The sequence below is a fragment of the Onychomys torridus genome, chromosome 13 (genome assembly GCF_903995425.1).
Source record: "Onychomys torridus chromosome 13, mOncTor1.1, whole genome shotgun sequence".
NCBI lineage: Eukaryota > Metazoa > Chordata > Mammalia > Rodentia > Cricetidae > Onychomys > Onychomys torridus.
The window spans coordinates 73,009,083-73,153,261 of NC_050455.1; the positions used below are offsets into that span (position 1 = coordinate 73,009,083).

The following is a 144,179-nucleotide window of genomic DNA, read 5'->3' on the forward strand; positions in this document are numbered from 1 at the left end:
GGTACTTGTTAATAAAACAAACCCGAGGCTAGTTATTGGGGCGAATGCTGGAAGATCAGAGAAGCAGAACAAGCCACAGCTATCTCACCTTGCTAGTTCCTCAGGTGATCCTTTTTCCTTAGGCTGGAAGCTTCTGAGTCCTCCTCCACATGAATCTCAGCTGCTGTGTTGCTCCAAAGCCTGAACGCTTAACCAACCAAATGCTTAACTAACTGCATGCTTTTTTCTCCTTTAATTCCTGGTCCTCACGCCTTATACACTTTTCTCTTTCTGCCCCCATTCCCTGGGATTAAAGGTTGGGTTTCTGGGATTAAAGGCGTGGGTCACCATGCTTAGCTGTTTCTAAAGTGGCCTTGAACTCAGAGATCCAGCTAGCTCTGCCTCCCAAGTGCTGGGATTAAAGGCGTGTATACCCACCACTCAATTTATGGTTATGGCTTACTCTTCCCATTTTCTAGCCACCATTTTTGGCTTTCTTCTAGTGGCTGTCTGTTCTCTGACCCCAGATATGTTTATTTCGGGGAACACACAATATTTCAGGGAACACAATACCCACCACAGAACTCAGGTCCTTAGGCACACACAGCAATTAGCTTATCAGCTGAGCCCTCTCCCCAGTCCTCATGAGACTACCCTTACACAAGGATAATTAGTGTAGCATGTATTCTGCGCTGTTTCTTTTTACTTCTGCCTTCTGGGAAACCTCTGATCACCTGTTGTCAATAGAGATGCATGAAGTGGCTCCTCTTTGCTGGGAAACAGGTACTTTTTATTTCCACTGTTTAGTGAATGTTAACCTTCAGGGTACAGCCCTGCCTGCCCATTTTCCCAACAGAAGATGACAGCATGTTAGTCACCTTCCTGTCCTTGTGATAAGAGATCAGAAAGGAAGGAAAGGCTTGGGTTGGCTTGTCATCTTGAGGTTTGGTTTAGTTCATACTTGTTAGGCTGGTTGCTTGTGACAGGCCAGCACAGCATGGTGGGAGCACAGGGTAGAGAGAAGATGCTTGAGGGCCAGGAAGCCAGAGGGAAGGAGGGGAGGAAGAGAAGGTTTCCATATAGCTTTCAAGAGCATGCACTCAATGACCTTTTCCACTAACTGGTTCTACCTGCTGGCATTTCCACCTCCTCCCAGTACCACCATCAAGAGAACCAAGCTGGAGGATGCTGGCTTTTGTTTAACTGTCAGAATTTGGGGAAATGGAGTTTCCTTTTGGACCTGACACTACCAAGCCTGCCCACCAGCCTCTGGTCTCCCTGGAACTCACAGCTTCTCATTCTCCTTATAACCCTGCTATTTCCCTGTCCTCTTAGTCTTCTCTCTGCCTTCATCTCTCACCCCTACCCTACCTGCCTCTACTCTGCTTCTCTCCTGGCCAGGTCCAGTTGGCCATATTCAGTCTACTACTCTCTCTTTGCTCTGGACTCTTTCAGATACCTCTGGATATTCTCTCCCTCATATCTACGATAACAACCTCCCCTTTAACCATACCTTGGAACAGTCCTGTAGACTGTTTATACAGATAACAAGTGCTTTTACCAGCTAAGCCATCTTCCAAGCTCTTCTACAGCATTTCTAATGAAGCTCAGCTTCAGCAGTTTGTTAACGACACTCCCCCTGAAAATGTAAAAGGGGCTGGACCAAGATCAGTGTCAATGAAAATTATAAATTTATGTTAAAAAACTATGAGATTATTTCTGCATTTTTTTTGTAACTGGATTGCTTGGTTCTTGAATGGAATGTTTAGGTGACAATGTTGTGTCACAGTGTCAAAAGGTTGGCCCTGTTGTAGAGTTCTGTGGTCTAGGCCCCATAAGGATTCTATCACATCTAGAAGCCATCATGCATCTTCATAGCACTGCAGCTTCCTTTCAGGAGCTCCAGGGTTCCTCCAGGAAGCCTGGCCCCCGTCCTTGCTGTGTCTCTTCCCTTGCATTGCTGAGGATGCCCAGTGTTTCCATCTGACCCTCGAGCAGTGCTGACGGAATGCCTGTGCCTGGTCCAGCTTCTGTCTCTGCGGCAGGCATTGTCTGGGACCCTGTTCGGGTCAGCACAGCAGACCTGAAGATCTTACTAGAGCAGGGCACAGTGTCCCCTCTTTAAAGGCACGTTTTTCAGGGTCGAGCTCACCTTTGAGAGAACACACAGGAATGCGGAGTCTGTGCACTTGCAGCCTAGCTTCAGACTCCCAGACCTTCCTTCAGGCTGTGGTGCCGTTCTCTTCACTTTAATCACTCTCCCTTTCATCCTGTCCAGTGTCCTGGCATTTCTTTGAAGACTGAGAGATGAAACCAGAGTGAGCAGCGTCATAAGAGGTTGTATAATTTTGAGAAAACTGCACCATCCTTTAAATTGGCGCTTTTGATCAGTGTTCTAGCTTATTGTAAACATTCCTTCTGCTGAATTGTAAGTTTGGCTAAAACATCTCTCTTAAAACATTTGCTGGAATCATCTGTAGGCCAATTCTTCTCTAAATCTTAGTTATTCCAGACACAAAGAAACACTCCAAACCCTCACCCAGCAACCAGGTGACTGCATGGGTATGAAGAGGTTGACTTCTCAGGGTGGCTGTCTGTGGGAGAGAAGTGAACAGCCCAGGGAACTTCCTCAGTCATCCTGTGGTGGTTTAATGGCAATGCCCTCCAAGGGCTCACACATTTGCTTGCTTAGTCCCCAGCTGATGGACTCTGTTTGGGAGGATTAGGAGGTGTGGTCTTGTTACAGGAGGCATGTCACTGGGGGTGGGCTTTGAGGCTTTGAGGGCCCAGTGTCTCTCTTTCCCAGCCTGTTGCCTCTGGATCAGGATGTAAAGCCCTCGGCCACTGCTCCAGTGACTGTCCACTTCCTGAAGTGATGATCATGGACTGACTCTCTGAAACTGTTAGCACCAATCAAATGCTTTCTTTAAGAGTTGCCGTGGTCACGGTGTCTCTTCACGGCAGTAGAACACGGACTAAGACAGGCTCTGACCCCACATCCTCCAGGTTCCTCTGTCCTCCAGAGTCCTTTTTCTGCGGAGTGTCTTGTGTTGAGAGCTTCACCCTCAGCGTCAAGATCCAGGAAGGCCAACCAGGGAATGCTTAGAAGCAACCTATAATAGACTGCACTTTGTGAGCACTCATTTAGGGGAGCACGCAGGCGTGTTGCCTCTGAGGGTTTTGTACAAGAGATCGATTTTTAGAGCGATGGTTGAGATGAAAGAGACACAGCAAAAGTAAGTGTTTTAGCTTGCACTGGAAGAATGCAGCCAGGAAGCCCGTGTTTCCTTGTCCTGGTGGCAAAGTACACATGATCAGTGTTCTTGCTTATCGTAAACATACATGAAAAGTTTGCTGCTTTACCAGAGGATTATGACAGCAGGAGGCTTCCTGCAGACTGGTAAGGCTGTCATCTCCCAGAAGGAAAATGTGACTTTAGTGAGAACTTGATGCCATCATAACAAGTTGAGTCTATGATCTCGGGCAGTGGCAGCACTGAAACACTGGGTGTGGAGGCTCATGTCTTTAATCCTGGCACTTAGAATATTTGAGGACAGACTGTACTACATAGTGAATTACAGGCTAGTCTGGGTCATAGAGTGAGGCTGTCTGAACAAAGCAAAGCAAACCAAAGTGTAACAGGAGACTTTAAGCATCTAAACCACCAGTCTCCGTCATAAACAATAGAGATCAAACCAAAGACCTGTATTATCTATGTTCTCACACTCACACTCCTACATGTGTGTGTACTCATGCTAACACATATACACACACACAAACACACACTCCTCATTGACTATTTGAAACAATGTTAGGTCAGACTGTGTCCACAACAAATGGACCCTGGGCCTGAGCCTGCCTCTGACTTTCCTCTCCTCTTACCCAGCTCATGATGCTTCCCTCAGGGCAGAAGATCATAGGAGGAACCACCAGAAACATCCTTGAGGCTCAGGCTGCTTAGAGTACTTATCCAGAAGCCCTGTTGGTACAAATCTTAGCTCCTAGCAGCCAGGAATGCAGGCTTAGGTGTGTGCAAATATGTACATAGGGGAGACAGCAATCTGACAGAGCAATGCAGCCTGACCACCAGGGACATGCACTCAGAGGCCTGAGGGCACAGAGGGCAGGCATTCCCCAGGCCTCTTTCTGCATGGGTGCCTACATGTCACTACTCACAGACTGGGCATGATTAACGGGCTACTGTGGGGCTTGGCAAAGTCCTGCCTACACCCTACCCCCACTCTTTAAGAGCCAGTGTTCTACCAAGTTCTTGGCATCTCATGGCATCATAGGTCCTGGGAATGTTAGCACATGGTCTCACATTGCTTAAGCATCAAGCATGGGCTAAGTATGTGAGCATGTCATAGGCATGCTGCCCTTGTGAATTACAGTTTTGTCCCTGAGAGATTACTGACTTACATGGGTTCCCGGGTTCCCAAGGGCATTAGCAACTGTACCTCTTTGCCTGAAGTCATGAACTCTAAGTATCAGAGTTGTTCCTACCCACTCACTCTGCCTTGTAGCTTTCCAAGAGATGGTGTGGTTGTTTGAATAGGAATGGCCCCCATAGACTCATGTGTTTAAGTGCTTGGCCCATAGGGACTGGCACTATTAGAAGGTGTGGCCTTGGAGGAAGTGTGTCATTGTGGGGGTGGGCTTCGGGGTCTCAGATGCTCAAGCTAGGCTTAGTGGGGCATTCACTTCTGCTGCCTGCAGATCAAGATGTAGAACTCTCAGCTCCCTCTCCAGCACCTCTGCCTGCATGCTGCCTTGCTTCCTACCATGACAATAATGGAATAAACCTCTGAAACTATAAGCTAGACCCAATTACATGTTTTCCTTTGATAAGAGCTGCTGTGGTCATGGTGTCTCTTCACAGCAATAGAAACCTTGACTAAGACACATGGTTCAAAACAAAGTTAAAAGGCTCTTAAAGGTGCAACCCACCCCATCCCACCCCACACTGTAGACCATCACTATCAGGCTCCTTTCAAAGATTGTAAGGAGGAGATGAAGTCCTGAGTAAATGTGTATTGATAGGGGCACAGCCATGCCAGAGACTCCAATGCCTTCCTCTGGTCCAAGTGAAGAGTTGATCAGTGTGTGCAGAAACTAGCAACCACAGCTTCCTTCTCCTGGATGACTACAACCCAAGATGACTCCCCTACAGAGACCTCCTACCAGATTAGCTAAACCTGCCTCCTGTTCGGCTGTGTGTGGCAAATCCACCTCCCTGCCTGAGTTTCTGGGCTGCTGTTGTTGGTGATGTGTCTCCATCTGAGTGCGCAGCCCACCCGATGACAGGTTTTCTGTGGCAGTGTTGGACCTTCTTTGTTTCCCTTGTCACCGCAGTCGGGTGACTTCCCTAAGCCATCAGGTCACAGTGAAATGGCAACTCTGCCTAGTGCTCTCCTCAAATCTTTCCAGAGTTTGGAAAAATGCATGGGTTGGAAACAAGTATTTTGGTTCTGAGCCCTGACCCAGAGATGCTGAGTTTCTAGGTAGCTCCTTCACGCTCTTTGGAGGCTCTAACTACCCAGCTCCCCCACCACCTTTGTCTTCAGCAGCCTTTGGCTCTGCTACTACAGAGGACAGAAGAGGATACCATACAAACAGTCAGCTGTCCCAGCTAATAGGCACCATGGTTGGGGTACCAGATCAGTCAACCCATAGCTTGGGAACTCAGGATGTAGAACAAGTCCACCATCAACAGGACTTTAGACAGAATCTGCCTGGATACCAGACAGCTTGGAGCCAGGGATGTATTGGAAGAGACTGGTTTCTGCTGGTGGCAAGCAAAACTTCATTACTCAAGCAGGATGCCTGATGGAGACCCCACTCTGGACGCTACAACCCACTGCTCTCCATGGATGACCTGAGCAGCCACAAGCTGATGCTACACAGAAGTGAAGCCCTGCCTAACCCGGGGAGGGATCATCTGGGAAAGAAACACCAACCCTCCACCCTAATTCTGTACTGAGGAATGCCACAAATGTTAAGAAGGAGAGCATGTGGGAGAAGGGCAAAGGGGCAAAGCTATTGATACAAAGTTAAACTCTTGCCTGAGTTGTAAGAGCTACGCACTTCAGTTCACCGGGTGGCTCAGAACCCCAGGAGATGGAGCACATCACAAAAGCAACATCTTCCCTAAGTGGTTTGGAGCCTGGAAACAATCAGGATGTTCTTTTCACAATAATGTAATTTATGCAGGCTCTTGAAGGCAAATGGCCAAACTTAATTCCTGAATTGCGTAATGATGAGTGCAGAACTTGACTATTTGGGGGACATTTACAACCAAGATGGCTGAGAGAAAGTGTATCCCAGGCTGAGCCAGCTCACTGGCTTTTCTGGCTCTGAGGAGAGAATTTCTCACTCGCAGGGCTGGGCAGCCAGGGGCAGATAATAAATAACAAGCATAATGTATAGTGAATTATGTATTAGCAGTAGGGGATGCATGATAAGACATGCTGAGTACTCTGGGAAGGAGCAGAGTGGGACAAATGGGTGGCCATTGGCCAGGAAGCAATAGTGTGCTGGAGATGTTGGAGAGGAGGGTGTCCAGAGAGCTAGGCAAAGATCATGGAGCTGGCCCATCATGGCTTGAGAGGAATGGGGGAGGGGACTACATATAACCAGTGGGGAGCAGAGAGAGGACTTGGAGGAAGCTCAAAGGGTTCCTCTGGGGACTGGGCTTTTATGAAACGCCAGGGGATAGGGTTTGGAGCTCTGTGGAGAACAGAGCTGAAGGCACCAGGAAGACAACACGAGGCTTTAAAAGGCCTCCCAGGCATGCCCAGTGAATGGACAACTTCTGGAGAGTCTACTGGCTGGCTAGTGGTAGACAGACAGAGATGTTCTGAACCTCTCCAAGCCTTCCAGCCATCAGAACTAAAAGATGGGGCTACTGTTCCTGAAGATGTGGACTTTGGGTGGAGCAGCAGGTAGTTAAGTCTTCAAGAAGCTAAGTGCACATTGGAGCATGACTTCCAGGAAATGGATGCTCCTGGAGGGGGCTGCTGGGATTGAACTCTGAGGTGGCCGGCAGAGGGACTAAAGCAGAGACTTTCTGGCCTCTCTCAGTTCTCAGTTTCCCAGGGAAACTTATTTTGAATTATTCCATTTAATGAGATTATGGGCCAAGGCCTTGGGAAAAACATCCTAGTCTATAAAAATCGAGGTTATTTTTGCTCTGGTCATCAGTGTAGAGCTGTCCTGTGTGGGAAGCCAAGAACTCTGCCCTACATGCAAGTGAGCGCCTCGCCTGGAGTGATCCTTACCTGTGCTTTCTGTGAAAAGCGTTGTGAAAACCCTTCAGAAACAAAGCTTCTCTGGCACCTGATGCTCACCTGAGGGTGGGGGTGGGAAACCCATATTTGAACCAAGCACTCATTCTGTAGATAGTATAATATCTAAGGCCCTACTTACCCAACCTACCCAAATATGTCATTTAGCTCTATTTTAACTTGCCTTCTGCTATTGTTTTTAAATTATTTTAAGTAGTTTTCTTTTTAAAGAGGAGTAACTTGTTTATGTGTCCTATGTGCTCACCTGAGTGTATGTGTGTATATCCCACGTGTGCAGTGATCCCAGAGGCCAGAGGAGAGCATGGGGTTCCACAGAACTGGAGTTTCAGGCAGCTGTGGATACCATGTGTTCGCTGGGGAATGAACCTGGGCCTTCTGCAGGAGCAGCTGGTGCTCTTAATGGCTGAGCTAGCTCTCAAGCCCCTGTTACACAGTTTTGTCTTCTACTCTTTTTTCTTTGAGGCAAGGAAAACTGGGTAACAAAGATGAGTGAGGCTTCAGGCCAGTGATATGGTTCAGTGGATAGAAGCACTAGCCACCATGCCTAACAATCTGAGTTCAGTCCCCAGGACCCACATTGTGGAAGGATAAAACTGACTTTCACAAGGTGTCCTCTGGCCTCCACACACATACACACACTGTATCATACATGTTCCAATACATACAACATATCGCACATGAATCCATCCATTCTCACATACCATATTTATCCTCTGGAATAAATAAATGAGTGAATAAATGTAATTTTAAAACAGAGATTAATAGTGCTGTATCTTAAATAAAAGCTAAATATAAGTAGGAACACATGATATGGCTTTTAAATTCCCTTCCTCTCTCTTCAAAGATGGAGCAAGCTTGTGATTGGTGGTTGCTATTACAGAGAGATTGATCATGGACATGGAATTTCTGGAGTCTGTTCTCAGGCTTTTAAGAAACAGTCAGAAGACACGGGTATGTCAGGCAAAGAAAGTGAGAGGTGGACTTTCTGATGGTGGTCCACTGAGGTAGTTGCTGGTGTCTTTGCTGCTTGCTTTTGGTTTATTGGCCCGAGGACTCTTGAGACAGTGTGTTGGTTTCTGAACTCTGAAGACAGCTGTAACTACAATCTGACCTATATCCTTTCTGTTCTAAGGAGAGGTGTGAGCACACACATCCTTTAGCATCCAGCCTGAGCTGGTGTGAGGTCTGTTGGACGTGTGCTTGAGCACATCTGTGTCCTGGCTCTATCTTTTGTTCTTGGATCCATCTTCTGTTGTGTTCTCAAACCTTCCCAGGACTGTGAGCTCCCTACCAGGGGCCAATGGGAGGGGCCCAAGGAGGACAGGAAGTGCCAGATGGTGACTTGAAAACTTCCTGTGGGGATTGGGGGATGGAGAAGCTGCTACATCAGGTCAGGGATGTGCTGATTTTCAGGTCCTTGGCAAAGGTCTCAGAAGGCAGCTGCTCCCTCTGCTGTTCCTCAGGGTTCAAATGGGACCATAATAAATCCTAGTGTAGATTTTCCTTGGAACACATAGGTCTGAGATCCCTAATGAAGTTGTCAGGGAAGCCATCTCCTCACTGCTGGAAGAACAGCTGTGTGAGAGTGAAGGATGGAGACAGGAATTCTCGGGCTCCTGCTCTGAGAGAATGGCTCAAGTATGTCAGTTTTGGAGAGAGTAACTATTAACTCTTTATGCATTGATGGGTTGTGTACCGACCTATCTATTCTTCATCCATCACTATCTACCCACCTATTTGTTTGTATCTAGTGAGCTATCATCTACCTATTATCTATCCACCCCTCCATCTCTTCTTCCCATGGTAGTAGTTCCTTGAAAAAAAAAATCGTATGTTTCAGTTACTTTAGTTCGAAATATGAGGTAAGCTGTAACTGTTCTTTGAAAATTGATTACTAGTGTATAGGTGAGCACACGTTTCATGGTGTGTATGTGCGTGTGTGCAAGCATGTATATGAATGTGGGGTACTGTTTGAGAGTGTATGCGTGCAAGTGTGAATGTGTATTAAAGTGTTAAATTTCATGTGAGTGTGCTTGAGTGTGTGATCATGTGTGAATGCGTGAGAGAATATGAGAGTGTGTGAGTATTTTCTACCAGTCAGTGCCATCTTGCTGTTTTGATGGAAAGAAACATCTGGGATAGAGGACGAGGCCACAGGCAGTATGGGGAGCTCACATAACCCAGGTCACTCTGGCATACCAGGTGTGTATTCTGAAGGGGACTCTAGCTGCAGGAAGGGTGAGTGATGCTGTTAAGGTCTTGGCCTCTTTCTCGTGCCTCCTGGCCCTGCAGAGATAGCTCTGCATGCCACCCTGGAAAGACACCCTGTCCCATTTGCACTCCATCCCTGTGTTTGAGGAAAACCGACTCATCTCCATGTGCTGGTGGTGTGAGAGTACAGGCTGTCATCACAAGCCCCTGCCACCCTCTGTTGAAGGGGACCCTAACGCTAGGAAGGCCTTATAATGTGAGGTAAGAAAAGCACTGACAGAGGGACCTGGGAAGGCCTGGAAGAGTCGCTGGGTGTCACATCTGGAGAAGAATCCACCTAAGACTTCCTTGGTCAACTCAGGTTGGATCTTAATAAGTCAACTAGCAACTGTGAATTGCTCCTAAATCGCTGAGGTGGACAGTGGAGTTGTCAATTTGCAATCAACGAGAGGGAAATGAGATGTGGATCCACAGCTGGCAGAAAGAGGCGATGGAGTGCTTCTTGCCAAATGGGCTTCATTAGTTACTGGCAAAGTGATAATGACATCCACAGGTAATGGGATACAGTGGCAAGGGCAGCTTTCTGCTCTTTTCAGCATTTGTGGCCTCTACATAAAGACCTGGTAGAGGGAAGATGGCTAGTTTTATATCTCTGTGTTGTAGCTCGATTGGCTCCTGCTTCTTCATAGAGAAATCATGTGCCAAGTCATTGTTAATTGCTCAGTATCAAGTTGAGAGGGAGTATTGATCTGAAGAAAGCTTTTTTCTCAATTGCTACCAGCTTTGGAAGCTGAAATTGACATTCTGCCTTTGAATTCCTTGCAAGAAATAAATGGGAATCAATAAAAGAAGATTTATTGAGGATTAAACAAAGAAATTAGTTGGGAAAGAAAAGCTACAACTATAAAAATGGACACTGGCAAAGATAGAGTGGGCAAGTACACACCCATGGCAGCACTGGACCCTTTTGTAAGAGATGGCTTGTCTTTCCCAGTCACTCAAGTAGGGCTGGTCCATGTGAAGCATCGTGTCCCCGCCCCCTGAAGTCTGTTAGGTGTAGTGGATAGCCATCCCAGCATTGGCCTGGAAGTTCCAACCCCCATTGAGGCTTCAGTAATGATCACGCCCACAAGGCGGGGCAGAGGAGGGAGCGGAAGACCTGAGGATCAAGAGGAGGTCGCTCTCTTGGTTCCGGGACGCCTGACGCTGGAGGTGGACCGAGCAGAGTTCTCCAGAGAACACCGCCGGACTACCCTATACCTTTGCCAGACCCTGCAACCTACCCCTTCATTTGTAAGTTACCCCACAAAATAAACCTCCCTTTTAACTACGTGGAGTGGCCTTAATAATTTCACCAATAGTTAGGGATAAATGTAGTACCTCAGTTAGGTTTCTATTGCTGTGTTGAAACACTGACTAAATCAAACTTGGAGAGGAATGGGTTTATTTATAGTTAGTTTATCATCCATAATTAAAGGAAGCCGAGGCAAGAACTCAAGGTAGGATCCTGGAGGCAGGAACTGAGCAGAGGCCGTGGAGGCATGCTGTTTACTGGCTTGCTTCCCATGTCTCACTCTATGAGCCAAATAAAACCTCCTTCCTTAAGCTGCTTTTATCAGATACTTAGTCAAAGGAACAGAAAAGTAACTAATATGCATGCTCTGTATTAGCCTCCTGTCTTAGGGTTTCTATTGCTGTGAGGAGACACCATGTCCATGGCAACTCTTACAAAGGAAAACGTTTAATTGAGGTGGCAGCTTACATTTTCAGAGCTTTAGTCATTATCGTCATGGTGGGACATGGTGGAGTGCAGGCAGACATGGTGCTGGAGAAGGAGCTGAGAGTCCTACATCTTGCAGGCGACAGGAAGTGGTCTCTGACACTGGAAGTAGCTTCAGCACAGGAGAACTCAAAGCCTACCACTACAGTGACACACTTCCTCTACTCCAACCAAGCCCCACCTCCTAATAATGCCACTCCCTGTGAGCTTATGGAGGCTTGTTACATTTAAACTACCACACCTCCCATGACTGACGGAAGAAATGCCACACATCTAGGTGCGTTAAGCAATGTAAGTGACTCTTACCATTCTGCTGGTCACAAGTCCAAAGTCAGAATCACTGGATCAGGGTCACAGGTCACAGGGTCACAGGGTTGGCTCCTTTGTGAAGTAGCGGGCTCAACCTCTTTCCTTGCCTCCCCAGCTTCTGGATGTAGTGAGTGTTTCTAGGATGGTGGCCCTACTGCTCCTAGGTCTGTTTCCATTACTACATCACCTCCTTCACTTGTGATTGCTTTAGTCACACCCACTCCCTGTTGTCTGGATAGTCTGTCTGTCTCAAAATCCTTGCTCTAGTGTAAGGCACACTCTACAGCATGGAACTCATGCTTGGTACTGTAAGCCTTGCAGGAACTGGTGCCTGGATGCCACAGACCAGAGAGGTGAACTTACTGGTCTATCGCTGAACTGACACAGTATCAAAACTGCCTTTAAGTACTTATCTCTGCACCCATAGATTAGTGCAAATTTTAACTATTATCAGAGGAGTTTCTTTTTGCAATAGCCACTGATTAATACAGAGCCCCAGCTAGTCAGAGTTCAGAGAATGAGTGACTGTTGACTGCTCAGACCTAGGTGGAACACCTGTATCACACACCTTCTCACATGGCTCAGAGAACACTGAGCAAGAGGGAGGCAGACAGACCCAGAGCCAGAGGCTGGGCAGAATGTCTATGAAGCTGTCTTCTGGACACAACAGGGTCATAGCACTCATGAACTCATGGTGGCTCTGGTTGTCCAAACAGGACCTGCAGAAGATGAAGCCCATCAAAAATCTAGCATAGATGAGTGAGGGGCTCATGATCCCACATCCCTAGCTGAGAAGTGTTGGAAACTGAAGGCCCCTAGAGTAGGGAGAGCCAGTTTTCTTTAGAGAAGTGGCATCTATTGTTGCCCGTACAAATAGAGACGTCCCTGATTGGACTCAGTGGGCTGTGAGAAGAGAACTCGAAGTTGGGAAGGGGATCTGAGAGTGTGGGGGTTGATTTGACTAAAATTTGTCTACCTGTATAAAAATCTCAAAGAATGAATACTGTATAATGAAAAGCCAACCCCCATGGGCTTCTTGGCTTACTGGAATGAGAGGGCAAAGATGTCTTCCATGACCTAAATGCCTTCACATGCCTCTTCCTTCATTCCTTCTGCTTTCCGTCTCTGCAGTCTTTGGTCACACTGGCCACTTCCTTGTTGTTTCCTGAATATGCCAGACATGCCCCTTCTCAAGCCTACAGTGTCCCCGCTTGAGATTTCTACAATCCTTTTCCTTCTTCCTCACATCTTCACCAAACAATGTCTTCTTCAGTGTGTTGTGCTGTGGGATAATGCTCTTGTACACTGGTTTAATAAAACGCTGATTGGTCAGTAGCGAGGCAGGAAGTATAGGCGGGGTGAGCAAGAGGAGAATGCTGGGAAGAGGACGGGTGGAGCCAGGAGTTGACAACCAGACACAGAGGGAGCAAGATGACAAGGCAGAACTGAGGAAAGGTACCAAGTCATGTGGCTAAACATAGATAAGAATTATGGGTTAATTTAAGTGTAAGGGCTAGTCAGTAATAAGCCTGAGCTAATGGCTGAGCAGTTATAATTAATATATGCTTCTGAGTGATTATTTTATCAGTGGCTGTGGGACCATGGGGCTGGAAACTTTCAACTATAGTTTTGGGGTAAAGTGTGGCCATGCCGCTCTAGTTCAGTTCTCAAGTCTCCCCATCATTCCCTACACCTGTCCCTGCTTTACTCTTTTCTTAGTATTGCTGGTATTTTTACTGTCTCTTTTCCCACTTGGAAAGAGTCTCATTAGTGCAGGAATTCATGTTTGCTTTGTTCATGGCTGGATACCCAGCTGTAGACTAGGCCAGCATATTATAAACAATACATATTTATTGAACACATAAAAGAAGAATCTGCAGTCACATCTGCAAAGTGCCTTTTGCTGTATAAGTCTTCGCTCATGGGATTAGGACTCAGGCATCTATGCTGAGGTCATTCATCAGCAGGCAGCACACCTTAGTCTGAATGAATAACAAAAACCACACCATGGGCAAGTTCACCCCCCCCTCCCCCGACATAACCAGGATGAGCTGTGCACACTGCAGGGGAGTTTTGCAGGCTCAGTGAGAGCACTGTGAAGCTGAGGAGACCACTGAGCCCTCACGTGAAGGGTGAGGCAGCGTCATCCTCTGATATCAGTGGACTCCCGCAGTCTGAGAACCCAAAGCTCATGTGACTGTCACCTGAGAGAAAGGCGGAGTCTCCATCTGCCTGGCTCACAGCCTCTGTGTCTAATCCAGAGTCCCAGAGTGACAGAAGTTGAGACCTGTGTCAATTGCTGCTGTCACCCATGCCCCAAAGGTCATGTCTACACCCAAGCATCATGGACTCAAAAGGAAACAGTTTTACATGCTTATTTCCCCCCCTGTAACCCAAAGTCACATTGTTCTGAGAAATTTTATTCTCCTGTGAAGTAAGAGCTCCCTAAAGTGAACCTGGGGGCGTTTCTCGGCTTCCCAGCTGCAGATCTTGAAACCCAGGCTCACAGATTACAAATCACTACAAGCCTTGACAAGGGCTGGGTGGAAGGTGGAGAGGAAAGGTTTTTAAATGTGCATCAAGACTGTGAATAGAAAGGTACTTAAGACTAGATTGTTTTTACAAACAGGCATTCTTTTCTTTAAGGAAAGGGTGAATAACACATTTATCTTTCACACCAAATAAAGTAATTTAAGATGAAAACCCCTTTGAGCTGCCAATGCTTGCAATGGCTTGGAAATGCAGTTCTGGGTTCCCTCTTGAGTGTGGGAATGTGTTCTCTCCCTTGCAAGCTTTCCCAAAGGGAAAAGAATCTGTGTGACTAGGGTAGCCAAGAGGAGGCCCCAGGGAGGGCAAAGCCACACAGGTCCTTGCAGAAAGTCAGGGTCTCAGGGAACAGCTCAAGTTTCTGTTGGAAAGGAAAAAGCCTGATGGTGACATGTTCCTGTGGTCCCCTGGAAGACAGCTCCTGTCCTGGCTGCACCGCCCCTAGTCTGCTCTTTAACACGGAAGACTTGCTGCTGGCTTGGAGACCTGGGTGTCAGCATGCTGTGCTGCTGAAAAGATCCAGGGCACAGCTAGCCTTGAAGGCTGCAGGCTGGCAGGTCATACAGGCTGTTGTTGAAAAAAAAAAAATACAGATTGGAGCATCCCTTGTCTTCCCTGTCTGTGAGTCAGATGTTGCCGTCTGTCAGAAATGATCATCACAGAGCTACGCTGGCACTGCTCTGGGATCTCATTCTCATCACTCATCCTGGGACTCCTGTGTCTCTAGCATCCAGCACGGTGCCTGTCTCATAGCTGCGGCTCTCACGCAGGTTTATTGAATGTGGCAGTATTTCTAACTAGTGAGCTCAGTGAATAGAGAGAGGAGAGTGATTACACTCCATAAAAATTCAGTTAACATTCCCAAGCCCGATTTTCCTACTTAAAATGACCACTCTAATCTTGTCTCTGTGACTGGGTGGATAGTTCTCCCCTGTACAGAACACGAGGACATGAGGGTTGCCGTCTCAGCCCGGGGTCCTGCGGCAGTGAGAAAATCAGAGAGGAGCTGGGTGTGGGGTACACAGAGGCAACCCCAGCGCTGGGGAGGCAGGGACAGGAGGGGCTGGGTGTGGGGTACACAGAGGCAACCCCAGCACTGGGGAGGCAGGGACAGAGGGGCTGGGTGTGGGGTACACAGAGGCAACCCCAGCACTGGGGAGGCAGGGACAGAGGGGCTGGGTGTGGGGTACACAGAGGCAACCCCAGCACTGGGGAGGCAGGGACAGAGGGGCTGGGTGTGGGGTACACAGAGGCAACCCCAGAGCTGGGGAGACAGATATAGGAGGGGCTGGGTGTGGGGTACACAGCGCTGAGGAGGTAGATATAGGAGGGGCTGGCCAATCAGTCCAGCCAAATGCTACAGGTTCAGTGAGAGACCCCAACTGAAGAAAACACCCACATGTATGCACAGGCAAGCTCGAGCACACACACACACACACACACACACACACACACACACACACACACACACACACATTAAAATTGTTGAAGCTAAACCTGAGAGCCTTTAGCAGGTGGGTGGAAAGTGCCCGTTTTAAATGCTGCTTTGCCTCAAAATCTCTTTCCGTGGTACAAGGCCAACTATTTGGGGATTCTGGCTAGGAAGAATGTCAGCAAACTATAGATTGTTCTCCACTGTACAATTTGATTTCTTTCCAGCATACACATTATTGTGAGCTTTTCATAATAGTAGGGCCTTGCTGGATTTTTCCAGTTTGCCTTGATAATCTTTGCTTGCATTTACACACTGACTGAGGGCTAGGCACTCGATAGATCCCTGACAGACAGAGGGAAAGGGACCACAGATAGATAAGAATGGTGGCAAACTTCCAGCTTTTTCCTTGCCCTCCTGACCTGAGACAAAGGCCTGGTGGGCTTTTCTTCTGGCAACGGCTTCCCTTCTGGCTGATTGGTCCTAGCTGGTCAGCCATGTTGAAGCTGCTTCTAGACATGTTCTTTGTTTAAGCTGAACAATCCAGAATTAGGGTAGGTGGATCTATACCAGGTCAGTCACCAAAGCCACTTAAAACCCTCAGCTCTCTAGGGGAAACCAGGTATACTCTCTCTGCCCTTTGGGGGAATCTTCCTCTCTGTGTGTCTTGCTGTGTATGCATCTTCACTTTTAATAAGTCTGTTGCCTATTGCGTCTGAGAATTTTCCTGCTTTTTAATTCTTAAATTAGTAGGAAAAAATGAACCTGATCAAGATCAGTAGATAGTAACAGGACCTCACTGCCAAGCTCCACTGTCTGACGTGCAGGTGAGAATTCCTTTCTGACAGGAATGGATGACATCTGAGAGATCAGACACAGATTACTTCTCTGGCTGCTCATATCCCTTGCCATATTCTTATGTGACCCCCGTGGTCTATGCCTGTGTTTTGCCAGTGATTACAACCACTTGCCCTAGAAGAGCCACACCTCCTGTCTTCGGTGCCCAGCCCTAGGCTGCTTTCTAGAGAAGTAGCCTGGGCACTGCCTCAGAGTAGAGGTGGCTCAGAGCTCAATCACATCCACACAGAGACCAGAGTCCTAGAATATTTCAGCTGTGGACCATATGCCACCAACTCTTGGGTGATGCCCCTGCAAATGGCTCCAGGGCAGATCAAACCAGGGTGGTCGGCACTAGGGTGAGAAGTAGGGGGAGTGGCGAACATCCACTCCTGGGTCTCAGAGCTGTTAACAGGGAGCTTTTCATGGGGACTCCGAGGGCTTGAATCAAGGTCCTCATGCTTCCACAGTACCACTTCAGTGACTGAGTCCTCCTCTATGGGAGCCCACAGAGGTTTCCTAGTGAGAGCTGAGCTTGCCTTACACAGAGGGCTGCATTGGGGGATGGCTTGACCATGGCTGGTTACAGGTGTCTGGGATGGTCTGCACTTGACTGTGCTGGGGAGAGGTCTTTTGCTCCACCCCTTCACCTGCCTTTAAAAGCCCTTTAGAAGAGACAGAAGGGGCCAGTGGGTTTTGATCCAGGCCCTCTTGAGGTTAGTCTGTGTTTCTATCTGTCTCTCTCTATATTTCTATTTAAATATTTCTCACTTCTTCCTCCTCAAGAGTAGGAGGAAAATGTGGGAGCTGGTCTCCCTCAATCTCTACTATGCACATTCTGGCTTTCTTAAAGCAGATGTTGTTCAAACATTGCAGCCTAGATGTGACCTCCTCACCCTCTTCAGTGTCTAGAGCAGTGGTTCTCAACCTTCTTAATGCTGCAACCCTTTAATACAGTTCCTCACATTGTGGTGACCCCCAACCATAAATTTTTTCATTGCTACTTTATAACTGTAACTTTGCTACTGTTGTGCATTGTACTGTAAGTATCTGATATGCCGGATATGTGATGTGTTCCTGTGAGGGTCTTGACCCACAGGTTGAGAACTGGTCTAGAGCAATGGACACCACTGCACTAGATCAAGGCCACTGACTCTATGGGAACCTGTATTCCATGGGCCTCCCAAGCTCTGGGATGACGGGAAGGCTGAAAACCAGGTAGGTGTGTGTTGTGGACTATTTAACTATGTAAAGATGTGTAATATTTGTTTATACTGTGAATATTACTTTAACTGTGTAAAGATGTGTTACATTTGTTTATGCTGCATTTGTTTAATTAAGTAAAGATGTGTTGCTCTTTCACTTTGCCTGCCTAAGGCACCTGATTGGTCTAATAAAAAGCTGAACAGCCAGTAGCTAGGAAGGAGAGAGACAGGCAGGCAGCAGGTAGAGAGGGGAACCTAGGCAAAGAAGGAACAAAGAGAATGAGGTAGATGAGAGGGACATGCCTGGAGCCAGAAGCCAGCTGAGGGAGATAGCAGGAACACCAGGGGCCACAGGCCATTATTTCAATTTCTTTTGGGTTCCTGGGAAGGCCTTTTTGGTGTTTGCCTCCACGGGGTGCACTCCCAAGTCAGGGGCGCTAAAATGAGGGTCCTCTGGGATGGAGTCCCACTGCAGGAGGGGAGCAATGAGGGCAGGGTTGTTGGGTTAAGGCAAGGGTTAGAGAGCAATGGCAACGCAAAGCTGGGATAGAGGATGGGGTGTTGCTCAGTGAGGTCTAGTCTATTTGTTTTGTTTTTTGAGATACAGTTTCTGTGTGTAGTTTTGGTGCCTGCCTTGGATCTAGCACTGTAGACCAGGCTGGCCTCAAACTGACAGATCCACCTGGCTCTGCCTCCTGAGTGCTGGGATCAAAAAAGGTGTGTGCCACAGCTGCCCACCGGGCCAGGTCTAGTCTTAGGAGGTGCAGAGATAGCTGGGATGCTGGTCTGGGCTCCCTGTCATACTGACCCGAACAAATGAGCTATGTGTGGCTTAAAGCAGCTGCTCTGTATCTGACACCTACTGTCCCAAGCAGAGGGCAGTGCACATGGTGGCCATGTGGCAGGAAGACTGTCTGCTCCACAGGCCTCAGTAAAGAAGGAACTCAGGGGAATGTGTTACCTTTTATTAATAGGCAAAATCCGTGCACAATAATTACAAGAAAGAAAGAAGAATCTGGGCCACTCCACCAAGTGCTCCTCTGTTCCCAGTGGGGGTCCAGCTGACACTACCATGTTTTCCTTCCAATGGAAGATGGGGACCCTGAACCAAGCCGCAGCCGCTTGCTATGTGGCTGGTTGCCAGCTCCTCCACCTTCCAAGAGGCCCGTGCATCTCCCAGCCCTGCCCCACTTTATTTGAGTCAGGAACCTAATTAAAGACTCTGCCCTTTGGGCCAAGATGCCCGCCCCTTACAATTTGGGAGCTGACTGGTGTCAGAATTCCAGTAACAACTCAGGAAGGAGGACACTCCCCTCTGGCCCAGGGAAGGATGTGTCATCAAGGAAATGGGGTCCTACCATCAGCACCTGTGGAAGTGGGGAATGTGCATGCTCTCCTAGGATGGCCATGATGGCCACTCTAACTGCAGAACAAGACTGCTTTTGCCTCACAGCAGGCTGGGCTCAGAGCTACTGTTAACCTCTGGGCAGAACCAGAAATAGTTAACAAACCCTTATACAGTCTTATGGTGTAGTGAGGCCATTTTTAATTATTTAAAATCACATTTATTATTTACACACACACACACACACACACACACACACACACACACACACACACACGTACATCACGGTAGGTGAATGGAGGCCAGAGGACAATATGAAGGAGTTGGTTTTCTCTATTATGTAAGTTCTGGGGATAAAACTTAGGTCATCAGGGTTGGTGGCAATTACCTTTACCCAATGAGCCATCTTGACAGCCTAAGCATGCCCCTGGACAGGCTTTAACCATCAGGAATATAATCTCTGGGTTCTTGTACTGCCTTTTACAGTTAGCTAGTCCTAAGAAGAAACAACTCACACTACAAAAGATTGCTCATAAAAGCAATGAAATGTCTACCTAGCCATCCAGATATGGGCCCACACAGGTGTCTCACATGACAATGCCTGAACAACCAGGCTGGTGGCCCTGAAATACTCCCTGAGTGCCAACATAGAAGCTCCTTCAGTACACGCTCCCCTAGAATGTCTCTGTGTAGTTTTTTTTTTTTTTTTTCCTTTCAGGAGATACTGTAGTATGTCTAATTAACTCCCCATTTCTGCCTTTCTCTGATTTGGATGAATTCCTTCACTGCATGTGTTATCCCTTCCAGACTGGAACCATCAAGGTTAATCAGCTCAATGGCTGGAGAACCTGGCAGAGGGGTTCTGCCACTCTCCTCTGTGGCTTCTCTTTCTGTTTTCCTCCCCTTGCCTGCACTACCCATGGCGCAGACAAATGGGCCTCTCCCCTCTCCTCCCCAGAGAACTTCTTAATCAGGACACTGCCCACCCCCCTTCACAGAGCCATTATGAGATAGAAAAGGCACCTGGTATGGACAGCTGTAACTAGACACCCTCCATAATTAGTTGGCCACCCATGGAGAGCTACTTGAAGCTATTTGGGTCATCAGTTAGATCAAGTGAGGCATTGTAGTCCAATGAATGGGAGGCTTTGACTAGATGGGAAAATAGCCCTGCCAGAGTCCCTGAGTGGAGGGTGGGAAAATCTGCGTTGACCTGTTCAGCTAGGCAGGCAGCCTCTAGAAGTCTCCTTGCCAGGCCACCCATTCCACACCCTAACTCCCAGGACCAACTTTGTATGTTTTAATTGGTATTGAACATTCTTTTAAGGATGTTTTTATTTATTCTTTGACAATGTATGTGTATGCAGTGTGTCTTGATCATATCCACTCCCAATTTTCTCTTCCACAAAAATGTCTTATAACATTTCTTATTCTGTTTCCATTGAAATTCTCTGTATTGGTTTTCCAGATTATGGGGGGTGGGATATGCCTCTCCTATCCTCTCTTGCCCTCCCCTCTCTTCTGCCTCCTGAGTTCACATGTTCAGTGGACAGGACCCATAGAACAGCAGGAGCCTCAAAGTCTGGGAAGGACTTCAGGTAGCACATGACTTTGCAGAGGGACTAATTTCTCCCTGTACCAGATCCAGCTTTGAAATGCATAAATTGGTAAAGCAGTTATGGGAGACAGAAGGAGGACCACAGTTGCTGGGGCTGACCATGGGCTAGGCATAAGGAGCCAGCCTGTGCTCAGTGGGAACAGGGTCTAAGGTCTACAGGCTGAAAAGGGATGTGCAACTAGAGGGATATGATGGTGGCACCACTTTATGCTGAAATTAAAAATTGCACTTAAGATGGCAATCTTATGACATGCATATTTTATCACAATGAAAAGAAGAATAACAAAACTTAGCTGTTTTATTATTTACTTGGGATTAGAACTCAGGCCTTTTGCTTGCTCAGCAAGTCCACTCACACACTGAGCCATCTCCCCAGGCCCCATGTCTTTGTTTTCTTATTAACAAAAAGAGAAAAAAGCCCAGGATATTGGCCAATACGCAGAGTGCGAGAGCCCAGAAACAAACGGCAATGCATTTCCAGTCCCATTTCTGTGAACTCTGCAGCCACTGGAGACAGAAAGTGGACACATACTGGATTCTTGAACCTCACCACTGACCACACCATTAGGGATTTGAAAGGTCTTTTGCTAATCTGGACAGATCAAACACTGTGGACATTTTAGACAGTATGTTCCAGATCTGTGATCTGAGAAACTTCTATTCACTGAGGAACTCATCTCTATTCTGTTCCCTATTGGGCCAGCAGACAGCTTAGAACCTGAGCAGAAAACTGGGTTAGGGTCAAAAAGACTTACTACCAAGAAACCAGCAGTAATGCCATAAATGCTACATGCAGACAAGCCCTACATCAAGTATTCAGGACACAAAAACTTGGCTTAAAGCCATTTCTGAATGAGCCAAAAATAATTGCCCCAGAGGCTTGGGTTAAAGCCAAGGAAAGCATAGAACAGAGCCACAGAAACACGAAAACCTAGAAGTGCATTTGCCTTGAGGTCAGTCCCTCCTGTCCTGTACCCTGTCTAGAAGGAAAGGAGGTGACATGCTGTCTCCCCTGTGCAGGTCAAATGCAGAAGATGCTCTACTGTGTGGCCTTGGTGCAGCCATACTCTTTAGTTGGTGGAGAGCTGTGAGATTCCATTGACTCTGGAGGGGCAAAGGAGAGGGAGGCAATCAGAAAGAGGGTGGGGAATTGTGGGCTCAACGTTACTCATTATCGTTCATTCAACAAGGCCCAGGTGCCAGGGAGCCAGATGCTGGGCTGTGTGACAGGGGCACAAAGATGCCCCAGGCAGTCAGGGCACTCATGTGAGGTAGAAGGAAGGAGCGACAGCCACTCAAAGTATGTAAGTGAAGTTATACAGCTCTTCTTGGACTAATACCAGGACTGTCTTGATACAGCCATCACAGTGTGAGTATATCACGAGTCGGAAATGTACTCATTACACCTACCCTACAGAACACTATAGCTTATTAATGTAGTCTACCTCCAATTTGCTAAAACACAGTCGTCTGGCTACGGCTATAGCAAAATCATCCGGCATGAAGCCTCCCTTTACAAGAAAACACTGAGTATATTGCGAGGTTTGCTGGAGACGGTCCTGGAAGTGATAGAATGATTGTGTGGCATACTTTAAAACCACCTTAGTGTCAGAAAACCAGGGCTTGGGGACAGTCTGTAGTATAAACACTTGCCTGAAGCCTGTGGGGACACACTCAGTGTCTTGGTTTCTTTTCTTCTTGCTGTGCTAACACATCTCAAGAAAAGCAGCTTAGGGAGAAAGGGTCTATTTTGGCTCACAGTTCACAATCCATCCTGCTGGGGAAGTGCAGACAGAAGCAGCTGGAAACAGCTGGTCATATCACATCCACAGTCAGGAAACAGGGAGTAATGTGTGCTTGTGTGCAGCTCCCCTTCTCCCTCCAGGATCCCATCCCAAGGAACTGTCCCATCCACAGTGTGGGTCTTCCCACTTCATGCATCTGAAAAGGGTAATCCCTTACAGGCACAGCCAGAGGCTACCATGGCCTAGACAGTCCACTGCAGGTGTGCCTGGAGGTGTGCGTCTTAGGTAAGTCTACTACCTGCTAAGCTGTCTATTAACACTAACCCTGGTACTAATACTAACATCACACTTGGTGGCCTTGTCTTCTTTGGCAGACTGCTGGGCTATCATGTGCAAAATGGCAAAACTTGGGGTTTTGAGAGAGATGAGTAAGTTTAAGAGATTTGGAGGATCAGGGAGAGGAAAAATGGAGATTGATCAGCTGCTACCAGGAAAAGCATCTTGCAGGAAGAAAAACTGTTTTGAGGGGAATTTCAGAAATCCATGTGGTATGATATAATATAATATAATATAATATAATATAATATAATATAATATAATATAATACAATACAATACATAAAAGTATAGTATAATATAATAAAGTATAGTATAATATAATATATAGTATAATATCTATCTCCACTTTTTCATGACTATTCAATAAAACCAACATTTTGTACCCAGGCTTCTAGTCTGTGTATGAGTTTTAGGACACAGCAATAACTTTGTATCCAATTAATATGCCATTTGGGCTACATAAACATAAAAATCCATAGTAATAATAATAGTGATAGTAATAATAATAGTGATAATAATAAAAGCAGTAACAGTACTAATAAAATAGTCATCAGTAATAATAATGTGACAGTAATAGTGATATTAACAGCAGCAGTAAGAGTAATGTCCTGGCTGATTTCTTTATCAATTTGACACAGGTTAGAGTCATCGGGGAAGATGGAAATTCGGCTGAGGGATTGCCTCTATTAGATTGGTCTGTGGTCATGTCTGTGTAGTGTGGTGATATATTGTGTACCCTAATAAAATTTGCCTGAAGATCAGAGGACAGAACAAGCCACTTAGATTTAACATGGAGGCCTGGCAGTGGTGGCACACACCTTTAATCCTAGCACTCGGGAGGCAGCCAACCATCTGGACCTCTGTGAGTTCCAAGCCACTCTGGACTACATGAGATTGATTCACTGTAGGTGAGAAACAGAGCTAGGCAGTGGTGGCACACACCTTTAACCCCAGTACTAGGAAGCACACATGCCTTTAATGCTAGGAAGTAATAGCTGAGCAGGAAAAGGTATAAAAGGCATGAGGAGATAGGAACTAAAGGAACTTTTGGTTGAAGTTTTTTGGGTGAGGACTCAGAAACAGTCAGAGGATTCGTGGAGTTGGTGAGGTGAACTGTGGCTTGTTCCTTTGTCTCTCTGATCTTTCAGCATTTACCCCAATATCTGGAACCGTTTTTTTTGTTTGTTTGTTTGTTTTTTTGTTTTGGTTTTTTTTTTTTTTTAACTTGATAAGACCTTCACATTTGAGCTACAGTGTAGCATTTTCTTGATTAAGGTTGATATAGGAGGGCCCATCCCACTGTGGGTGGTGCCATCCCTGGGCAAGTGGTCCTGTGTGCTACAAGAAAGCAGGCTGGGCAAGCCATGGGGATCAAGCCAATAAGCAGCATTCTTCCATGGCCTCTGCTTCAGTTCCTGCCTTGAGTTCTTGCCCTGAATTCTCTTCATGATGGACTACAAATGAGTGTAAGCTGAAATAAACCCCTTCCTTTTCAAGTTACTTAAAGTCATGGTGCTTATCACAGCAGCAGAAACCTAAGACAGGTAGGAATAGCGATGGTGATGTCGGTATTAACAATAGTAATAGTGGTAATAGTAGCAGCAACGATGATGGTATAATAGTAATGATAACAGATATAATAAGTAGCATGATAGTAATAACAACACTAATGGTGACAGTGCCTTCAGTGACGTGTGTGTCCTCCTCTCTCAAGTGGAGGAAGTCTACAGGCCATGCAAGGCAGGTCCTTGATGAGAAGACTTGCCTGCTGTAGCTAAGTGACAGGAATGCTGGCTGCTGGGCTCACTCATTAGTAGTTTTTATTGCAGTAAAATATACATAGAAAATTTACCCATCAAATTATTTTAAGGCCTGTAATTCAGCATGCTGACAACGCTGAGTCCCCACCACCCCTGCAAACTTCCTGAATGTCACCCCTTGCATGTCCACCACACAGACACACCCTCTGCCCCACCCTCTCTCCTCCCGCTGACTGGCAGATACTGGTCTCTGTATACCTCTTTTTTCATATTCTTTGATTGCATAAGAAACATTCCAGAACCTGCTGGAGCAAAGGGATGAGAAGAACCCCAGGAGGGGGGCAGTCTTTCTCTTTCCACCCCCAAGTGAGGCTATGGGGCAGAGAGAGGCAGAGCAGGTTCTGAGGTAAACAGGGCAGTGCAAAACAGGTGTATTTTAAGGACAGAAATATACCACAGTTTTAGATCATTTCTGCATCTGTTTGGCATTGTCCTCTCTCATGCTGTCCAGTGTGGCATAAACTCATTATGTGGTTGACGATGCTCACGAACTCCTGACCTTCCACCTCTCAAGTGCTGGGATTATAGACTCCGCCACCAGGACCTGCTTGTGTGGTGTTTGAGGTGGAAGCTAGGGCTTTATGTGCACAAAGCAAGCACTCCACCCACAGAAATGCGCCTTCAACCCTAGAATGGGTTCTTCTTTTAAGATTTAATTGTGTGTGTATGTGCCATATATGTGAAGGTGTCTGAGAAGGCCAAAGAGAGTATCTGATCCCCTGGAGCTAGAGTTACAGGCAGCTGTGAGCCATGACATGGCACTGGAAACTGAGCACCAGTCCTCTGCAAGAGCAGCAAGCACACTTAGCCACTGAGCCGTCTCTCCAGCCTGTAGACCGGCTTGCTAATAATCCTCTGTTCTTCCCTTGTCCAGCAGCAATGCTTACACATGCTCTGTGTTTAGAAAGACACATTAGTTATTTAGGGAATATGTTTCAGGTTGAAGACAGGAGCACACTGGGTATTTATAGCAGGAGCTCCTGGGCACCATTCTGTTTTAAAGGTGACAGTTTCAAGCCAAGAAAGTTTTGTTTTTAAGTTAATACTATGATTTTCTCACTTAAAACTTTTCCTCTTTCCTTATATGATTTTGTTCAGTATAGCTAGAGTTTTCTCTTTGTAGTCAGAGTTTTCCTGCCTGGCCCACAGTCAGGACAAATCTCTCTTACCTGCCAGTCCCACAGCCACTCAGATCCAACCAAGTAAACACACAGAGACTTATATTGCTTACAAACTATATGACCGTGGCAGGCTTCTTGGTATCTACTTCTTCTATCTTAAATGAACCCATTTCTATTAATCTATAAGTTGCCACGTGACTCCTGGCTTACCAGTACCTTATATCTTCCTTGTCATGGCGGCAGCTGGGAGTGCCTCTCTGCCCCAGCCTTCCACTTCCCAGAATTCTCCTCTCTCCTTGTCCTGCCTATACTTCCTGCCTGGCTACTGGCCAATCAGTGTTTTATTTATTAACCAATCAGAGCAACATTTGACATACAGAACATCCCACAGCAGTTTAGTCACTTTGTTGTTACAAACTGAAGGCTTGTGCCTCTACAAAATGCATAGATTGACATCATTTCCCTAAATGGTGGTATTCAAGGCTTTGAAGGTGATTTGGTCACAAGGGTGAAGCCTCCCTGGATGGGAATAGTGTCCTTGTGAGGAAGGCTGCAGAACGCTCTCCAGTGTGTCCTCTACCATGTGCAGATATGACAAGGAAGTAGCAGTCTGCGACCTTCTAGAGCCCCTGCTGGAACCCAACCTACTTCCAGCTTGTAGAACTGTGCCCAATAAGTAGTTATCTTCTGAGTCCCAGTCTGTGGTAGTCTGTTACAGCAGCCACCAATGACTGAACTCTCAGTAACAGAAGATAAGGAGGTGGGTGGGAGAGTCACACACAGGCCACCGTACCCATCCAGAGTCTGACTACATCCCTCTTCCTGGGGGTCTGTTACCCAGGAAAGATTCCAGCCCAGTGGTGTCTTCATGGACCAGCCTTCTATCAGCCATGCCTGGAAGTTAGAAACACCGGGAAGCCTGGGTCAAGAGCAGTCCTGGAACAGCACAGACTTGAGAACCATGGCGTGGTGTGCACAAGGCATCTTTAGGATGTGAGAAACAATGACCCTTACTGCACAATAAAAGTGTTACCATTTCATAATAAGAGCACTAGACAGAGTCGTGAACTCAGGAGAGTTTGCTTTATGACCTTACAAAGTTGGGTGGCAGCTTAAGAATGGCAGGCATGCTGATTGAGTGTGGAGAACAATTTATAAACCCTAACACATGGCATCTCTTCCCTTTTGCAATAATCAGGAGGGGACAATTTTACAGGTTGTCTGGGGCTTGCCTTTCTCTGTCAGGTTTGCCATTTTCTCAACAAGAGCCATGCATGGTAGACTTATCTCTGCAGTTTATGTCCTGTTTATTTTAAAGATCCTTGACCTTGCAGGCAAATTTGGTTGCTAATAATTTTCTACAAACTTCTGTTTGGATATGTGTGTAGGGTATCTTAGAGTTTGGATGGGTAGGGTTGTAAGCTAGATCAGCAGCCATTAGCAGAAATCTAGTACTTTCTGACCATTTTTTGTTGGATCTAAGCTGCCTCAGGGCACCTTTGAAAAAAAGAACCCTCAGAATTTATTTCTAACAAGGGCGGAGTCTATGGTTTCATCTGGACCTCACTTCCCACACCACCCTAACTCCTGTGTGTCCATCCATGAGCTCCATCAATCAGCACAGCCAACAACACACTCCCTGTGATGTTAGCCCTTCTCTTTTCCAAAGCAGGGGAACCGAGAAGCACTTTCACTGATCTGGTCATTCTCTTCATGGGGTTCCTCCAGCAGCTCTCACACCATCAGCTGGTTCAACTGCACAGCCAGACAAAGACGCATGGTCCCTGCACATGGCTCATGGCCTTGCTTCAAAGAGTGTGGCCTTTTAACAGGTATCACAGTTGTGTTATGCGATGAGACGCAGATGTGTGAAAACATTGGGGCTCCCTGGTGTCAAACATTGCAGGTCAGGGCACTCTAGCAGTGCAGTTCCAGGGACAAGCAGCCCTTTCTTGGCTGTCTGTGGGGTGACAGGCTGCAGCAGGTACTTCCTGGCACTTGTATACATAGCATGACCCTGTGACCTTGAACAGTTATGAACTTTGACATGACACAAATTTGGAAGTGGCCTACCTTGAGTTTCCCAGACCACAGCTGCCTTCTCACAGGCGAGGTGCTGAGTAATAAATACCTTAAAAGCATTTTGAAGTTCTTAGGCAGGTACAGGGTGCCCAAGGCACACACACTTGCTAAGTGTCTTTTCCTCCTGGCTCCCAATTTCTGCAGGTGCCAGGGAGATGGCAGATTAAATCTGACATTGGCAAATACCGAGGGCTGCACTGTAATGCTGATATGTTCTCTGTGGTATTTCAAGTTGGGAAACATGAGAACATAATATATGAAGTGGGATCCTAAGTACTGACCATGCTCTCCAGGGAGCTTTTAATAGATGTGAGTAGTAGTTTTTCTTGAGAACGTGCCCAGAGATCTGGATCTGGGCACATGCTTTCTGAGTCTGAGAAGTGGAAACTCCTGAGCTAGCTGTGGTCTGGAAGAGCATTTCTTTGTTTTCTCAGGGCTTGGGATTGGTCCTTGTTCTTTCTCAGTCAGAGTCTGATAAGGCCCAGCTTGGTCTCAATGTTGCTTCCTGGAGTAGGCTGGATGGTGGGGTTTTACCTTATCTCCAAGTGGTCATGTTTTTCTCCTTCAAGCCTTGTTTCTCTGCTGTCACATGCAGAGTGGGATTTACCTGGAAAGCTCTCAGGTTTCACTGTTCATTACTAGCTTGTTTCACTAATGACAGGCCAAGGGCTACCACGACTGTGTACGTGGAATAGAGGAGGAGGAACTGGCATGGACCTGGGTGCTTGTCAAAGGAGAAAGCTCAGGAAATATATTCTGAATGAGGAAATGTAGCCTCTGCAGACTAATGTGGGGACATGGATCTATTTCTGGCTAAGGGAAGCATGATAGCCCCAAGTGCAGGGGCAGATCTGCTTCAGCTGAGGGAAGTAGCTGCAGCCCCGGGTCAGCATCCGTACCAACACTTCGTCCGAAGACAGCTGGAAGTTCAGGAACCCATGGGGTTAGGGGGCTTCACCACCCGGCCTGGCCTGAAGGGATGGATACTGGTCCCAAGGGTAGAGCCAGATGGAAGATAAGAAAGCCATGGGTGTGTCAAAATCCTACAGACTGATCGAGTGGTCAGAACTTCCACGATTGTGGAGAGTTTGAATGTTGCAGATAGAAAGCCAAAATGATCTTGTGCTATGTTTAGCACCTTCAGTGGTCGTTTATCACCAACCTGTGTATCTGATATAGCAGCCTTTTAACTGTCAGGTTGGACCTCTGGACAACATTGAGTATGAACAGCCCTCTAGCGTCTGACAACCCAAAGGTAAGAGTAATTAATGTCAAAGAGCCTCTGCGACCCAGAGCACCTGCTGCGAGTGTTACGGTTAGTATGGCAGGGTCTAGAGTCACTGAGAAGACAGAGCCTCTGGTTCTGTCTGTGAGAGAGTTTCTACATTAGGTTCAATGAGGTGAGAATATGTGTCCTAGTGTGGGCAGCACAGGCTGGGGCCCTGGAATGAGTAGAAAAGAAAGGGAGCCAGCATGTCCTTCTCTCTGCCCTCAGGCTATGGGTGCCGTGTAAACAGCTGCTTCACACTCCCACTGCCACAGCGTCCCCTCTTCACACCCCCACTGCCATGGCATCCCCTTCTGTCCTTAAGCTGCTTTTGTCTAGTGTTCTCTGTCATAGTGACAAAATAAGTCCATGTCACCACCAAGGCCTTTGATGAGGGCATTGTTTTATGGCTTCCTCTTCTGGGGCTAACTATAAAAAGTTCATGGGGCTTCCATGTTGGAAGAAAGTGTTCAGGGCATCCCGAATCTATTTCTCATATACAGAGTCCTATAGTTGTAGATGTTGAGATGCTTCATGGCCTGCTGTCTACAAACCAGAGAGCTAGGCGAGCAGGTGGTGTGGGTGCCAGGCATGGTGGCACATGACTTTAATCCCAGTACTTGAGAGGCAGAGACAGGTGGATCTCTGTAAGTTCAGCACCAGCCTGGTTTTACATAGTGAGTTTCAGGACAGCCAGGAGTGTGTACAAAGACCCTTTCTGGAAAGAGAGAGAGAGAGAGAGAGAGAGAGAGAGAGAGAGAGAGAGAGAGAGAGAGAGAAGGAAGGAAGTTACTGTCCCAGCTTCTAGGTCAGGTGGAGGGCAATTCTTCAGGTCTCTGAGGGTTGGCTGTGATGACTCACAGTAGGAAGGAATACCACTGAACTTGGGTTCATTCAGATGCTCTTATCACCAGAAATGCTCTCATAACCACTCAGAGACAATGGTTAGTCAACACATACTTTTGAAATTGGATTTCTGTCATTTGAGGGAAAATTCTTTTGAAATTCTAATTACATTTGTCCCCTCCATTTTCTCCCACCAAATTGTCCCACGAACCTCTCCCAACTCTCCCTCAAATTCATGGCCTCTTTTTTCACTGGTATTGCATGCTTCTGTGTATATACATATATATTCCCAAATCTAACCTGTTCAGTTCATATAATGTTGTGTTTTCAAAGCTGACTGCTTGGCACTGGACAAGCAGTCGGTATGCTCTTCCCTGGGGAAGATTTTAAATCTGTGATCTCAAGTTAGCAGGTGTGATGGCTATTCGTGGTTGTCAACTTGACCACATCTGGAATTAATTGAAACCCAAGCATCTGGACATACCTGTGAGGGGTTTTTCTTGATTGGATCATTCGAGGTAGGTAGAAAGGCCCACCCTAAATGCATCAGCACCATTCCAAGGGCAGGGGATTTCTGACTGACAGCCAGCACTCATCTTTTGAGTTCTGACTGTGACTAGAATGTGACCAGCTGCCCCATGCCCCTGAGCCATGACTCCTCCATCAGAATGGACTTTATTCCTTTTAAAACCATGAACCCAAATAAACCATCCCTTCTGTGAATCGTTCCTGTCAGGAATTTCATCACCACGGTGAGAAAAGTAGCTAAGAATGGGGGAGGGGTCATAAAAATGTACCAAGGAAGTGTATTCAACGTCGCCGCACAAGCTATGAGACTTGGAAACTTAGAGTGTGCGTTGCTTCCACGATGTTCAAAGGTGTGCAAAAGTCATCAGAATCAAAATGGAGTCCTCTGCGTCAAACCCGACGGTGCCAACAAGAAATACGTCAACCGGAGGGTCCAAAGGCAGGTTCTTTTCCGTGATGCGGTTGCAGCCAAGATGAGTGCCAGGACCTGGGGCTGCTGGTCCAAAAGGCTCTTCTGCATGGACAGATGGCCAGAAACTGCATCACCCTCAGATTGGTGCCACCCGCCATCAATCATTATGACCAAAGACTAGTATTTGTTTAAAAAATCCTCATTTTTATCTGTACAGTTTCGCCTGTATCTCCATCACTTTGAATCATTTACTGTACTTACCCCATTTCTATTGCTATAATAAGACACCTGGAAACAAAGCAATTTTGGGGGGAGAAAGGATTTATTTTAGCTTCCTGTTCCAGAGGTGATACAGTCCATCATGGCAGAGAAGGCATGTGAACAGAGGGGCCGATCACATTCTATCCATACTCAGGAAGCCTGCCCACTGTGACCTTTTCCTCCAGCAAGGCTTCTCTTAAAGGTTTCATAGTTCCATAACCCTCAGACACTGCCGCCCAGCAGGGATCAAGTGTTCAAATGCATGCACCTAGGGGACATTGCTCACACAGCTCCCGAATTTACTATGTCACACATGTTCTCAATACACGACTTTCCCCAAATAAATATAAGCATCAGTATTCTTTCAAGGTCTGATGCCCTAGGTTACCAGAACTTGTTTTGAGGCAGAGTCTTACTATATAGCTCTATCTGGCCTAGAACTCATATATCTGCCTGCCTCTGCCTCCTGAGTGATGTTATTAAAGCCACTATACCTGGCCAAGAATTTTTTTAAGAAGCCAAATTGCATGAAATATTTTTGTTTGTGTCTTGTAAATTCCTAGTGAGTTATTTTAAGCTTAGTTTTATTATGCTGTAATCTGGAATTTTATGTTCCTTCTTATGTCATGATTCATGATAGCTATGCACGTGTGTGTGTGTGTGTGTGTGTGTGTGTGTGTGTGTGTGTACATGTGTGCACACACCCATAATAATGATCTGGCTTGTAGATTTGGTTTAGTTTCATCTGTTCAACAAAAAGAAGCTTCAGTGTTTCAAAAAACTGTTATGTGTAATTTCCATCTTTGTGTTCAAACAGATTCAGTTTCTTTTTTTATTAATTAAATTTATTTATTTTACATCCTGACCACAGTTTCCCCACCTTCCTTTCCTCCTGTTCCCTCCTCCCACATCCCTCCTCTCCCCCCTCCACACCTCCCCTGTTTCTGTTCAGAAAGGAGCAGGCTTCCCATGGGTGTCAACAATGTATAGCACATCAAATCGAGGGAGGACTAAGCTCCTACCCTTGTTTTAAGGCTGGGTCAGACAATCCAGTATGAGGAATAGGTTCCTGGAAGCCAACCAAAGCATTAGGGCTATGTGGTGGAATATTGTTTTAAGGTGTGTTACTTTTGTTTATGCTCTGGAACATTTGTTTAATGAAGCAAAGATGTGTTATGTTTGTTTGATTAAATAAAATTAACCTGTGGTCAGGAGGGTGTGTCAGCAACCAGCTGACAGGAAGTGGGAGGAGCCAGGTGGAGAAGGGCTTTTCTGTGGAGGCTGGGAGGTGGATGAGCCGCTTTTCGGGAGAGAAGATGAGGTACTTGCTGTTCACCTTCTCTGAGGAGCAGACTTTCACCTCAACTTTTGAATCTTGAGTTCCTTGAATCTTGACTCTGAACCGCTGCTGGGCTGCTGATAGCGGCAGAGTTGTATTGCTGGTTAGGACTGCCTTGCTTAAAAGGCAGCAACAGTTTTAAAGGACAGCAGGAACAGACCCTGCTTCCTCCACTAGGAGTCCCACAAGCAGATCAAGCTGCACACTGTCAGGCTCCCTAGCTGTCTGTGAGCTCCCATGAGCTCAGGTCAGCTGTCTCTGTGGGTTCCCTTGTGATGACCTTGACCCGCCCCCCCCACTTGTGCAATCCCTCCTCCCTCTTTTCAACAGGACTCCCAGAGTTCAGCCCAGTGCTCGGCTGTGAATCTTTGCCTGTGTTTCCATCAGTCACTGGATGAAGGCTCTCTGATGACTGTTGGGGTAGTCACCATCTGATGACAGGAGACGGCCAGTTCAGGCCCCCTGTCCGCCATTGCTAGTAGTTTCAGCTGGGGTTCTCCTTGTAGATTCGTGGGATTTTCTTTTGCACCAAGTTTCTATCTGACTCCAAAATCGCCCCCCCCCACATCAAGACATCTCTTTCATTACTCTCTCCTCCAACCCCCCCAATCTAATCCCTCATGTTCCCATCCCTGCTGGCCCCCAGTCTACCCAGGAGATCTACTCTATTTCTCCTTCCCAGGGAGATCAAGCTTCCCCTTTGGGGGCCTTCTTTGTTACCTAGCCTCTTTACTTTTACCTATACTTTACTTTATAGCTAGTATCCACTTATGAGTGAGTACATACCATGTTTGTCTTTCTGAGTCTGGGTTACTTCACTCAGGATGATTTTTTTTTTCTAGTTCTATACATTTGCTTTCAAGTTTCCTGATGTCATTGCTTTTAACAGCTGATTAATACTTCACTGTAAGTGTACCACATTTTAAATTTTTTTTTTACCCATTCTTTGGTTGAGGGGAATCTAGGTTGTTTCCAGGTTCTGCCTATTACAAATAACAGTGCTGTGAACAAGAGTAGTATACCTGGGTCTTGAGGTAGATTAACTCCCAATTTTCTGAGAAACCTCCATATTGATTTCAAAAGTGGCTCTACAAGTTTACACTTTCACCAGCAATGGAGGAGTGTTCCCCTTGCTCCACATCCTCTCCAGCATAAGCTGTCCTTTGTGGTTTTGATCTTAGCCATTCTGACAGGTGTCAGGTGAAATTGCAGAGTCGTTTTGATTTGAATTTCCCTGATGACTAAGGATATTGAACAACTCTTTAAGTGTGTCTTGGCCATTTGAAATTCTTCTGTTGAGAATTCTCTGTTTAGATCTGTACCCCATTTTTTAATTGGATTATTTGGTTTGTTGATGTCGTTTTCTTTTTTTTTTTTTTTTTTTAGTTCTTTATATATTTTGGAGATCAGCGCTCTGTCAGATGTGGGGTTGGTGAAGGTCTTTTCCCATTCTGTAAGCTGCTGTTTTGTCCTATTGATGGTGTCCTTTGCCTTACAGAAGTTTTTTAGTTTTGGGAGGCCCCATTTATTAATTGTTGCTCTCAGTGTATGTGCTACTGGTGTTATATTCAGGAAGTTGTCTCCTGTGTCAGTGTGTTCAAGGCTACTTCCCAGTTTAGCTTCTATCAGGTTTAGTGTAGTTGGATTTATGTTGGGGTCTTTGATCCATTTGGATTTGAGTTTTGTGCAGGGTAATAGATATGGATCTATTTGCATTCTTCTACATGTTGACATCCAGTTATGCCAGCACCATTTGTTGAAGATGCTTTCTTTTTTCATTGTATAATTTTTACTTCTCTATCAAAAATCAGGTGCCCATAGGTGTGTGGATTTATGTCTGAGCCTTTTATTTGATTCCATTGATCCACCTGTCTGTTTTTATGCCAATACCACACTGGTTTTTATTACTATTGCTCTGTAGTAAAGATTGAAGTCAGGGATGGTGCTACCTCTGGAAGTTCCTTTATTGTACAGGATTGTTTTAGCTATCCTTTTTTTTTCATATGAAGTTGAGTTGTCTTCTTTCAAGGTCTGTAAAGAATTGTGTTGGTATTTTGATAGGAATTGCATTGAATCTGTATATTGCTTTTGGTAGGATGGCCATTTTTATTATGTTGATCCTACCTATCCATGAGCATGGGAGATCTTTCCATCTTCTGATATCTTCTCCAGTTTCTTTCTTCAAAGACTGGAAGTTCTTGTCATATAGGTCTTTCACTTGCTTGATTAGAGTTACCCCCAGGTATTTTATATTGTTTGTGGCTATTGTGAAGGGTGTTGTTTCCCTGGTTTCTTTCTCAGCCCATTTATCATGCATTTATTGGAGGGTTATTTATTTATTTATTTTAGTTGTCTTGTATCCAGCCACTTCCCTGAAGGTGTTTATCAGTTGTAGGAGTTCCTTGATAGAATTTTTTGGATTGCTTATGAATACTATCATTTCAGCTGTGAATAATGTGAATAATGATACATTGACTTCTTCCTTTCTGATTTGTATCACCTTGATATTCTTTTGTGATCTTATCACTGTAGCTAGTACTTTGAATATTATATTGAATAAACATGGGGAGAGTGGACAGCCTTGTCTTGTTTCTGATTTTAGTGGACGATTTTTTAATGTGTTCTTGAATTTGGTTTGTGAGCATTTTATTGAGTGTTTTTGCATCAATGTTCATTGGGGAAATTGGTCTGTAATTCTCTTTCTTTTCTTGTATCTATGTGTGGTTTGGGTATCAGGGTGACTAGAGCTCCATAAAAAGAATTTGGTAACATTCTTCTGTTTCTGTTGTGTGGAATAATTTGAGGAGTATTGGTATTAGTTCTTCTTTGAAAGTCTGGTAGAATCCTGTGTTGAAACCATCTGGCCCTGGGCTTTTTTTTTTTTTTTTTTTTTTGATTGGGAGACTTTTAATGACTGATTTTATTTCTTTGGGGGTTATAGGTTTATTTAAATAGTTTATCTGGTCTTGATTTAATTTTGGTGTATGGTACCTATCAAGAAATCTGTCTGTTTCTTTTAGATTTTTCAATTTTGTGGAGTACAGATTTTTGAAGTAGGACCTAATGATTCTCTGGATTTCCTTAGTGTCTGTTGTTATGTCCCCCTTTTTGTTTCTGATTTTGTTAATTTGGGTTCTCTCTCTCTCTCTCTCTCTCTCTCTCTCTCTCTCTGCCTTTTAGTTAGTTTGGATAAGGGTTTGTCTATCTCGTTGATTTTTCTCATGGAACCAACTCATTGTTTCATTGATTCTTTGTGTTGTTCTCTTTGTTTCTATTTTATTGATTTCAGTCATCAGTTTGTTTTATTTCCTGTCATCTGCTCCTCTTACGTGTGTTTGCTTCTTTTTGTTCTACAGCTTTCAGGTGTGCTGTTAAGTCAATAGTGTGACATTTATCCAATTTTTTTATGCAGGCTCTTAGTGCTATGAACTTTCCTCCTAGCATTGCTTTCATTGTGTCCCATGAGTTTGGGTATGTTGTGCATTCATTTTCACTGAAATCTAGGAAGTCTTTAATTTCTTTCTTTATCCAGTGGTAATTCAGTCGAGAGTTGTTCAGTTTCCATGAGTTTGTAGGTTTTCTATAGTTTGTGTTGTTGTTTAACTCCAATTTAACAAATAGTGATCCAATAAGGTATAGGGGGTTATTACATTTTTTTTTTTTGTATCTGTATTTGCTTTGTGACCAAGTATGTGGTCAGTTATAGAGAAGGTTACATGAGATGCTGAGAAGAATGTATATTCTTTTGTGTTTGGGTGAAATGTTCTGTAGATGTCTATTAGGTCCATTTGAGTCATAACATCTGTTAGTTATGTCTATAAATAAGAAATACCATCTTACTTGTTTGTTTATTTTCTGTCCATTGGTGAGGGTGGGATATTGAAGTCTCCCCACTTTCAGTGTTTGGAGTTTGATGTGTGATTAAGCTTTAACAATAAATGTGGGTGCCCTTGCATTTGCTTCACAAATGTTCATAACTGAGACATCATCCTGATGAATTTTTCCTTTAATGAGTATGAAATGTCCTTCTCTATCTCTTTTGATTAATTTTGATTTGAAGTTGATTTTGTTAGATATTAAGATAGCTACACCAGCTTGCTTCTTGGGTCCATTTGATTGGACCCCTTTTCTCTGAGGTTAAGTCTTTCTTTGAAGTTGAGGTGTGTTTCTTATATTCAGCAGAAGGATGGATCCTATTTTCATATCCATTCTGTTAGCCTGTGTCTTTTTATGGGCAAATTGAGTGCATTGATATTAAGAGATATTAATGACCAGTGATTGTTAATTTCTGGTTTTTTTTTTTTGTTGTTGTAGTTGTTGATAGAGTGTGTGTGTGTGTGTGTGTGTGTGTGTGTGTGTGTGTGTGTGTGTTTCCTTCTTTGGGTTTTGCTGGTGTGGGAGTATGTATTGCCTATGTTTTTGTGGGTGTAGCTAACTTCCTTGGGTTGGAGTTTTCCTTCTAGTACTTTCTAAAGGGCTGGATTTGTGGATAGGTATTGCTTAAATTTGGTTTTGTCACAAAATATCTTTTTTTCTCTATCTTTGTTGATTAAAAGTTTTGCTGGATATAGTAGTCTGGGTAACAGTGGTCTCTTAGTGTGTGCATGACATCTGTCCAGGCTCTTCTGACTTTTAGAGTCTCTGTTAAGAAGGTGGGTATAATTCTGATAGGTTTGCCTTTATATTTTACTTGGCCCTTTTCCTTTGCTGCTCTTAATATCCTTTTTAAATTCTGTATGTTTATTGTTTTGATTGTTATGTGGTGATGGAGCTTTTTTTTCCTTCAATCTATTTGGTGTTCTGTAAGCTTCTTGTACCTTTATAGGCTTGTTCTTTTGGCTGGGAAAGTTTTCTTCTATGATTTTGGTGAATATATTTTCTGTACCTTTGAGTTGAGATTCTCCTCATTCTATTTCTGTTATTCTTAGGTTTGGTCTTTTCATGGTGTCCCTAATTTCCCGGATATTTTGTGTTAGGAATCTTTTAGATTTAACATTTTCTTTGACTGCTGAATCTATTTCCTCTATTGTACCTTCAATGCCTAAGATTCTTTCTTCCAATTCTTGTATTCTGTTGATGATGCTTGCATCTGTAGTTCCTGTTTGCTTACCCAGATTTTCTGTTTCCAGAATCCCCTTGGTTTATGTTTTCTTTATTGTTTCTATTTCAATTTCTAGGTTTTGAACCATTTCCTTCACCTGTTTGATAATTTTTTCTTGGCTGCTTGGCATTCTTTAAGGGATTTATTGATTTCTTCTAATTTTTTGTTTGTCTTTTCCTCAATTTCTTTAAGGGAACTTTTTATTTCCTCTTCAAGGGCCTCTATCATCTTCATAAAGTTATTTTAAGGTCATTTTCTTGTACTTCAGCTACACTGAAATGTTGATGTCTTGTAGGATAGCTGGGTTCTGGTGGTGCTATATTGCCCTTTCTGTTATTGAATGTGTTCTTACACTGGTATTTAGGCATCTGGATTTTGCATGATTATAGGTATAAGTGTTGATTCTTGCATTTGTCTTTGTTGGATAGGTGTTTTGTTCCTTTGTTTTCTGTTTCTTCTCTTGTCCTCTGGCTTAAGTGGCCAAGGGTTCTGGTGACAGGCAAGACTTCAGTTCCAGTAGGGTGTCTCTGTGGATGTTTGTGTGGCCTTTGGTGCCTAGATCCAGTCTGGCCTCCTGTAAAGCTGAAGTCTTCTTCCGAAGTTGTAGACCAGAATATGGAGCCCAATGGAAGGGTGCTGTTCTTCATATTGGTGTGGGCTGCACCTGGGTCTATGTAGTCTACCAGAGTTGCAGAGAAGTGCTAACCTCAGGGAGGATGATGAGGTAGGTGGGATTGGGAGGCAGAGTGGGACTTGGGCGAACAGAATCTAGTGGGTCATGGCAGTGCAGTTGGCAGGCAGGTCATTCCACAAATTCAGTTTCTTAAAGTAAAACTATATGTATACTTCATTGCATAGTAATGCTCCTCAACCCTGTCTATGAGGACTAGGTGCAGCTTCATGGTGAGTGCCTACCTAGGAAGCACAAGGCCCTTGGTATGATCTCTAGCAATGAAACGAATATTTGCACATGTTAAATGAAATTCAGTATCAAGGACTAAGTGCTAAAACATGAAAAGAACTAAGTGTAAACTAGTCTGATAGGGGTGAGCATGGGATTTGATAAGTAAAAGAAAAAGAATTAATGTCTAGCCAATGGTCTGGGCGCCTGTGTTAAAGTGCAAACGAACGTCCTGAAGCCTTCAGATTCTGTGCAGATGAGGACACAGACGCATAGGCCATCAGAGAGGCTAGGGTCACATGGACATGGACACGGGCAGCACTCCTCTGTACTCCACTGTGCACCAGCACCCACTACTTGCCTCCTCTCCGTGAAGGAGGTGCTGAATGTCTCCATCTTCCAGGGACGCCAGGCCTTGTTTTAGTAGTGCCCCCTGGATCTCAAAGATGCACATTTCTAACCAAGGGTTATGCAGCTTGTGAGGAAACCTTTCATCCAGTGTACTGTCTCCCAATTTCAGACCACCCAGGACACATGGCAGGTTGTATAAAATAGATGTTGGAAATACCAGGGTAGTCTGGTTCCCAGGGCAACAATGTCCTTTGCCCTAAGAGGAGCATGTTTTCTTGTTACTGGTAAAGGGAACACAGACATTAATAATTGCAGACCTTGCTTGTTGGATTCACTGTTGTGCTCTGAGCCATTGGTTCAGGGCTAGGTGCAGACTTATAAGTCAGAAATTCACTTTACTCTCAGAGCAACGAAGAACTGGATCCTCTGCCATTACCTTCGTGGATGCCTTGTGATGGGGCTCAGCTTGGTTGTAGCTGCTTAGGTATTCTTTCTGGGAATTTGTAGGGTTAAAAACTAAAGTTCTCCACTGTTCTGAATTTTCATGTGCTATGAAACTTCCCCTATAGAGTTTTATTCTTCTGTCAGAAAACCCATGCCCCTTACTTCCCAAAACATCCTTTGCCACTTTGGATAATTCTCTTTTAGAAATCATTTTCATTTGTCTTTCAGATTTTAGAATTCCCCAACTTTTCTCTCCTCCTACATTTTCTCATTTCTTTTTCACATTTTTCTTTGGTCTAGTTTCTGAACCTGTCCTCCTCACCTATATCTTCTTTTCTATCCATGCCTTATTTGGGCTTTTATTTCTTCTCTTTTTTTCTCAGTTATTTTTACTTTCTCAATGTTAAACTACTGTGATAAACAGCATTGAGACATATGGCTTTTATTGGACAATGTCTGCCAATATTAAAAACAAATCTCTCCTTTGATCCAAAAATGACATTTAAAATAATTTATTTAGCAGATAGCCTGGCAGATATGAGAAACAGCATATTTCTGAGAGTAATTTCGGCACTACGGGATATAATGTTCAAAGAGCGAAAATAAGGCTGGAGTCATGGCTGAGGTAAAGCCTTTGCTCAGCTCACAAGGGCTTCAGCTTGATCTCCACCACAGAGGGGAAGTACCCAAAGAATACAGACACCAATAAAGACAATGAGATTAAAATACTCATCAGTAGAGGACTGACTAAACTCCCACACATCTATAGAGGGGTACTACGTAATGCCTAGTTACAAGGCAGATCTCTAAATACTGACTACTGATAGATGATGATCAGAATGATATTCAAAGATGCTGCTATGGAGAGGGGGGGTAGGAGAGCAGGGATATTCTTGTACATGTGTAAAGTGTCTCTAGAAGGATATAAAGATGTTAGTGTCATGAATAATCTTTTGTACATTCTGAAGATGTGTCTTTGCCAAGGCATCTTCTGATTGGATTAATAAAGAGCTTACTGGCCGATAGCTGGGCAGAAAGAGGTTACATGGGAGAGCCAAACTGAGATGATGCTGGGAAGAAGAAGGGCAGAGTCAGGTGGTTGCCAGTCAAACAGAGAGGAAGCAAGAGATGAACATGCCATACTGAAAAAAGGTACTGCCGTGTAGTAGAGGATAGATAAGAAGTATGGGTTAATTTAAGATGAAAGAGCTAGTTAGTAACAAGCCTAAGCTATTGGACAAGCATTTATAATTGATAATAAGCCTCAGGCTGGTGGGACAGACCTGACCAGAAGTTCCAATAAAAACTTCCAAATGGTGCCCAATGTGGGATGCCAGATATAGTGATTCTTTTTACTGTTCATTATAAAATAAAACCCAGTGACAAATATTAAAGATAAAAACCTGAGATAATTGCAAGCAACTGCAACATACACTACCATCTGCTTCCCAGCTTAAAAGGGTCATGCAACCTTCCAGCCCTGCCTCTTCTTCCCAGGGGCCTCTCTTTTCTGAGTCTACCAGGGAACTCCATGATCCATTCCAACCAGTGGAATGTGAACCCTACCTTTCAAACCAATGCCTGACTTCACTGGACATCAGAGCACAGCATAGACACAATTCCCATAACATGTTGGTAACTGTCTGACACTGGGAGGAAACTGTATATGTAAGAGACAAGGTGGGAAGGAAATTTGATTTTCCTCTCTTTTTCATAACCTATGAATTGTGTAATATAAAATGTCTCTTCTCAAATTTGAAGTATTATATAAACAAATAATATAAGAAAATGAGATGTACATTTGGCAAATAAAAATGTAAAATTCCATGAAACATACCACTGTTTAAGGAAGTAGAAAGAAATGATACACAAGCCCCAGGCTCCACCCTCCTTGTGAACTATGGAACTGTTCTGTCTTTATAGCCTGTGGCTGACCTTCCAATACATTCTGACTCTATAAAGGAAGTCATACATACTAGGCAGTAAGGTTCTGGGATGTTGGGGGCTGCTTTTCTTTTGCCTCTTAGCAGGAATGGAAATTATGAACATTGATGGGGAAAGAAGGAAGAGATATTGTCTTATGTTGAACCATTTCTAAGCAACTGAATAGTCCTCTTAACTAGCAGATTTCTGGATTCATAGGCTACACCCTACATCTGGGGCATATAATACTGCTTAGGATGGGGAAGATTCCACATCATCTCCCTGAGGGTTATTGACTGGTAACCCTTTGACCACAAACTGTTCCATCCTCACTTCTACCTTCTAATTCTTTGACTGAGCTTTAAATTTTGCTGCTACGCGTTAGCCATCAGCAGTTCTTTTATTGTGTTTTCTTTTTGAAAAACACTCTTACTCATGTTTATAGATGAAACATTTCTCTCCTCTCTAAGAACTTAGGGAGTGTTTTGGAAGTTGTCCTTTTTCTATGGTGTGCTTCTCTACACCGCTGTCTTTTGTGCAGGCTGCTCTCCATCTTGAAGATCAGGCCCTCAAGATTGGATCTAAGGTTGGTGCTCTGAGCGTTTGGATGTTTTTGAGCAGCGCAAAGCTCTTGTGATCTGCTGAGCTTTGTAGTTGAGCGTCCCGGATACTAGCAGTGCCTTTAGGAGATTTTCCCCTGAGCTCTTCAGATTTCTGAGCAAAGCTTTTCATCACTTGCTGGAGGCCTTGATTTCTGAGAACAACTTGGAGGAAATTGAGGATCTCAGTATTAGTACAGCTCTCTGGGGAACAGAACCAATAGCTGTCTCTCTCAAGAATTTTTTGTTTGTTCGTTTTTTGTTTTTCAAGACAGGGTTTCTCCGTGTAGTTTTGGTGCCTGTCCTGGATTTTACTTTGTAGACCAGGCTGGCCTCGAACTCACAGAGACCTGCCTGGCTCTGCCTCCCGAGTGCTGGGATTAAAAGCATGCGCCACCTCCGCCTGGCTCAAGAATTAGTTTACACTGATTATGGGGCTGCAGACAGCTCAGTTCCTGACTAGAGTTATGAGATGGGTTAAAGATCTGTTCTGGTGGCCTTACTCAGGGTTGCTTTCCTTGAAGAGGTGGAGTCTGAGGAATGTGACCACACAGAGACACTCAAGAGGGTGCAGAGTTCCCTGGGAGATGATCTTAATTCTAGAGAGGATAGAAGTCTCCAGTGTGGTTTGCATTTCTCTTTACACTGAGTGGAGGCCAGTGCCCACTGTCTCATGAATCTTAAAGAGTCTTATTAATAAAACAAACCTGGAGCCAAGTATTGGGGTGAACACTGGAAGATCAGAGAGACAACAGGCCACAGCTGACCTCGCCTGGCCAACTTCTCAGCTGATCCTGTTTCCTCAGTCTGGAAGCCTCTGTGTCCTCATACCCGAATGGATCTCAGCTGAACTGTTGCTCAAAAGCCTAAAAGCTTAACCAGCCCAATGCTTCTAGTTTCTGGTCTTCATGCCTTATATAACCTTTCTGCTTTCTGCCATCACTCCCTGGGATTAAAGGCTCACTTTCTGGGATTAAAGTCATGAGTCACCATGCTTGGCTGTTTCCAGTTTGATTTTTCTGCTCCTGTTGGCAGTCTTTGAGGTTAGAAACTTTGGCCATTCTTTGGGGTCTCTCATGAGTTTTCAAGTTAATATAGAGTCCTGAATCCACTCCTGGACAATGGAAGAAACTAGCTAGGATGGGATCCAAGTTTGGGGATGGTTAAAGTGCCCTCTTAAGGATTCTGATACAGCCAACATGATTGGAAATCCTTTCGAGTTTTACCTACAGTATTGATACTGATGGCAGTCCTTGGTCAACATTAGGGAGTTCCTGTGAATCCATTCCTTCTTCCAGCAATCACAGTTGTCACACAGACAAGATACAAGCTCCACAAGCAGAAAGTGCCATAAGCAGAGGACAGCGCACAGCAGTGTTGGGGACAGCAGCCCACAAGCAAAGTTCAAACCAACTGTGTGTCCATCAGTGTGGCGATCATGGCAGACAGATTATACCCTATTCAGTTTTCTTAATTAGGGTTGCTGCTGCCGTGATGGAACACCATGACCCAAAACAACTTGGGGAGGAAAGAGTTTACTTGGCTTGTACTTCCATATCGATGTTCATAATTGAAGGAACTCTTGTGTCAAGTTGACCAAACTAGCCACACATCAGGGGAGCCACAGGAAGGGCCAGGCCTCCACAGACCCTGAAGAGTGAGGAGCAGTGTACTAGTGGGTAGGCCCCTCTTGTATGATAGAGTGGATCAAGATGTACATTTACTCATAGAAATGCATGTGGGGGAAGCTGAAGGAATCTTAAGAAGCTGCTAATACTGATGGCCTTGAAGACAAGAAGTGAGGTTCTAAGAATTGCACTCCAACCCCAGAAACAGCTTGTGGGACACCTCCACCCTGGGACTGAGACCCTTTTCAGTGAGCCCCTACTACTAGGAATGACCGAGGGAAGATTGTATGACCTTTTCAGAGTTTGGGGTTCCATTCTTTGTTCTCCATTGGTGAGGAAGAGATATTCTGCTGTTTCCCGGAAGTCAAAGGACAGAAGATCAGTGGGTCCCCTAGAAAGTCCCCAGTGTCTGCAGGCACAGGGTACACCATGTCCTTCCCCATTGGATGTCTGTTTAACATATGAGATTTATGCCTGCTGCCCTGAAGCAGAGCCATGAGCAAAGAGGTTGGGTACAATGGGAAAGGGCAACCAGGATGGGACAAGGAATATGCTCATAAAGTTCTAGTTCTAAATAGAAGGCCTGTAGATCCAGCAAGTGTGCCAGACCTCCCTGAAACCTGGGTGCAAAGCCCCAGTGGACTGTGGGTAGGACAAAATTGCTGCTCAATCAAGTGTATGTCAATGCTCAGCTTGGTGGCAAAGTCTCTGATTCTCTATCCCAGGGTGTCCCAGGAGAGAAGAGCAATGGGAGAAGACATTACTTGCCCCCTCTTCCCCTCAACATATTCAACTCAAAAATTTCAGGCCCCAAAGCTCAAGTTGTAATGGAGAGAAGGTAAGGACTCAAATGGGAGATTTGCATCTCATCATATGAATGTCTTAAAGAGCCCAGATGAAACTCTCTTAAACACTTAGAGTGACTCAAAGTTGTGGAAATTGACTTAATTGCAATAAAGAAGTTTGCCAATCAGTGAGAAAGGGATGGACTGGACATGATGGTGTGTGTATGTGTGTGTGTGTGTGTGTGTGTGTGTGTGTGTGTGTGTGTGTGTGTGTCAACAAGCCAGAAGTCTGCCAATCTGCCATTGGTCTTGGTTCCTGAAGTGAAAGACATGCTATTGTTTCTAATCTTCCTTTCCCAAATACATGGAAGTCCTGGCCCCTGAGTGTTCACTCTATGAAAGAAAGACTTGGAGATGTTTTCTTATTACTTGACTCCCAGGTGCTCAAACCTTGTCTTGAACAGAGCCTGAAAGCAACATTCCTTTGTTTCTGGTCTACTGAATTGAGAGTTCCACTCTGTTTGCATTAAGCCTCTCCAGGAAGTTGCTTTCACATGGCTTTTTTTTTTTACATGGTGCAAATAGCCAGCCCTCTGTCTAGTTTCGAAGGCAAAAACTCACATTTATTTCTTTGGTCAAGTGAAACTGAGTCATGGTCTGAGGTGCTGTATATGACCAATTTGGATGCTCCACAGCCAGTCATCATGACAGACAAAGGAGAACACAGAGAGAGGTCCTGGGTGGAGGCTTCAAGAGTGAACACAATTACATGCAATGTCTTCCTGAACCACCAACAGTGCCACTGATTCTAGAGTTGGAAGACTTGAAAGATGACAGCAGTAGACATCTGGACACACTTAGACACAGCTGGAAAAGGCTCCAACCTTCCCAGGCTTTAGGCAACTAACAGTGCTTCCAGCCACAGGAAGGAAACACCAGACTTGTAGCTCATTCAAATCTCAGGATTGTTTGTTTGTTTGTTGTTGTTTTATTTTTTTGCCCAGATTTCAGGAAGTTCTCTGTTTAGGGCTCTCTAGATTACATGTGTTTTGGGCTCATTCTTACCTGAAACTCGTGATTCCATAAGGCAACATTCAAAGGACTCTGGACACAGTGGTACTTGTTGACACTTGTTGAATGAGTCAGGGTGAGAGAGTGGAGGTATCTGGTGACCTGCTGTTAGATCCCATTGCTGGAAAACATCTGCCTGTCTTTTCTTCCTTACCCTCTCTTATTTTCAGAATGAGGATGTCTGTTTTTCTTTCATCTGGAGGAAAGGGCAGCAGATGTGTGAAATGAAGTCATTAGTTTGGGAAGAGAGACTCAAAATGTACATGTTCCCTCCATCATTTACTATGAAAAGCAAAACCTCATCAAGGCCCCATTCTATTGTTTGGCTCAGCACAGCTTGCTATCTTTCTTTTCACCTCCTCCCCTTCTCCCATTCCCCACCCTCCTCCATGTCTCCCCACATCCCACTCCCATCTACTCCTCATAGAGGGTAAGGCCTCCCTTGGGTATTCAACACAGACTGGCCTACCAAGTTGGGGCAGGGGCCAGGCCCCTCCCCACTGCATCAAGGCTGAGTAAGACATCCCACCATAGGTAATGGGCTCTAAAAAGCCAGTTCATGTGCCCAGGGTAAGTCCTAGTCCCATTGCCAGGGGATCCACAAGCATATCAAGCCATGCAACTATAACCCTCATTCAGAAGGCCTAGTTCGGTCCCACACAGGCTCCCCAGCTGTCAGTTCAGAGTCCATGAGTTCCCACTAGCTTGGGTCAGCTATCTCTGTGGTTTTTCCCATCATGATCTTGACCCCCCACCTTGCTCCTATAATTCCTCTTCTCTCTCTTTAACTGAACTTCAGCAGCTTGGCCAAGTGCTTGGCTGTGGGTCTCTGCATCTGCTTCCATCAGTCACTGGATGTATGTAGGTTCTATGATGACAATTAGGGTAGTCACCAATCTGAGTACAGGGGAAGGCTAGTTCAAGCATCCTCTCCACCATTGCTATTAGTCTCAACTAGGGACATCCTCGTGGGTTCCTGGGGATTTCCCTAGCACTAGATTTCTCTCTAACTCCATAATGGCCATTCTGTCAAGATATCTCTTTCATTGCTCTCCCTCTCTGTCCCTCCCCCAACTCTGCCATCTTGAACCCTCATATTCCCTCCCCCTATCCTCTCCCCTGTTCTCCCCCCTCCCAGTTAACCTAGGAAGTCTTCCCTTTTCCCCTTCCTGGAGCAATCCATGTGTGTCCCTCTTAGGGTCTTATTCTTTACCGATCTTCTCTGGGGGTGTGGACTGTAGCCTGTTTATCCTTTGCTTTGCATCTAATATTCAGTTATGAGTGAGTATATACCCTGTCTGTCTTTCTATGTCTTGGTTACCTCCCTGAGGATGATTTGTTCTAGTTCCATCCATTTGCCTACAAAATCTATGATAACATTATTTTGTATTGCTGTGTAATACTCCATTGTGTAAATATACCTTATTTTCTTTATCCATTCTTCAGTTGAGGGGCGTCTAGGTTGTTTCCAGGTTCTGGCTATTATGAATAAAGCTGCTATGAACATAGTTGAGCAAATGTTCTTGTGATGTGGTTGAGCATCTTTTGTGTATATGCCCAAGAGTGGTATTGCTGGGTCTTGAGGTAGATTGATTCCTAGTTTTCTGAGACATCACCATACTGATTACTAGAGTGGCTGAACAAGTTTGCACTCCCATGAGCAGTGGAGGAGTGTTCCCCTTGCTCCACATCCTCTCCAACATAAGCTGTTATTAGTGTTTTTGATCATAACCATTCTGACAGGCATAAAATGGTAAAATGGTATTTCAGAGTCATTCCGATTTGCATTTCCCAGAAGGCTAAGGATGTTGAACACTTTGTTAAATGTCTTTTGGTCATTTGAGATTCTTCTGTTGAGAATTATGTTTAGATCTGTACCCTATTTTTTAATTGAATTATTTGATATTTTGATGTCTAGTTTCTTGAGTTCTTTATATATTTATATATATTTATTTAATATGTTTATTGAGTTCTATATGTATTTATTCCCTAGGTCCTATAGAATGGCCCACATCTTTTGGTAACTCTAAGCTATAGAAACTGTAACTCTGCAACCCTGAAGCCCTGTAACTCTTAGTGGGCAATGGGCAGAAGACACAATCCAGAGTGTCTCTTACCCAGGGTCTCAGGACTTCATTCAGCACAGCTAACAATTCAGTGGGAGACTCTTTGCTGCCTCAACAGATGCTTTGCTGGTCCCATCTATTTTCCACTCCCCCTCCCATTGCTTCCTTCTTATATGCTCATTTGTAGATTTCTTCCCACATAATCATTTTAGATAAAACTATCATCAGTTTCAATGCTTTCCTTATACACACAGTAAAGTCTCCTAAGTCCACTTTGAAAATATGAGGTAATCTGCAATGGAAAGCCAGTGGAAACTTCCAAAGCACAATGCTATTGAAAAGTAGGAACTCTGAGCCACATGCATGGCAAACAATGACATTTATAAGTGACCTTATTTTAGAAAACTTGTATAAAAGTCTTACGGAATTTTGGCTGTACCAGGGCAAACCTGGTGGCTGGTTATACAGGAGCTGTGCCAATAGCTCACATCGAGTAAAAGGTGTGGAGAGAATGTAGAGAGAAGGTGAATTGTCATTGCCCTGTCTTGGCTGCACCATGCATATGGAGGTTCCTACATTCATTAGCAATATTAAGAGTGGAATGACATTTCTTCTCATCAGCCTGAGGCTAAATGACAACTTGTGGGATTCAAAGCTGCAGCTGGATGGAGAAATAGAACACAAGAGCATCACTACCACAGAACTTTCCAAGATGTGCATGTGATATTCCAGGCATGGGACACAAGCAGCTGTGAATTTCAGCTAAGTGGTAGAGACAATGGTTTTAGTATCCAAAAAAGAAATGCACTTCAAAAGAGAATGGGAAGGGCTTCCAGGCTGTTTTAGGTTAAAATTGTTGTAGACTACCAAATGACTGCTACACTTGCTCAACAGCTGCTCCTAATTCATCCCACCTCCTATTTGAAACTATGACATTCTGAGTGACAGAAGTTACTATGTTTCTTCTTTTAAAATATTACCAAATTGCTTAAAATTGGGGATTTTAAGGATTTACAGACTTCAGTGTTTAAATTTTTTTAAAATATATATACTTTTGTTCTTTCAAACTTCCAGATATTTAGTCAATCTATTTTGATTATATTTATCTACCTCTACCTCCCTCCATCTCCCTCTACTGCCTCCTTAGCCTGTCTTCCTCCTAACTTCATGCCCTTTTTTACTGTTATTAATAACTCACCAAGTACAATTAGTGCTGTCCATCTGCTCACTGGTGTGTGGCCACTTTCTGGGCCACAAGCAGCCTATTGGCAGTCACTTTTCTAAAGGAGAATGACTGTCCTTCCCTCCAGGGCTCCTTTCCATCCATGCTGAAATTTTGGCTGCTGTGAGTTGATGGAAGCAGTAGCCATGTCATGTCCAGACAGACTTTAGGATTTCTTGACTGTATTTCCATCTACTGTGGCTTTGACTGTTTGCTCACAGCATGGCTGAAGTTGCCGCTTATGCAACATGATTAAATAGTGTTGCAGCACAGTTGTGGTGAGAATGGGACCACAGCGTCTCGGGCTTACCATTCCAGTGTGTTGAGATCTGATTTGAATGACCCCTTTCTAGAAGCTGGCATAGGGCAGAAGGCAGAGGGGCCTGGGGCTAGCAGTGCACAGCAATGAGCAGCCCTGGGACTCAGGCTATTTTTAACTACTTATTAAATAGTTATTTCCAACTTCTTAAAGATGGCAAAGTGAACTACTCATCATGTAGCTCATGTTCCCAGATCAACATGTGGTTTTTCCCTTCTCCATCAAACAATAGCAACAAACTATGACCCAGGCTGATATCAGATGCCAAGATTTATATGTCTATATCTATGTCTTCAGTGAAGAAAGACTTTGTGGTAGTGTCTTGCTTCGAAAGGATAGGGGCTTAGGTCTGAACTTGAGACCCATGTTCTTTCTTTAAAGGGATCATGCTGGTGGGGGAGGAGTTTTCTCAGGACCCCAGCTTTTAGGCCCAAACATCTCTGCACAATAGCATCAGGTTGCAATTCCTGCAGTCAGAGCTGCAGTTCTCAGACTGTGAGCCTTTAACTTTTAGAACAATTTCATTTTATTGCTTATTTTATTTTATTGTTTTTTTTTTTTCCTGTGGATATGGTGCATAGAACCTCCTGGGTGACCCTAAAAAGAGATCTCTGTACTTTGGGAGACACAGGCTACATGGCTTCTCTCCACCGGAAAAGTTGACTCAAAAAAGAAAGAGTGGGAATATTGAAAGAATGAGAAGTGAAAATAAGGTGCAGTCGGCTGGGGGCGGGGCTAAGGAAGGAAGCACTGGGCCCGGGGCTGGGCAGTGTCCATACACTGTTAATGTTTCACCTGATGTAGTACTTTAAAAGGAACAGTGCAGACCTTGGGAAATGGATGGATGCTGGGGCATACACTAAAATTCTTGGAGACCTATTGTGCAGGTTTCCATGAAGGATTTTTTAAAATTAATAGTTAGCGTATATACACGTGTGTGTCTTTCTCTCTGTGTTTGTCTGCCTGTGAGTTTGCATACACACCACAGCACCTGTGTGGAGGTCAGAGGACAGCTTGCAGGGGTTGGTTGTCATCTCCTTCCACAGGGGATGTCAGCGATGGGACTCAGGTCATCAGGCTTGCTCAGTGGGTGTTTTTCAACGCTGCACCATCCCACCAGCTCCAGGAATACTTTTCTTCCAAAGTGTATCTATGCTGGCTGTGCAGGGAGGGGTCACCAGCTCATAGCTCCCTCCCCCTGAGGGAGCAGCAGAGCGGGATGAATGTGTTGAAGGCACAGGTTGTGAACAGGATGTTCCATGAGCCCAAATACTTCCTTCTTCAGTGAGCTGTAAGTAACACATATTTGACCTGTGCAAGAACAAATGCATCAGGATATGATATTCCTTCCCTACTCTATTCATCAAATAGAGATTTGAGTTTGCTGTTTCTATGAACAATGTCACCATCCACCTGCTGGACCACATTGGAATCCTCAGGCATCCATACTTTGCTTTTCCCATGGTCTCAAGAGAGTGGCTGTTGGGGAGGCTCTGAGGAAGTATCTGAAGTTCTGGTGGGGGTGTCTCATACATAACCTGGATAGGTTATTCTCTGTTATTATTCCTAATTTGTTCATATCTATTTCTCATTATCACTCACTATCATTTGATGAGTTGTAATACACATTACTCTTTAAATTGTATATACATAAACTTCTTTAAGTCCTTGATTTTTCTCACAACAAAAGGGTTAGTTCTTTAAGAGAGTAAAATGAGACTCTGGAGGAATGTCTATTTTCACAATTACCATGTAACCCCACCCCACAGTTTCCTCCTAGTTAATTATGGGAGCTGGATTTTTGTGAGGAAGGTCACTTTCTTCTCTAACACTCTGCCACACAGTACACACCAGGCAGCTTGGAGAGATGTTAAGAAGTCCTCTGGCCCATCTCCATGCTGCCAGCAAAATCACTGATTAATCAGAACCAGTAAAACAGATTGATTTTGAAATCCCCATTTCTTATCCCCCAATTCCCATCCCTTGGGAATTACACAGCCTTGTTAGAGGACCACCTCTGAATGTCTCAAAGCCCCCCCCTCTGTACTCAAGCAATTTCTCTACACCTCGAGGCCCCTTTTTGAGCAAGGTGGCATCAAAGATGAGGCTGCCTGTCAAGAATGTTATGGTTCCTGGCATCAGGTGGCCATAGAGTGCCTTCCCAGGCAGGACAAGTAGAGATGGTCAGCACGCCTGTGTGTGTGTGTAAAGAGAAGAGCAGCTAGGAATGCTGGTTAATGTTCTCCTTGGCTGATACAACAGATGGACCCTTCAGTGATCCCTGAATGGAGATCCTGCCTGTGTCATGCTGGTGTTCTGTCAGGCAGGGAAAGTCAAAGCCATGTGTTCTGATGAAAATATGTTCTGATAATGTGGAACAAACATCCTGTTTCTCATCATCCCGAAGAATTGAGCTGCACTTGAAATCAGGTTAACAAGAGCTAAATTTAATCATTGTGTGACCTGACTGGGTATTTGCAACCTCGGGTATCCGATTTCCTGCGTTCTGTTGCTCTTCTCAATTTCATCTCGTTATTTCTGCAGGGACTGCAAAGCAATGGTAGGCAGAAAAATAATGAAATGTGGTAAATCTGGTCAGAGAAAAAATATGGCTAAAATACTTTCCTTTGTTTCATTTCTACAGCCCCATATTTAGTGTGGGTTATTTTGGTTTACAAAGTATGAAAGCCACTTCTTAGAAGGAAAGAGGCAGGCAGAATTATTGCTCTGCAGGTTACAGGGATTACTCTGCTTTATAACATATAAAAGCTTTGTTTTATACAGATTATAAAAATATAGGTCATAATCATTTATTACTGTCTGTACAAGTTTGCTGAGCTTTGACGGAGTTGTCTGAAAAGGCATGTCATTGTCCCTGACACACACAGAGGGCTCTTATACACCCAGTGACTCTCCCCTCGCCACTGACCAACTGTGTGGGTCTGGAGACCAGAGGGTACCAGGGAAACATGTCACTCTGAACAAGAGGACTGAATGTCTGGCCTTTCTGTTGGTAACTATGAGAAACAACCCTTGTTTCTCAGATAAGTCTCAGCACTGTAAGCTAGGAAGAATTTTAGGCATTGGCCCCAAACCATTCAAGAATGATTCTCAAGAAAAAAGCAATAGAGAGCTACTTCGTTCTACACGTCCAGATTTTTAAAGAGCATTGTCAAGCATGTAAGTTCCAAGTGCCGCCCTGATTCGTTCCCTTACCACCGAGTGAAATGCATGTTCCTAAAAGAAGTAAGTCTATATAGGAATGCTGAAAGAGGAAAAAATGGAGAAGAAAGACTATTACTCTGAAGAAATGCATCAGAAGCTGAGTATACATAGACTACTCAATCCTTGAAAATAACCATGTAAGACTATCTCCCCTACCCTTCCGTTATATCATATTATAAAGTAGAGTAGCAAAAAGCACACCACATCAATTTTTTAATCCTATTCTTGCTTGCTTTCTATTGCTGTGAAATATCACTGACCAAAACCAACCTGGGGAAGAAAGGATTTGTTTGGCTTACAGATTGCAGTCCTTCATTGAGGGAAGCCAAGACAGGAACTTTTTTGTTTGTTTGTTTGTTTTTGTTTTTCAAGGCATGGTTTCTCTGTGCAGCCCTGGCTGTTCTGGAATTCATTTGGTAGGCTAGGCTGGTTTTGAACTCACAGATATCCACCTGCCTCTACCTCCTGAATGCTGGTATTAAAGATGTGCACCACCATACTTGACAACCAAGACAGGAACTTAAGGCAGGAACCTGGAGGCAGGACAGAAGCAGAGACCATGGAGGAATGTTGCTTACTCCCCCACCCCCACTTGCTCAGCTACCTTCCTTATGTAATACTTCCAAGAGATAGCAGTGACTATAGTGGGCTGCTCCCCATATCAATTATTAATCAAGGAAATGCCACCACAGACATGCCTACAGGCCAATCTGATGGATTCTTCCAGTATCCTCCCCCAGATCAACATGGTCAGGTCCATCATAGCAGTATTCCACTCTCTGGTACCAACATCTGTCCTGGTTTGCTTTCTGTTGGCATTGGCCAGTCACTTTCCTCTTGTAGCCTCAGTCTTCTTCAAGGACGGTCAGTATGGAATAGTACTACACTGCCTCTACCTGCACAAGATAGGGTCTGAAGCCCAGCAAAGCTCAGAGACATGTAGAAAAGTAATTATAAAATCTTACAGCAAGGGAATTACAGGATCTGAAGTACAGGGCAGCAGACTCCCTGAAAGAACTAATAGCAGGTCTCTTAGCAAGAACACTTAACATGTAACCCCCAATCATTAATACATAGATCAATGTTTCCAACAGCGTACAGAAATATTTGGGGTCTCTGGAGCTTGGGTCTCATCTGCTGTAGATTACTACATCTCCTTAGGAAAAAAGCTCATGTAATATGCTCTGATTTGGAGGGGTGGAGTTCAATATAACTTGCACACATATTCTTTCCTGTGTTTTATATTAACATTCTCCAGTGCTCACTGCACAGGTTTCCTCATTTATGTCTACTCTGTGGCTTTTTAAAAACTGTGCTGTGTTAGTTTTCTCATGGCCGTGACAGAGAATCTAGCAGAAACAACTTAGGAAAGTTTTATTTAGCTCCATTTCCGTCCATCATGGCAGGGGTGGGGGGCATGACCAGGCAGAACAGGCAGGACAGAACAACTGACATCAGGGTGCCTAGGGAGAAGTGACAGGACATGGCCCCACCATCCACAGCTCCGTCACCTCCTGAGAGTCTCCTCAGGTTTTGATCTCACCAGTGGATTAAATAACTCTTTAGGTCAGATTCTTCAGCTGACTATGGAATCCCTTGAACTGCTAGACGTGGTTCTTAATCTCCTAGATAGTTCTCAAGTCAATCACGTGAACAGTCAATCTTGACCATCACATGCACCATGTTGTAGTGTTTACTATCCTTCACTAGGTCACACCTCCAACACTGTGTCTAAAAACAGGTATGCAGATTTATCTCACACAGTGTCTGTGGGTTTGGGATTTGAAAGTGGCTTGGATGTGGGGCAGATGACCCAAGCAGGGCTCTTTGGGAGGCATTTTAGAAGCTTCTGGTCGTGTCCATAAGTCCATTAGGGACTACTTCTCTCTTCTCATTGCAACACTGACTGTGTATAAAGTCTGTTCCTCCATGCATTGTCAAATAATTTAGTTTTTAAATGTTTGGGTAAGTTTTGGGGTTGGAGCATTTTATAAGATGATAGATATGCTAAGCCCTGGTTAGTTCTCAGTAGGTCTTACTATAACACTCATGTTTGCATTTTAAGTTAACAAAAGAATAATTTTCTGGTTGTCTTGTTCTTTACAGTTATATCTTCAAAATGATACATAGTTATTTCAGGTTAACACTGGTCATATATATGCCTCGTATGGAACTTCCTACCTCCAACCTTTATTCTCAGGCCTACCTCTTGGCGTCTTCATTATGTATTAACTAAACTGGAAACAGAGCTAATGATTTATACCAGAATGCACATGAACTGACTTTTTAAGAACAAGTTCCATAAAGTAAAAGTCATATAAGACAACCATAGGCCACGGCTACAGTTCAATTCCCTATTGGTTAACCTTTTCTCTTTTTTGAGCTGAGGATCGAACCCAGGGCCTTGCGCTTGCTAGGTAAGCACTCTACCACTGAACTAAATCCCCAACCCTCGTTAACCTTTTCTAATGAAAATTCCTTAAATGGCCTGATGTAATTAGACCATTTAAAGTTCGTGCTACAACAGGTCATGTATAAAACTTATCCTCTAGCTCTAGCTACCTCAGCAATGATATTTTCTGAGAACTCTTTATTCCTAGATCTGGTTTAGAACCTGCACTATTACCTTAGGGAAGCATTTTAAAGTCTCACCAGTTACACAAACTGAAGTTACACTTTACCCTGTTCAGGAGAAATATCTTTTTACCAACAGACAGAATTTCCCACCTAGGGACCAGAGTAGGAAGAGAAGTCATTTCATCTCTCATTTCCATACTCCCAGAAAAGGAAACAACATTTCATGGAATGCTGCTAGATCTCTCCCCTGCAGACCAACTATCCTAAAGAAGACCAGAGCTTAATAACTACAACAGGACCATCTTTCCTGGAGGAGAAGGGCTCAGCTCACCACACAGGACCATCTTTCCTGGAGGAGAAGGGCTCAGCTCACCACACAGGACCATCTTTCCTGGAGGAGAAGGGCTCAGCTCACCACACAGGACTGGCCTTTCTCAGCAGTCAGGTCATGTATACTTTTGGACTTTCATTTCCATTTTCTCCTTTAGTTTTCTTATTGAAACAAACCATTTTTGGACTGTACAGGGCTTGTGTTTCTTCCTTCCTTCCTTCCTCCCTCCCTCCCTCCCTCCCTCCCTCCCTCCCTCCCTCCCTCCCTCCCTCTCTTCCTCTATCTTTCTCTTTCTTTCATGGCTTTTTGAGACAGGGTTTCTTTGTGTAGCCTTGGTTATCCAAGAACTCACTCTTTAGACCAGGCTGGCCTCAAATTCACAGAAATCCGCCTAGCTCTGCTTCCTGAGTGCTGAGAGTAAAGGTGTGTGCCACCACATCAAGTGCTGGGCTTGCATTTCTTTTTATTTTTTGTTTTTTGTTTTTGTTGTTATTGTTTTGTTTTGTTTTCAAGACAGGGTTTTTCTGTGTAGCTTTGCGCCTTTCCTAGAACTCTCTTTGTAGACCAGGCTGGCCTCGAACTCACAGAAATCTGCCTAGCTCTGCCTCCTGTGTGCTGGGATTAAAGGCGTGTGCCACTACCGCCTGGCTATGGGCTTGCATTTCCTAAGAGGGGAAGTACAGAAGTTAGTCTTGTAATTATAAGAACTTTCAATGTGGGCTGAGGGACAGCTCATCACTGAAAGTGTGTGCTGTTCTTGCAGAGGGCTGGAGTTTGGTTCCTGGCACCAACGTGGCTCACACTGGCAGCTCACAACTGCCTGGACCTCCAGTTCTAGGGAATCCTAGGGCCCCGAAGACACTTAGATTCATGTGCACATATCCTCACCTGTGAATATAATTAACTTTTAAAAAATATTAAAAAAAAAAACACCTCTCACTTTTGCCCATTCCTTGAGAACAAGGAAAGCATGGGGACGCTGCCAATGTGCAGGCGGGTTTGTCTGTCACACAGCAGAGCAGCTTCTAGGTTTGCTCAGTCAGGGCTGCTGTCTTTACCTGTGTTGAGGCTGTTACCCTTCAGGGGCCACAGAAGTCTGACAGTAAAACCCAGGAGTCTGGAACCCCGAGTTTTAGCTCTGATCCTGCCACTCAGCTGGATGCATTGGATTGTGGAGATTTCAGAAATCTGTCAGTTTTTTTAACCTCAGGAGGTTAAAAAATTTATCATAATTTTATCATATTATAAAATTTAAATGGAGAATGATGGCAAAGTGCTTTTAATTACAAAGTGTATTAAACAAACTATTATTATATTTTTTTCAGGATTTGGTATAAATAACAATAAATACCAGAAAGCTCTTTGAACTTGAAAATTAACTGTAAACATTTAAAAAATTGTCTTGAATAATGATAATAGAAAAATATCTAGGGCCTAGAGTAGTGTCTACAGATATTTACTCTATCTTAGATGCTTTTCTATTACCATGATAGAACACTGTGATGATCAAGGCAACTTATAAGAGGAAGCATTTAATTTGGGGCTCATGGTTCCAGAAGGTTAGTGTCATGCTGTGGCAAGGAGCATGGCAGCAAGCATGCAGGCATGGTAGCTGAAAGCTTACACATTGAGACACAACCGTGAAGCAGAACACTAACAGGGAATGGCATGGGTTTTTGACACACCTCCTCCAAAAAGGCCACACCCCTTAATCCTTCTCAAACAGTTCCATCAGCTGGGGACCAAGTATTCAAATATCTGACCCTATGGGAGACATTCTCATCCAAACCACTGTGAGCTGTTTCCAAACTACAGATTTTGTTTAAAAAGCTCACAAATATAGTTTCTTCTCTTTTTGTTACTGTTTTCTAAAGTAGAAGGAATTCTAGCGCATCTCAGTTTTCTGTTCATACACTGGAACACTCTGGGTAAAGCAGTAATCACTCTAATTTTTTTAAAAAGGATTTGCCTACTAAGGTTTTAGAATCATAACTAGTTTTTATTTCCTCTAACAATATCAGGAGTAGAAGAAGAATCAGGTAGGGATTGGGGCACAGAAACCCTGTGCTTCTGCCTGACAGTAGAGGTCCCATTATACTGGCAGAGGCTGACAGAAAGCACAGGCTACATTATGAAGGAGCAGCTCCTGAGCCTTGCCCTCCTTGCTCTGCATAAACAGCTCATCAGGGTCTTCAATGGCCTACACACTGATGATTCCATCCTTCCTTCTACTCCAAATATGCTTAAAAATACTCATTGTTCCAAGAAATCATGCCACGGACACTAGAATCATTGTAGACACCTCTGAAATTCCCTGCTCTAGCTGGTAGGCTCTATCCTACATAATACACCAGAACCCTTTTTAACTTCCTTACCGGCACCTGTGGTGGTCTTAACATTTATCATCTGCCTGGACTCTGAGCTGGTCTCCACCTTCTCTCCTATTCCGAGCCCCAGTCTATCCACAACCTGTCAGATTGGGCCACTCTGTGGAATAAAGCTCTTTCCAGGGCCCATGGGACCCAATGTGATCAGCTCCACTCTCTCCCCTCTGACTTCTTTTACTCCAGCCACTCCAGGCTCCTTGATGCTCTGCACCAAAGACTCTTCCTTGTGCCTAAGAACCCCATCTTTCTTCCCCTGCTGTAAACCAATGTCACCACTCCCTTATGAACCTCCACAGTGCTTGGCACATGGCAAACACTTTGATGAATAATTTTTTCTTTGAGACAGGGTTTCACTGTGTAGCCCTAGCTATACTGAAACTCACTCTTTAGAGTAGGCTGGCCTCGAACTCAGAGATCCACCTGCCTCTGCCTCCAAGAGATGAGATTAAAAGTGTGCACCACCACCACCCAGCTAGTGAATAACACTTTTTAATGATGAAACGGAGGTCTTTTGAGAGTAAAACTCTATGATGTACTAAGGACCTCAGCTAGTTTAGGAAATGAACTATAATGGAAAGGAATTTGCAGGGCCCCTAAGTCTTCCCATCTCTGTACAGTCAGCCTGACATCTGAAAAGTACATCCACTTGAAATGCCTTTACTGTTTGTCATCTGAAATAATACACAACATTAATATTGTAAGTATAAATACGTAAGGGTCATGTATCTTTAAATCTTTTTATTGATTATTTACAACTATCAACAAATACTCATATATAGCAAGTCCAGCATAAAAGCAGATCATATGCAACTTGAAAACAGAGTGAAAATTGGTTGATAAACAAGTCTTTGAGATGCTTAAATTTTTTTCATATTTGTGGCAGTGAGTAATAAACACAAAGTAAAAATAATTATATAAAATAGAACTATAAAACCAAATACAAATATAATAAGCAGCAACTATACAGGAGAAACATTTTTAGATAACTACAAATAGGATTCTTGGCATTAATTTTGGTCTATTTCCATAAGTTTGTTTTGGTGTGGTGGTTGATTTCTAAGCCTCTGGATATAGGCAAACATAACTCCATTTATGGTTTAAACCTTGAATGGCACTGTAATGCATGACTGAAAAGTAGGGAAAGAATTTTTGGAAGGGGTCCAAACTGCAAACAAAGCATCAAAACCTTAAAAAAAGTAAAATTTATTTTTTCCAATTGGCTATACAATTATTCTGACTCTCAGAAACTGAAGTCATTTAAAAATATTTTATATTTATGAGTGTTTCGCCTGCATGTATGTATGTGTGTCATGTGTGTGCCCGGTGCCTGAGTGTCTGGAAGAGGACGTCAGATCCCCTTGGAAACTGAATTACGGATGGTAATGAGCAGCTATATGGTGCTGGGGAATGAATGTGCATCCTCGACAAGAGGAGCAAGTGCTCTTAACTGCTGAGTTGCCTCCAGCCCCCAGAAACTGAAATCTTCATTGATTTTTCAGGTGAACTTGAGCACAGATAGTGTGTGTGTGTGTGTGTGTGTGTGTGTGTGTGTGTGTGTGTGTTTCATTAGAATATTATAAGATGAAAATGTACTTTATACAAGGAAACAGACTCATATTCATTTTAGCATAGCAAGCCTTGTATGTATGACAACACTTGTCTAAAATGAAGTACTAGTGTGTGGGATACAGCTCAGTTGGTAGAGTACTTGCCTCATGGACAAAGCCCTGTATTCAGTCTCCAGCATGGCATAAACTGAGCATGCTACAATCTAGCACTCTGGAGGCAGAGGTGGGAGCATCAGCAGTTCAAAGTCATTCTAGCCTACACAGTGAATTCAAGGCCACCTTGGGCTACGTGATACCCTGTCTAAGAAGAAAAAAGAAATACCCTGTCAGCTCTAAGCAGCACGAATTAACACGGTAGAGGAAGAAGGGTTACAAAGATTCTGCAAAGAAGTGGCCAACTCTATACACTGCTTCAGCAGTGGACTCATCTTCTAACTAGTTTGCTGAGTTGAATGATATGACATCTTCATAGCCTAAGGCATAATGACGGAGCAGCCCCAGGAAGCACTAGGGAAGACTGATCAAGAATGACCACGTGTGGATGACTGCTGTGACCACAAGTGCAAATTTCAGTACATCACTCTCAAAAACCATACATTTCTCCACAAGCCAAACAGTGTCCTGGTCTTTACTGTGGTCTGCTGGCTGTTTACAACATGGGCTTCATGAGAAAGGAGCACTTAAAACAGGCTTTGACTTAAATGTACGCTCTTCCTACAAAGATGACACATTAGGAACTAGAGATAGTTCTGGAACATAGAAGTGCTCACAGTGAAGATATAGGGCAAATTCGTTACTAGGCATAACTCTGGGCGTGGGAGTCACATTCACATGGGAAGGAGGTTAGCACTTAATTTTGTTTACCTGCACTGGTTTTGATGAATTGGTAGCAACAGCAAACCATATTTAAACAATCATAGTTCAACTTACACTTGATACCCTGCTTGTTTTTTTTTATATGATGAAGGATTATTGAAGTAGGAAATTCAATGAAGAGTCATGACTTTTAAAAATATATGCCAACTATATGTTATTAAATCCATTTAAAGCCTAAACGTTTTGAAAGTGGGGAGATTCTCATTCAGTGAGAAGCACTGTCTGTGCATCTCGCTCCCATTCCCTGAAAAGTTAGAGTGTTGTTTGTGGAGGAGAAGCAGGTGATCCTGGACACTTGCCTGACCCACATATACAACCCCAAGTCTGAGCCACAGGCCCATACCTGTTTGCTAAAGACTAGACTCAGCCTTCAGGGCAAGTCCATCATTTCAGAGGTCGACACAGAGCATGGCCCACTGCCTGGCACCTAGCAGGACTAATGCATTGCTGGGCACAGAATTCTCTACTCCAATAAAGGCTCTAATTCTGTGGTGAGATTGGACTCATGTCTCTGGTGGCTTCCTGATAGTTACATATAAAAAAAGTGAAATTTATTGGTAATACAGCACATCATGAACCCCCTAAATAAATATTAAAATAATTTGTCCAAGGTTATGAAGAAACATAGTGATTACAAAGCAGAGTCCCTTTCCTAGTATAACTGCAATAATATGGTTACTTTGGAGACAAATGGGGACTTTCAAAATGTATAGTAAAAATACACACAATTCTCTCTTTAAAGTCCTCTGTACCTTATGTTAGAGTTGTATTCTAAAGTATTCATGAATGAAACTGTATGCTTCCTAGAATTTGCTTTAAAACATTGCAGTAAAAAGTGCCTGTAATGTAATGTAAAAGAGGAGATGGCGTCAAATGTTAGCAGCCAGCAGGTCTGGGTGACAGGCACTTAGTGTCTTCATGAGCTATCGATTATCTTATCCTACCGTATCTGTGAAGCCCCCAACCTCTGACAGTGAAACAGAACACTTCCAACAAATTTCAGTAGTAAAGAGAGTAAAGGCAAAATAAAGGTGTTTTCACCTATCAAAAGTACTACATTGGGTAAAGTGGCACATGGGAGGCAGAGGCCGGCAGATCTCTGTGAGTTTGAGGCTAGCCTGGTCTACAGAGCAAGTTCTAGGTTAGTTGGCGCTACAGAGTGAAATTCTGTCTTAAAAAAAAATAATGTTTCATATGAGAAAATTTGGTAACTTACAACATTCTGTATAGAACAAGGTACATGACTTATAATACTAAAAGGTTGGAAACAACTGAAATGTTAATCAATAGGGAGCTAGTTAAACATGGCATGACCACAGCCAATAAAACACTATGCAAAAGTTAAAGAGAAAAGTGCTGAGTAAAGCAAGAAGTCCCAGGGCAGCACACACAGCCTTCTTCTTGCCCACAGGCAATGTCTGGAAGAACTTCATCAGTATTCCAAGTGATCACCTCTGTAAAGAGCAATTGTAGGCAGATTTTTACTCTTTAGAAATTTATGATTTTTTTGCCCACATATATGTCTGCATACTATGTTCAAGCCTAATGTCTTCTCTAGAGTCCAGAAGATGGCATTATATCCCCTAGAAATGGAGTTACATATTGTTGTGAACCACCATGTTGGTCCTGGGAATTGAACAGGAGCCAGTGCTCTTAATTGTTAAGCCACCTCTCCAGGCTCCAATTAAATTAAACTTGTTTATTGAACTACTCCATATTGCTATAAAATCTTTACAGAAGTGTGTATTAATTTTATATCTGGGAGACAGTATTGTCCATAGATCACTGTAGAAACTACAATTTTTCTCATGTTATTCTTGCTACTAGAATGATTTCATGTTAACATCATGTCAAGCATTATGTAATTCAAAATGAGAAGGTGACCATACTTCTGAGAACATGGAACTAGAACAGATTTCTCTCTAAAAATGCAAATAGACATTTCTAAGGCAATACAATATTTTCCTCAGCCACATGAGAGCATTAAAATGAAGATGTTTAAGACTAAATAAGATACCACATCATAAAATATACAGAAATAGACTTAGGTACCTTTTATTTAATTCAAATCAGGTTGAAAATTCTATTAGCAATAGAAAGAAATAGCATTTGGAAGAGAAAAATGTTTTCTAGTTGGTTCTTAAAGAATCTAAATGTATGCTAATAGTTTTATGTGAAGAATATTTGTGGATATTTTAGTAATGTTTGCTCTTAGAAGAGAACAGATGGCAACAAGGAATAAAATGTTATTTCCACATGTACAGTTTTGTGAATTTGGTGCCAGGGACTGAGAATGATAATTAAATCTCAAGTTTAAGCATAGCTGGCACCGTAGCACTTCAGGAGTAGATTTCCACTTAATGATTAGCTCTGGGACTTCACTGAAGGTCTGTTATTTGGGTCCTGCCCAAGCAGGAAGATATTTCAGTGGGTCACAGTCTTGCATGTTCAGTCAGCTGCTGCGGCTGCAATGCTGGCACTGGCTTCCTAGTCTGTGAGACCCTGGAGCTAAAGAGAAGAGAGCCTGAAGGTGTGTGTGTGTGGGTCTTTTCTCAAAGCCATTCTTTGGGTCTACACAATGTAAAACAGTTGTTTATTCACAGGATGCACTGTTCCTATTTCCTTGCTAACTTAAGTGTAGCTATCTCTAAGTAACTTAAGCAAAACAAGTGCACACCACTGCAGTACCTGGTGGGCAGTCTCTGTTCCACACTGTACTCAGCCTCAGGAACCCTGAGGGAATTCTTGGGTTTTGTTGTACTAGATACCTGTATCAAATTGAAGAACAGCATTTTGTTACAAATTAGACATATTACTATCAGTTTTGATTCTTAAGGGAGTAGGTCTCTTTTTAAGACTCTGACAGTCTCATACACACACACACACACAAAGTTTGGTCATTTTCATTTCCAGTACTTCCTCAAACCCTCTCCTCTCTTCTACCAAAGCTCTCTAAAACAAGTCCTGCTCTTCCTCTGATGTCTTTATTTTGCTGACCAACTGAGTTTAATTTTGGTTACTTGCATGAGCATGGTGGGACATTATTTGCTGGAGCATGGTCAACATGTCAGTGACTACAGCACCAAAGAAAACGGTCCCTTCCCCTAGCAACCCTTAGCAGCTCACACTCTCTCAGAGTGGCTGGGAACTCAGGAGTCCCTTTCCCCATCTATGCTGAAATGTCAGTGGTCCCAATCTTCTTCAGGTCTTTTGCAGGGAACCATAGCTACAGTGAGTTCATGAGCTCAAGGGCCATGTCATGTCCAGAGACACTGTTTCATAATGCTCCTCCCCATCAGCCAGCTCTTACATCCTTTCTGCTCCCTTCCTACAATGTTCTGTGAACCATGGATGTCCTTTTTGTTGTTGTTTGTTGATTTTTTTCGAGACAGGGTTTCTCTGTGTAGCCCTGGTTGTCCTGGAACTTGATCTCTAGACCAGGCTGGCCTCTAACTCACAGAGATCTGCCTGCCTCTGCCTCCTAAATGCTGGGAATAAAGGCATGCACCACCACAGTACCACCTGGCTAGATGTCCTTTTTAAGGTGGAGCACAGTTGGCTTTCTTAATTACCGCATTTCTACATTAACTTGGGCATGTTATTTACATTTCTTATTTAAGGGTCTAAAAGTATAGCCTAGTATGGATTTTTCCAGATAGGAAGGAAAACAAACCTTTACCTGTTTCTTAGAAGAACTGGGTTGCCCCTGACATGCAGCATTAGAGCAAAGCTTTGTAGCAGATTTTGAAGACTCAAGACATAACTTCCTTCTGTGCTTGTGAGATGCTTTGCTCACTATGAGGCCATATTCACCTTTGTCAGCTTCTTTAATTTGATTTGCTAGTTGTTGCTGTTGTAGTTGGGAGTCTTCAGTCTCTACGTCTGATTCAAAAATGTGTGGTTGGCTTTTGAGCTTTAGTGACTCATGGGTTTTCCCCAAAATTTGTGTTATAAATCTGCTAGTTAAAGTGTGTTTTCCGCTGGTGTGGCTGTCAACAGCATTTTTTATCACCCGTAAGCTGTTACTTGACGTCTGTGTCATGGCCTTAGTAGACAGTGGTCTACCATCACTGGAGTAGAGAGTCTGGTTCACATCAGAAGAGAGATGGCCCCTCTTGTGCTCACAGAACTCAGAGCTCTTCTCTAGCAGAGGCCTGATGCTCTTCTGGTTTAAGTTCCTAGCCTGTACCTGAGTGTGACTATCTGGTCTTTTTCTAGTAGCTGAACCTAAACTTGGTTTGCCTCCCTGGGTTACACTAGTTTTCTGTGCCGGCAGGGTAGGCTTTGTAACAGCGCTCTGTTTTCTTTTCATGTTGCCAAGTGCTGAGATGTCTTTGTTCCCTTGCTCAGATTTCCTTTTGAAAACTGGTATGAATGCTGGGGCTCTCTTACTTTGTGAGCAAAGATTATTGTGCTGAATGTGTGTGTTTTCTCTGCTGAGTTTTGACACCTCCAAAGGCAGCTGTGGTGCCTGGAGAGGCCAGGAGGGCTTCTGGTCCTGAGGAGACACTGGCTGGACGGGATCAGCTGAAAGCAAGCCTGAGCGCTGCTGGCTGACAAAAGGCTCCACCTTGTGGTTGGCTGCTGCTGGCTGTGGGACTAAACATAGAGCCCCTGTGGGTTTCAGCAAGGTGGCCTGAGTTAGAGAAGCTTTCAAGTGTTTTTTAGTCGTCAGATTGGGAGGTTTGACTTTGTTTTCCTGGAAGGAGAGAGATTGGGGAAATTAAAAACGTTAACAATTATAAGTGAAATGAGAAAGAAAATAAAACGTAAGAGAATAAGAATACAATGTAACACTAAAATACATAGAACCGTTGAAAAAGAAAATATAAATGAGCCTTCTGGTGTAATGTGTAGATTTCTCATGGCACATTATAACCCTATGTAGATCAACTGTAAAAATTACACACAGCTACCACGGATGGCTCCCAGTGGCCCTCTTCTTTCCACTGCTCTATGCTGTGGCTTCTCCTTTCTTTCTTTCTTTCTTTCTTTCTTTCTTTCTTTCTTTCTTTCTTTCTTTTTTTTTCTTTTTTTTTTTTTCGAGACAGGGTTTCTCTGTGTAGCTTTTGCACCTTTCCTGGGACTCTCTTGGTAGCCCAGGCTGGCCTCAAACTCACACAGATCTGCCTGCCTCTGCCTCCCAGTGCTGGGATTAAAGGTGTGTGCCACCACTGCCCGGCTGGCTTATGTATTCTTATCTCTTCAAAGTTATTGAGAAATGCTTGCTGAAAAGATCTAATGGAGGGTGGGTGGGTGCATTTGCATGGGACCTTTAAGTGAGATTTAGACTTCAGGGCAGGGCTGCCTGTCTTAAGCCTGCTTGTGTTTTCACTGTCTACCACAGTTTCTGGTGCCTAGCAGGAACTCAGCAAGGACTTGTCAAACCAACTTGTTAGACACAGCAAGAAGATCCAAGCATGTCCTTTCCTTTAGGAGTTCGGTTTGCATATAAAGTCAAGTTTTACCATGCTCACTTCTGAGCACATAGACTAAAGCTGGAACAGGACAGAGGTCAGTTTGGCCCCTGCACACACAAACTTGTGAAAAAATTGCTCCATATTTAATCAAGAAGCAAACAAAAAGAAACAGAACATTTCCATTACACCGTTCTAGGTGCACAGTTCAGAGGCCTCTAGCACACTTACAAGTTTCCACAATCCATAATTTATCCCTATATGGATGATATCCTATTAGCTGATCCAAAGTTAGACACATTAGAAAGCATGTTTGAAGAAGTAAAAAAAGTTTTGCCTCACTGAGGACTGCAAATTGCTCCTGAAAAAATACAAAGAGGAGATTCTATTAATTACTTAGGATATAAGATAGAGTTACAAAAAATTAGACCCCAAAAGGTACAACTGAGGAGAGATCGATTAAAGACTCTTAATGATTTTCAAAAGTTGTTAGGAAGCATTTCCAACTTATTGGGTATCATGTGAATACCCAAAGATGGACTACAAAATTTGGCTAATACTCTAGAAGGGGACAAAGAATTAAATAGTCCAAGAGAATTATCAGCCAAAGCTGAGAAGGAATTGGCTCTAGTAGAAAAGACAGTTCGAGAAGCACATGTGGATCATGTGGATCCAGAACTTAAATACATTCTTGTCATATTCCCCTCCAGACATTCCCCCAAAGGTATTTTGATGCAGAGGGAAGATATTATATTGGAATGGATATTCCTACCACGTAAACCAAATAAGAAATTAAAGACTTATATAGAAAAGATCTCTGATTTGATTCAAAAAGGTAAATTAAGACTTCGTCAGTTGACAGGAATGGACCCAGCAGAAATTGTAGTACCTTTAACTAATGAGGAAATTTTGTCACTATGGAAAAATAATGAATACTGGCAGAGAGCCTGCAGTAACTTTTTGGGAGAGATTAACAACCATTATCCCAAAAGCAAGAGAATAGAATTCATAAAGAAGACTGAATGGGTCCTTCCTCACATTGTACGACACAAGCCAATTTCTGGAGTCCTCACATTCTATACAGATGCAAATAAATCAGGGAAAGCAGGATACAAATCAGGAAACTTAAGTAAAGTGGTACAAAGTCCATTCAGCTCTGTACAAAAGGCAGAACTGTATGCCGTTCTTATGGTACTGATGGACTTCACAGAACCCCTCAATATAGTCACTGACTCTCAATATGCAGAGAGAGTTGTTTTACACATTGAAACTGCTGAATTTATTCCTGATAATACAGAATTAACTTCATTATTCATACAATTGCAGGAAATCATCAGAAAAAGGGAACATCCTATATATATAAAACACATATCAGATCCCATATAGGTCTGCCAGGACCTAGCACAAGGTAATGATGAGATTGATCAGTTACTAATAGGTAATGTGCTAGAAGCCTCAGAATTTCATAAGAAACACCATGTAAATAGCAAAGGTTTGAAGAAGGATTTCTCCATTACTTGGCAACAAGCTAAGGATATTGTGAAAAAATGTCCTACTTGTTCCTTCTATAACCAGACTCCATTACCTGCAGGGAGCAATCCAAAGGGTATACAAAGAAATGAAATTTGGCAGATGGATGTATTTCATTTTGCAGAATTTGGAAGATTAAAGTATGTACACCATACCATTGACACCTATTCAGGATTTCAGTGGGCAACTCCTATAAGTTCTGAAAAGGCTGATTCTGTGATTACACACCTATTAGAAGTTATGGCCATCATGGGAATACCTGTACAAATTAAGACAGACAATGCCCCAGCATATGTCTCCAATAAAATGAAACAGTTCTTTGCTTATTACAATATAAAGCATGTTACAGGTATACCACACAATCCCACAGGCCAAGCAGTCATAGAAAGATCCAATCGAACTTTAAAGGATATGCTAAATAAACAGCAACAGGTAACAATGACTCCTAGAAATAGATTGCATAGTGCTTTATTAACCTTCAATTTTCTCAATGCTAATGAGAAAGGAACAACAGCTGCAGAGAGACATTGGACGACAGACAAAACTCCTGAGCTAAACCAACCAGTTTATTTCAAAGATGTGTTGACCTCAGAATGGAAACCTGGATATGTCCTACGTTGGGGAAGGGGTTTTGCTTTTGTTTCCACAGGAGAAGAAAAGCTATGGATACCAACAAAATTAATAAAAATTCAATTCGAACAGGAGAAACCCCTTGATGAGGAGAAGTAAAAGATCATCCACCAATGTGACATCTCTTCAGGTTGTAAGAAAAATTTAACAATCAAAGGTTGGGGTAGGGTCCTGTTTTTGTCTTTCCAGGATAATGGAAATACCCATCTTCCAGAAATCATAAGGCCTTGGATATCCGGATGTTTACAGCAGAAAGAAAGAATCTATTGGTACCAATCTACACAGGGTAAGATATCACTGTCTAACATCTATATCTCTATCAATCTAGAATAGTTCTGGTTCCAATTTAATTATAAACCAAGCTGGCTTTGGAGATGGAATTGGCTCACTCCTTCTCTAAACCCAAGCATATTGATAAGAGAAAAGGTTGAGAGATTCTTCAGTCCCATATCAGAAGAGCCCTCTGGTGTGAGACAGAAGGAAACCAATTATAAGGGACCATTATCTTCAAGATTCTAATTCTCTCCATGCTTACTCTTGATTTCTTGGAATCCTTTCTTACATGTCATGACATCTTTAAATCCAAACCTTCCATTCTGATAAAAAATAAGTTTTTTCCAATAGCAATCTCTGAAGTCTCCAGAAGGAAGATGGGGCCCCAACAACAACAACTCTACCCAATCCACAATGATGCAATGGTAATCATCATCATACTATACTTCTTGCCAAAATTTCAGACAATCTTATCCATTACTCTGAGAGTTGCTGCAGAATCTACAGTTAGTCTAACTGAGATTTAACTATCTGAGCTTTCTCACAATACCCAACAGAGATACCATTGCTCCCTAAACAGCAGGAAGCAATTCTAAGAAAACGACGCCCCTTCTCCCTAAGGTTCATATTTCTCAGGGTTATGGATAATAGGGTTGGGGGGTGGAAGAAACTATTAAACTCAGTACTCTCCTTAAGGAAAGAAAATATGTCTCAAAAAAAATGGGAAAAGAAGAAATGGAATGGATAGGTATAAGATATTATGGTAGACTGTCATATACATTAGTAAACAAATTTAGTAATATAGCAGCCTTTGCACTGTTATGGATTCTTATATGTTGATACAAATATAAACTTTTTACATTCCTATTTAAGATAATTTGTATATTGACACAAATACAGAACTATGTTTGTTATATTGTACACATATTTTTACTCTTATGTGAAATATTTGTATATTGATACAAATGTGAATTTATATCTGTCATACTGTATGTATGTTCTATTTCTGTTTAAGATATTCTGTATACTGATATATATTTAGGATTATTATCATATTGCATACTGCACTATACATTCCTACCTCTGTTAAAGATATTTTGTGTATTGTCACAATTTAAAGTCATTGTCCTTTTACTGTGCATTTGCTTACAGACTGTTTGCCTTATTTATAGGAAGCTTAGTCCTTAGGTTGTTTAGGTAGATAAGACTTACATAGTTATTGTCACCTATGTTTGTCATCTCTATAATTATGTTAGTTAGGTTATCCAGATTTATAAATACATAGGTCAGATGGACAGGTAATCTTCAAACACTTCATGGACCTAGAGAACATGGCATTTAAATAACTTAGAATTCTGTTGACGTGAGACATAATTGCTCCTGGCAGCACCAATTTGATCCCGAGAGAATGTTGGGCTTCTAAGACATTTCCATTTGGAAGTTTGTCTTCTTGGCACAAAATGGCCTACTGGGCAAAGAACTGCCCTTGCCTCAACTGCTGACAGTACAAATGCTGTCCTTTCTGGACAAGCGGGACACAAGGAAAGCGACCACTATACTTTGCCAAGACAGGGTAAGATGGTCTTTCAGAATTCCTGCTTCTGAAAATGGTCTGTCAGATACTCTAGGCCTGTAGCCAATTTGAATGCACCAACGATGCTGAGAAACATTAGGTGACTGTCCAGGCTGCTAGCTGTCTTTGTCTACTCTTGCAAGACTCCCGAAAGTTGCTTGCGTCCTTCTCTCATTTCTCAGGTATTATTATATTCCTTCTCAGGTCTTTGATGAGGTTGGAGATTAGCAGTTATAGTTACAACTTAGTATATATACATATATAATATCTTAGATAGGATATATTAAGTGTTAGACTCAGGTTCTTTAGGATAGGACACCTTTTGGAATGATCTTTGTAACATGCCACCTACCCATGCCCTAGACTTCCCTGGATTTTACTATGTGTTTTTTGCTTGATATTGTTTGCACTTATTGTAATTCCAACTTATCTAGGTCATTATCCCTCATTACTCCCGGACAATATTTGATAAGCATCTCTTTGTATATAGTCTTGTATTAGGTTAGAACTTTCTTATTTAGACAAAAGGGGGAGATGTAGTGGATAGCCATCCCAGCATTGGCCTGGAAGTTCCAACCCCCATTGAGGCTTCGGTAATGGTCACGCCCACAAGGCAGGGCAGAGGAGGAAGCGGAAGACCAAGGATCGGGAAGAGGTCACGCTCTTGGTTCCCGGACTCTGGACGCTGGAGGTAGACCGAGCAGAGTTCTCCAGAGAACAGGGCCGGACTGCACTATACCCTTGCCAGACCCTGTAACCTACCCCCTCATTTGTAAGTACCCCACAAAATAAACCTCCCTTTTAACTACATGGCGCGGCCTTAATAATTTCACCAATACTTACCACTGAACTGGGTCCTTCATCCCACATAAAAACAAAACATTGTGCTTTGTCAATGATACTTCACACCCCCTTACACCGGGATTCTGAAAACTCTTGCTCTATTTTCTTTTGTGATGTCTCTGCCCATTCTAGACCCTTCATGTGAGATCATACGATATTTTCCTTTAGTGTCAGCTTATTTCATCTAACATACTATGTTTTCAAGGTTCAGTCATGCTGTAGCATTTATCAGAAGAATTCCTTTTCTTGTGATTGGCTATTCATTGTATGTGTACAACAGTTTGCTTGTCTCTTCAATTGTTGATGGAAAGTACTTCTAGTGTTTTGAAATAAATGTATCCTGGGCTTTAGCTTCTGTATAAGGACAACTGCACTGGTTAGTTTTTGTCAACTTGGCACAAACTAGAGTCACCTGGGAATAGGGGGTTCAACTGAGGAACTACCTCTATCAGATTGGCCTATGGGCCAGCCTGGGGAGGTATTTTCTTGATTAATCATTGATGTCAGAGGGTCCAGCCCACTGTGGGCGATGCCACCACTGGAAAGGTGTTCCTGTGTTATATAAGAAAGCAGGCTTAACAAGCTAGGAAGAACAAGCCAGTGAGTGCCTTTCTCCAGGGCACCTGCCTCTGCTCCACTAGAGTTCCTGCTCTTCCTCGTGACAACACCCTTCCCAGCCCTGTGTTGCTTTTGGTCATGGTATTTAGCAACAGAAAGTGAAGGAATATAATAAAATTTGGCAATAACTTGAAATGTAGACCACAGATTTATCTTTTTATTCTTACAGAAAAAATATGTCACAGCTTGAAACAAAAAACATAAAAGTTATAGGAATAATATGCAAACCAGAACAATTAATTTTCCTTTCTTCTATTGAGTTTCAGTTTTTGTTTGTTATTTAAAAAGTTTTTAAATTTATTTTACAGACCCACCACAGATTCCCTCTCATCTCTCTTCCTGTTCCCCCAGCTACCCCCATCCACCCCTCATCCTCTCTTCCAAAAGGGTAAGGCTCCATGGGGCCAAAGTGCCATTTTCTCGTTGGCATTTAGGATGCTGACTTACAGCCTGTCAACTAGATATTCATACCAACTGTTGCAAGGAGGAGGGAAGGGGAAGCAATGGCTGTGCCAGCTTTGCTGAAAAGGTCAACTACAAACACTTCCCCTGACTTCAGTCATCGTTAGGCAGCAGTTTCACTCACTAGAATTCTGGGTGTAGTGCAGACACCCATTAGGGTATCTGCTCTCTGCTACAGAGAGTACTAGATGACTAACACACTTCCCCACAAACCACTGTCACTGTCCTATACACGCTTGTGATCCTGCCACATACCAGGGGATTTTTTTTTGTCAAAACTTATGGAGAGCAAATGTTTTCCCATTGCTTTCAAAGACACAAATCTGAGAACTAACTTGAAGTTAATTATAGACAAGCAAATAACACTTGCTTTTTAGACCCTTGGGTTTCACAAACTGTATTTTTTTTTAATGTACTTGTTACTTGAGATACACAAAGAAAAACTCCAGGCAGATTTGGACAAGGACAAATTACTTGCATTTTGGGGAGATGTGAGTCTGGGCCTGAAATATGTTATATCCACACCTGCTTTTCTTCACCTGTCTCAAGAGCACATCTGGTGAGAGTCATGTCCAGGAGACCATTTTTCTTCCTAGCTTGTCAATGTATTATTTACTCATTGTTTTAATTTTTAAAATATTGTACATAGCCAAAAGGGAGGAAACTTTTAGGTTTATATTCAAAATGTATAGAAAAAGCAAGAAGGGCCTATATAAACAACAGATGAGATCATAAATAATTCACAGAACTTAAATATTCTTAAATTGTCAACCAACTAAAGCTTTGTGAAGCCATGGGCCAATTAAAAAGCATATGCTTCACTATACACATCATTAATCTAGGTGTTGCTGGAAAACGTAGCTTAGTAGACTTTTAATTTCTAGCATTGACACATAATATATACAACTTTGTATAATGATACCAAATTATATAAACTAAAAGTTTTAAAGATATCCAATGGCATTCCAGTATTAAGGAATTGTTAAGAAGAATTTGAGAAGTCTACCACTTATCTAGGCTGTGTGGTTGGATGTTACTGCAGGGGAAAGTCCTTGCATTTGGTGTGGGAAAATCAGGACAGTGTCTTTCTTCCTGTTAATCATTAAAACATCCAGAGAGATTGAGGCAAAAAGAGGCCAGTATGCTTAGGCTTAGCAGCGCACGCGCGCACACACACACACACACACACACATACACACACACACACACACACAGAGAGAGAGAGAGAGAGAGAGAGAGAGAGAGAGAGAGAGAGAGAGAGAGAGGCAGACAGAGACAGACAGACAGACACACACACACACAGGCATACCATGGTTGCTGAAACTGGAGATAATGTCACCCTGAGTGGCACTCTCTGCCTAAACTAGCAGTACTGGGCAGTGTTATAATATGTCAGGGGAGGGAGAGAAAATTAAACATTTTAAAAAGAAAATTGAAAAGTAAGCAGAATGACTAATCAGATGGTCATTATTTATTAAAGTTTGGTTCTGTGTATGGCACCACAGTTGTCTGTCTTGTTTAAAGCAGAGCCCCTGGCTTATAGAACTATAGAAGCTAGAAAATACATCAGCTCTAATGACACAAGGAAGGAGCTGCCCTACTCTGGGATGGAGACTATCCTCCAGGCAAGTGCTCCTGTTTCTAGCAAATGCGGCCATAAATGACAATCTAGAGTAAAACACACTTAGCAGATAGATGACCGAGGGATGTGAAATGGTCCTGTTTAGATTTTAACTTGACAAAACTCTTAAAACATCTGAGACAAATGAGAGCCATCTGACCTGAGTTGCTGACACTTGGGAAGTGTTCATTCTGCACGGTACAAAATGACATTAGCTACGTGAAGATGCTTGTAAATGCTTTGTGTGGTAGAAGTACATTCTACAGGCTTTACACAAGATGAAATAATATTTTATCTGATATTTGTTTCAAAACATCCATTTTACCCCTTACTTAAAATTCATTTTCTCTTAAGTATTTTTGAAATTTTCCATAATTAAAAGCAAACCTAGTCTGGCTAAGCACTCCTGATAAATTAATTTTATAAAATGTCAGCTGCATGTAGAAAGGTCAAGAGGGTTATGCAGCTTGATTATTGTCCCCCATGAAGAGCAATGTCTCCTGACAGGGCTGGCCATAGCCGTGGGAACCTACTTTAGTTGCTAATTTCTCTGCTTCCTATATAGTTCCCTCCTGTGGCTCCTGAGGGCTGCTTCTGACTGACAGACTCCACCTTAGACTGTCCCCACTGCCTCTGACCCCACCCTAGACTGTCCCCACTGCCTGTGACTCCACCCTAGACTGTCCCCACTGCCTGTGACTCCACTCTAGACTGTCTCCACTGCCTCTGACCCCACCCTAGACTGTCCCCACTGCCTCTGACCCCACCCTAGACTGTCCCCACTGCCTCTGACTCCACTCTAGACTGTCCCCACTGTCTCTGACTCCACTCTAGACTGTCCCCACTGTCTCTGACTCCACTCTAGACTGTCCCCACTGCCCATCTGGGACAAGTACTGTCAATACTGTCACAATCACCTCACCCCATTTTAGTGGAGGAAACCAAGGCACAAGGAGATTGAAGGTCTGCCCCACATCACACAATGGCAAGGCATTCGGATCTAGACAGCCAGTTTTCAGAGCCTGAGCTCTTGGCCAGCAATCTAAGGTTAATTCTTATTTTATTTTCTTCATTATTGTGCTAAGAATCTGGCCAGGCTTCAATTTTTAAGTCAGAAACGTATTTAACATTGTGTTGGTGAAGATACTTGAACTCTGTGTTGCGGGTCCTGCTGTAGCATTGAAAACACAATTCTTTGTGGGTTTTTTTGTTTGTTTGTTTGTTTTTGTTTTCGTTTTTGAGAAAGGGTTTCTCTGTGTAGCTTTGCACCTTTCCTGGATCTCACTCTGTAGCCCAGGCTGGCCTTGAACTCATGGAGATCTGCCTGCCTCTGCCTCCTGAGTGCTGGGATTAAAGATGTGCACCACCACCACCCGGCAAAAAAGCAAGTCTTTAACCCAAGAATCACTACTGAAAATTAAATCAAGTAGTATTAATAGAAGCAGCTGGCACATAGAATAATAGACAAAAATAGGATAAATTCTTATTGTTAATAGCAGTGTGAAGACAAGAATTTCATTAAGTACTCCTGTCGATTTATGAAACAAAGCTTTGCAAATTGTTTGGATTTACTCTTCATAGAACAGATATGGGCTGAAATATGAAGTATGCAGTAAGCGGTCAATACAAATGCATGATATAAGTGTCTATCAGCAACAATTCCTTAGATTTGATTTATCAAGCAATCTAACTTTAAAAGATGTTATGCCAGCTGGATATGGTAGTGCATGCCTTTAATCCCAGGGCTTGGGAGGCATAGACAGGCCAGCCTACTCTACAGAGTGAGATCTAGAGCTCTGAGCTCCAGAGCTACATAGTGAAACCCTGTCTCAAAAATAAAAAATTTAATACTTTTCTTAATTTTAAGACTATAATATAGGTATTAAATAGGAATTTGTCCACTCCCACTCCCTTCTCAGGAAAGCAAGTTGCAGAATGAAGGGAGATAAGGTTCTCTATACAGCTGATGAAGAACTCATACCTAGCATGTTATAAGAATACCTATAAATGAAAAATGGTAGATGAACTCTTCAAAACAGATATACAAACAACCAATATACTAAAACATACACATTATAAACATACCTGCCAGAACTGCTCAAGATCAGCAGTACCACATAAGGACAAGGAGAAGGAGCCACAGCAAGAGGTTCACAAACTGCTACAGCCACTTTGGGATGTAGCCTGAAATACGTCCTACACTTGGAAACACACATACTAATTCTACATTTATGAGATTCATGGACATGTGCCTAGAGAAAATGCACTAGAATGTTCACTACCACATTATTGCAAATAGTCCTCAGACAATCCAGCTGTCAATCAACAATATTCTGGAACAATAAACAACTATGGCATAATCATGTAACTACATGGAAATGAAAGTGAACAGACTATAGCTTAGTGGAACAACATTGGATGGATGTCAGAACACTATTCTAAAGAAAAGAGACAGACTTAGAAACACAAACACAATGATTTCTCTCGCATAAAGTTCTGAACAAAACTAAAACCTAGTTCTTACTGACGCGTGCTTAGTAGAGACAAAGAATGATTGCTAGGAAGTCACAACAGTGGTGGGTACCTCTCTGAATATATATTAAGGAAGGTGAGAGCATGATGCTGCATTGGGTTACATGAACAACTTTTCAACAAAATATATGCGTATACTTTCTATGTGTGTATAATATGGCACAATAAAAACAGATTCTAAAATGTATGGGGGACAAAGCCAGAGGTAACTCTCCTCCCTTTAAACATTTTATAAAATATAAAAACTCAGAATCTGATTTCAAGTTGTGTCTTCTTCCCCTATTCTGCCGTATAGAAAATCCCCAAACAGCCATTTCTTCTACCCGCGTCTTATGCGGGGAGCCAGGTATGCTGGTTTCCTCCTGCAGTGTATGCAGAGGCAGACACTGGTGAGGACTTTTCTCCTGTTGCAGGGTTCAGAGAAACCCCCTCCTGACTCCACCTAGAGGGCAGCAGGCACCCAATGTCTACTGAACAGGATTGCCACCCCCCATCAATCTATCCAGATGAACACTTCACAAAATTCTCTCTTTAATCTCCAGTAACCCAGCTCATGCATATCTAGATATGGATGAAACACATTAGAACAATTGTGTATCACATGAAATGCAATAATAACAAATGGTAGGGCAAACAGTTAAGTAACAGTAACAACAGACAGCATTTGTTAGATGCTGTACTGAGAAAAGTTCGTGATCTACTAACGAATTCAAAGACCCTGGATGAGATGAAAGTCCACCTTACCTGTTTTTGTGGTCTGGTTAGCTCCTGTGTGTAGTAGCATGGCTTATTTGTCATCTTTATGGGAAGTCCACATATGTGCGGCAGTTTAGATCTTAAATCTGAAAGAAAGCTTTTCAACACACCTTCCAAATCCACCCTTGGGAAGAACTGAATGGGCTGACTCCTGATGCAACTGAGAGGGTATCTGAGCAAAGTTAAAGAGCAACATGAAGGTTTCTGTCTACAAGACATAGCAATTTTCATTTTTAAAAAGGTGACAATGTTGATAAGACACGGACAAGCAGATTCTGTTTTTATGTTATATTCTATAGTTGTCAAAGCTAAATAGATAGCATCCCTTCATTTCTGCTATTTTGAGTTTATTTTTATTAACAAATTATGAGTGTGTGACATGACACAATCAAGGTGAATCACTGTGTCTTCATTTTGTAAATAGAATTGTGAGTAGACTACAATATTCCAGAAAAGACTTATAAATGTGCCATTCATCACCTGTATAGAGTATAAGGACAAAATTAGTGAACAGTAAACTGCTTCTATCTTTAAAAGCAATGAAAAACTTGGCACAGAGAAGAAACGCCTTACTAATTATATTCTTTTTTGTTTTGTTTTGTTTTGTTTTTCGAGACAGGGTTTCTCTGTGTAGCTTTGTGCCTGTTCTGGAACTCGCTTTGGAGAGACCAGGCTGGCCTTGAACTCACAGAGATCCGCCTGGCTCTGCCTCCCGAGTGCTGGGATTAAAGGCGTGTGCCACCACCGCCCGGCTATATTCAAACTTCAAAAGCAGTCCTTCAAGGAAAGCAGTCACGTTTCCTAATGAGAAATCTTCTCAACACTTGGGATAGGGTTGGCATATAATGAAAGGGAATTGCTGGCAGTGCCGATTGTAGGTTCATTGTGCATTATCTGGGTTAAAAGAGAGTACAGACTACTACTGGCTCTTTCATTTCTAAACCCAAGCCTGTCAGAATGATGAAATCCATGCTAATTAAGATTTAAGAGCTCCACCTAGGCACTTGTGTTCTGTTTCTGTGTATATTTTAAAAATAATATTAAGAAATCTATTTTCCTAAATCAATGCAGTGTGTTAAGTGGAAGTCAAATCTAAAAGCAAATCTTCCAAAACGGAAGATCTCAGAAACTTCTAATTTAACCCTTCCAATAATGCTCAAACAGCACTGGGGGGAGCTCTTGGCTAGGGAGAATCCTAGGATTGGTTTCTTATGTTCTACTAGGAAATACATGTACATATTTTCTCTATTCTGAACTTTCTTTTCTTGTCTAAATTTTGCAATAGTCTTTAAAGAAACATCCTTATAGCCTGGGGTGGTGGTAATTCCAGCACCGAGGAAGCTGAGGCAGGAGGATGGCCAGTTCAAAGATAGCCTGGGTTACATATCAAGACCCTCCTTCCTGTCACCAAAGGGATTTCATATTAGAAGCAATTAAGATGTGATGGGTCTTTTGTTAAGAGATGAGAGGTTGGGAGTGTAGCTCAGCTTACTGACTGTAATGCAGAGTCTTGTAAGTAAGTGCTCCATTCAACCCTACCCTCAGCATGAACTGGATGTGCTGCAGTATTCCTGCAATAACAACACTTGAAAAGTAGACAGGAGTGTCAGAAAGTCCAGAATAGCCCAGAACACACAGTGAGCTCTCAACCAGCCTGGTCTACATGAGATCCATCTCAAAGACAGAACAAAACACCCAAAACAAATAGCCACAAAAGTTCTTATTAATGCCATCTTCTTAGCTGAATTAAAAACTGTGCAGGAAAAGTGGTTCCATTAATAATGACAGCATGGGACATAAGCAAGGCTAGCTCATAAGGCAGACAGGAAGTGCCTGCCATCATTAGTGTGCAAAGGATACGTAAAGGTCCTTTCTTTGACCATTTTGAAATAGATGCTACAGTATATTTTCATATCTCCACAATCTTCTGGAAGTTTATAGCCATACTATAAATTAAGCACACAATATAAATCATTTTAGAGGAGGCTATTCGTATGTTACATGGCAAGAAAGAGATCAAATAACATTCAGTGTGATAGACATGTGCTTCCTACCAGGTCATCCCAGTGCCTCTGGAAATCTTTGAAGGAACGAAAGGGACAGTCAGGCGGTGCCGTATGAAGAAAATTTATTATCTGCCCCATTTTCATGCTATGAAAAATGAGATTTGATATAACATTATGTCAATGCTTAAATACAGCTAAGTGTTGTTTGAGAAGTTAACTCTGCTTTAGAAGGTATTCCAAAAGACTTAGCAAGTATGTTACTATCCACATATAAATAACAAACTAATCACTTGTACCTAGTTACAAAGTCAATTGCATTAAGTTTTTTGTCTTGACATGCAGATTTTAGATATATTTGGTATGCTTTGAAATACAAATAGGCTATGGAATGCCTTAATCAACTTTATATATATATATCTTCACCTATGTACATGTTTTGTGGTGAAAATACTTAAAATCTATTTGTAGTGATTTTCAAGAACAACAGCTTGTTGATATTCAGTATAGTGTATTGTACAATGGATTTTTTCAACTTATTCTTCCTGTCTGAGATTCTTTATCATTGACCAACATCTCTCTACTGTAGTCCAAAGCTCCATTCTACCCCTGGTAACTGCTCTTTTACTGTTTTTATGAGTTCAGTTTATTAGATGCTACATATAAAATCACATAGGATTTGTCTAGCTTATTTTGCTTAATATAACATGTTTCAGGCTCATCATCAATATTGTCACACATGACAGGACTGCTTTCCTTGTAGGCTGAATTTTGTTCCATTGTGCATACATACCACCTCTTTATCTCTTTTACCTAGACAGAAACCTAGGTTGTATCCACACTTCGGCTCCTGTGAACAGTGCTGAAATGAATGTACGTACAGAAATACCTTAGACATACTGATTTTATTTTCTTTGATATATAGGATTAATGATCATATGGTAATTCCATTTTTACCCTTTTGAGAAATTTCCATATTGTTTTCTACAGTATTTGTACTAATTTACATTCTCATGAGCAGTATGTTGACATTTCCTTTATATGGGATACTTACATTTACATTAAATTTAAGGATTTTATACATGACTACACTGTATTTCCATTCTTTCTACCCTGCCTCTTCCCCTCCCTCAACTCCTCTATCCTCCCAACCACCTTGGAATTCACCTCTTTTATATTTGTTTGTTAAATATGTGTGTGTGTGTGTGTGTGTGTGTGTATGTGTGTGTGTGTGTGTGTGTGTATTACAGAATATTGGTTGAAGATGTGTTACATTCATTTATGCTGTGGAATATTTGTTTAATGATGCAAAGATACGTTGCATTCTTTTATGTTGCATTTGTTTAACTCTGTGAAGCTGTGTTACTCTACTGGCCTAAAACAACTGGTCTAATAAAGAACTGAATGGCCAATAGCTAGGCAGGAGAGAGAAACAGGCAGGACTGGTGGGTAGAGAGAATAAAGAGAGTGGAGCAAGAAAAGGAGATGGAGAGGAGGATGCCAAGGGCCAGTTACTCAGCCAAACAGCCAGAGCAGAGCAAGAAAAGGAGATGGAGAGGATGCCAAGGGCCAGTTACTCAGCCAAACAGCCAGACACAGAATAAGAAGGAAAGAAAAGATATACAGAAATAGAAAAAAAGGTAAAATCCCAGAAGCAAAAAGGTAGACAGAAGAGTTTAAGTTAAGAAACGCTGGCTAGAAATAAGCCAAGCAGGTTGGGGATTTAGCTCAGTGGTAGAGCGCTTGCCTAACAAGTGCAAGGCCCTGGGTTCGATCCTCAGCTCAAAAAAAGAAAAAAAGAAAAAAAGAAAAAGAAATAAGCCAAGCTAAGGCCAGGCATTCATAAACAAGAGTAAGTTCCAGTGTATTTATTTGGGAGCTGGGTGGTAGGCCCCCAAAGTGTAAGAGATTAAAAAAAAAAAACACTAAATCTGAGTGTGTGTGTGTGTGTGTGTGTGTGTGTAAGTGTGTGTGTAAATTACTTGATGGACATCTAGGCTGGTTCCATTCTCTAGCTCTTGTGAATAGAGTGGTACTGAACTTTGCTGCCCCAATGTGACTTCCACAACATGATGCTTGGAACCCTCTAAAACTCTAAGCCCAGAAAAACCTTCCCTCCCTTAAGTTTACTCTTCAGATACTGTGGTCACAGTGGTGAAAAAGTAGCCATTATACCAGCTTTACATTCCAACCTAAAATCTTACCTGGGCAGAATGTAGCACCAGTTACTTAAGATGGAATGTCTCTCAATGACAGCATTCTGGTTGGCATGGAAATCCTCTATAATACGCTGAGAAATATCAAACTCCTTTAGCTTTTAAATGAAATGAGATTTCAACATATAAGTCTTCAAGGAATTTGCCACATAAAAAGAAACATTACAACAACACACACTGACAGTGGTTTATGAATATATCAGTGAGTTACGTCTGTTTGAATCATGACCTAATCAGTGTTGTGACATATCCTGTCTCTCCACTGCACAGTGCACCAAACAGACTATGCTTTCCTTTTTAACTTCCAAGTGTTTATTTTACGCTTAATTCAATCAATTTTTATTATGTTAACTTAGAGAAGACAAATGCCTTCTAAAGGAAAGTATATTCTATGTGTGCACATGCTTGTACATGTGGACATGTGTGAGTGTGAGTAATTCCTTGGGAATGCATTCCTTTTTATTTTTTGAGACAGGGTCTCACTGGTCTGGAACTCTCAAGTAGTCCAGCCAGCAAGGCCTAGGGTCTGCTTGTCACTGTCACCCCAGTGCTGGTGTTACAAATGTGCACCACAATGCCTGACTTTTTAATGTGGGATCTGGTGGATCAAGCCCAGGAAACACTTTACCAGATTAGGGTATCTTTCTAGCCCTAGATTACACTTTTTAAAAGAACAGCTTCTGACAGAGGCAGGGTCACACTGTCCTTTGAAATCCCCATTCCATTTTCTAGAATGCTTTCTTCCTGTTCCTCAGATATCCTACCTAGACAGCATTCCAGCCTCTATATAGACAATAAGTGTTCATCACTTATAGTTCAGCTACCCTGGGAAGTCCTGTAAGATATTTTCTCAATTTAAGACAGACACAGAGAGGCCTCAAGTGAAAATAAAGTATTAGTAGGTAAATGAACAATAAGGCTAGAGAGACTGTGTCACAACCCCACACATCTCATCAAAGCAACTCTGGGGAGAAGTGTTCTCACTTCAGTCATTGCCCACTTCTATCAAAAACCTTGAGCTAACATAGCCAACACTGTATTGTCTGGACAAGTCATTAGTATATTAGTGATGTTGTTTAAAGCATGACTCATGTTTTGATATTTTAACTCTTACTAGTCAAAGCCTTCAATATCTAAGTTTATACCAATTTATTCTAATATCACTTTTCTGAATTCCTATACCATTCCTTAGGACCAATAAAAAGTTCTACCCCTTCCCATGGAGCCATGATCAATTGTTAACTACTGGGAAAGTAAGGGTCAGTTTTCACTAAGAGTGTAGCCCCTAATAAGTTGAGCACACTTTAGCAGAAAACCACACATTCAGGAATATTCGGAAAGCACAAATTGTTCTTGAAGGGTTTTTTAAAGGACAAAAATTGTGTGGATCTGGGAAGACTTGGTGGAGGTGAATATATTTAAAATATGTTATACAAAACTTGAAGCTCTCAAAGAACTTCTTTAAAGGTAGTAACAGAAAAAAGGGACCAGAGGAAATAAGAAAAATGTCAATATGGGAAGAGATGATAAAATATGCTAGGGACATACATTAGTGTTATAGTTCTTGTGTGGCATATGAAAGATCCCAGGTTCTATCCTGAGCACGAGAAGAAGGATGAAAAAAATAATAAGAGGAACAACACTCAGAACCGAGAAGGACATAGAATGTCCCATGCAGGATAGGGGTAACTTAAAAATATATTTACCTTTTTTAAAAAAGTGTGTGTGTGTGTGTGTGTGTGTGTGTGTGTGTGTGTGTGTGTGTGTGTGTGTGTGTGTGTAGGGGAGTTTGATTGCTCAGGGAGGCCAGAAGAAGGTGTAGATGCCCTACAGCTGGATTTATAGGTGGTTGTGAGCCACCTGATTTGGGTTCTGAGAATCATTCAGTTCTCTGGAAGACAATATATATGCTTAGCTTCTGAATCATCTCTTTAGCCTCAAGAGGTAAATATTATGATGTGATATACTGTTCCTGAGAAATCTGCTACCTAAGCTACACTATGAAAAAAGAAAGTTAGGAAGAAGGAAAGAAGGAAGAAAACAATAAGTAAACAAAGATGACCTTGGCAGGCAGTCATGAATGTCATCATATACTGGCATCAGGTAGAATGACTAGCTTGAGAGAAAACAGAATCTAGAACAGAATTCTAAAGGTGGGCATTAAAGAAAAATGTTCAGAATTTGTGGGTTCTCACATATACCTACTTACACAGCTTAAGTACAGATCAACACTATTCAGAGGCTCAAATCAATTGCTGCAAGTATGTCACAACACCAGTACTTGTCAACACAGATTATTCTGAATACTATGAAACTACTCAACTATGAACATATATCTCAAGAGAATGCTAATTCTGTATTTATTCACTTCAGAAATTTTTTTTTTTTCAAGACGGTTTCTCTGTGTAGCTTTGTGGCTTTTCTGGAACTCACTCTGGAGCCCAGGCTGGCCTTGAACTCACAGAGATCTGCCTGGCTCTGCCTCCCGAGTGCTGGGATTAAAGGCATGAGCTACCACCTCCAGGGCACTTTGGAAATATTTTAAAGTATCCAAACTGATGAGAAGGTACTTAATAAATAAATATTTCTTCTACCTTATAACAATAAGCTAAAGAATTTGGACTTCATTTTCTAAGCAATGTTGAGATCTTAAAGAAATTTAGGTAGGGAAGCTTTGATATAGAAATAGAAATGTATTGGCACTGTGAAGAAGTAGAGGTCAAACCAAAAGAGGAAAGACTGGAAACAAGGCCTATGTGGAGATCAAGTTGAATGGTTGAGGCAAAAGAACAGCTATAAATCAGAATAATGGAAGTGAAGAGGAGGTCATTATGAAGACCAAGACAGGAACAAATTAGATAGTGGAAGTGAGAAAGTATCAAAGGAACAATGAAGTCTCTGTGGAGGTAAGTTACTGTCTTTTGATGGCAAAATAGTAAATGCAAAGGAAGGACAGATTTGGGCCGGGAGGGTGACACACATTCACTTTTAGATCATCAAGTCTGGGTGTGTGATGGTTTAAATGACAACGTCCCCATAAGCTCAGATGTTAAGGGTGTTGCTCTGCTGGAGGAAGTCTGTCACTGAGGGTGGCCTTGGACATCTCCACTTGGCTCTCTGCTTTGTGCTTGTGCTTCAGTCTGTGAACTGTGAGCTTTCTGCTCTACTGTCATGCCTACCACCAGCTACTCCTGCTGTGGGACGCAGATGAAGTCTTGAGTGAATGTGTGTTGTTAACATGGGCATGGGCATGCTAAGGACTCCAATTCCTCAGGCATAGGGAGTGGCAAACCTTTGCTGGTGAGGCTCAGAGGCAGGGCAGAACCTTCATTTAGTCCAAGTGTGTTTACGAACAATTGACCTGTGTAGGCAGAAACTAACAACTACAACTTTCTCCTCTGAGATGAGTGCAGCCTGAAATTGCTGAGATTAGCTAAACCTGCCTCATTCAGTTCTCCACCATAAACCTGCCTCCTTGATCCAGATGCATAAAATAAGTTGAGTTTGGGGTCACAGTTGGTACCAGTTGGTACCCTGTACCAGAGTGAGTACAGCCTCTATGACCCCATCTTAGCTTTTCTGTATATGTGTCTGTTTGTCCTTTCTTCTTTCTCTCATCACCCCAGTTAGTCAATTTCTGAAGCTGTGCAGGGTGCTGCACTTTGCTCTGCCATCATGCTCTAACCTTCTGGAACTATAAGCCCAAATAAACTCTTTTATAAGATGCCTTGGTCAAGGTGTTGTGTCATAGTGATAGGAAATTAAGTGACATAAGGTGTCATCAGTACATGCATGAGAGGGGGTCTAAAAGGACACAATCACAACTACACAATAACATATAAAAGGTATTAATTAGTGTGTAGGCTGAAAAAATTTGAAACCTAGAAAACAGTGATATCCAAGTGGCAAGATATATTAAAAAATGTATCAATGGTATTGGACTTTTGAGAAAGTAGTTTCAGAGAAATCAAGGAAAGAGGTGAGGTTTTAAGAACTAAATGGTACAAAATAGTGTACATGTTCCAATGATATCAAAGACTAACTTCCTCAGACATCTCCCTTCCATCTAGATCCTAAATTAATACAGCTTTTATCAAACTCTATCATATAGCCAAGCAATGTTATTTAACATATTTAACTGTTTTTATTCAATATATATCACAGATGGTTTGAATAAAATGGCCCCCAGAGGATCATATATTTGAATACTTAGTTACTAGGGAGTGGAACTCTTTGATGGGATGATGGGATTAGGAGGATTAGGAAGTGTAGGAGAAAGTTTGTCGCGTGTCAGGGGGTCTCTCTCTCTCTCTCTCTCTCTCTCTCTCTCTCTCTCTCTCTCTCTCTCTCTCTCTCCTTGTGTATGTAGTGCCTGCCTGCCTGCTGCCATGCTCTCTTCTACCATGTTCCCTGCCAAGATGATAATGGAATAAGCCTATAAAACTGTAAGTAAGCCCCCAATTAAACACTTTCTTTTGTAAGAGTTATCTTGGTCATGGTGTTTTTCATAGCAGCAGAACAGTGACTAAGACACTATCTAATTATACCAAAGGACACACAAATGTAACCAAGGAAGCTAAGGCTAAGCAGAGAAAGCACGATGTAACAGAACAGTGTTGGAAGAAAAACTCTGAATCTTGACCGACTACCTTTGAGACCCACAACAATTATTTCACCTGTCTCAATTCACTTAGTTATACAATGACTACCACTTTGAACTTCCATTATGCATCATATGTCATAGGAACCATTTGATGTACTTTACCCCATTCACTTCATGAACTCTCCATGAGCTAATACCATTAGCTCCAATTTACACAAAAATCTAAGATTAAGGGAAATTAAGTAGAATGTTCCAAGTGGCACTGTTACTAAATGAAGATTTGAGAATTGTAATGAGATTCTAAGTCAACTCTAAATGTTTTAGGTGTGCAAATATTAATGAGTATTTTGTAAGTGTTCTCATCTTTATGCTGATTTTTTTCTGACCTTGATAGAATCTTTGGGAGGAAACACTTTGCATGTATATAATGATACCCAATAAACAGCTGTCTATAGAATAAACACAAATTTGTTTGCAATTGCTTGTTTTCTATATAACTGAAATTTCAGGGCAACAGTTTAATATTATATAATACTTTTCTGAAACATATTCCTAAGGTAGTTATGGACTCAATTATAATCTGAATGTATCAACTTACAGCAGTTTACACATACAAATTTCTATCTAGACACTTATATGAGTGTTAGTTTGAATGTAATCAGCCTCATAATCTCATAAGGAGTGACACTATTAGGAGGTGTGGCTTTGTTGGAGTGGGTATGGTCTTGTTGGAGGAAATGTGTCACTGTGGGGGTGGGCTTTGAGGTTTCCAATGCTCAGGATATTGCCCAGTGTCTCAGTCCATTTCCTGTTTCTTGCAAGATGTAGGAATCTCAGCTAATGTTCCAGTACCATATCTACCTGCATGTCCCCATGCTCTACATCATGATGATAATGGTCTGAACCTCTAAAACTGTAAGTGAGCCACCTCAATTAAATGTTTTCCTTATAAGAGTTGCTGTGGTCATGGTGTCTTTTCACAGCAATTAGAAACACCAAGACAATGAGTTTTAGGAAAATAGTATGGTTTAACACAAGTCTAAAATTGGAGAAATTACTATTATTGAGAAAACATGTGGATTTTTTAAAAACAAAAATAAGGGCTGAAATATCATTTCTTATAATAATGATAAACTATCTTAAAAAGTTATCTAAATAAACCATGCAGTGGTGGCGCACACCTTTAATCCCAGCACTCAGGAGGCAGAGGCAGGCGGATCTCTGTGAGTTCGAGGCCAGCCTGGTCTTCAAAGTGAGTTCCAGGAAAGGCACAAAGTTACCCAGAGAAACCCTGTCTCGCAAAACCAAAAAAAAAAAAAAAAAAAAAAAAAAAAGTTATCTAAATAAGAGCAAAGTTTAGAAAACTACTGGAATTTAGAAAAAAACCTTAGAAAATGGACTTTAGATACTAAAGTTATCTAATTTAAATTAGAAGCTAGTCTTTCATGCTGCTCAAGCTTCAATTACTAAAAATTTTACTATATTGAGTGACAGGTGTTATGTAATTTCTATGAAAGAAAAATTAGAAAGACACAGAGCCTTTCCTTTAAAACTTCTCAGCATAATGACACATTTGTATAAACAACAGTATGAACAAAGAGAGATGAACTTTGGGAGTTCTGAAGTCTTCACAGGTGGCAATGATGAGTTATATCACGAAAGATGAGTCAGAGAACAAGTATTAAGAGCTTAGAAGACAGTTTGAGCCAGGACTGGAAGAATGGATGACTATCCTGCCTTGGAAAAATAATTAACTGGCTATTGGGAAGAGGAGTGACGGAAGATGAGGCTATATATAAGGAAAGTTTGGACCAATCTGATGAGGACCTCATCCGTCATATGAAGCAGTTAGGATTTCATTACATAGTCAATGGCGAGCATAGTAAATTCATAACAAGGGGAAGAGATGTACACAAGACAACTGGAGTGGGCACCCAGCAGCAACCTCTGTCGTCCCACTAAATACCAGTGTCGATTAGGCTGATAAAGTTGTTCAGGCAGGTGTCCCCTTCCTCCCTCAGCATCTAATGCATGTCTCTCCTAAAGCTTCATGCGAGGTCGGAAAGATAGAGAGCCTTTCTCAGCCAATGGTCTGAGCAGCTGTGCTCCCCTAATAGAATCTCCAAACACGCTCTTAACCTCAGCACTAGTGACACTTTGGGTCAGATAATCTTTTGCTGGAGTAGTGGCAGGTTTTTATTCTGTATACAGTAAAACATTCAGAAGCATTCCTTGCTCCTGCCTGCTAGACGCTAGTAGTAAAATCATACCTTTCTTCCCTACACTATGGAAACCAAAAACAGCCTCTAGGCATTGCCAAATGTTTCGTGGAAAGCAAAACCATTCATTTCCTCCTTCATCTTTCTCTGTCACTGAGGAACCAATTGCACCCGATAAAGGAAACAACATGTACCAAGTGACTAATAATGTGTAAAGCTCTATGCCAGATGCTATGGGAATTAGTAAAATAGAAGACAAAGATGCAAAGCATGTTGTACACAAAAATAGATGAAAAAATACTATGAGAATGTCAAGAGCAGAAGACAAGCATATTTACCATGAGATGAAACTGTATTTTTAAAATTTGGAGGTAAAAAAGCAAAAGAAATTGGCACCAAGGCAAGATAAGGTAGTGACATTTTGGATGTGTCTAATGATATTTTTGACAGGAATAATATAAAAACTCATGTTAAATGAGAATGGTATTGGGGGAATTTAGAAAACATAGACACGTCAAGCACTTCGCAGCATACATTTTATTGATTTTTTTAAAGCTGGGCAGGGTGCATTGTGCCTACAATCCTAGTACTCAGGAGGCTGAGGTAGGAGGATAGCTACAAGTTCAAGGCCAGCCTGACAGATACCAACTGCTAGTCAGCCTGAGCTATGAACTCAGACTCTGTTTCAAAACTACCAAAACTAAACAAACACATAATAACAACGAGCAACTACTAAGCCCTTTTATATGTTAGCACAAAACAATGGGCTTCATTAAGACATTTAAGTGTATATTTGTAGTTTGCCCACACACCCCACTGGTCTCTCTCGTCTACCCTGCACTCCTGCTAGTTTCCTCCCTTCCTTCTCCCTCTAACTGGACCCCTTCTGTTTTCATATATGTATGTGTATATGTATATCCTACATACTCGGGAAAACATTGCAAGTGCTTTGGTAACAAAACCCTTCCTGTCAGCTTCCATATTAAAAATTAAATCAAATAGTAATAGTAATATGCATATATAGTAAATACAGGAACTAATAGAAATAAAATATTTTGTACCTCAGGTGGTGGCAATCTGATTGTATAGACTTCAATACTTAGACAAACTTGTGTTTCTGTTACATTGATGTCTAATACTGAAAAAGAAACATGAACTTTCTAGAATTAGTATTCTATTATATCAAACGAAGCATTTTAGTAACATATATTACTTTATCCAACTTTTACATTGAGAACAGTTTATTACACAAAATAAATTTCAAATAATGAACCACAGACTTTGCAGTTCACAATTACACTTCTAAGACAAAGATATGAAACAATAGGATATGTGTGGGGAGGAGGTCCTAAAAGAGGATGACGCTAAGAAAGATAATACTTCTTCAGCTTATAGTACACTCAATAAACATTTTCTGCAAATCTGATATCTATTACTAAATTCCAGTGAGGTCTCACACCAGGCTTCTGACCTGATAGCCATTTACTAGGCCTCCTCCTAGAGACCTTTCTTACTCTCTCATAAATAAAGCTATGCTGATGTGGCAGAGTCATGGGGACCTTGGAAGCAGATAATATCTGAAGAGGCTTTGGGAGCTTCAGGGATGCTGACAATGCTATTTTTTGAGCAGAGGACCAGTTATGAGGCTGCACTGACTTTGTAAAACTTTAGTGACTATCCACTAGAATGTCTGAGTTTTACCTAAGTAGTTTATATTTAAACAAAAGTAAAAACAGTCTTCTAGCAGGAGCCCAAGAAATTTGCTCTTCTAAATTGTTATCTTGACTCTCTAGCTAAGGTCTCATGCTAGTGTAGTGAAGCTAAATTTAGGTAACAAACTCACTCATCAGCATGAGGTCGGAGCGACTGCCACTGTCTAACTGAAAACCAGAACTAGTGCCAAGCAGGAAGCACGGTTCACCAGGACAGTCCCTCAGCTCCAGTCATTGTGGACTATAAATGAGGATGTGAAACTATGTTTAAATGGTGGGGGAACCTGCCATATCTGATTATTAAAGCCTACTGGATGCTTATGATCCCCATCCATCAGCTCCCTCAGCACTACTATCTAGGAACCTACCTACCTTCAGTGCAATATGCAGAGCAATTAATAGGATTGGGTGTTATAATAAGGTCTATTTTTTCAGGAGAAAAATAATATTCTAACAAAAATAAGTTTTGACATAATTAAAATAATTTTTGATATGATTTTGGAAAATATATTAAAATAATTGCAGAATTAAACATCTTCATAATAATTTTCTTGAGCAGAGAAACTAAAATATACCTTTCCTCCCAATTAAGTGAATTTTTTTCTCAAGTAGGTAAATACATATTTTTAATGAGAAATAACTTCCTAGGTAAATTCTGATTATGATTATGTCTTATTTCCTTGCATATGGTAATCATCAAGATTGTAATAACTCAACATTGGTTTTTAAACAACTGCTAATGATATTAATGATTTGTAATATTGCTTTATGTATTTTTACTTACCAACAGCATTTTGCTTTCCCATATGAGAAAGAAAATTTCTTCCTTAAAAAATTCACAGGAAATACCATATTATTATAACTCAGAAATAATCATTATTGACAAATATAACCATTTGAAGTGCTATGAAAATTGTAAAACAAATATCTAATGACAGCTCTTAGAAAAAATATAATCACTCAAAAAGTATCTGTTCCCTGAAAAGGACCAAAATACCCAATTCTTCCTTCAAAAATTTATCTCTTGCTATAAAGTACTTAGAAAACCATCAAACTTTAGCAACAATTCAAAATAGCCCTTTGGGTCCAACAATACTGACAATCTGTGTTTATTTTATCAAATCCTTCATAACATATTTATTCTTAAGCAGCAAGCATTACAATAATAAAAGCATTTTAAAGTAACATCAATAGGACTCTGTATATTATCCCCATGTAAGGAGATGACAGTGGTGCTAGTGTGGGCTTGTCTAAGAATGTTCAGAGTTGGAGCTAAGAACTCTTCTCTAAAAGTAGGATACATTGAAATTAAACCCAGATGTACATATAGAAGCAATCTAGTTCAGACAGTCCCAATGACTGGCACACAAAGTCACCTTGTACCAAGAGATGACCTGTTCTGTTCCAGGCTGGAGCAAGTCTAGCAGTGAGTGAATATGAAAGGCAGTTTTGAAGAATTACAGGAATTACTCTTTGTGGAGCCTCCATCTAAAACATTAAAGAAAAGATGGGCAAGTTAAGATCAATTGCTACGTATCTATAAACTCAGATACTGTCTACAGTCTCAGATCAACATCCAAAACTAAGCAATTCTAGATAAAAGTTGAAGTTGCTCCTGTAACTAGTACTATCTAGTTATAAGGCTAAAGAATTTAAGAGATTCTCATTTTGAAACTGTCATTGTGGCAATGCTGCGGTCCCAAATTTCCTGCTTATGCTTAAGCCTAAACTGTGCTGAGTCTTCAACCATGTAGCCCACTCCACACAGAGGAACTCAAGCAAGAATGATATTAGGGTTTGTTCATTTTGTTCCCTGTAGTTTAACATTAGAAATGGCTAAGTACAAAAATCACACATGCAACCAAGTATATATCTAGGTATACAGAGTTAATATTTAATATTAAAGCTTTCATTGCTGACTCCCAAGTAATTGAAATTGGATTTATTTCTCCCACTTGAAGTCTCTAAAAAAGAACTGGGCAAGTTATTTGAAACAATGATTCATGAAATACTGGGCATTATGGATAAAAGAAGAGTTATTTTCTACAGATGAAAAGCCAACAAGATGAGCCCTGGGAAATCACAGAGCCCACCTTGGTGGCTTTTCCTCTATAGAGGATAACATTCCCCTGGTTTATTGTATAAAGAGGGTTTCCAGGCTGTGGTCATGGAAGAGGCAATCTAGAGAGACTCTGTTCCTCTCTGTGAATTGAAGAGACAGAGCTGAGAGTCCACAGAAAGACTAAGAAGCTAGAAGGTGCTTGAGAGGACAACACTGCAGAGAACAGACTACAGACCAGCAGAGTCTAGGAGTTTTCTGCTGAGTAAGGATAGCACACACATGTCAAGGAACTGCTAAAGGTTAAAATGAAAACCAAGTTTGTTTGCTTTATAAGCTTTGAATACAATCCAGAAAAATTAGCCCTGGAATCTGTAAGAAAGACAAGCAGAAAAGTGAGAAAGCCAAGAATTGTTTCCCAGTTTTAATTGCTGGGATATCCACAATTATAGTAGAGATTTCAATACCCTGACTCTAATCATTGACACAAGCAAACAGAAAACAAGAATGTAGTAGATTTATCATGATCAACCAATGAGATCAATTTAACGTTTATAGGATACTGAATACTATAGTAAGACCAAAACACATATTCTTGTTAAGATGACAAGGAACATTTACTAAATCTATAATAGTTTATACTCTGGACCCTAAAAAAACAATATTTTTTAAAAATTAAAGCTTTATGAAACATCTTTCTAAATAATAATTGAATGAGGAAGCCCCAGCAGAAAGACCCCTGGGAAGCCCCCATTTAGAAACCACACAGCCTATTTGTAGCAGGTGTTAGGAAGTTAAAGTTAAACTACTTAGAGGACATATTTAACACTGAATGTATGTGTACTAGAAAGGAATGAAGTTCTTAATTCAGAAACTCAGTCATCATTTTAAGGAACTAGAAAAAGGAAGACAAAACCAAATCAAATTAAGTAGAAGAAAACACTATAGACAAAAGGTAGGGGGATGGAATCAATGGAATACAATGTGGTAAAACAATAGAGAAAAATCAATGAAATCAAATCTCTCCTCCTTGATCCTATCAATGACTATCAACTCTCTAGATAGACTGATCAGAGAGTAAGAAAAAGAAAGGAAAAAATCAAAAAAGATCACACACATAATCAATATTAGAAAACAGAATGAAGATATCACTTCAGATTTTACAACAAAGGAAAATAAGAGAATACCGAAGCAACTGTATTAAAACAAATTTGAGAGTTTAAGTACAAAGGACATAATCCTTGAAATAACTTAATAGCTCTACTTCTCATTAAAGTAAAATTATAGCTAAACTTTTTCAAAATCTAAGTTCCAGATAGGCCAATGGATGAGTTTCATACAGCATTTAGGTAAGAAATAGCAAAATCAGACATGACATCCTCCAAAGAAGTGGTTTCTAAAGGGAGGGGATATTTATTTCTTACAATTTCTGGTGGTAGGGATCTTAACTGATCTATAACTATAACAATTAATCTTAATTGTCAAGTTGATTGACTTAAGAAGTGCCAAAGGAATGAGTAAAACAGGCTTCTGGGTGTGTCTGAGGATTTCCAAAGAGGGCTAAGAGATAGGACCCAGTCTGAATGTGGCAGTACTATCCCCATAGGCTGGAGCTGAGGCTAGGTTGAAATAAGAGAAAGACAAGAAAGCCTGAGAGTGCAGACTCACTATCTCTCTTTCAATCTCTATCAATCAATCAATCTCTCTCTCCCCCTCCCTCCCTCCCTCCCTCCCTCCCTCCCTCCCTCCCTCCCTCCCTCCCTCCCTCTCTCTCTCTCTCTCTCTCTCTCTCTCTCTTTCTCTCTCTCCTCCCACCTGGGTGACATAGGTGAGCTGCTTTTCTCAGCTACACCTTCCAACCACAAAGTGAACCCCCATACCAACTTTCTCCCTTTAAAGAAGCTCACTATAAGAATACAAAATACAGTCTATAATTTTGTTTCTCTATATACTAGCTATATAATTGTGGCAATAATTCCATCTCTCAGGACTTCATTTTTCCCATGTAAAAATGGAGAAAAACCATTACTTCATCTCTTTGTGTCCTTAAATAATTGTTTAGAAAAATCTTGAGTTCTTTTTCCATCTATAGCAATAACTTGTGAGACAGATACTCCAACTTTTGTTTGTTGACTATGCTGGTTAGGTTTTGTTTACTTATTTATTTTTGGCAACTCTACACAAACTAGGGTAATCTGCAAAGAGGGAACCTCAACTGAGAAAACGCCTTCATCAGATTGGCTTCTGGCAAGTCTGCAAGTTGAGTGAGCCATGTTGCAGGCCTGTAAGCAGAGCTCCTCTGTGGTCTTTGCTTCACTTCATGCCACCAAGTTCCTGCCTTGAATGCCTGCCCTGGCATCCTGGGATGATGCACTGTGATATAGAAGAATCAGCCAACAAACACTTTTCTCCCCTAAGTTGCTCTTTAGTCATGGTGTTTTATCACAACAGAAAACACACCAGGACACTGACACAAGAAGTAGAATACATGTTATTACATTTATATCATTATCTTAAACACATACCTTAGCTCCATATTTTTCAGTATAGGCATTAAGTCTCCCAGATTTAAAAAATGGTATCTATAACAGAAAGTCTACATTTGTAAAAAGGACTTAGCAGAGATATATATAACAAAACATTGGCATACATGAATGTTTTAAGCAAAATACAACAGAGGGCACAGATTTCAGCTATTGTTCTATATTTCTATTCTATACTCATTTGAAGAAAGAGACTATGATAACCACTTTTTCCCTGAAAGAGGATCTGTGACAGGTACATTGCCAAGGTGAAGTTGCCTGATATTGACATGTTTTCCAAGCCATACAAAAGAAAAGGCAAATAAATTTCATATAAGTACTCGACAGCTTTTAAATATACAAGACATACTTGGACATGAATATGGAAAATGAACCTAAAAAGAAGTTTAAATTTAAAAGGCTTCAACCTATTAATGAAAGAAATGTAAGTATTTAATGACTAGTAGATATTATTTTGCTAGACAGGCGTGGCATCAAATTGTCATCTAAATATATATCTATGCCAAGAGATTATACAGCTCTCAGTCCTCACCAGAGGAGCTTCTTTGTGCAGTAGATGACTAATACAGAGACTGATAGCTAGTCTGTGTGTGTGTGGAGAATGAATGGTTTTGAGCTCTCAGTCCTAAATAGGATAACGATGTCATACTCCCTACCCTGTGCCTCAGGCTCATGAGACATCATGGAGGAAAGGACTGACAGATTGTAAGAGCCAGAGGTCAGGGAGGACTGCTGTGAAATAGGTTTTTTTTTTTTTTTTCCAGATGTGACAAGGCCATTGCACTCAACTTCACAGCAGTTGTGGTGGCCTGCACAGAATCAAGACAATGAACATTTCAGTATGAGGGAGGGACATATAAGACCCCACATTTAGCTGAAAAGCTACTCAGAGTTAATGGCTACTAGGGAAGGGAGAATCTGTTTTCTTTAGGGGCGTGGTCCCTGTTAGGGTGCGTATTGTAGTAGATGGCCTTACTACCATGCATGTATGCTCTAATTAGAGTCAGTAGATTATTTTTTAAGAAAGAGGATATGAAGTTGGGAGTAGGAAGGAGGTGTAAATGGAAGAATTTTGGGGGGAGGAAGTGGAGGGAGAAAGTGATGGAAATAAATTATATGCACATACGAAATTCTCAAAGAATAATAAAAATGTTGATTTACTGAGATGAGAAATTTAAGTATATCTAAAATATTGATACAAGGCATTGAAGCCCATGCTATCTTTAAATATTGTACCATAACATGTTCTGTTCATTAGTGGTTTTTATTCCAGCATTTATATCAGATAAAGTTAAATATTAATTTAGAATCACTAGATAGATTTAAACATCAGGCATATCAAATTTAATGGGACATTCATTCAAACTGAAATATGGGGTGGTTAGTCCTCATAAACCATCTTTAATTTCTGCTGCCATAGTTGAATTATTGTTTATTAATATTGCTTCCAATAATTAGTAATACTAACCGACATCACTACCCAAATTTGGTTTAATATTCCAGGCACAGGTGCTGTAAGAATATCTTCATGCAGAAGTAGCAACTGCCTATGGAGAAGAAATACATTATTTTCACATTGAACTTGTCTACCATGTACACTTGTATATTACTGAAATACCTAGAAACTTAGTCTAACGTCTCACTCTTCTAGCTATTTTGTTACTTTCCAGAGGGGTCAGAGGTAATTTGTAATAAGTATCACTAAATTACACCCAAACAGGAAGGATACAGACTTCCTGATGTACTTGGGAATTTAGGATGGGGTACACTCCAGACTGTGCTCCCATTTCTGTCGTTGGCATTTTGTTTTGTTTTGCAGCCATCTTACTCTGCAGTTCAGGATGCCTCTAACTTGACGTGCCTGTTCCTCCAGACTGCTGACATTATGGGTGTTCACCATTGCTCCTAGCAATCTTACAGGCTTCATTCTTTTCGGGGATAGTTCCGTAAATGTATAATTTTGTCTTGAGTTCTTTGAGTACCTCACACAATTAAAGGAATGAATACAAGTGAGTCTTTAATACTCAGGCTTCAGTTGAGCAGTTCCTTTAAGATTACCTTGGGTTAGGAATTGCAAGATAATTCTTAGAGAAATATTCTCCATTGTCATGTATTGATGTGAAAGTCCAGAAATTATATTAATCTTTTAGTATCTTCAAGTACCTTGGAAAGAGTACATAGTAAATATGTATTAATTAGTATATTTTTGGGGAGCCTGGTTTAATTCATGAATTAGTCTTACAGAGAATTAAAATTTATTTTTTGTTTTATGTGCGTTGGAGTTTTGCCTGCATGTGTGTCGGTGTGAGGGTGTCAGTCCCTGGAACTGGAGTCTCAGACGGTTGTGAGCTTCATGTACGTTCTGAGAATAGAACCCAGGTCCTCTGGAAGAGCATCCAGTGCTTTCAACCACTGAGCCATCTTTCCAGCCCTGAAAATTCAAAATGTTTAAAGCACACAAGAGGTCACAAATATAAAAGCCCAGCAGTGAGATATTTACCTCAAGTATTTTAAGTCTCCTTTTAAATGTAATCTAACATCCCTGGATTCTTTGCATTCAAAATATATATACAGATTTAGTAAATGTTTTAAAGAAACAAATCACTCTAAAATAGCTATAATGGGATTTATAAAGTTGAAAGGCTTAGTTAGAAGACACGGGTTTTTACCTGCACATCTTTATCTGTGTACTCCTAATCTCTATTTCTGCCAGCTTGCTACTCAATATTATCTGGGCAGTACAAAGTTTGTGTAAATCTGGAAGTATGATAAAGAACAGGGACTGTTGCCTGGACTCATTCATATCCGCTTGTTGACTATGTGTTCCAGCAACCAGACCTTCCAAAACAAACAGCTGTAAAAAGTACATAAACAGTTTTAGCAATAGGGTTTCAATACCGACTCAGCAGATTCTATTTGATGTCAGGTCAGAATAAGAAAATAAAAATTAGCAAACTTTACCACAAACATATCACCATTTCACCTTCATGGTTTTCTAAATCACTTGTATTTAGACACATTTTATTAAGCTATTGTTCACCTATGATTATCCACCTAGACTAAAGTTCAATGCTTTTTTTAAAAACTATATTCATAGAGTTATATACCCATTGATGGGATAAATTAGAATACTTTCACCACCTCTCCCAAGATTCTAAATTTTCAGTTTTTCAACACAAATTGAATGGCTAATTTAAGTACAAATAATAAAAAATAAAAACATGAAGCCAGGACCTCTACTATTTCAGATTCACTCTATAACCCACTTCAAGGTTAAAAAGAATATATTATTTTTTATTTTACTTGAAAGAAAATGTTAGCCAAACTATGTAAGTGTATAACTGTTAAGTAGATTTCATTTCCAAAAAATTACTTGGCTTTAAAATTTCTATTTGGGGGCACATTTTAAAATTTCTAATTCACATGCTACCTTTGAAGTGTACAGCATGCCTTACAGAAAACTGGGATGTAAATGTGGAGCAGGCTAAGGAAGGTCGAGCACTCCAAGGTGCACAGATTCACCTGGACTCTAGAACTTAGTACAAAAATATCTTCTCTCTTTGAAAAGAAGCCACCAGCCCCGGACTCTGAGGCGTGGTTGGACTACAGTCTGATCACATTAACCAAAGGCCTTTGGTTGTCGGTTGAGGCATGCGGGCTGTGACCTTTGGCGAGAACAAATCCAGCTTCCTTAAACCATGGTGTCTGAAACTTGCTTCAGTGGTAGCTCAGGGCTGGACTCACTGGTGCATCCCATCAGTGAGCTGGCAGTTAGTTCCCTTCTCTGGTTAGGCTCCACTTTCTCAGTGACAGCTGTATCTGCAAAGCCTTTAAAAACAAAATTGAGGGGGCTGGAGAGATGGCTCAGAGGCTAAGAGCACCGACTGCTCTTCCAGAGGCCCTGAGTTCAATTCCCAGCAACCGCATGGTGGCTCACAACCATCTGCAATGACATCTGGTGCCCCCTCCTGGCGTGAAGGCGTACGTGCAGGCAGAACACTGTACACATAATAAATAAATCTTTATAAAAAAATGAAAAGGTGACGCTAGAAATGTCAAGACGCCCGAGCAATCGTCTCCCGGGCCTAAAGCCACCCCAGATTCAAAACCGGTCCTCTCACCTCCGTCCCTCAGCCCCGCTGGCTCTCGCTCCAGCCTCGTGCTCCCGGAGCCTGCTCGCCTCACACCTAGCTCCTGTCAAGCTCCCCGCTCGAACTCCCATCAGGCCTTGCGCGGGCCCTCGGCTCCCGGGAAGTCCCATGCTCCCTTGCGCTCGGGTCCTGTGCTCCTAAGACCCTCCCCCGCGCCTGTCAGTCAGGACCCTGGGAGCTCCAGCTAGTCCCTTGCTCCCTGCAGGGTCCGCACCGGGGTCGGGCCCCCATCGGCCTAGCCCCCCACTCAGCCCAGGCAGCACCCCACATCCCTGCCAGGCCCCGCGGAGGGCTCTTGTCGAGTCTCTGCCCTCGTTGGGCCCACGTGCGCCCGCCGGGTCTGGATTTCCCAGAGGCCCTGTGCTTCTCAGGGCCGAATTACGGCCCCTGGCAGCTGCATCAGCGCATCCCTTGTTCCCAGCATGCCCTCTGCTGACAGGGCTTTGCTTTCTTCCCAGAGAGCTTCCGTGCCTTCTGGGAATGGGGAGCAGTTTTCAGCCTGGCGATCTCCATCAACATGTCTGGAGTTGTTGGTTCCATCATGCAATAAATGCATGCACTGGGTTCTGTCACCACTGCAGCACTACCCGTGGGCTTTTCCTGACAAACTGAGAATTTGCTTAGCACCTTACCGGTCACCAGAGCAGAGCCCCAGAGCGGGTGGTTTCTGGGTCAGTGCCAAAGGGTGGCTGTAAAGCCGCAGGCCACACAGTTGGCTGGGATGAATAGAAGGCTCCTTTGTGATGATGAAGCTCTGCCACTGTACTGTCTTAAAAAGCTTGTAGCATGCTCCTCTTACTCACTTGACAGATAGTAGGCACGTACCACACTCAGGTGCTTTTCTAGGCATTTGATGATGGAGTATTAAGCAGAACTTACTCTGAATAGGAAAAGTTAGAAATTCCGAAGTGAACTCATTCTTGTCAGACCCACAGAAAACGAGAGTTGGGAAGTAATGAGAGAGTTGTTGCCTCTCTGCGATGAGTTCTTTTGCAAGGCTCCAGAGATCTTTCTCCTTGCAGATATGCAGATCTCTGTGACGAAGCTCATCTGTAATAGTCAAAATGGCAGCAATTCAGGCAAGAAGTGCTTATTAGAATCTTTGCCCAGCAATAGACCTTCCACCAGTGAGCTCACCCTAACTGCTGATTAAGGTCTCCCACACTAATGGATTTTGTGTACAAGTAGCTCACATGAAGTTCTCCCCTTTTGGCATCAAACAATCATTTTCCTCAAGCCTCTTAAATATACTGATAGTTCAACATGGTGCTATAATTCTGAATGGAAAAAAATGTGCCTCAGAAGACTTCAGTGTGGCCCTATTTAAAAATAAGTGATGGCTTTCTAAGCAAAGCCAAACAATGCATTGGTGATGGACTTGATTTCTGGGGACTGCCTAGGCAGCTCCCTAACTTGTGGCCTGAGTGGCACCATCACCTCTTCTTCCTGGGACTGTCAAGGATCCTGAATGCTTTGCACAGTTAAGTATAACATCTGGAATTCTCCTATTCATATTAATTTAATATTGTTCTTGCTTGTTGCAAGGGTCTCTGCGACCACCGTGGTCAGCAGAGTGACAAGTCAACATAGGTGAGCAGATTGGTCCAACCTGACAACAGCTGGTGTTAGTTCAAACTTCTGGAGTCTGACACCGAGTAACTTATTTTAGGAATATGTAAGCACAGCACAATTTGGTGAAAAGTTATTCTGATGATAACTCAATTCCATGTTCACAACAGAGCATACATAAATCTTTCTTACTCTTTGTAAAGTCCATAAAGATAGGTTCTATAGATGGACTGAGAAAAAAAAAAAAAAAAGCTTAGAATCAGGGTCTCGGGGAGTATCTAGTACCAGAGAAGTCTCTGGCCATGCAGATGGAACAATAGTCAGCAGGCCAATAAGCACACTGGCTCCAACATTCTGGGTGGATAGTGGGTATAACACTTCTTCCTTTGAGAAACAACCCAGTGTGCTTAACATTCTCGGTTCCCATAGTACTTATCTGTGAGCCCCATGTCCTCCATAGCTCTGCAGGTTATGCTGAAGACAAAGGAGTTGTAAAATAAAATTAACATTTAAACCATCACCTATATTATTTATTACCTTACTGTCCTCCTCCTCCTTCAAGAGAGACACACAGGCCAATGTGCCAAAGATTGTTCTTAGAGTTGGAAATGAGATGGTCACCATTGACTCGTGTGGCTGGTCCTCAGCTGTCATGTAAACTTTAGGATTGTGAGCCCACCTGGAGGAAGGAGAACATGTAGTGGACATGATTTTAGAAACTGGGCCTGGTCCCCAGTCCTTTGTTCTATGTTTGATGCCTCTTGTGAGCTGAGTAACCTCTATAGCACACTACCATCCTATGATGTTTGGTCTAAGTGCAAGGGGCCAAGTTATCATGTACTGACCTTCCGAAACCACACAAAATTACCTAATATAATCAGTTGTCATTGTCTTAAGTTATTGTGATAATTGCAATCCCTCTCCTCCCTCTAAAACCTTCCATATACCAATCTCTGCTCTCCTTCAAACTCATGGCTACTTTTTTCATTAATTTTTATTAGGAACACATATAGTTAAATATAACCTGCTCAGTTCATATAATGTTACTTGTATGCATGTTTTCAGGTATGACCATTTGTAATTGGACAACCAAACAGTATTGGTGAAATTATTAAGGCCACTCCACGTAGTTAAAAGGGAGGTTTATTTTGTGGGGTAACTTACAAATGAAGGGATAGGTTGCAGGGTCTGGGAAAGGTATGACACAGTCCGGCAGTGCTCTCTGGAGAACTCTGCTCCATCTACCTCCAGTGTCCAGGGTCCCAGAACCAAGAGAGACCTCTCCTCTTGATCCTGGGTCTTCTGCTTCCTCCCTCAGCCCCGCCTTGTGGGTGTGACCATTACTGAAGCCTCAATGGGGGTTGGAACTTCCAGGCCAAGGCTGGGATGGCTACCCACTACAAAACTGTGTGTGCTCTTCTCTAGCAAATACCACATCTCCAGATACTTTTATTAGCTGTATAGCCATGTATGATAGGCTTGTTGTCCTCCATTCCTCATTCTGCCCTGGAAAGAATCTCAGTAGCTATGTTGGTGTTTATCAATAGTCATGGGATAAAACAACTTTAAGCAATAGAAAGATGCTTTATTTTTAAGTAGGTGGACAATTATTTAGATTTAATTAAATGTGTACAAGAGAAAGAGAGATATTTCCAGAAAGGACAAGCTATCCTACATTAACATGATATTTAAACGACACAAATATAATGCAAATATCCTGTGTTCATGTCTAAATTGGAGTCACTTTTGTAGAAAAGGAAAGCAGAGATGGAGGAATAGATAGCAAATACTTCTTAGAGTATAATTTTATTTGCAAAAGGTCAGAAGTAGAATTGATTTTCTAAGTGTTTATTACAATGTTCTTGCAGTCTACAGGAAGCATTTGTAAATATTTGTGTACTTCTCATTTCTTGGGTTTCTGTGTCTAAATTTGCTATTTACAGTACCTTGCCAGGTAGGTTGCTTCCTCATACCTGTGTTTGAGAGTAAGGAAGTCTGTTTGAGTACTAATAACACTTGCACTAGGTAAACTTGACTGATTTCTAAGCCCAGAGCTAAGCCTGAGTTACAGTAGTTACTGACTAGGCCATTATCATACCCTTTATCACACATCTGATAACATTAAAGATAGGATTCAGGTCACCAGTACCAAAATGATTTTGTTTTTGTATGTGCATGTGTAGTGGTGGGTGTGAAGGTGTGTATACATGTGTGTCAGGCCTAGGCTTGACATTAGGTGTCTTCTTTCAACTGTTCTCTATCTTATTTATTGAAACAAACTCTCCCACTGAACCCAAGCTTGCCATTTTGGCTTTGTCCAAGGGATTTTCTGTCTCTGCCTGTATGCCTCCCCTGAGCTAAGATTGCAGGAGGAATGTCACACCCACCCAGATCTAAGTGGGTTGTAGGGATTCATACTTCTGTCCTCACTATTGCACAGTGAGTGTTTTACCCACTGATAGATATATCCTCCCCAGTTCAAAGTTTCGTTTGAAATACATTGGGAGTTATTTGGAACCAAAGTCTGAAGTAGTCTTTGGTATTGGATTATAAAGGTTGCCATGACTTCAAGAGAAGGCTCTGCTGCAGGTCATAGGGAGATTTAGTAGTCCTAGGGTTTCAAAGAAAAATCTATATTCACTTTTTGTTGTTACTAAATCTCTATTGTTCAATTTTGCCAATAAAGACTTGGGAACCAGATGTTGGGGTGAAAGCCTGCTAGCTCAGAGAGGCAGAGAAAGCACCCAGCTGACTTCCTCCGAGTGCCCTCTATTATATTTCCCATCATTACTGTGGGAAAGATTTTTCCTCTTAGTATTACTTAACTCTCTGCTTGAGGACTTCCCAGGTTTCTTACCAAATCTGATGGCTTCTCAGCTTGTCTGCAGCTGGCATGATTTCTCTGTCTGTGTGGTTGTGCCATGTGTTATAGCACCAAATGTTGTTTTTAGCAAAATCTCAATCATTTGATTTTTGCCAATAAAGACTTGGGAGCCAGATGTTGGGGTGAAAGCCTGCTAGCTCAAGAGGCAGAGAAAGCACCCAACTGACCTTTCTCCTCCACCAACATTCCAGCAAAAAGCCTTTCTCCTACACCGTCTCAAATAAGACTTCTCCAACTCAATGTCTCTCCCTTCTACTTCCTGCACCTCTCTCTATCCATCCTCCTGACCCCCTCTTACTCTCTATGGTTTTTTTCTTGTTCACTTCCTGTCAACTGGCTGCTTGCTTCACCTCTTGACTTATGATTGACTCTATTTAATCTTGTTTACAATATTTAAGCAGAAAGCTCTTGGATTAAAGGTGTGTGCTAGGGCTGAGCCACAGCACAGCCAGAAACAGTTTTTTCCAGTAAATAATAATGCCATCTTGGGGTTCACAGTATGAACAGATATCTTGCAATATTCACTAAATGCATTTATTTGAAGAAAAGAAAAGTTAAAAATCAACAATTTAAAGGGGAATAAAGTAAGGAAATTTATATAAAGATGCTTTTTTAAATTAATGAAATTAAAGGAGATAGAGAAAGAAATAGTCAAACTAAAAGCTGATCACTTATCCTTTTGTCAAAATTAGCCGAACTTGCAAAACTGACAGAAAAAGAACAGCAAACCTGTTACTACTATCAATCATTCCACAGAGGACAAAACTGCAAATCCTACATCATTAAGAAGGCTAGGGGTTGGGGATTTAGCTCAGTGGTAGAGTGCTTGCCTAGCAAGCGCAAGGCCCTGGGTTCGATCCTCAGCTCCACCAAAAAAAAAAAAGAAGAAGGCTAATAACAGACTAATATCAGCAGGTCCACACACATTTGCCGGGGGATGTCTTTCTGTACACTGTGAATACGTCGTTCCCATTGGTTAATAAATAAGCTGCTTTGGTCTATGGCAAGGCAGCTTAGAGGCAGGTGGGAAATCCAAGGAGAGAGACAAGAAAGAGAAAGGCAGAGTCTGGAGAGACACCAGCCGAAGCCCGAGGAACAACATGCCAGCAGACCAGTAAGCCATGAACATGTGGCAAAACATAGATTAATAGAAATGGGTTAATTTAAGATGTAAGAGCTAGCTATCAAGAGGCCTGCCATAGACCATACAGTTTGTTGTAGTTGGAGTTTTCCTGCCTGGTCCAGTCAGGACAAATCTCTCTTACCCGCCAGTCCCACAGTTCCTCAGACCCAACCAAGAAAACACACAGAAACTTGTATTGCTTATAAACTGTATGGCCGTGGCAGGCTGCTTGTTATCTACTTTTTCTCTCTTAAATGAACCCATTTCTGTTAGTCTATACTTTGCCACATGGCTCGTGGCTTACCAGTACCTTACATCTTGTCATGGTGGCAGCTGGCAGTGTCTCTTCCACCCAGCCTTCCACCTCCCAGAATTCTCTTCTCTCTTGTCCTGCCTATACTTCCTGCTTGGCCAATCAGAATTTTATTTACACAGAGCAATATCCACAGCACTTCCCCTTTTCTTTTTTTTTTTAAAGGAAGGTTTTAACTTTTGCATAGTACAATTACATATAACAAAACAATTATCAAGCAAGAATTACAGTTACAATATTAAAGAAGATATCCTATCTATCTTATATTTGTGAATCTAAGGTTTTATATCTAACTTATCTTTTATCATAACTGAGGAAATTATAACTATCTAGTCTTCAACCACATCAAAGACCTCAGAAGGATATAATATTACCTGAGAACTGGGAGAAGGATGTAAGCATTTTTCAGGAGTCTTGCAAGAGTAGACAGAGACAGGTGGCAGCCTGGACAGTCACCTAATGTTCCTTTGTAAAGTTGGGGCATTTGTCTTCAGCCCACAGGGCTAGATTCTCTTGGTCACTTCTCTCAGTGTCCTGTAGAATGTCTGGCATTTTCCTCTGCAAAGCAGGAACCTGAAGGACCATTTTGTCAAGCAAAGTTTAGTGGTCACCTTTCTATGGGTCCTGCATGTCCAGTCGATCAAGCAGTCCAGGCAAGAACAGTTTCTTGCTCAAATGGCTATTTTTGCAAAGGTGAAGATAAGATATGAAGTGTCTTCAATGCCCATCCTCCTCTCTGAAGTAAATTGGTGCTGCCAGGAGCAGACATGTCTCACTGTCCAGAAAGTCTAAATTTTAAAAGTATTTTAAATGCCATATTCTGTAGGTCTTTGAAGTATTTGAAGATTACCTATCTATCTGAAATATCTCTATGTATACCTAGAAGACTTAGCTAACATGGCTACGAGTATGATTATCATAGATGACTAATTATTAATCTATTTTTAATTATCCATTACAATTTAAATGAGCTATACAAACATAATACCTTAAACATGAGTAGAAATATGCACACAGTATAACAAAATTAACTTTAAGTTTGTATCAATAGACTAAAGTCTATACCAATGTAAAACATTTTAAACAAGTTGTTGCTCTTTAGAAGTAAGTTCCTTAATCTACCCTTTTATCCTATTATATCTATATCATATCCCCTTTTCCTCTTTAGAAAGAGATCGCATTTATAATCAACCTGTTTTAAAGAAAAATATTGGTTTTTCTCTGTCCCATACCAGAGGCCTCTTCTGATTTGGGACACAAGAATCTCTTAACCTTTTCTTTTAGCAATATGTCTGGGTTTAGAGAAGGAGTGAGCCAATTCCATCTCCAAAGCCAGCTTGGTAATTTTGGGAATGTGGGCGTAGTTTTTCTTACTACTTCCTGCTGGAGGGGGGGTGCTGTATCTTATGGGGACACAAAGAAAATTTTAGGATTATGGAGTAGTCCATTAGGGTGAACCTCTGAGCCAGTTGAAACCATTCTGGATGTCAGATCATCTGGGCCACTGTGTCATCGGAGACCTTTCAGGTGGTCTTGGCTGATCAAACCTGATGTATCTTAATCTGGAACAAATCCACAGCCTCTGGCTTTCTGTGGAAACAAAAGCAGAGACTCCTTTCCAAAGCAACATATCCTTATATCCAAATTTTGAAGTGAAGGTGTCTTTAAAATTTACACATTTGTTTAACTCAACAGCTTTTATGATCAAATCGTTTTCTGCAGTTAAAAATCCCAAAGACAACATAAACCAGATTCTCTGTGTAATATCCATCTTTGTAAGACTGAAACGCCGCTGTGGCTGCTGGCTCCACCCACCTCAGCTTCCCAACATGGCGGTGGTACCGTTTACCGCCAGCTCTGGGTCTGGAGCCATGTGTACCATCAACTCTCAGAAGCAGTTCTATCAAAGCAGTGCATAGCCCAGAAAACTTTTTTTTTTTTTTTTTAAACTAGCAAAGGCTAAATCCACCATACAACAGAGTAAAGTGCCACTTGTAGACTCCTCATTCCCGCTGCACTGCAGGTCAGACGCACATGCCAGAAACCTGCCAGAGTAGCTCAAACGGGCAGGCTGCCGCTAACTTGAGAGAGACACCTAGGAAGCTGTTTTTAGCTCCGTCTTAGAATCTTTTTTCTCAGGTTTTAGGTGGAAACTCTTGCCAACACGTTGGACGCCATTTGTAGTTGGAGTTTTCCTGCCTGGCCCAGTCAGGACAAATCTCTCTTACCCGCCAGTCCCACAGTTCCTCAGACCCAACCAAGAAAACACACAGAAACTTATATTGCTTATAAACTGTATGGCCGTGGCAGGCTGCTTGTTATCTACTTTTTCTATCTTAAATTAACCCATTTCTGTTAGTCTATACTTTGCCACATGGCTCGTGGTTTACCAGTGCCTTACATCTTGTCATGGTGGCAGCTGGCAGTGTCTCTTCCACCCAGCCTTCCACCTCCCAGAATTCTCTTCTCTCTTGTCCCGCCTATACTTCTTGCCTGGCCAATCAGAATTTTATTTACACAGAGCAATATCCACAGCAGTTTGTAAATAATATTAAGCCTCTGAGTGATTATTTTATAAGTGGCTGTGGGACCTCGGGGCTGGGTGAGACTGGAGAAAACTTCCAACTACACACAATGGTTGACAACATAGATTGAAATGTTCAGCTGGGGCTTGGATGCTGGTTCAGTGGGCAAAGCACTTGCAACACAAACCTGAGGACCAGAATCCAGAGCCCCAAACCCACAGAAAGCCACAGACAGAGATGTGTGTCTATAATCCCTGCTCCACCATGAGAAGATGGGTGGAGGAGACAAGACAATCCAGAGCTTTCAGGCCCAAGCCAGGTAGCCTGGCTTATACAGAGGCGAGTGTTGGGAGGCCTTGTTTGAAACAAGGTGAAGGGTGAGAGGAAAACCCAAGGTGGTCTTCTGGTGGCACATGGTATACCTGAATTCACACACACATGATTTACATACATATCACACACACACACACACACACACACACACACACACACACACACACGTTCAAATGTTCATAACTTACCCAGTATGAAACATAAATTAAATAGTTCTTTAAATAAATAGAAAAAAAACTAAAACAAACAAACAAAACAACCTTGTAAGTCTGTTGACTCATAGTAGACCTATTATATGGTTTAGTTAAAAAAAAAAAAAAAGATAAAAATTCTACTAAATTCCCTCCCAGAAAGATACAAAAGAAGAAAACAGGTCCAACTTGTTATGTGAAATTATATTCCTTTTTATTTATTAAATCTGTCAAGTTATAGTGCCTAAAATGAAATATGAAAATGAGATATCATAATCTCTTATTATTATAGACATACCATTCTGAACAAACCATTAAAAATAGAATCCAGCAGTGCATACAAAAAATTACACATCACAAATAAATGAGGTTTATTCCCTAGAATCACATTGATACTTTAATATTTAAAACTCAGTGCATTCCATTATTGGAAAAGGCTAAGGAAGAGAAACCGTATGACCATTTCTACTGATATAAAACAAGATTAAAGCTCTACACCCCTTGTGATAGGATCTCTCCAAAAGCTGGTGTTCACTGAGAAGTTTTTCAACTTAATAAGGAACAATCCACAGAAATAATCAACACAATCTGTGGTGGTCATTCATAATTGTCCATTTGATGAGATTTAGAGTCACTCTGGAAACAAGCTTCTGAGAATGTCTGTGTGGGATTATCTAGACTAGTTTATTTAAAGTAGGAAGACCCACCCATTCCATGGCCTCAGGTCCTGGGCTGAATAAAAAAGAGATCATTTATTTTATATGTACGAGTGTCTTGCCTACATGTGTGTATGTGCCCCACATGCGTGCCTGGTGTCTGTGGATAGCAGAAAAGGGTGTTAGATTTCCTGGAGCTGGAGATACAGATGTTGTGAGGCAGTGCTCTTGACTGCTGAGCCATCTCTCCATAGTTCTTGATTGCAGTTACAACAGGATCTGCCTAGAACCCCTGCAGCCATCCATGACTCCCCACTAGATTGGACTACACCCTCAAACTGCACAAAAAAAAAAAAACAAAACCCTGCCCTTCTTTAAAGTGTTTTTCCCAGTTTTTATTGCAACAGCAGTCAGGTACCTAATACAGCCACCTTTCAACATGGTTCTAGTCAATGTGATAAGGGATTAAGAAAAAGGAAATGAAAAGCGTAGGTCATTGCCAGATGGTATAAGGGCCTATAAGGAAGTTGCAGCACATGCAAAGAAGCTGAGTTCATCAAAGTTCAGACTCAAGAAAAGTATACAAAATTAGTTATGTAATTATATGTTAAAATGAATATGGGATATATACAAGAACATATGCCATTTATAATTACTAAAAAAATGAGCCTTTAGGACTGGCAAGGTGGCCTTTGCCCAGCAAGCCTGGTGACATGAGTTTAATGCTTAGAAGCTACGTAAAGGTAGAAGGAGGGAAGCAAAATTGTCCTCTGAATGTCCCACTGACATGTGCTATCCCTCCACAAACACATAATAAGGAATGCCTAAAATTATGTAAAACCATTAGATGTATACCCAATATGGAATGCCTAAAATTTATGTAAAACCATTTAGATGTGTACCCAATGAAGCATGTAAGACTTGTGTGCTGAAATGAAAACAGCTGATAAAAAATATCTAAGAAAAAGAAGGGTGGAGACATGAATGGTCACCAGCCAGAGCCAGACCAAGAGGGAGCAAGACATGCAGGACAGGGAAATGTCATGGGTCACATGGCAACACGTAGCTGAATAAAAATGGGTTAATTTAAGTTACAGGAGCTAGTGGGACAAGCCTGAGCTATCGACTGAGCTTTCATAATTAATAGAAGTCTCCATGTCATGATTTGGGAGCTGGCTGAGGGGATAGAAAAATCTACCTACAAGCAGGAGGACTCATTCTACTATCTGATCTCAGGATTTATACCACAGTTACTGTTGTCAAGACTTGATGGTATTGCTGGAAGCATAGCTGTATGGATCAATAGAACAGAATATAAAATTCAGAATTAATTCCACTAACTTATTTTTGATAAATAAACCAAAAGAATTTTCTAAAGACAGTTTCTTGAAGGGGTTAGGGATTTGCCCCCAAATATGTGATCCTGTCATAGTGGTTATTTCAAGCTTGTCTTTCTTATGCCTGGAGTAAAAATAGCCTTGGTCACCAAAGATTGATGATGGCAGCCATAAACCTACACAGATAAGTTCTTTACACACCCCTTGTCTTCCATGAGCATTTCCATCAGTCCATCTATTTCCTAATGACTTCCCCCAACTTTACTACCACAGTTCAGAGGTCCATTTGTCCTGCCATTTCTTCACAAGTTTATTGGTTTTTATCTAAACCCGTCTAAAAGCACCATGCTCTGCTTATATCTTCCACGTCAGTCTCTCGTGAAGATCTCCACGTGCACATAAAACTAGCACTACTCATGTGCTTTCTCTTGTTAATCAGCTCGTGTATTTGTTTGATTGCTAGGGACAGCTAAACAACTGAGAGGGACTTCTTCCTTCTTTCCTTTCAAGTCTTCTCAACAAACAATGCTTGAGCAATTTGATACAAGTAAAAGGAACTCCAGTGTGGTGATGTTTTTTGTATGCTCCAACAAATAAAACTTGCCTGAGATCAGAGGGAAAGCCATCTACAGAGTTAGCCATAGAGGACAGGCAGTGGTGGCACACACCTTTAATCCCAGCACTTGGGATCTCATGCCTTTGATCCAAGTGCTTGGGAGGCACACAGGCCTTTAATCCCAGCACTAGGGAGGTTGAGACAGGAAGTGATATGGCTGGGCAGAGAGAGGAATATAAGGAGGAGCTCAGCCCCTTTTCAGCTGAGGAGTTGGTGAGGTGAGAGGTGCCTGTGGCTTGTTCCTTTGTCTCTCTGATCTTTCAGCATTTCCCCAATATCTGGCTCTGGGTTTTTATTAAGACCAGTTAGGATTCGTGCTACACTCCAGTGTAAGCCTTTTACTTTACAGAAAGGGAGCTTGGAATGTATTGCAATTGGGACGTAGTGGGGTGTCCTGCAGTCTAAGCTACTCAAGAATCAGAGACAGGAACACCTCTTGAGAGAGGAGTTTAGAGCCAGCGTAGGCTACACAATGAGTTCCCAGACAGACTGGACAATACAGTAAGACCCTGTCTTAGAAAACACCAAAACAAACAGAAAGAACCAAATGAAGATGGGATGTCTTCAAAATGAAAACTGTTTGCTTTGACAAAGACAGAGATGATCTCGACATTCCCTGCCTGCAGAATCCCTCTTCTCTCTCATCGATTGGATTCCTGGAGCTCCGGGACTGTAGAGATCATGATGGGAAGTCGTACAGAGATGACCAGCCACACTAATGGAAGTCCCATGAACTGTAGTCTAGTGGCTGTGGAGCCCCTATGGGACTAGACTAGGCCCTCTGGATATGGAAGATGGTTATTTGGCTCGAACTGTTTGGGGGGTACCCAGGCAGGAAGATCGAGATCTGTCCCTGGTGCATGGGTAGGCTTTGGGGAGCCCAGTGACTGTGATGTGACGCCTTGCACAGCCTTGGTGCAGTGGGGAAGGGATTGGACCTGCCTAGGCTCAATGTGTGGGGCTTTGCTGACTCCCTTAATTTGGGGGATGTGGAAATGTGGGGTGGCTAGGGAGGGGGAGACTGGAGGGTGGGAGGAGGGAGGAGGAAGGAGGGAGGAGTGGGATCTATGGGTGGTATGTAGAGTTAGTAGAAAATTTCTTAATAAAGAATTTTTTTTTTTTAAAAGATGAGATGATGAGAGACAGGGCCACAGGTAGCTAAAACACTTCTCACACTTCTGACAGTCAACTCATCTACTACACCCATAAAATTCTTTTTTTTAATGAAATAAAATACTCCCAATACTCAATATTACAAAAGCAAAAAAAGATGGAATCCAAATAGCAAATAAGCACATGGAAAGATGGCTCAGACGAAGACTACCACTTTGTAGCCCTAAGAGATAGACGTGGATACAATAGAGAACAACAAAGTCAGAACTGGTGAGGATGTTGAGAAACCGGTCCCTCAGGTCTGCTGTTGGAATGTGAAGTGGACGATGACTTGGCAGTTTCTGACAAACTGACCATACAGTTATACTTCTCAGCAGCCATACTTCTTTTGTTATTGTTGTTGTTTTGGGGACAGGGTTTCTCTGTGTTGTTTTAGTGTCTATTCTAGATCTCTCCCTGTACACCAGGCTGGCCCTTGAACTCACAGAGATCTGCCTGGCTCTGCCTCCTGAGTGCTGGGATTAGAGGCGTGTGCCACCACCACCCAGCTAGTCACATTCCTTTTATACTAAAAAAATAAATAAAAGGTTGTATTCACACAAAACTTGTCCATGATTGCTCATAGTGACTTTTCCATAGTTAACCAAAAGCTGAAAATAACCAAAATGTCCCTTAAGCAGTGACTTTCTAAACAAGCTGTTGTGACAGGGGATGTCCATACCATGAAATACTACTGGAGCTGTTAGGGTCAAACCTGGTCCCTGTCAGCCCAAACAAGCCAGGCTCAGGCACCAGTCCCAAACAGGCCAGTTAAACAAACAATAGTGAACAGCAGAGGAAGTAGATTGATTCAATGTGGCCACACTGGGAAAGGGGCAGATAAAGAGATGTTATGACTGCCAGGATGGTTCTTAGTCATGACTACACAATGAATTGATACAGTTCACACCTTGGATGGACTCCAGGGGCAAGTAAACAAGTGAAAAAGCCAATCTCAAATGTGTCACTCTATGATTCCATTTATATAATGTCTTGTGATGTCGCAGTAATTCAGGAACGAAACAGATTCTTCATTACCAGGAGTTAGGGTGACATGAGAAGGATGGGAGTGTAATTCCAGAACACAGCACCAGCTAGAGCTTGTGACAGTGCTGCTATAGAGGTCACGTGCATGTACACCAATCCTAAACGTAGAGGGCGCTACATTGTACAAGGTCTGGTTATGTAGCTAAGGCAGGCACGGAATTTGCTATGTAGCCCAGGCTGGCTCCTCTTGTCTTCACTTTCTGGGGCTGGTTTTCCAGGTGTGTGCTGCCTTGTTTTGGTTTTGTATAGTTACTTTAATATGTAGCCACTGGGGGAACTGGGTGAGGCATACAGAGAGCCTATCTGTTGCATATTTGCTACTTCCCATGTAGCTATGCTTTAAAATTAAAGTTAAAAAAAAAAAAAACCCACTGAACTTGGAAATTGTACCTTTATATTTTATTTGATGTAAAATCCACATGTGTTATATGTGAACTAAGCTGATTACTGTCCTAATACAAATAATGTACCTTAGAAATACTTCTGAGTAACAGTTCCATTTGGAAATGTTTCCTTTTGGTTAAAAGAAAGAAACAATGAAAATAGTTTGGAAGCCTTACACAGTGTTTTCTTCTCAGTGAGCAGGTCTTTTTGGAGAAGGTAAAGGAAAAGGAACTTATTGCTAAGCACCTTCTGTGTTCAGGACCTTCCTGATTCCCTGGGGGAATCACTAGTGTTGACAATCACTAATGCTATTTATTTGTATTTATTTTTGGAGTTCATTAACACTGAAAAGACTTAAATAAACCACGAAGGGCTTTTTAAATAAGCAAATAAGTTAAAAGACTTGTGTCCGCTGCTCTCCTGGAGATTTGTAGTTAATATATGGTATTCACTCCCTGTCAAAAGGGCAGTGCCAGACAGGGGAGTGTGGTGCGCTCTTCACAGGGCGTAGCGCTGTTCCTTGTTTAGGACTTAAATTGACAATACTGTGGAGGTTATCTTATGAGAAAGTCCTTGCCATGTCCGGGTGTCCTGGCACAGAAGTGATTTCAGGTTACAGAAATTATTGTTTACTAATTTTTACGGAGTAATTTCCTTAGAGTCTTTGCCTGTTATGTGAGCCATCCCTAACCCTATGCAGGTACCAGTGAAGCAAACTGCATGGCTCATTATTTGGGGCCACACATTTGATTCAAGGGCTTAAGCTATGGCACTTGTGTAAGGGGCTCTTTCATATCCCCTGTGCTTAAGGGTCTCCCCACGGAGGGTCACTTTGTGGACTTGGTCCACTGCAATTTTTGTTCTAAGTGATTATTAGGGCGTAGGGCCCATTTGGTTAGGAAATACGCGAGGAGTTAGCGTGGAGGTCGGGGCCTAAGGGAAGGACCTAAGGCTGGGGTTAGAGTTTGCCCTGGCCCTGCCTCTTCCTCTTCAGTTTGGTGCTCAAACCTCTGATCTGCGCTCACCAGCGCCAACTGACCCCACCCGCTACCTCCTGCGCAGACGCAGAAAAGCCTCTCCCCATCCTCTGCGCACTCAGCGGGTGATTGTGAAGGGCACTTCTTGTAACCAATCAATATCCGCATGCTGGGCTGGGGGGCGTGATTGGACTGAAGAAGGGCGTCGACTGAGGGCGGTGCACCATACTGGCCAATCCCCGGAGGCCATGCGGTCCCTACCCAGTTAGAGGCGCCACCTCACGGTCCTGGGCTTCGGTCCCGGTAAGGCTGGGAATGTCCCGGGCGGTGGCGGCTCACACTTGAGTAGCGCACCATCCTGCACTGCTGTATTGCAGGGCCCGGGAGGCTCACAGTTCCGAGATGGCCGGGCAGGCAAACAAAGATGTGAAGTACTACACCCTGGAAGAGATTCAGAAGCACAAAGACAGCAAGAGCACTTGGGTGATCCTGCACCACAAGGTGTACGATCTGACCAAGTTTCTGGAAGAGGTGAGCTGGGCACGCACGCTCCAGTGGGGCGCGAGGAGGGTGGCCCCGGTTTTGGGTCTCCCCGGCGTGACCTGGGACCGATGTCTGAATATACGTTATCTGTGAGTGTTTGCGTACATTTAGGAGGGCCCTCCGCGTCTGCACACTTGTGTTAGCTTCTGAGCATGCTCACCTGCATGTGCACACCGGTGTCTGTGCTCCTGAGAGTCTTGGGTTTGCACATCTGGGCATGTCTCTGGGAGGTTGGGAAGCATCTGAGCAGTGTGAGCGGTTTTTTGCAGGCTGCTACGGGCGGAGTATTTGCGGGCCAGAGCTGGATTCCTACCAGGTGCTCAGGAGTGTCCTGAATAAATGCTACCCACTTGCTAGGAGAAGGCACAACTGAGTAAGGATTTTAAAAAATCCCTTTTTCTTTTTTGCCTTCTTGTGTTTGCATATAAGGCCCTCTCTCCTTGTGGAACAGAGAACCCCTCGATTTCCGAATGCACTTCTAATAACAGCCGGTTGGAGACCGCTTTTCTGAAGAGGTGTGGGGTTCCAGAGGGTCAGAAATCCAGGAGGGGACACCCCCAGGGCCACGCTGAAGTCCAGACCCATATGTTCACCAGTGTTCACTCAGCAGAGAGTGAATGTTGACAATCTTACTGCTGTAGTGACTTGTGCTAGAGCTCCAGTGCCTGATTGGTGGGTGACCAGATGACTCCCTACCTGTACTTTGAGCTAATACAAGGGAAGGCAAGTAGGCAGCATGGTACAGTCAGAAAACTGGAGTTTCAGCCTTAAGCTACTTCTGAAGTTGTAAAATGGTTTAATTTAGAGGAAGACACTTACTTTGACAATGCTGGTCGCAAAGTTGTAGTTTTTGCTGTACAGACCAAGGGACATTTTGTAGTTTTTAATCTTTATTCCTTCGGGACACACTTTTGCTTTGATGGCGTTTTGAGTCACAACACAATTTCTACATCCCACTTCTTCCCAATAAATAAGAATGCTTATTGGTGGGGATGATTTGCATGTGTTTTGTTTGTGGGCTGGGCAAAAGTTAGGGTTAGGGTTAGACTCAGTCAGCTAGATTAAAATTTACATCGAGAGACATTTGTTTTGCAGAGAATGTTAAACACAGGAAAAACTTGAAAGTTTGGAGTTGATGTTTCTTGGTAAAATAATTGACTGTTAATGATAAAATGGGGTTCCAATTTAATTGGGAGTGGATTGCAGTTGGGCTCAGATCTGCCTCTCTTCTGCTGATCCCAGAGCAGGTTTCCCTGCATTATGAACCCATGTGGTGACTGATTCTTCACATGGAACTGTCACTTTAGCTCCTTTGCATGATATGTATAATTCTGGATTCTGGAATTTTATGATACAATGTGTCCCTTGACTTTGTATCTATAATGAAGTGAACCATTTGTACAAAACAAAACATTGGGGTATTTTATACTATAAAGCTGTTTTAACTTGTCCCATTGTCCTCTCAAACAAGGTCTTTAGACCTTGGTACTGTTGATTTTTTTAGGTCGCTGTCCTGTGCTCACTGGATGTCTGTCCTAAGTGCTCCTGTCCTAACAGTGACAACCAACACTGTCTCCAGATCCTGCCAAATGTCCCACAAGACATGTAGTTGCTCCTGATAGAGAATCGCTGCCCTAAAATACATTGTATATGACTTTTAGAAGTAGATCTTTGAAGTAGCTAACAAGGAAGAGATGATTAAATTACACTCAAAACTGTTTATTCTCTTGTTTTTTTCTCATGAGGCAAGAAAGGGTGAGAGAATCCTACAGGTTTTCTGGGCTCCGCTGAAGAGCTAAGAAGCAGCCACTCAGTTGGGAAACAAGCTGGAAAACAAATCCTTTGTTCTCCTCAAGTTATCAGCACCCCATCTTTGAGCATGGCTTGGGAAGAATGCTTCTTGAGCAATGTGGGGAAGCTCCCTGGGAGCCAGTGAGCTAAAGAGATGATGGAGATAGTTGAGTTTTGGGAGACACAGAGGGAGTGGTTGGGTCCTGTTGACTTAAGGGTTGGAGGGACCAAGGGACCTATCTACTTTTCTTACCCCTGCTTTCACTGTGTGAATGTCCTAGCATGTTGGAATGTAGCAGGAGCATTTCCGTGACTATCAGGCTTCTTAGTTTATCCAGATTCCGCCTGGTGTCCACATGTTTCTCCTCTTGACATTTTTGTAGCTGGCTTTTACTTCTTATGACTGCTTGTTGTACACAGTGTCCTAATCACTGGCTTTCCACCCCCAGGGTAGTGTTGCCTTTTGGCTCTGTGTGCGCCAGAGTTGTAAGGCCTCTGAAGATGGCTGCCTCTGTCCATTTGGGTTACAGCTTCCACACTCATTTCATTCAGCTCAGCTGTGAGGAATGCTCCCAGACAGTTTTTTTTTTTCTGTATAGATTCCTCGAGTTTCAATTATTTTGTTAGGTCTATGCAGTTTATCACTGGTTTTGGTTTAAAACAAAAACATTTTGCAAGACCCAGAGTGTCTGGCCCTCTGCCCCAATTTCTTGCCCTTCCCTCTCTTTCGTCTACATTTCAAGGCTCCAGAAATTTCATGAAGCACATGAACTGAAGACTAGTCTATCCTTGCTAATTTACAGATGATAAAAAGGGGTCGGGGAGGAGCAGCCTCCATACCTCCAAATGAACTTTCTGCCATCTGGAGCTGTGTCTCCACAAGCTCTGGATTCACTGTCCCTGCAGGCATGTGCTCCTGGGCTATCTTCTCCTCCTCTGAGAATACCTCATTTCTGTGAGGAAGCGTGTGCTGTGCTGTTGCTTGGTTCTTGCTCTGCTGTCTATCTTCTTCTGTGCCTTAGATCCCTCACGTATAAAGGGGAGACTGTAGCAGTGCCTGCTTGCAGCTGACAAAGGAATTAAAGCGTTGACTAGTGTAATGTGCAAGCCTGTAATCTCAGCATGTCCAGGACTCAGGAGTCAGAGGCAGGAGAATGGTCAAGAGTTAGAGAGGCCAACCTGGGCAACAGAGACAATCTGTCTCCAGAAACCAAAACTAGAAAACAGCAGCAACAACAAAAACAGTGTTTGCTAACCACAAATCAAGGTGAATGTTTCTGCTCATTTGTAAACTGCATTCGGGGACAGACTTGGGCTGTGATTTCCCTTTTGTAGTGTCATGTGTGGTTGAGTGCTTGAGCTGTGTTTTTGGGGAACGTGTAAATCCAGAAGGTAATCTTGAAATAGGAGAGTATCAGAAAAACTATCTTTCTAGTCAAGAACACAGATCAAAGGTTACTTGTGCAATGTGAACTCTGTCTTCCTGAAATAATGTTCTAAGGTTCAGAGGATGGGTAGAAATCCAAGAGGGAGGGCAGGCTGATATAAAGGCAATCTAAACAGCAGCGGGTGTTGGATTCCTATCTGGTGCCTGCCATCAGGGTTATAAGCCTCATTTCCTATAGATTTAATGCCCCCCCTTTTTTTCTAGTCCTGACCCCTAGGATTTTAGTTTATTTTTGTGAAATTGAGTCTTGTCATATCAGATCATGTTATTAACCAGGTTAATGATTATAGAAATTTGAGAGATCATTGTTTGGAATGAAAACAGGTGTTTAGGGCCAAAGAACAAGTTTGCATTTCCCCCTTCTGTGGTCAGGCCAGGTTTTAGCAGAGCTGTGGAGGGAGGGAAGAAAGCATCGTGTAATAATCCTGTTAGTTACCTTTGTGTTCTGGGCAGTGTGGGTGTTTGTACATAGACATCTCCTGGACCGTGTTGTGAGGCAGGTTGACCTTCCTCCCATAGAACATTTTCTAGTGATCCTGAGATCCTGCTGTTTTTAAACTGAGCCTTGAATGGACTTTGAAAGCATTCTGCCTTGCAGAAGCTGTTAGCTTCTGACTCATATTGGCTTTTGGTAGTCTTAATGAAATTTTATTGTCACATTTTACTTTTTGTGGCTGCTTATCTTCCATAGACATATGAAGGAACCCTCAGTAATGGCGGTGGGTTAGGCATTCTGGGTAAACAGGTAGCAAAGTAACACCATGCAAGGCCACCTGGGGACTGCATCTGCATGTCTTTTAGGTATTTCTACTGTTTTTCAGGGATGTGTACATTTTCTGAAAAGAGATTCCAGTTTTGTTTTAAAACAGTAAAAAACAAAACAAAACAAAGGCACCATATCACACTCCAGGACCTAAATCTCATTTTTTTTGTTTGTAAGGTGATGAAAAATTTATAAATAAGGAAGTAAAACAGGTTATACAGGCCAGTAGGGGTGAAGCAGGGACCGTTAAGACACTAATCACTACTTAATATGGATATCTGTTATTCTAGAAGACTCCAAAAACACTGTAGGAGACAACCCACAGTACTTCTCGTCTCTTGTGTAACAGGATCTGAATAATTCGGGTCCTCCTCCACTTCTGGGAACACGTTGGGCTGCAGTGGCAAGTCTGGTTCTGGTCTTAGGACATTGGGAAAAATAATATACATGAAAAATGTGTAAAGAGAAGGTGCTCAGACAATTAAAAATGTTGGTTTTTTTTGTTGTTGTTACTGTTATTTGTGTTTCGTCTTTTTGTACTGAGGATTGAACTCTGGGCCTTGAGCATGCCAGACAAGCCACTGAGCGATGTCCCACTCCTTGCTATTTTATTTTACTATGAGACAGGTCTTAACAGGTTGGCCTTCATCATGTGATGCCCTTACCTCAGCCTCCTGAGTGCTGGGATTACCAGTGTGTACCACCATGCCCACTTCACATGATTACATTGTGATTACTGTCTTCTTGGGGTGAGGATATGGTTTAATGGCAGAGTATTATATAGCGTGCTCAAGGCTGTGGGTTTGATCCCCAGCACTTGGAAAACATATTTCCCTTATAAGTTGTCATGTTTGCTGTGTGAAGGAGTACAGCCTGCACTCTGCTCTCCCTGTAGTGTTTGGAGGATAACCAGTACAGTTTTCAATGAAATCATAGCCCATGGTTGGAGTGCCCTTACTTTCTGAGGTTTCTGAAACAAGGAGAGAATAAGGCAAGCTGTGAAGCAGAGATCGAACGAGGTGAAAGATCACACACACACATACACACACACACACACACACACACACACACACCACACACACACACACCACACACACACACCACACACCACACACACACACACACCACACACCACACACATACACACACACACACATACATACACACACACACACCCCACACACCACACACACACACACACACACCACACACACACAACACACACCCCACACAACACACACACACACCACATACACACAACACACACAAACACACACAGCACACACAAACACACACCACACACACACCACACACACACACACACAAACACACACCACACACACCACACACACAAACACACACCACCACACACACACACTCACACAACACACACACCACACACCACACACACACTCACACAACACACAACACACCACACACCACACACACACACCACACACACACACACCACACACACTACACACACACACACACACACACACACACACACACACACACACACACACGTCTTCTTCCTGTCTGTCGTTTTTTTCCTATAGCTTTCTAGAAGGGAAGGGAAGCATATCCATTCTGTTTCTCACAGGAGTCGTCCAGTCTTGCTTGGTTTATTCTTGGGTAGGGGATCTTTGCCCCAATCCTGGCTTAACCATCCGAGTGATTTTCATCCAGAGAGGAACAGTTCCCACGTGTCAGGCATGTGTGAGGAGGCTGTGGAGATTCTGGAGAAGGACCTGCCAGTGACTGCCCTTGGAAGACCAACCCCTGGTGAAGCTGCTGCTCTGACCAGTCCCTGGGTGTGTCTGGCTGCCCTCCTGCCTTCTCTTCCCCTTCCCTCTTCAGCTTCCTTCCACCTGGCAGTCCTCTCCTGTGGATCTGTCGCACCACTGCAGGAGTGGCTGGGACACCCTTCGCTGTCTGGACTCTGGGTCAGTGGCGCCGACACCCTTGCGTCTTCAGCCCCTCTTGCCCAGGCCTCTGGAGCAAGCTTTTGGTTTTGTTCAGCTTGGTGGTGACACCGTGAGCTTTCACTAGTAACACATGCTAGCATTACACGAAGGAATGTACTTTCCAGAAGAAAACTAAACTCCATCTTGTGAAAGATGGTCATTTCTTTCTGGGATCCCTTCCCATTGCATTTAGAATAAAATCCCATCTCTGCCCAGTTCAATGGCGATGGGGCCCTGCCTGTGGCTCTTCACTTCACTTCAGGTGGTAACTCTATCTCCTGCCCACCTTGCCTTTGTACCAGCAAGACTTGTGTGTGCCCCAGACCTTTGTTCTTTTCTCTCTACCTGTCCTCTCTTTTCCTGGTCGCTGACCCTTTTAGCTCCACAGAAAGGACAATGTTCTGTCTTACTTTCTTGTTTTCTGTGCCTGCTAACGGTGACATCTGTCAGTACCTGGCAGTTCCTTGGTCGCTGTGCTCCGTCTTGTAGATGGCAGGCTGCATGTGTGTCTGCTCAGCGCTGTCTGCCCTGGACATAGTGACTGCTCGGCAAATAGATAATCCCGTGGTGGAGGGGGAGCCTCCTGTGGACCTCACTGCCCACTCACGCTATACTGCTGCCATATTTCACCCACCCCTTTCCCACTCATGGTAATCAGTGGCAGTGTTAGGGTCTCTTCTTCATCATAGACACTTGGTGAAATTCTGTCCTGAGGGATTTCTCACTCAGCACTTCTGGGACTTTGTTGTGAAAACCTGGATTGTTAAATGACCGCAGAGCAAAAAACACTTGAGCCGGGTCTTGTGCTGCAAGACAGAGTGGACTTTAGCCCACACTGAGCACACTCGGAGACACTCTCCTGCCCCTTCCTGTCAAAGCCAGGGCTGCTGTGTTTCCTCTGGATTCTACTTTCTCATTTGATGACACGACATTTCTTCGCCACCTTCTGTGTTCTATTCTGCATAAACAAGTTCTGTCCTCTGAGCCCCTCCCCTGGGCCATTCTCTTCATTATTTAACACGGTGACCCCCCCCACCCCATCTTAAAATGTACATATGCATGGCTTCTGTGGACACTTCCCCGATGTCTCCTCAGAATTTGTTCCCTTTGCAGCCTTTGAACGTCCTGTCAACCCTGATTTCTCGAACCACTGAGCTCCACTCTCTGGTTTGTTTGCTCTTTTCTCTTAAAATCCCGTGAGTGTTTTACAACTGCTCCTGCTGAGGTCTCCTGAGGTGTTCCTGTGTCAGCTGAATGTCATGTAGTTGTTTCCTGCTTGGCTTCCTGGATACCATCTCCCAGCTCTCTCCTAGCTCCAGGGTCACCCCTTCGGCCTCCTCCTCTTCCTTTTCCTCCTCTCTCTGACCTCAGGACTGGAGACCCTAAGGCCAGGGGTGTTTTCCTTCTTCCTGGATCATCTTGTCCAATGTCACAGCTTTCAACATATGGATGACTTCTGGATTATTATAACCAGGCCAGAAAGGCCCCTCTCCTGAGTGCTGGCCTCATGTATGCCGGTTTATTTCATGTCTCCACTTGGGTATCTGATAGGCTTCTCAAACCTAACATCTGAGAAACTGCACCTGATTTTCTGTTTCCAATCCCCTATCTTCATCCTTTCCTGTGTCAGTGGATGGCAGCTGTGTTCCCCAATCTTGAGTCTCTTATGCTTCACATTAAACCCACTAGAATATTCTGTTGGCTTGTCTTTCACTTTGAAGTTAGAATCTGACCATCTTTTACTGCCCCTGCTGTTCTCAGTGGTCTGACCTCTGACATCTCATGACTGGTCAGGTCTCTATGACCCTGAATTTGCTCATCACAATAGATTGACGTTTTAGAAGTAAAGCCATCTCTGTGTGTGTGACTTTATTCCATTCAAACCCTCCATGGGTAATTCTTCACCTAATTAAAAATCTTAGGTTGTAGCCACAGTATTCTGGAGAGTGTGGTGCCGGCAGAGGGACAGATATGTAGATCGTGGGATAGAAATAGAAAAATCCAAAAATGGACTTGCACAGATACTTTTCACAAAAATATAAAGGCAGTTTTATGGAGAAAGAGCAGTCTTCTGCAAATGATTCTGGAATGACTGGGTATCAGTGGTCAAAACATAAATAAATCTTGTTTTAAACCTCACATTTTATGGACATTAGCTCAAAATGGATCACAGAAACCTTTTTTTTGAAGAGGTTAGATTTAGGTAGAGTGTTCTTAGCACGGTACTGAAAGAATGACCCGTTCTAAGTTCTTTGCATGGGAAAAATATCCCTTGAGAATATCCATACAGCTCACTCCTTTGTCCTCTTCGAGTATTAGCTAGTTGTCACCCCATCGAACCGGTGTGGTGGTTCCCACTTAGCCTCCCAGCACTTCAGAAGCTAGGGCTGCTATGAACTTGAGACCAGTGTAGGCTTCCTAGTCCATTCCAGGGTAGCCTGAACTACAGAATGAGATCTCAAAACAATGGACAGACAGACAAAGCCTATCCTGACCAAATTATTCAAGCTGGAAGCCTGTCTAGATCCCTGAATTCCTTAGCCTGCCTTTCTTTTTGTCTCTCCCTCTCCTCAGTGCTAGGGATCAAATCATGGCTTCGGAAATGCCAAGCGGTTGCTGTACCACTGAATTACACCCTTAGCCTTGTATTTGTTTTCTATAGTATGTGACTCTGAAACACTGATTTGCTTATTTTATTATGTTTGTTATATTGTTGCATATCTGTTTCCTAGTAAAGGATGCCCTCTGTGAGCCCTGGAGCTTTCCAGTCTTAGTCATAGGTATCTCCTAAGTCCTAGAATAATCCTGCATGGAGAAGGGACTCAGTATGTATGAACTGATTGAATGTATGTAATCTTAAAAGTATAAAATAGAAGAAAGTTCATATAGAATGGCTGGATTGAGTAATTTCCTGGCAGCTTGTTTTATTTTTCCCTTGCCCACCTGCAGATTTCAGCCCCATTCATTATTTTTTGTTTGTTTGTTTGTTTTTCCGAAACAGGGTTTTTCTGTATAACAGCTCTGGCTGTCCTGAAACTTGTTCAGTAGACTAGGCTGGCCTTGAACTCAGAGACCCGCCTGCCTCTGCCTCCCAAATGCCGGGATTAAAGGTGTGCACCACCACTTCTCCGCCCATTTATTATTCTTAACACTTAAAAAGGAAGGGGCCCTAATGGTTTAGTATGGAAGGGGAAGCAGGGAGGATAGAATGATGCCACTATCAGGCCTCTGGTGTCGATGCAGGGGGACAGGTAGTTTTGGTTCTTCTGACTCTAGGTCTACCAACAGCCTCTTTCAAGTTACAGTCATCTGCCTCTGCCCCCTGGTTTTGGTAGCTTTGCTAATCTTAATGACATTGGGTAGTCAGTCAAGAAGTCTACTGTGAACACCCCAGCCTGATGGCATCTGTGTGTGGTTCTGTCCCTGGGAAGCAGGCCTGGCCCTAGCCTATCTTCCCTCGACTTCAAAGTCATTACGTCAGAACTTGCCCTTCAGGAATCTTTACTTGCTTCATTTTATCTAATGAAATGGGCTTAGTAATGGTGGATTAAAAGTATTGGTCAGGGCACACTGACCAAGCATAAAATTATCATTGACTCATGGAATGTTTTAGTCCAAACACTTCCTATTTTATTTCCAAAGGTGAGGAATTTTGTTTTCCTTTCTCAAGGAGAGAAAGCCTCTAGTTGTCTGCCAGCTTACAGTTGGCACCCGTATTACACCAGTGCCCTCCTCATAACTGACCTTCAAGAGTGAGGTCATGGTTTTTGTAATGTTTCTGTGAACTCCTTGAGCTCATGGCTTAGTGGAATTGAGAGACGAGGAGTCCCCTGGTAGGCAGCTTTTGTCTCAAGTCAGTAGGTTGAGGAAGAAGCTGGCCATCTGGGAGATTCACCACATTTATTACCTAGCCATGGCCTCTTTCCCTATCTGTCTCCCTACCAGGGAGTCTGGCTGCTCGTGGTCTCTCAGAATTGTGGTAGCTGATTAAATTCATCATCTTGATGATGATGAGGGGAGTTGGTAAGAATGGGGTTCTTTGGGGTTTGGTGCCAGAACTGGCTTCCAACAGTTTATAGGGAATGGGGTCGTGGGGTAGGGAAACAAGGAAGCTCCATTATTACTTAAACACTCTTAGGTGCCAGACTTGATACTGTGCTTTTAAATCTTTTTGCAGTTTGATGTTCTATTTTAAGAGTTTTGATAAGTGATCATGGGAGGTTTAATTGGGAAGTGATAGCTGCTTCATTATCTCTCCTTTCTGAATGTCTCCTTACTTACAAAACACGTAAATATACTATTAACCACTATATTTTTATACTTGCAAAATCCAGTTAAGCTCTCAAGGGCAGCCTTGACACAGAAAAGATGCCACCAAAAAACATGTGGAGAGGTTGGAGGAAGGGCAAGTGGCTATTAGATATGCATTCCTTGGGGCAGAGAGACCATCCTGGACTTAGATCCTTGGTAGCATAATTCAGGGCAGTTCTTTCTTCCCAATTGCACAGTGGTGTAGAGACTTGGTTTGCAATCAGCCTACCTGAATTCCTGCCCCAAATTCTCGCTGATGAGCTTCATCATCTTGAGCTTAGCCCATCACATCTAAAACTGGATGATGGTAGAAATATCCCACTTGGAGGCATATGTAGACAGTTAAAAGGGCTGACATGTTCTCAGAACACTTCCTGATACAGTCGGCATTTGTTAAATGTAATCTGTCACTGTTACTTGACCCTATTGTCCCCATATTTTCCCAGCTAATAGAAGAATGCTGAGTGACTTTTCCTAGGGAGATGTAAGGAAATATCTTTTCACCCCATGAAGAGCCATGACAACAGGCCAGTGAGATGATCCTATTGAAGTCTTGTTGAACCAATGAATTTATTGGTGTTACTTACAGGCGTGTGAGTGAGGGGGTTGCTTAAGGGATCTTGGGTGCCTTGGGCAGGTACAGCACCCAAAAGCCCACCCAGCATGAGTGAAGACTCACACAAGCTACGCCACCTCCAGGAACTTTTAGGCAGCTGTATACCTCAGAGTAAAATCTCCTTTCCTCAGCAAGTGTTGCTTTATCGTGTGACCCTGCAGGGCCTGTGAGTCTGGTAAGTTTCATAAACCTCTTAGCATCCTTTTTTCCCTCAAAGATGGGGTGTTTTAATGTGGAAGAAACAGCTACGTATGGAACTGCAGCTGTTCCTCAGGCCACGGCACCTTCCCCTCTTCTCACAGGTCCTGCAGGCACACTATTTCAACATGGCTTGCTAGCTCCCCATCTCACAGACTTCAGGTGCTAGAATCTCTCACCTGGAGGAATTTACATAAAGGTTGGTACCTAAGGTCACTTGTTTGCTCCTCACCTCCTTCCCCGACTCAAGAGCCTGGCTGTGGGCTTGCACCGTGAAACCTCTATCCTCAGGAGAGTATGAGAAGAGATTCCTACTGTGCCACACAGACCCTGATTCCTCTCTGCAGAGTCCCTTCCATGCTGTCTCTCTCTGTCTGACAGTTCATGGTGTTGATAACTCTGCTAATAAGCTCCTTACCCCTAGTTTGTCTCAGGGTCCTTCCTGAGCACCACGCCCCCCAATCTGAGATCTTTCACTACATACACACTTGGGAAGGGCACGGATTGAGAACTAGAGGCTGACAGACGGGATGGGAAACTTTGGAGGATGAATGGATAGATAATAGAGATAGATAGACAGACAGACAGACAGTCAGACAGGAATGTTGAGGCATTACTGTGAAATGCAGGTATCTCAGGCAAAATCTCTGAGGAGTTTGTTTTTTTTCCTTCAGTCTATATAGGTTAATTATGGCTGCAGAGGAGCCCATCCTGCCCCATGAATCTGCCCACATTTTCCATTGTTACACACAGCTGCTTGTTCCTCTGTGACGAGTCCATCATATTCTTCCCAGGCCTATGTCCCGCCTTGTTTCTTGCTCACGCTGTCACCTTGTCTGCCCTGCCTCTGCGCCATTTTGTCAATGCCTGCTACTTACCTGTTTGCCCACACGGTCAGAGCCACCCCTTGGCTTTCCCACCTTGGTCACAGGAAGTGGGGTAGCGCTCAGAGTCTGGGTGAGTGAGTGAGTGGGCAGGCTTGTGTGTCAGCAGGGTGACTGCATAGGTGGGTCTCATGTGAGCCCATCTAAGATCTTCCACGTGGAATGGCTCAGAATTCAGGCTATACCTGCAAGGAGTCGGTGAGCAGGTGAGTTCATGTTCCGTGGAGGTCCTGGCTCCTCTTCAGGGCCCAGAATGAGCCAGAGAAGTCTGATGAACTCGACCAGCTTCCAAGCTACCATAATTTGCTGTCTTAGAAAAACAGACTCCAGAAATGAAAGAAAACATTTGGTTGGGCTGTCTTGTTATTTTAAATCTTACTTAAACTGCTTCCCAAATATTTTTGTATTCTTTTTCATTCTGTTTTAACTATTCCAGATAATCTCTATTAAGTTTTTGTTTGTGATTTTTAATTTATTTTTGGCTGATTTGTTTTTTCTTTTTGTGGGTTTTTGTTTTCATTTTTGCTTTGTCATTGCTTTGGGGAATTTGTTGACTTTCCTCTGTGTGTGTGTGTGTGTGTGTGTGTGTGTGTGTGTGTGTGTGTGTATAATGAAAGAGCCTGTTTCAAACTCCAGAACTGGTGGACTTTTGGACCACATAGTTGCATTCATGTGGCAAAGTGTTTTTTGTTTTTGTAGTTGTGCCCTTGTCTTTGGTCAAGCAGACTCAGTGCAGACCCTGACCTGACGTCATTTACAATGTTGTGTGGTCTGCTTACCTTTGGGGCTCTGCCAGTGCTACTTTTTTATAGGGGCAATTCTGTAGTCAGTTAAAAGCTGTGTGTGTGTGTGTGTGTGTGTGTGTGTGTGTGTGTGTGTGTGCCTGTCCTTTGAATTATTCTTAGCTGGAGCATCTAGGATGGTAAGCATTTCGTTTTCTTGAATTTAAAGGAGTGATTTCCCTCCAAATTCCCTAAAGAGAAATTTATGAAGAAGCTTTGTTTTCAAAGTTTTCCTTTGGGATAGAAAGTTACTCTGTTGTTCACATTTTCAAGAAAGCATTGAACATTCAGAACAGTAACTGTGGCCCTGTCCTTTCTTCCGAAGTGTGGCCTTTGTGCCAGTTCTCTTTGTCCCATTTTCTTCACCTGTAAAATTCACACAGTCCTTCCCTGAAGGTCCTTTTAATCTCTACAGTTCTGGGTTTTTTGTTTTGTTTTATTTATTTATTTATTTATTTATGGAGCTGAGGATCAAACCCAGGGCCTCGTGCTTGCTAGGCAAGTGCTCTACCGCTGAGCTAAATCCCCAACCCCCAGTTCTGGGTTTTTAACCTTTGGCCTTTTTGGATTAGGGCTCTTTGGCCCAGATGAGTGTGTCTGGGCTTGGCTCTGGGTTCAGAGGAGGCTGGACTTAGCAGGAGTCCAGGAGTGGTTGCTGTAAGGCCAGCTGCCCTGGACTAGTTCACGGCAAGCATGGGTGACAGACAGCTCTTGATTGCAACACTGTCCTGCAATTCTGCTCTGGCTTTCAGCCTGTGTGTGGCTGGGTCCTTCAGCCTGTTGTGCTGGGTGGGGAAAAGCTCCTCTGGCATATCTGTCATGCCTTGTTCTTCTTCAGGCCTCAGAGTGGTCCTTAGCACTAGTCTCCCGCAGCGTGCTGGCTTTCAACACCCTATGTGCTTATGTAATTCTAATCACCTAGTCTTTCATACTTTTCTTTATTGAAACTAATTTTTTTGCTAATAATAGGCTTTGCACACATCCGTGAATAACCTATTATTTTTGACCTCTACTCCTTTGTTTACCTGCTCTTTGACCTCCTGTTTTTCTATCTAGATGTCTATTCTATACTGTTTAGTCAACAATACAGAAGGCTTCTTAATAGTTCTGGTAATTGATGTAAGAATTAGATTTAAACTCAATGGAAACCCAAATAACCATGCACATGTGAGATGAGAGTTTATTCACTTGTCAAACCAAGTAGCTTTCCTGCTCAGGGCTGTGTTAACTGTTCTGTCCTGAAAAGTCCACACTTGTAGTTCCCTTTTAGGCAATGTGGGTAGTTTCCTTTTCAGGCAATGTGGGGAAAAGTCCTCATCCTCAAGCTTAGCAGCAGCAGTGCAATGGAGGAGATAAGATAGGGCAGAGGAGGGAGGACTTCTGGAAGATTCTGTAGTCCTTTGCATCTGCCTTCCATTAGCCAGAATTCAATCATGTGGGACACCCAGCCAAAAGGGAGGCTGGAGGCATCTCTTACACCTGCTGAGCTTATGTACTGTTGAGTAAGAGGAACACATTGGAGCCACAGCCTTCTCTCACCAGATATGCCTGGTCCCCTGTACCATAGGTAGAGATGCTCCCTTGGTTGAGAAAGACAAGACGTCTGAGTGGCTGCAGGAGGTCACCATTGCAAGGCTCTGAGTGGAGTATGAGAGAGGGTCATAATGACTTGGGATGAGCATTCAGCAGTGCTCTGTCTCTAAGAGGATGGAGAAGGGTCTGGAGTGATGAAAATGGCCTGATGACTGGAGCTGTGTACTACAGGAGAGGACCTCCCAGTGGACAAGAATGCAAACCTTTTCACTTCCATTGGAGAGACATTTGGACCTTTGAGTTTGGAAGTTTATCCTGTGTGTTCTGAGTCCAGGGAAATGTAGCCATTCTAGGGACTAAGACCAACCACTGAACCAAAACTCTTCTGGATCAAGTTTAAGATAGTTTCATTTTATTAAATTATTTGTGTTAAGGAGAAACACAGCTGACAAAGATAATTCTAAAACTATGCCCTACTTAATTTTTTTTTATTTGAAAGCCAGAGGAAATGTGAAAGCACCCCAGACACTAACAGGTGTAAAGAACGAGCCTGGAGGTTATTTTCACCGAGGAAAGAGTATCTCTGTAATGGCAGTTGCAGGCTGCACGTTTTAATCTAAAGTGATTTTGACTTCTCTAACAGCATTATTTTTTCCTCATCTGAGCTCATTGCCTCTGTGTTAAGAATTATTACTCACACAAATAATCCATATCATAACCCGTATCTAATTTATTTTTATCAGATCTTATAGATCCATTTCTAGGTCTCAGAAAATCTGAAATGGATTTTACTCCCTGCAGTTAAAAAAAAAATCCTGGATCTTGTAGAGCAGTGGTTCTCAACCTGTAGGTCATGATCCCTTTGGGGGTCAAATGACCCTTTCACAGGGGTCACATATCCAATATCCATACCAGATATTTACATTATGATTCATAACAATAGCAAAATTATGAAGTAGCGGCATACATAACTTTATGGTTGGGGGAGGTGTTAACCCAACATGAGGAACTGTATTAAAGGGTCCCAGCGTTAGCAATGTTGAGAACTACTGTCATAGAGTCTAATATGTCTGTCTCTTATGACTGCCTTCTGGCCTCATTCTAAAAATGGTTTGAAATATCACTTTACTAATATTTTATCACTCTTGTCCTAGTAACATAAAAAGTAACCCCAAGTCATGAGTTTAAGAGATGCATTCAAGGGCTGTGTGATGTTCGTATAGTGTTGTTCTCTAGAGAACACTTTCTTCTGTTTCACTCCAGTATTCATTGTCTTCTGTGTATGAGAAATTAGACTCTCACCCCCCTGGCAAAGCTGTCACACGGTGCACACTGTGTCGTCCTTACTCCTAGTTGTTACTGAAGTAGAGACTTGACAGAGAGCCAGAGGATGGGGTGAAGATGAGGACCTTCTGGGGTTAGGTTTTTGCATATGAACAGTACTGGATCAGACATACACTGGCTAGCCAGTTCTGCCTGTAATGTTTGGGTTAATTATTTTTTATGGCCTGGGGTAAACCATTGTGCAATGTAGTCTTAAACAAGAGACATGCACTCTCACCGAGGTTCCTAGAACCTGGCTATGGATGGCATTATCATCTGGTCCCTTAGGGAGATTCTGCATTGCCACTTTGATAACTTTGGTATCTTTCATGAAGAAAGCAATCCCAGGAATGGGTGTTCTCTTCCCAGGCTAGGTACTTTCACATTAAATTCTTGTCACTGGAGTTTATTTGGAAAGGTGTAGGGTGGGTAGGATCATGGCTGGCTTTGAGGATAAACTTATGTTGTGGTCGTGCATTTAGCTGGTCTAATTTCTCACATAATTACATAAAAATATTAGGTTAGCATTATTAGTGAAAGATGAAACAGGAATTTGAGCAATTATCTGCATCAGCCAAGCGTCCGCAAATGGCACTAAAGTTGTTACGGATAAATGTTGCTCAGTGAGGAGTAATGACCAAGTTTGTGATATTGTCTCCTTTTTAAAACTCATACATTTTTTAAGGAAACCAAAGATACACCTTTGATTTTTGAATATCACACTAGCTCATCGAACACCATTGATTGGGATGCCCAGTTACTGCACTCAGGGGTAGCTCCACTTCTCCAGTTGGTCATTCTGAATAGTGAGGGTTCTTTTCTTGTCTATTCTCCTGCCTGAAGTGACCTTCATTGCCTGAGTTTATCGCTATCATTCATTTCATGCTTACTTTCCGACCTTATTTACATTTCTCATTTTTTACAGGTAGGCCCTTGAATTCTAATTTCTGATACATGTTGCTATATTTTACATTTAATAATTTAAATTAGTTACTTAAATAAATGTTAGATGAGAAGGTTAAGAAACCACTTCAGATCTTCAGTGATTACAAAGCAATGACTCTTAATTTATTTTAAATTAATATGAATGAAATGTTACATAAGCTTTAATCTCATTGTGCAAACCAGACTTTCTCAGAACCTCTTCACGTCCTAGGATTGGGAGGATCGTAAAACAGGTTTGACTTGATCCTGATATCCATCCTGTAGTTACGGAAGAGCCATTTGGTCCCTGGTCCTCTCCTAGCTGTGCCTTTCCAGGGATGAGTCAGCTACAAAGGAAACATTTGGTTTGTATTAGACTCTTCTTCTGGGGGTGTATTGAACATCTGATGACTGGTGCTAAGTACGATGTGTATTTGGTAATTCTAAATGTTTTTACTACAATAAAACCATGACAGGTATGTGAGGCAATGGATAGGTTAATTAGCTTGATTGAACCATTTCAAAATGTTTATATATTTCAGATTATTCTACACACACACACACACACACACACACACACACACACACACACACACACACACACGGGCGTGGGGAATGAGGGTATGTGGAGCTGGAGCCTATTTTACCCTAAAACTAGAAGTACACTTTTTATTTTTTTTTAAACATTAATCAAGATGAAAATCCTGCAACTGCTGTGTGAAATGGGCACCTGGGAGCCACAGAGCTCATTCATACTTGCCTCTTGGGGAACATTGCTCAAAGTCAAAGTCATGCCTGATGTTTAGGATCTGTTGGGTCATTCATGATTAGTCAGAACTGATCTTAGTTAGAACTAAGCTCTGTCAGTGAAGGCCATAGGCCTTCTGGTTTTGTTTGTTTGTTTTGTTTTGTTTTTCTGTTTTTTTTCTTTTAGCCCAAAGGAAGTACATGTTTCTTCAGGATTAGATCGCATACTTTTTTTTAAAAAATGATTTTTCTCCCATCCAATTACTAACAGGGTTGAGCCTGTTTCACTGTTCAATCAGATAGGATTGGGTGGTGCTCTTTCCCATATGCCCCACAGTGCTTTGCACAAAGTCAATTTTAATTTAATGAATTATTACTTAAGTGTGAAGTCATGTGACCTGAAGGGTATGAACTAATGTAGCTCAGAGAAGGGAGATTTGTATGAACCACTGGGGTGAGAAAGTTCAGCTCCTTAGCTGGCTGGTGTGTGTGTAGTGATCCTCAAAGTCAAGGTCTATGCTAATCCCATGTGTTTAGTTGGCACATACTTGAAGGCATGGAAGTAGGTGGCAAACACAGGTGAACAGGACAGGCTCAAGTCTGAGTCATGAAGACTTTTGCAAACAGATTTATATATGACTTGAAAGTGTAACAGTGTGAGCTGTGAAGGGAAGGGTCGAGGCCATAGTGTGGGATGGAAGGGAGGCCAGATGAGGAGTTGGAATTCAAGGACGGTATTTGAAAAACTGTCACTGGAGCAGGAGTGAGATGACCACAGCAACAGGGATCACAATGGCAACATTAACTGAGAACAGAAAAACTGGGAAAGAGTGTATTTAGGGCAGGAGAGAGAAACGTTATGCTTGAAATGTACATTGGGCACTGGGTGAAGTTTTCAAGTAGATGGATGTACTAGGAGCCTGGCACCGTGAAGTCGCAGAAGTTGTTGCTCAAGTGTATTAGTTAGTGGACTGGAGATTCAGTCACCAGGAGAGAGGCTGTAAGTGCACTGACTGGGAGCAGGGCCAAGGACGGAGCCTCAGAGTTTGCACCTGGGGATCAGGTGTCTGGTGGGCTGAAGGACTAAGAGAACATATCAGATAAAGACAGCATTTCAAGAAGAGATCCATGAGTGGAAATTTTGCTGAGAGCTAGCTGAATTTCAGGAGCTGGCTTTAACTGTTTGTGATACAGTTTAGAACTGCTTGGGACCAAGAGTGTTTCAGGCCTCTGATCTTGGAATATCTGTATATTCATGGTAATGTCTTGGGGTGCGACTCACCAGTGTGAAATCCATTTGTCTCATGCACTTCATTTTGCGTTCCATCATAAACCTTTTGTTGTGTGGATGAGTGCCACGCATTAAGAGTTCTACTCCAGGGCCTTGGTTCTGTAGATGTGAAAGTCCAACCTAGACCAGTGCACTATTCCTCTTTCAAAAACAGATGTCTCCTACATTTTTCTGCTGTCCTTTAAAAACGACAAACCAACCAACCTGTTATCGCTCTCTGAATCAAAGCCACTAAATTTGAAACAAGTTCAGTATCATTTTCTTAAACCATTATTAACTCATCTTTCTGGGCTTGAGAAACCCAACAAGCCACACTTGTCCACATTAGAACCCTGAAGGTGAATTTTCTACCCAAGAAACTTTGGATTTGAACAAGAGACACATTCTCCTGAGTATAGACCTTGATGAGGAAGTGAACATCCACAGATCTCATCTTGTCATGGCGGCCTGGTGCTCTGTCCATGGCTATATCGTCAGTTTCTAATTTCTCCACCATTTCTCAAACTGGAGCCTCTTCTTCTTTCTTAGAAGACTGAGCTCTATATTGGCATCATTCTTGTAGCTGAAGTACCTCTGGAGGGTTCCCCTGGGTCCCTCCACAACCACTGTGCATCCCTCCAGGGTGGTGTAGACATCTCTGGAATGTTAACAGCTTAATTGCTGAGAATGCTCCTCATTCTTGCAGGATATAGATGGCAAAGCCATGCCCTTCTTACACACTTAGCCTGAAGGTCATTTTATAATATAATTTTAGTGTATCTATGTTACAACCCCTTACATGAAGTCAGATTATAGGATTTTCCATTTGGGGTATCATGTCAGCACTCAGTAAATTTTTGGATTTGAGATTTGGGGATTAGGAATGTGTAACTTGTATCATGACTTCCTGAATGTATCCTTCGTTCTGAGTTGGAGATGTGGCAAGAAATTTCTTGATTTATGGACAGTCCCAACTTTTAGTATTTTAAAACAGAGTTCCTTTTTTTCCAGATCAAAAATGAAGGCTGTTTAACACCATTTATTGATACCCCCTCATCTCTGAGAGGTCTCATGTACTGGCAGGATCAGGGTTTATTAGGGCAGCTAAAGAAGTTGGGAATTCACAAAAATACACAGAAAGAATTATAATCTCTCAAGATACGTGCACAGAGTGCATTGCCAAGGTTTTCCAACAGTTTAGACCGGGTCTCTGTGGGATTCCCATTCCCAGTTCCTTCAGTTAGTGCTGTCATTGCTGTAGTTTGGGACTTCCAAGCATTCGGTCGTCCATTCATCAGTGTTTGAGTCACTCTTCACTGACTGGACGCCCTGCCATCTATTCTGTCTCACATCTTTCATGTCTCAGCCCGATCCCCGCACCAGCTCCCATGCCCTCATCTCCCGTCTTCATCTCCGGGCTGCTTCACACTAGGAGCTGTCAGCTTTTCTAGCCTAGGTTACTTACCCTCCCCTCTCTTGCCCTCAGGACGCTTACAGTGAAATCTGAATTCTCACCGTCATTGCTTCTGAAATGTTTCTCAGTGGCTTCCCATTGCTCACCAAATAAAGACCAAGATCCTTGAAAAGACCTGGGAGCCCTTCCTGAGTCCCTGGCTGGCTTCCTTCCTGCCCCTGAACTCCTGCATTAGAGGGACTTCCTGCTGGAACCCCTGTCCCTCACAACTCCAGTTGTCTCTGTGTTTTCCTTCTCCATTGGTGACACTCCTTTTTCATCTTGGTGGCACTCACCATGTGATTTCAGAAGTGACATTCCATTGTTGTTCACAGTTGAGCGTTGTTCACGTTTGCCTATTAGACTGTGGTCTCTGCAGGCAGGAACCAGGGCTCTTTGTGCTGACTCTTGAGTCTGGTTTTTGAGGACACAAGGCATGCATTTGTCGTGCGAATGAACTAGCTTCACATACACAGAAAATGAAATATTCCTTTGTGAAAATGGGAATCGCAGAAACGATTGACTGTCTCGCTCTACTCAGCCTGTGTCCCCTTCCCCCTTTCCCAGGCTCTACAGCTGTCTGCTACTGTCTGAGTCGGGTGGGTGGAGGCAGACATCTGATGTGGGTGTACCTGTCCCCTGGCTCTGTGCGGTTATACATTGGAGGCTTTCCTTATTCAGAAAAATCATCAGGCACTTGCTACCCTAACACCTTGTGGGATGGCTACCCACCAACCCCACAGTCCCCAGAGTTTTCTTGAGTGAGAGCAGCAGGAAACATTAGATAGAAGGCTTTTTAGTGTGGAGATAAACAGAGAGAAAATACAGGATAGCCTCAGAGGGCCTGGAATCTATTCCAACAAGCCCTGACTAGCTCTGCCCCAGGGTATTTATAGAGATGCCAAGGGGTGGAGCAAAAGACCTCTTCCCCCAGCACAGCCCAGTGCAGACCATTTCAGACACCTGCACTCAGGCCTGTGGTCCAATCATCCTCTATGCAGACCTGCTGGGTAAAGCCACGAGGAAGCCGAAAACGGGCTCCCACACCACCTCTCTTTCAAAGCCTTTTCTGTGGGCCACTGCCAAATTCTACAACATGCCTAAAAGATAGGAGGACATGTACACTATGTGCACTCCTAGTTTTTTATTTTTATTTTTTTAATTGTAATTACAGTCTTAAACTATCTTGTGTGCTTATGAAAACTATGGTGTATCCTACCAACAAGAATAAGACGACAAAAGAATTGCCAAGCTTCAGACAATTGTGATGTCATGGGGTAGACAATTCACATGGCAAGCACTTTCACTTTCTCTATGCATAGTTTATTTCAAGGAAAGTACTGGATATTACTATGAGACCAATAGCCCAAAGTGTTTTCTTTCTTCCCTTAGGAAACTGGGTGACAAATGGATTTAGGCAAGGCCCACCCTGGAGACAGAGCTTCAGACAAACACGGCCCTTGCTTCCTTTCCTGTGGGAGCATATGGTGAGGGCTGCCCCCTTTGCCCAGCCCGTTGAGTTAAGATTATTGTGTAATTGAGGTGGGATGCGTGAGTCCTTTACCGTAGCACTTACACTCCAGGATTCCCATGACTCCGTAGCAGACTGAGGTGATGATGTCACCTCGTTGTGTTGTCCTGGAACACAGGCTGTTCCTGGTGGACAGTGAGACTCCAGGAGATCTGCTGAGACTCTCTTGCGCTGAGCAGGAATCCCAAGTTGAGGAACTTGTGAATTAGGTCATTAGCTGAGGAGCAGTAGTGAGGGACTGGTCACCTCTGGGCTGTGGGGACTTTGGTCACTTCACATCTCCTACCTGCTTACCTTTCTGCTCCTAAGTCAGCTCAGTGTTTGGCAGGTCCAGATTGTTCCAGAACCAGAAAGTCTTGATTACCACTGCCACACCTGTGAGATGCATCTAGAGCCTCTAGTTTGCATTCGATTTTTGTCAGTTACTCCTCATTGTCAGAATGGCTGGAGCAGAACGCATCTCAGTGAGTTAGGGCAATGTTTATGCAATGCAAGAAGTCATGCTAAGGACAGACACTAATATTGGGAAGTGTTTAGTAAGACACTGTCATGTTTACTAAACACAGTGATATGTGTCTGATGTGTTTTAAAATGTATCCTCCAAAGCTGTGACCAGCGTTTTCTTCCTTTTTCATGTGTATGCAAGTGTTGAACCTGAGTGTATGTATATGTACCACATATGTACAGGTCCCCTTTCCCCGCACTAGAATTACAGATGGTTGTGAGCCACCCCACACGAGTGCTGGGATCTGAATCTGGTTTTCTGCAAGTAGCAAATGCTCTTTACTGCTGAGCTACCTTTCCAACCCCCAACTATTAGTATTTTCTCAAGTTCCCATAGTGTCTTAGTTGGTGTTCTATTGTTGTGAAGAGACACCATGGCCAAGGCAACTCGTAAGAGAAAGCATTTTTAGTCAGAGGCTTGCTTATAGTTTTAGATGGTTAGTCCATGGTTATTATGGCAGGAGGAAGGCAGGACTGGCATGGGGGCAGTAGCTGAAAGCTTTACATCATGATCTGCAGGCAGCAGCAGGCAGAGAGTGGGAGATACTGGGTCTGGTGTGGCCTTTTAAAACGTCAAAGCCCATCCCCAGTGATACATGTCCTCCAATAAGGCCACACCTCCTAATCCTTCCCAAGCAGTTCCACTAACTGGGGGCCACGCACTCAAAGTTAGGAGCCTATAGGGGCCATTCTCACTCAAACCACCGCACAGAGTATGTAGTAAACACTAGACGCTGAAGTCTCTGTGCCCTGGAACTTCATCCGCTTTGTATTTAGTAAAGCGAGTGCGCAAGATAATGATTGTAACTTTCCTTGTCTAGCTCCCTTGACAGCAAGATTATCAGCTGATTTTATTTTATTGCTTGTGCTTCCTGACTTTTTCCATACAGTGTAGCTTGTGATGACTTCTATGAAGAAGAAGAAGAAACAGTACACTTTAGTGCTAGACATGTCCAAGTAAAGAAGAAGAAGGAGCAGGCTTCAACAGCAGAATAACTGTCCACCTTTGAACAACAGTGGGTGTCCTTGTTATTTTCTGTCATTGGGAAGAAGGAAGTCTGCAGTGGTATTGTGTTCCCCAAAATATTGTGCACCCTAATAAACTTATCTGGGGTGAGAACGGAACAGCCACAATATTAAACATAGAGGATAGGCAGTGGTAGCACACGCCTTTAATCCTAGCATTCCAGAGGCAGAGATCCATCTGTTCAAGGAAACAGCCAAGCATGATGAATCATGCCTTTAATCCCAGGGAGTGATGGTAGAAAACAGAAAGGTATATAAGGCGTGAAGACCAGAAACTAGAAGCTTTTAGCTGGTTAAGCTTTTATGCTTTGGAGCAGCAGTTCAGCTGAGATCCATTCTGGATGAGAACTCAGAGGCTTCCAGTCTGAGGAAACAGGATCAGCTGAGGAACTGGCAAGGTGAGGTAGCTGTGGCTTGATCTGCTTCTCTGATCTTCCAGCATTCACCCCAATAACTGGCTCCAGATTTCTTTTTATTAATAAGACCCTCTAAGATTCATGCTACACAAGTCCTAATTGCAGTCAGCTGCACAGAGGTGGCTTATGGACCCTAAGGTACTTGCTTAAGTACAGGATGAATTTGATTAGGTACATCTTCAAGCTTAATTTAAGAGGTGGTTTTGGGGGCTAGAGAGGTGGCTGAGCCGTTAAAGGCTATACTCATAACCAAAAATATAAGAAATGGTTTGCTTTGTTTTTTGTTTGTTTTTGTTTGTTTGTTTGTTTGTTTTGCTTTGCCTTGCTTTGCTTTCCTGCCAGAGTGTTTTGGGTGACTTAACCAAGTGCATTTTCTTTCTGTATGTCTGAGAACTCTTACCCGGGGGGAGTCTCTAGGCCTCACCATCTAAGGTCTCTTGTCACTGGTTAGACTCTGCTCCCTGAAGCATGACTGCCCTTTGCTTTTCCAATTAATACAACTAAGAGCACTAAGATGCTTCTGCCAAATAAAAGGTTCCTTCTACCCATCCCCATGTAGAAGGGGGACTCTCTTTTTTTTGTAGATGTTCAGTTTATACTGGTGGCAGTTACTTAATATCATGCCCGTCCCGAGCCTTCCTGCTTGTCCAGTGAGCAGTGCTGGCTATAGGTGGTACAGAGTGCGTCCTGAAGGGAAACTTTGTGCTCACCTCTCTCTGACCAATGAATGGTCTTTCCTTGGTCCACACTCAGACTGAGAGGGTCCCAAGTCTGAGTCTTAAGTAGAAGGCTGAAGAGACAGTTTAGGGACAGATGACGGGGGGGGGGGGGGGAAGAATTCGGGGAACTTCCTGGAAAAGCAACGCAGGAATTATCACATTATCAAGGCTATCCCTATGACACTGTTGCTGGGTCGGAAGCATGGGGACAAATAACATGAGAGGAAGTTTCTACTGTACCGAGGAACTGGATCGTGAAGAAGCACGCTTATAGTCCATGTTGTAGACAATTAGAGCCAGCCATTGTCAGCTGTGACTTCTGGGGTGGGCTATTTGATTAAATAAACTAACCATTTCCTTTTAGCTCATTTTCCTGAAAAGTTTTTAATGTTCATGCAACCTGTCCTTTGAACAGCATCCTGGTGGCGAAGAAGTCCTAAGAGAGCAAGCTGGGGGCGATGCTACCGAGAACTTTGAGGATGTTGGGCACTCTACTGACGCACGAGAACTGTCTAAAACATACATCATTGGGGAGCTTCATCCAGTAAGTCATTTCTTGGGGTGGGGGGGGTGCCTTTCTTCTTCTTCTGGAAGGCTACTGTTTGACATTGGTAAATCGAGATTTGCAACTACAGAAAACGTAAGAAAGAATAGAACAAAAACAATTTCTTCTGATTTTCAAATACTTTGTTTAGACAGGGTCTCAGTAAATAGCCCAGGTTGGCCTGAGCTTCCTATGTAGCCCATGCTGGCCTGAAACTCACTCCTCAGGCCTTCATCTCTCACGTGCTGGAACTATAGGTGCCATCACCATGCCTAGCCAGATACCATTTTTGTCATAAATAAATTGATTCAACCTTTCTTTGCTTTGCATTTTTTTTTATTATAGTTATTTCTGTACTCAGGGTCAGAATGCTCCAAGGCCCTGTCCCGGGGACACTCCCCAGTCTCTAAGAGCCCACAGAGAAACACATACAGAGAGCAGATCATCAGTCCAGTCAATTTGTTCTGCAGCCCGGGGAATGAAGGGTGACCATGAATGCACTTTTTGTGATGAGAGACAAATAACCAGCTGCCCCAGCCCAAGAAAGCAAACAAGAAACTAAAGATAAGATAAATAAATATAGGTATATCCCTATTTTTATATGTCTTCTGTGTGTGACTGATGGTTCTTGTCAGAACCACAAATGAAGAAAAGATAAAAGTAGGCTCTTTTTAGAAGTCCCAGAAATCCATTTTAGAACAAATTCTGTTGAGTTGTATTTGTATGTCTGTGTCTGTCTCTGTGTGTGCATGTGTCTGTTTGTCTGCTTGTCTATTGTCTTTTGGATTTGCTGGGAGGTTATATATACTTTGAGAGACTGTCTCACTTGTCTGGAAGTTTTATCACTCCACACATTTTCATAGTCGCACTTCCCAGAAGTAACTTCCCAGTAGTGCATCTGCAAGGTCTGTCCTTGTGAACATTCCTCTCTTTCCTGTTCCTCTAAGTTCTGTTCCCCTGAAGAGGGAGGATGGGTTTCATTTAGGTTGCTTCCCTGTGGTTTCTCTGTAGTCAGCATTCAGATGCTGTTGGATTTTGACTTCCTCAGCCTGGGGTTTAAATAGTTTATAATTATATTGCTGGAAGATTGCAGGCTTCACTGAGGCCACCATAGCAGAAAGATGCATATCTCCGTGAACTTGAGAGTAGAGAAGGCAGGGAAGGGATTTGTTTGCCATTGTTCTCTGGATTGAAAGTCGTAGTTCAACTCTTGTAAGCCTCTAAATGCCTCCACATAAGAACCAGACAGTCATGGGTCCATTCCAAAGTGTAGACGGAAATGTTGTCAAATCACATGGACCAAATTTTGTATTTAACTTTGCTGAACACCAAATGCTAATCATTGAATAGTAATTTTTAAAAAATCTCAAAACAAGTCAGCCTTTTGAAAATGAGACCTTTACAGATGTCCTAATGTTCACCCCTCTTTTTTCCTCACAGGATGACAGATCAAAGATAGCCAAGCCTTCGGTAAGTTTGTACAAACATCTCAGAGGCGTGGTGGCGGGCAGAGGTAACTGTGTACCTTTATTGTATTGAGTACATGTCAAAATGGGGCAAAGGTCACAGCAGGTCTTTCTAGGTGAGGTAGATATGTAACTTATTGGCTTTGCAAGAATTTGGTTTGGGTTTTTTGTTTGTTTTATAGTCCTTGTGTTTTTTAGGAGAACTTGTTTGTTGCTTTGTACAACTAATCTATTACTTTTTAAAACATCATAATTATCAATAAATAAAAGTCTGGGTGTATAATTTAATGGAAAATGCTTGCTCACCATGCCTGAAGCCCTGGCTTCAATCTCTAGTACCAGATAGAGTGAGTGGGGAAAAAAAATTGTGCTTCTCTCTGAAAGATTTGACCTAAGCCTTATTTTCAGAGGACTTAGAGCTTGCTTAAGTGGACACATGTTTTCCTCCCTAACTCTGAAGGGACTGCCCATGCCTCTTCCTTCTCTGTATCTTTGTGGCATCGTAGTAGGCATTCAGAAAAGGTGAGTTTTACATTGGCATCCCCTAGTCTGAGCTGACCCTCTCACTAAATTTGCTCATTAAATCTAGAGTCAGAATTTATGAGAACAGCCTGCCAAAGGTCCTGAGAAGTCTAAGCAGGCATGAGTTCATTGTGGCCTGTAAGTGAGGAAGGCTGAGGGAAGGTTTTGCTTAAAACTGACAGCAAGAAAGCTCAGCTTTCCCACTGTGCTCTGCGCTTCTGGTCCTCGTGGAGAAGGCACACAGGACGAGCGTCTCTGAGCTTGCGGTGGGTACCGGAAAGCCCACGGCGCCGTCTCTGCCGCCACGATGCTGTTTGCAGTGCATGGCATCAGTAATTCAACAGTGTGTGTGTGCAAATGCCATGCTTACTTCCACTCTCACACAGTGCAAGAAAAAGCCGTGTGTGTGCTCTTCAGTGCATGGCGACTTAACTTCTGTTTTCCCCTGTCCCTGTTCAGAATGAGAACACACTTAGCTCTGGTGATAGGAATGTTTCTGGAAGATTTAAGAAACAAAAACAAAATGCTGTTTCGAATTTGCATGCTGTCTGTGACAGTGCTGTTTTACAGGCAGCTGAAACATTGGAGCACCAATTTGTCCCATGTGTATCCCGTCCCCCATCCCCTGTCGTGTCCGGTGGTGTCGTTCCCCCCCTCCCACACACACCCCCGGTCTGTCAGGGAAAGTCTGTTTCTGGCCTGTTAATGGTTTTGTTGTAAGTCATTCACCTGTAGGCAAACAGGCTTGGGGGAGGTTTGCTCTGCTGCAGGCTAACCACATCTCTAACCATAGTGCCTGGGCAGGTGTGTGGTGGTAAGCATGTCTCATGCCCCAGACCCCTGGATGCCACCCTTGTCCATTTGTTCTTAGTAACGTGTTCATGGTGCAGCTGTGTATCTCTGAGTGCTTGCCCAGCATGCATGAGGCCCTGGGTTCAATCTCCAACAGCTGGCCGTTATTCTGCTCACCTGTAATCCTGAGCGCTTGGGAAATGATTACAGGAGGGACCAGAAATCACCCTTGGCTACATAGTGTGTTTGAGGCTAGCCTGGGAGACCTGTCTCAAAGGGCAGTGTGTTCCTGTTATGTTTGCTATCCTCTGTGGGTGGTTAGTTTTCTATTTGCATTTGTAATCACTTTGATGTTTGGAATAGCAGGTAGACAGAGCACACTTAGCAAGGGTGAATTCTGGGACTGGCACCGTCAGCATTAATGAAAGCCCCACTGCCCATGTTTGCAGGAGGGAGCCGCTCTCAATAAGACACTGGGCCTTCATTCCATCACTCATGGCTCAATGGGTGTGGAGCTTCTGGCTGGTGTCTGCATCTACTCACATTTCAAAGTAGATATACTTTTACTCTCAAGATTTTACAGATGGACCAACTTTGGAGTATTTTGTTGTTTTAAAGCAAGCAAACAAACAAAACCCCCTTTGTTCCCTATTGTGATTTTGCTTAAACAGGAGCAGATCTGGAAGAAAGGGGGATGACTCTTGCTGGTTATTTGAGAGTCTGGAAGCGAGGGACACAGGAGAAAATGTGTTGCCACTTTTCTGGGTGCTTTGTTATTTCTGCCAAACAAAACTGTGTCTTTAATTATTTCCCAGGGTCACATGTAATCATCTTTAGGCTAGAGAATGTGTTCTGTGGTCTGATGTTTTTAAATAAACATCGTGCTTGGAGCTGGAGCTCAGCTGCAGAGCACTTCACAAGTATGCCTTAGGTGTATGTGTTAGTCCTCAGTGTTAAAAAACAATATTACTTACTTAAAATGTCCAGTTTAATTTTGAGAAATATGATGTACTGGTGAGTATTAACCTGCCCAAAAGAAGCTAAATTGCCAAGTTAAGGAATTTACAGACACAGAACTTACATGTCTTTAAATGTATCCACAGCAACCAAATTCACTTACTTAGAAGGTATTAACAGTATTGGTGCTCTTCCTTGTTATTTTCAAAGCACCGTGATATACAAGGTTGTATTTGTCTCTGAGATCCCCAGACCTTGAGGCTCTGAAGCTCCGGTGAGCTGCTGGTGAAATCACACATCTAGCTGTGGTCTCTTCAGTTCCTGGAGTCTCTGAACTTCTTAGGAAGGCTCCACTGTCAGGACATCTAGTGAAGAAGTGAGCTAGGCCACATGAACTTCATTGAGGTAGCTGGTTTGCAAAGGCTTTGTGGATTTGGTATTTTTTATAAGATGCTAATCACAATGTATACTGACTCACATGACCTCTGTAAGTCATTATACTTGCCATTCTCCAGTTGTTAGCCTTTTTTACTACAAGTTAGAAGGTCTCCAAGTTGCACAAAAACCAGGTGGCTGATCTTTTTGAAAGTTCCTTCCCTGAACCCAGCTGAGCCCCTCAGAGCACTGACCACTAGAGAAAATGGGCTTCTTTATCCCACTGCTAAGTGGTTGTTACAACTTAATTTCTCAAGCATTCTGGGTTTTAAGGCTATGAAAAATAGACAATTCAAAAAATATATAATTTTTTTTAAAGTTCTACCATTTGGAGGGTCATTGTTACCAGTGATGGTGGTGATATGCTAGGACCATTTTATTTACTTAGATTCAATTTTTTTTTTCTTTTTTGGTTTTCAAGACAGGATTTCTCTGTGTAGCTTTGTACCTTTCCTGGAACTCGCTTTGGAGACCAGACTGGCCTTGAACTCACAGAGATCCGCCTGTCTCTGCCTCTGCCTCCCAGCCACCACCGCCTGGCTTAAATTTTTTAAATATTTACTTATTTTGTGTGTATATACACATATGTTTGTGTGCCTCAGCACACACACATTAGAGGTCAGAGGATAACTTTCAGGAGAATTGATTCTCCTTCCATCGAGTGGGTTCCAGAGATCAGGAACTCAGGTTGTCAGGCTCTGAAGCAAGTACCTCTGCCTGCTGAGCCAGCTCGCCTGCCCTTTTAACAGCATCCTAAATGGCATGGTTGTGTTTGAGCCTCAGCAATATTTTAACCTTACACTGGGGCCTTCATGTTAGCAATGCAGCCACTAAGATAAGGGAGGCAAGGAAGTCCCCTGAAATGCATATGTCCCTGCCTGTATCACAAGCGAGTGTCTGCCTCCTCACACTAACTATCCAGCGTGTGATAGTCTTGTGCCTTCAGCGAGCTCTTTGGTGTCTTCTGTGATTGTGTTTCTTCTAATAAATGAATAATATTATTTGTGTATCTAATTGTCTCTCGTAGTCAGTGTTAATTATACTCAGATACGCATGAAAAATAATCTTGTACTGTTTATGAATTCCCATGAGCACCAGGATTTCAAAATGCTTAAAAAGGTAACAACTGTGAAGTTTTCTTTCTAAAGGACTTGTTTTTCTTCCCCTACTGTGTCAGGAGTCTTAAAGGTGATGTGTCAAGGTTGGTGTGTGTCGCTGGGCTGCTTTGCTCATGCACCCCTGAAGTGAATTTGCCTCTGGAGAGGGGGGAGTCTCTCTAACATACCTCGCAGGGGCATTGCTTTGTCTTGCTACAAACAGCTGCTTGCTTTACCGAAGTTTTCATGTGTGCTGCAGAGAGGTACGGCTGTGATTCCCTGGTAGCGCTGGCCTGTCTGTAGCTGCTTGTGTTGAAGCACTAACAGTTTCACCGGTGTGGAATATTACCAGTGCTTCCTAACATGTGTTAAACCCTAAACGTGTGTGCTTCGGGGGCTGCAGTGTTTGAATAATTTGGGAAAATATGTCTGTTTTTGTTTTTGTTTTTCTATGGTCCTCATGAAAAGGACTGTGCTCAGAAAGTGCTGGAAAGTAAACAGAGCTTTATTTGTTGGTTAGGCAGAGTGGTTTCTGAGTTAGTCTGGGTTCTTCCTGGTGCCATCTAGTGAGTTAAAGAAATCTCAGAACAGGCGGTCTAAGCCTGTGATACAAATTCTTACTGTTTTAGTTGAGACACTTCTAATGTAGCGCAGGTACACTTTTATGCCCTGTCAGATTTGAATGAATTAAATGACATTTTATTTAATATTTAATGCTTTGAAGAATTAAATTTCCTTTCCACAAGACAGTAATACAGTCTTATATATGTGTCCATGAGTATTCTGTTTTCAGGTTTTATGTTGAAGTGCTGAAATGTTAAAAGTGGATTATATGTATTCTATTAACATTTTCAAATTATAAAGTTTATATTCTTAAGTAATTTAAAGATTGTCCTTAAAATTTTCATTTTCTTGAAAAATGGTAAATTTAGGCTTTTTAGTAAGAACTTGGATATAATTTTTTTAACAATTTTTAAAAGATAGAGTTGAATAAAATAAATGGTGAGTTCCTTTTTAATATTAAAACAGGATTTCAATCAGGGGGATAAA

The 144,179-nt window shown here is 42.6% G+C and overlaps 2 protein-coding genes and 1 pseudogene across 3 annotated transcripts in view; 1 reads left to right on the top strand and 2 right to left on the bottom strand.

Moving 5' to 3' along the window:
• Window positions 1–30,658: 30,658 nt before the first annotated feature.
• C13H18orf63 (chromosome 13 C18orf63 homolog) lies at window positions 30,659–96,113 on the bottom strand. The gene is made up of 13 exons (XM_036204504.1): window positions 95,980–96,113; window positions 94,779–94,857; window positions 93,293–93,349; window positions 90,085–90,196; window positions 89,493–89,534; window positions 88,058–88,134; window positions 80,163–80,272; window positions 78,010–78,106; window positions 77,816–77,901; window positions 75,944–76,127; window positions 63,380–64,399; window positions 62,378–62,468; window positions 30,659–30,828 (listed from the first exon to the last, which is right to left on the bottom strand). The coding sequence occupies exons 1-13, from the start codon at window positions 96,111–96,113 to the stop codon at window positions 30,659–30,661; spliced, it is 2,259 nt and encodes a 752-aa protein (XP_036060397.1).
• Window positions 96,114–112,815: 16,702 nt separating this feature from the next.
• The window catches only part of LOC118594819 (cytochrome b5), a 33,510-nt gene continuing 2,146 nt past the window's right edge, over window positions 112,816–144,179 (top strand). The window contains exons 1-4 of one of the 2 annotated variants that reach the window (XM_036205023.1): window positions 112,816–113,099; window positions 137,732–137,860; window positions 139,301–139,330; window positions 143,210–144,179. The exon at window positions 143,210–144,179 is cut by the window's right edge and continues 38 nt beyond it. In XM_036205023.1, the coding sequence (XP_036060916.1) occupies window positions 112,971–113,099; window positions 137,732–137,860; window positions 139,301–139,330; window positions 143,210–143,218 (297 nt within the window). In that variant the 5' untranslated portion in view covers window positions 112,816–112,970 and the 3' untranslated portion in view covers window positions 143,219–144,179. The remainder of the gene's footprint in view (window positions 113,100–137,731; window positions 137,861–139,300; window positions 139,331–143,209) is intronic. The other variant, XM_036205022.1, reaches the window with a different exon arrangement.
• Window positions 131,147–132,365, bottom strand: LOC118594932 (annotated as a pseudogene).

Coding starts and splice junctions, on each gene's coding strand:
- C13H18orf63 (XM_036204504.1), bottom strand. CDS start 96,113: ATGAATGAGTCCAGGCAACAGTCCCTGTTCTTTATCATACTTCCAGAT. Junction 89,535..90,084: donor AGGTCATCTCTTGGTACAAG/GTGACTTTGTGT, acceptor GAATTTTTTAAG/GAAGAAATTTTCTTTCTCAT. Junction 80,273..88,057: donor TCAGATTGCCACCACCTGAG/GTACAAAATATT, acceptor TTCATTTAAAAG/CTAAAGGAGTTTGATATTTC.